General features: G+C 49.6%; 2 protein-coding genes across 3 annotated transcripts; one reads left to right on the forward strand and one right to left on the reverse strand.

The window, feature by feature from the left end:
• Nucleotides 1–25,479: 25,479 nt before the first annotated feature.
• On the forward strand, nt 25,480–54,196 carry chpf2 (chondroitin polymerizing factor 2). Its single transcript, XM_052023121.1, has 4 exons — nt 25,480–27,335; nt 30,773–31,337; nt 46,405–46,587; nt 48,799–54,196. Exons 1-4 carry the CDS (start codon nt 27,058–27,060, stop codon nt 50,056–50,058), a joined length of 2,286 nt encoding a protein of 761 aa, XP_051879081.1. The 5' UTR covers nt 25,480–27,057; the 3' UTR covers nt 50,059–54,196.
• Nucleotides 54,197–69,028: 14,832 nt separating this feature from the next.
• Nucleotides 69,029–121,570, reverse strand: LOC127574514 (SWI/SNF-related matrix-associated actin-dependent regulator of chromatin subfamily D member 3-like). Of its 2 annotated transcripts, none has more exons than XM_052023549.1 (13): nt 121,441–121,570; nt 88,649–88,839; nt 87,249–87,291; nt 86,255–86,377; nt 85,856–85,978; nt 84,493–84,588; nt 82,210–82,311; nt 81,674–81,835; nt 77,065–77,162; nt 74,284–74,419; nt 73,567–73,689; nt 72,502–72,603; nt 69,029–71,019 (listed from the first exon to the last, which is right to left on the reverse strand). In XM_052023549.1, the coding sequence occupies exons 1-13, from the start codon at nt 121,450–121,452 to the stop codon at nt 70,966–70,968; spliced, it is 1,365 nt and encodes a 454-aa protein (XP_051879509.1). In that variant the 5' UTR covers nt 121,453–121,570; the 3' UTR covers nt 69,029–70,965. The 2 variants fall into 2 exon arrangements, with proteins under 2 accessions (XP_051879509.1, XP_051879508.1); XM_052023548.1 differs by lacking the exon at nt 121,441–121,570 and adding an exon at nt 101,704–101,853.
• Between the last annotated feature and the right edge of the window lie 326 nt (nt 121,571–121,896).

Here is a 121,896-nt window from a genome sequence, read left to right on the forward strand (position 1 = left end):
GAAAGAGATGAGATTACTGGAGCCTTGACCAAGATCTTTGTGTCCCCTCTAGCCACAGGCGAAGTCCATAAGGACTGTTGATAGCTAATGTTGTTCCTTTGTTCAAGATGGGAAATAGGAATAATCCTGGAAATTATAGACTGGTGAGTCTCACGTCAGTGGTAGGGAAACTAATGGAGAGGATTCTTAGGGATAGGGTTCATGAGCACTTGGAGAAGCAGGGTCTAATAAGGAACAGTCAGCATGGTTTTGTGCGGGACAGGTCATGTCTGACTAATCTGTGTTTTTCGAGGTGGTGACCAAGGTGATTAATTAAGGTAGAGAAGTGGATGTTGTTTACATGGATTTTAGTAAGGCATTCAACAAGGTCCTGCATGGTAGGCTCATCCAGAAAATTAGGATGCATGGGTTCCACAGTGACTTGGCTGACTAAATCCAAAATTGGCTTGCCCATAGAAGACAAGAGGGTAGTGGTGGATGGGTCTTATTCTGGATGGAGGTCTGTGACTAGGGGGAAACACTATGACGATGGAGGAACTCAGCAGGCCAGGCAGCATCCGTGGAGAAAAGCAGGTGGTCAACGTTTCGGGTCAGGACCCTTCTTCAGGACTGAAAATAGGAAAAGGGGAAGCCCAATATATAGGAGGGAAAAGCAGAGCAGTGATAGGTGGACAAAAGAGGGGAGGTGGGGTGGGCACAAGGTGGTGATAGGTAGATGCAGGTAAGAGATAGTGATAGGCAGGTGTGGGGGAGGAGGGGAGAGCACATCCATGGGGGGGAATGTGCCAAAGGTAAGGAGGAAAAAAGGGGGTAGAAAAAAGAGAAATAGGCTAGGAAAGGGAAGAAGAGAAAAGGCATGGTTGGGGGTGGGTGTGTGGGGGGAGGGGTGTGGGGATTACTTAAAGTGGAAGAATTCAATGTTCATGCCATTAGGCTACAAGGTTCCAAGAAGGAAAATGAGGTCGGGTTCCTCCAGTTTGTGCTTGGACTTCTCCTGGCAGTGAAGGCAGCCAAGGAACTGACATATCAGTGATATTGTGGGAGGGGGAGTTGAAGTGACTGGCAACGGGGAGATGCAGATCACAGTTATGGATGGAGCACAGGTGTTCTGCGAAATGGTCACTTAGTCTGCATTTGGTCTCACCAATGTAGAGGAGGCCACACTTGGAGCACCGAATGCAGTAGATGATGTTAAGGGAGGTGCAGGTGAAATCTGTCTCACCCGAAAGGACTGTTTGGGTCCTTGGATGGAGGTGATGTAGGGACAGGTGTTGCACCTATGGCGGGGGCAGTGGAAAGTTCCCAGGGTGGGAGCGGGATGGGTGGGGTTGGGGGGGAGGTGGGGAGGAAGTGAACTAGGGAGTTGTGGAGAGAGTGGTTCCTGTGAAAGGCAGAAAGGGGTGGGGAGGGGAAGATATGCTTGGTAGTGGGGTCCCATTGCAGATGGCAGAAGTAGCAGAACATAATGTATTGGATAAATAGGCTGGTAGGATGAATGTGAGGACAAGGGGGACCCTATCCCTGTCGGGTCTGGGAGGGGTGGGGGTGGGAGCAGAGGTGCAGGAAATGGCAGAGATGCAGGTGTGAGCTCTCTCAACCACAGTAGGGGGTGAAGCCATGGTCAGTAAAGAAGTTGGACATCTCGGATGTCCTGCAGTGGAAAGCCTCATCATGGGAGCAGATGTGGCGGAGGCGGAGAAATTGAGAAAAGGGGATAGCGTCTTTGCAAGAGACAGGGTGGGAAGAGCTGTAATCGAGGTAACTGTGGGCGTCAGTGGGTTTGTAGAAGATGTCGGTGGATAAGGAATCTCCTGAGATGGAGATGGAAAGATCGAGGTGTCAGAGACAGTCCACGTGAATTGGAGAGCAGGGTGAAAATTTGTGGCAAAATTTATGAAACTAGCAGGTGGTCAACATTTCAGGACTGAAGACGGGAAAAGGGGAAGCCCAAGCCCAAGAATTCCAAGGCAAACTGGAGGAATAGCACCTTATTTTCCATCTTGAAACCTTGTAGCCTAACAGCATGAACACTGAATTCTCCCACTTTGTCATCCCTATACCACCCCCACACCCACCCCCAACCATGCCTCTTCTTTTCTTCCCTTTCCTAGCCTCTCTTTTTACTACCCCCCTTTTTTCCTTACCTTTGACCCATCCCCCAGTGGATCTGCTCTCCCCTCCTCCCCTGCACCTGCCTATCACTGTCTCTTACCTGCATCTACCTATCACCACCTTATGCCCACCCCACCTCCCCTCTTTTGTCCACCTATCACTGCTCTGCTTTTCCCTCCTATATATTGGGCTTCCCCTTTTCCTATTTTCAGTCCTGAAGAAGGATCCTGACCCGAAACATTGACCACCTGCTTTTCTCCACGGATGCTGCCTGGCCTGCTGAGTTCCTCCAGCATCATCGTGTTTTTCATCTAGATTCCAGCTTCTGCAGTTTTCAGTGACTAGTGGTGTTCTGCAGGGATCTGTCCTGGGACCTCTGTTGTTTGTCATTATATACTGTATAAATGATTTCGATGAAAATGTGGTAGGGTGGGTGAGTAAGTTTGCAGATGACACAAAGATTGGTAGCATTGCGGATTGCATAGAAGATTGCCAAAGGATACAGCAGGATGTAGATCAGTTGCAAATATGGACGGGGAAGTGGCATATGGAGCTTAATCCATGCAAGTGTGAGTTGATGCACTTTGGGAGACAGTTAATGGCAGGATCCTTAACAGTGTTGAATCTTGGGGCTGCACAAGTTGATAGGATGATAAAGAAGGCATATGGCATGCTTGCTTTCATTAGTCAACGCATTAAGTTCAAGAGCCAAGAAATTATGTTATAGCTTTATAAAACTCTGGTTAGTCCACTTTTAAAGTACTGTGTTCAGTTCTGGTCACCTCATTATAGGAAGGATGTGGAGGCTTTGGAGAGGTTGCAGAGGTGGTTTACCAAGTTGATACCTGGTTTGGAGGACATGTGCTATGAGAAGAGATTGGACAGGTTGGGGCTATTTTCCCTGGAGCGGCGGAGGCTGAGGGGAGATTTGATCGAAGTTTATAAAACTATGCGAGGCATAGATAGAGTAGTCAGCCAGCATCTTTTTCCCAGGATTGAAGTGTCTAGTACTAGAGGGCATGTATTTAAGGTGAGAGGCGGAAAATACAAAGGAGATGTGTGAGGCACTTTTATACACAGGGAGTGTTGGGGGCCTGGAGTGCACTGCCAGGGCTGGTGGAGACAGATAGCATAGGAGGGTTTAAGAGACTCTTAGATAGGCACATGAATATGCAGAGAAGGGAGGGATATGGTCAATGTGCTGGGAAGAGGGATTAGATTAATTGGGAGTCAATGGTTTAATTAGTTCAGCACAAAAGAGGATGAAATGCGAAAGGATAGGGCCTATCAAGTGCAGCAGTGGGAAAGTGTGTATGGATCCGGAAGAAATAGCGGAGGTACTTAATGAATACTTTACATCAGTATTCACCACGGAAAAAGATCTGGGGGATTATAGTGGGGACTTGCAGTGGCCTGAAAAGCTTGAGCATGTAGATATTAGAGAGGTGGTGCTGAAACCTTTGGAAAGCATCAAGTTAGATAAGTTGCCAGGACCGGATGAGATGTACCCCAGGTTGCTGTGGGAGGCGAGGGAGGAGATTGCGGAACCTCTGACGATGATCTTTGTGTCGTCCATGAAGGCGGGAGATTGGAGGGTTGCGGATGTTGTTCCCTTATTCAAGAAGGGGAGTAGGGATAGCCCAGGACATTATAGACCGGTGAGTCTTACCTCAGTCGTTGGTAAACTGATGGAGAAGATCCTGAGAGGCAGGATTTACGAACATTTAGAGAGGTATAATATGATTAGGAATAGTCAGCATGGCTTTGTTAAGGGCAGGTCCTGCCTTAAGAGCCTGATTGAATTTTTTGAGGATGTAACTAAGCACATCAATGAAGGAAGAGCAGTAGATGTAGTGTATATGGATTTCAGCAAGGCATTTGATAAGGTACCCCATGCGAGGCTTATGGAGAAGGTGAGGAGACATGGGATCCAAGGGGACGTTGCAGTGTGGATCCAGAACTGTCTGGCCCACAGAAGGCAAAGAGTGGTTGTTGAGGGGTCGTATTCTGAGTGGAGGTCGGTGACCAGTGGTGTACCTCAGGGATCTGTAATGGGACCCTTACTATTTGTGATTTTTATAAATGACCTGGATGAGGAAGTGGAGGGGTGGGTTAGTAAGTTTGCAGATGACGCGAAGGTTGGGGGTGTTGTGGATAGTTTGGAGGGCTGTCAGAGGTTACAGAGGGATATAGATAGGATGCAGAGTTGGGCTGAGAAGTGGCAGATGCAGTTCAACCCAGATAAGTGTGAAGTGGTTCATTTTGGTGGGTCAAATATGTTGGTGGAATATAGTCTTAATGGTAGGACTCTTGGCAGTGTGGAGGATCAGAGGGATCTTGGGGTCTGAGTCCATAGGACGCTCAAAGTGGAGGCGCAGGTTGACTCTGTGGTTAAGAAGGTATATGGTGTATTGTCCTTCATCAATCGGGGAGTTGAATTTAGGAGCTGGGAGATATTGTTGCAGCTATATAGGTCCCTGGTCAGACCCCACTTGGAGTACTGTGCTCAGTTCTGGTCACCTCACTACAGGAAAGATGTGGAAGCCATGGAGAGGGTGCAGAGGAGATTTACAAAGATGCTGCCTGGGATGTGGAGCATGCCTTGTGAAAGCAGGTTGAAGGAACTCGGCCTTTTCTCCTTGGAGAGACGGAGGATGAGGGGGGACCTGATAGAGGTGTATAAGATGATGAGAGGTATTGATAGGGTAGATAGTCAGAGGCTTTTCCCCAGGGCTGAATTGGTGGCCACAAGAGGGCATAGGTTTAAGGTGCTGGGGAGTAGATATAGAGGAGATGTCAGGGGTAAGTTTTTTACTCAGAGAGTGGTGAGTGTGTGGAATGGGCTGCCGGAGATGGTGGTGGAGGCTGATACGATAGGGTCTTTCAAGAGACTGTTAGATAGGTATATGGAGCTGAGTAAAATAGAGGGTTATGGGTAAGCCTAGTAATTTCTAGGGTAGGGACATGTTCGGCACAGCTTTGTGGGCCAAAAGGCCTGAATTGTGCTGTAATTGTTCTATGTTCTAACATCACGGGCCAAAGGGCCAGCCCTGTGCTGTATTGTTAAGATATTTAAGATATTTATTTATTAATCATATGTACATCGAAACACACAGCGAAATGCATCTTTTTGCGCTGCTAAGAATGTGCTGGGGGCAGCACGCAAGTGTCGCCACGCTTCCTGCGCCAACATAGCATGCCCACAGCTCCTAACCTGTACATCTTTGGAATGTGGAAGGAAACCGGAGCACCCGGAGGAAACCCACGCAGACACGGGGAGAACGTACAAACTCCTTACAGGCAGCAGCGGGAATTGAACCCAGGTTGCTGGCGCTGTAATAGCATTACGCTAACCGCTATGCTACTGTGCCGCTGTACCGTGTTCTATGTCTATCAAGCTGTAAGTATTGGAGTGCTGCCGAGATTGGTACTGGGGCACGAGCTATTTACAAACTGTTAATGATCTAGAGCAAGGGACTGAATGTGACGGATCCAAGTTTATTAACAGTAAAAGAACAAGTAGAAAGTAACATGTGAGGACAGAAAAAAATTGCACAGGAATATGGACAGGTTAAATGAGTGGGTAAAAAGATAGCTGATGGAGAGTAATGTAGGGAAACATGAGATTATCCACATTGGTAAAAAGAATAGAAAGCAGAGTATTACGTAAATGATTATACTAAACTGGGAGTGCTCATGCAAGAAAAACTGAGAGTTAACATGTAGATACGGTGAGTAATTACAAGGAAAATGCAAGGTTGGCTACATTGAAAGCAGAGAGTCCAAGAATTAGGAAATCTAGTTGCAACAGTATAGTGTTTTTCTGAAAGCATACCCAGAGTAATGCATACAATTTTGCTCTCCTTATTCAAGAATATGCTTGTTTTTGTGCAGTGAATATTCACTAGTTTGATTCCTGGGATACGGGGTTTGTCGTAAGAGGAAAGTATTAACATTCTTCAGAGAAAAGAAAGAAATTATCTCATTTAAATGTGATTCTGACAGGAATTGATAAATATTGTGAGAACAGTGAGGGAATCAAGAGCTAGGGGACATACAGAGGATAAGCCAGTCTCCAACTGTTCAGAAATCCTGATGGTTCACTCATTAATCTGGAGTGTGAGCCAGGGGTCCAGAGTGCAAGTCGGGTGCATGCCAGGGTGTGGCCACAACCTAGTCCAAACTGTGGATTGGAGTCTGGAGTAGGTGTGTGGCCTGAGCTGGGGTTGGGGTTGGCAATACAGAGAATCGGGATTGTGGGTACGTTTGTAGCCAGAGTGCTTGTATGTTTCAGCTTACTTTGATAAGCTAAAACCTGCAAACTGAAATTCAACAAGATGAAATTCACTGAGTTATATTTCCTGTTCTCCTTAAACTCACCAAGTTCACTGAAAAGAATTATTATAATACTGTGTAACATGTAAAAGATAGTGAAATAAATATGCTTTGGTGTTTTACTGGTGAGTAACACCCAATAGTGGGAAAATATGCTAATTTGACACTACCAAAGTCCCTAGAGTGCTGAGAGAACCTTGTAAACCTTTGGAATTCTCTCCACCAGAGAGCTGTGGATGTTGAGTCATTGAGTATATTTATGGATGGGATAGAATTTTGGACCACAGGGGGAATCACAGATTTTGCAGGAAAGTGGAATTGATGCCAAAGATCAGATATTCCATGATCGTACTGATGGGCAGAAGAGGCGAACAACCTCCTGGTTGCCTGAAACCAAAAGTTGTCATAAAGACAAGAGACCCTTAAGGTCCCAGACACTGTTCAGGATGGAGGAACAGTTGTTCCCAATAACAGATCTAGGGAAAATGCCGCGGTTATCCACTATAGATAGAGTATAATAGGCCAAGCATTTTATTTATTTTCATAATGTGGGATTTTGGCAAGGCTGGGATTTATTGCTTATCCCTGATTGCATTTGAGCAGCTGGTGGTTAGCCCCTTCTTCAGCTGCTTTAAATGCCAGTATCATTAGGTAATGAATCCCAAGATTTAGACCCAGCAATGACAAAAGGGATATACTTCCAAGTCAGAATGATGCCTAATTTGAAAGAGAAAGTGTAATAGAAATAGAGAGGGCAAACAACGCAAAGAAATATATAATTATATTTAAAAGGAATACTTGGGTTCCTGGATATGCAGAAGGGAACAGGTAAAAGGGCAGGTGTTTTATTTTCCTGAGCTATAATGGGAAGGTACCGTGGGGAATTAGTACTGCTACAGTTGGACAAGGGAGTCGCAGATTGAATGAACGCTTTGGAATTCTGAAATGGGAGAGGAGGGGAAGCTATGCCCAGTGATGGCATTACATTGAAGATGGCATACACTAAAAATTCCTTGTGAATGTGGAGACTGTTGAGGTGAAAGGTGAGGACAAAGAGACTCTTTCTTCTCTCTGGCTGGGAGGAGAGGGGATGAGCAGAAATGTGGGAAGGGAACAGTTGCAGAGTGAATGAACTCCTGCCCAAGAATCATAGAAATGTACAGTGCAGAAGCAGGCCCTTTCAGCCCACTTATCCATGCCGACCATGAAGCCCATCTACACCAATCCCATTTGCCCACATTATCCCATATCCCTCTACGCCTTTCCTATCCAAATGCTTTTTAAATGTAATTGTATCTGCTACCACCACACCGTCTAGCAGCAACAAACTGGAGCAACTCAGTGGGTTGCGCAGCATCTGTGAGAGGAAAGGAACTGTCAAAATTTTGGATCAAAACCCTGCATCAGGACTGAGAGCGAGGTGAGATGGCCAGTATAAAGAGGGGAAGGGGAGTGGTGAGACAGGAGCCCGAGGTGATTGGTGGACTGAAAATGACAGGCAGGTTGTGCCAGGTAGGGAAGGGGAGCAGGGGTGGAGTTGGGAGACAGTGACAGGTGGATGAGAGATGGAGGCAGACAGAGAAAGAGAGAGAAGATATATACGCAAAGGCAGATGGAGCAAGGTGGGGGAAGGGGAATGTGAAGATTAGAGACAGCTGCTGGAACACTAAGGGCTCCCAGCGCTGGAGTCTGATAAGTAAAGGAGGTGAGAATGGGAACCATTAGGGGAGAGGTGAAAGGCAGATGGATCCAGAACCAAAGTGTGTTTGCCAGGGTGGGGGGGAAGTGGGCGAAAAGTGTGTGTGTGTGTAGTGGGTGGATGGAACAAGGGGGGGAGGGAAACGAAGATGGGTGATGGGGAGCTCGGGGGGTTTGAGGGAAAGGGGACAAAGAAAGGGAGGACGGAAGGAGAATCGGAAAGAGAGAAGGGAGACAAAACAACCCATCAGAGGGGAGGGTTACCTACAATTGGAAAACTCACTGTTCAACCATTGGTCTGTAGACTATCCAGGCAGAATGAGGTGTTGTTGCTCCATTTAGCTTTGGGCCTCCCCCTGGCAGTAGAGGAGGTCAAGGGTGAACAGGTCAGTGTGGAAATGGGAAGGAGAATTAAAATGGCATTCAGCTGGGAGCTCTGGATGGCCACTGCAGATGGAATGTAGGTGCTCTGCAAAACGGGCGCCCAGTCTGTACTTGGTTTCACCAATGTAGAGGAGGCCACATTGGGAGCATTGAATGCAGTAGATGAGGTTGGAGGAGGTGAACATGAATCATTGCTTCACCTGAAAGGGCTGCATGGTGGTGAGGGAGGAGGTGTATGGACAAGCGTTACACCTCCTGCAACTGCAGAGGAAAGTGCCAGGGGGCGGGTCGGGGGGGGGGGGTGGTGGTGGGTGAGGAGAGATGAGCGGACCCTCCACTCTCAGTCCTGATCAGGGTTTCAACCAGAAATGTCGATAATTCCTTTCCTCCTATAGATGCTGCCTGACCTGCTGAGTTTCTCTAGTTTGTTTGTTGCTTCAGATTCTAGCATCTGCAGTTTCTTGTGACCACCCCCGTCACCCCACCCCCCAGCAGCCTGTTCAACCCCTGTGTGAAAACATGCCCCTCAGATCTCCTTTAAACTTCTCCCCTCTCATCATAAACCTGTGCTCAATAGTTCTAGATTTCCCTGATCTGGGAAAAAGATTCTATCTATCCTATCCATGTCCTTATAATTTTGTAATCTCCATTATAACCCTATTTCTTTTACACCTCTCTGTGATTTGCTTACATATCTGTTTGTCTGTCAAGTTGGAGAGCCTTCAAAGTAACTCTGCGGGAAGCTGTTATGTTACTGAGTAGTGATAAGGCAACTCCTGTAGAAATTAGTCCTGGTTCCTCTGCCTCTTTGCTTTGTGAAAGTGCAGTAAATGAACTGCTGCTAATAATTCGGGGTATAGTTCATAGGCACGGTTGAGCCTCAAATGCTATGAAATACCATTTTGGTCCTGAGTTGTTATAAAATTCAGTTCAAAATTATTTTCCATACAAAATCTCGTCTCACACCGCTCAAAAAATTGAAACCTCTTTCTTTTTCTGGTCTATCTCTCCATGCCTATTACAACTTGTGACTTAAAATGTGTTTGTACCTAAAAAGACAAACAACCCAGGAGACAAGCTCTAACCTAAAGTGTGAGAGGAAATTCAAAGAAAGGAAATTTGGGGGAGTAAAGCAATTTATTTGCCTATGAGGCCAACATCATCAGAGTGCTCTCCGACAACAGAACTAGCTGGAATTTGAGCCAAGCTGATTCAGTACAACAGCAATATTGGCATCTTTCCAACAAAATGAAATTTTTGGACATGTCCCGTCCAAAAAAGAAATCCAATCTGACCATGTACCATTACAACATTCCACTCTCAATCATAAGCAATGTGTTGGGAGCCATGTACAGTGGTTTTCGGTGCATAGTCAAAACACATAAATCCATGCACACTTCAGCACGGGTTTCACTGATTGGATGGACTGCCAAACTGGCAGAAGTGCAGTACTGCAGGTAAAGTTTTGGTGAGCGACATTGATAAGGTGAAAAGCCAGCAAATGGTGGGTCAAATGTTCTGCACCAATATAGATGCATTTAAAGGAAAGGCTGGCACATGGAATGGATGTAAATAGGGGTTTTGCCCATATAGTTAAAGCAGGATGATGAAGGAAATTCAAGTGGAGGATATAGGTCCGAAGGGACAGATTTCAATGAGTGTCTGAGCTGTATATTCTAAGAAGGGACTCTGAAAATTTTCAGAGAATGGAGTTATGGTTCTGAGAATAATCATTCATGTTATATAGGGAATAAAGCAGAAAAAAAATGTTTGCCTACACTTTCTGCAGAGGAATGGTGTGAACAGCTATAACGTTTTGCAGAATTTATCAGGCAATTCTAGTGATCTCCCACAAATATTAGAGCAGAAGAGCTCTAATGAAAGAGATCGTCCAAGACCATAAAAATGTGGGGAATAAATAATACAAACTTAAACCAGTTTGATTTCTCAATAAGCTGAAGGGGTTGACACTCCCATCAAATACTGGTGCAATGTGACACACAGAAGCCTGGGAAGACTTCCAGGTCCAAGGTAGATGAAATTACAGGTGAAACAAGGGGCTTTGTTAGTAGAAAAGTAACAAGTAAGGATGATCTCTGGTCCAATCTAATTGTACTGAGTTCACCATCCCTGGAGGTTTATGCTGATATTTGACTGACAGAGTGACTCACTTGATCCTCTTAGAGGTTTTTTTTTGACTGGAATTGTAAACAAATTTTTGACATGGATGATTAATTGCATTCCTTTATGTTTCCTGTAATTAAGGATGAACTAATCTTATGACCTGGCAATTTTGCACTGCAGGTGGTGCACTTTTGTCTGATCTATCATAAGCACCTGCTTAACATCTATGGCGGAATACTCTGCCAAGGCTCAGCCACAATGAATTGTTCCTCGCATGTGATACCAGATCTTGTCATTCTTGTTCTTGTAATTATACGCCAGCAAAGGTCAGCAGGGGACTAAAGCTCCCAAAAAAATCAATATGAGGGATAAAAAAAATCCAAAAACTGCAGATGGTCAAATGTGAAATAAAAACTGAAAATGCTGGAAACATTCACAGGTCAGGCAGCAGCTGTGGAAAGAGAAACAGTTAACATTTCACTTAATTTCTTTTTCCCTCTTTGCCGGTTCTGACAAAAGGTCCTGGACCTGAAACATTAATTGTTTCTCTTTCCACAGATGCTGCTGACTTCCTGGATGTTAGCAGCATTTTCTGTCAATATTAGGGATAGACGTTTTTGGGGCAGGAGGTGTACCAAGTCAAGTCCAGTGAGCTATCATAAAAAACTGTGCTGTTGTGGTATTTGATGAATTGCCTTGGAGTGTAAGGAACGAATTTCCAAATCAGCATTACTAGTAATTGAGAAGGATGTGCATATGATTGTGCTGTCTAATGAATAAGGTTCTGGTGTTACGTGGTGACATCATGGCCAGGTTATATAGATAGTGCTCTTTTGTTATAAAGCAACAGGATCTAGACTGCCATGTCAAGTTTATTGTCACATGCACAAGTACAGCGAGGTACATGTAAAACCTGCTTGCAGCAGAATCACAGGCATGTAGATTCAGACAACAAGGAGAACATAAATTGTACATAAATTATACAAGACAGTGAAGAAAAAGATTGTGCAAAACAAGACACTAGTGCAAAAACATAATTAGAAACAAGTCCATGGTAGTGCAAGAGGTAATCCCTAGTGTTCCATTGCTGAGGTAAGATTAGGGTTCTGCATGTCCTAATGGTTGTAGCAAAGCAGCTGTTCCTGAATCTGGTGGTTGGGACTTCAAGCTTCTGTACCTCCTGTTTGACGGTAGCAGCAAGAAGAGGGCATGGCCTGGATGGAGGGCAGGCACGGTAGTGTAGCGGTTAGCGTAACGCTATTACAGCGCTAGCAACCCGGGTTCAATTCCGGCTGCTGTCTGTAAGGAGTTTGTATGTTCTCCCTGTGTCTACGTGGGTTTCCTCCGGATGCTCCGGTTTCCTCCCACGTTCTAAAGACGTACAGCTTAGGAAGTTGTGGGCATGCTATGTTGGCACCGGAAGTGTGGCGACACTTGCGGGCTGCCCCCAGAACACTCTACGCAAAGATGCATTTCACTGTGTGTTTTGATGTACATGTGACTAATAAAGATATCTTATCTTATCCTTGTTTATAGATGCCACCTTCTTGAGGCAGAGCCTCCTGTAGATTCTGTGAATGGTGGGGAGGGCCACGTCCACAATGGACCAGGCTGTGTCCACTACTCTCTACAGCCTCTTGCGTTCCTGTGCGTTGGAATTGCCGTACCAGGCCATGATACAAATAGTCAAGATACTTTCAACAGTGCATCTATAGAAGTTTGTTAAGAGTTTTTGGTGACATATTGAATCTCCTGAAGGTTCAAAGAAAGTAAAGGCATTGGCGTGCCTTCTTCATGATTATATCTATGTTCTGGGCCCAGGACAGGTCATCTGAGATGTAAATGCCCAAGAATTTAAAACTGCTAACTCTCTCCACCGCCGACCACCAATGAAAACAGGCACGTGGTCTCCCAACTTCCTCTTTCTGAAGTCAACAATTAGTTTCTTGGTTTTGTTAATATTGACTGTAGGGTTGTTGTTGCAACAGCACTAAACCAGGTGTTCTAGCTCACTCCTGTATGCTGACTCATCACCACCTGTGACTTGGTCAATGTGGTAATGTCGGTGAACTTGTAGATGGCATTAAAGCTGTGCTTAGCCACACAGTCATGGGTGTAACAAGAGTAGAGCAGGGGACATAATTGATAATGTTGTCAACAATGGAGGTGAGAGTATACAGGAGATGCAATGAATAAAGGAGCTGATGTAACACCTGTAAGTTAAACAGACAATAGCTAGCAGACTAAACTAATAAAGGGGGAAGCAAAGGTCCAGGTAAAAAGATCAATTTGAAAGGCTGAAGGGAAAGTCTAGTCTATAGAGGAGAGTCAAAAAATTGCATCAGATCAAGCAGATGACATCTGAGGGGACAAAGTATAACAAGCCGTTGAAGATTTGGCCCCAAGGACAGTACTCTGAGGAACTCTATCTGAGATGAATGATCTCTTACAACCTCAACCAGCTTGGTCATTTGTACAACCTGAGCTGGTGAAGAGTTTTCACCCTGATTTCCACTTGAATTTTACTGGCAGTCCTTCATGCCACGACTGGTTGTGGGCTGCATTAATATCAAGAGCAGTGACTCTCCTCTCATCTGATGTTTGAAATTCAGCTCTTTTGTCCAGATCTGGACCAAAGTTGACATAGATTCTGGCGCTAATTGGTCATGGAGATAGCCAAACTGGACATCAGTAGTCAGGTTGTTCCTAAGTAAGTGACACTTAATAGCCCTGTTCATGGCATCTATCACATTACTCATAAGTGATAGTAGAATGTTGTAGTTGGACATGGACAGATTGGTATTGGTATTGGTTTATTATTGTCACTTGTACCAAGGTACAGTGAAAAACTTGTCTTACAAACTGATCTTACAGGTCAATTCATTACACTGTGCAGTTACATTAAGTTAGTACAGAGTGCATTGATGTAGTACAGGTAAAAAAAAACAATAACAGTACAGAGTAAAGTGTCACAGCTACAGAGAAAGTGCAGTGCAATAAGGTGCAAGGTCACAACAAGGTAGATCGTGAGGTCATAGGTCATAGTCCATCTCATTGTATAAGGGAACTGTTCAATAGTCTTATCACTGTGGTGTAGAAGCTGTCCTTAAGTCTGGTGGTACATGCCCTCAGACTCCTGTATCTTCTACCCAATGGAAGAGGAGAGAAGTCCCGGGTGGGTGGGGTCTTTGCTTATGATTGATTGGATTTCATTCTTAGATAGACTCACTGATAGAATATCATGCTGAAATAGCTTGGCTAGAATTCCAGCTAGTTTCGTTGACAGGATGCATAATCAATGCACTTAATGAATTTTTTTATACCAAGGGGAGTGAATTGAATTGGTTGTGAATGGCTGCTGTGATGATAGGAACCCTGTGAGTAGCCCAAGATGGATTATTCGTCTGAAAATTTTGGCTGAACACCAGATGCTTCAGAATTATATTTTGTAATCAAAGTCCTGTCTTCACAATGAAGGTGCTATGATCCTGAATGGCAGACCAGGTATGAGAAGCCAAGTGGCCTACTCCTGCTTCTATTTTTTAATATTCTTATGTTGACGCCGGAAGCGTGGTGACACTTGCGGGCTGCCCCCAGAACATTCTCAGTAATGCAAAAAGATGCATTTCACTGTGTGTTTTGATGTACATGTGACTAATGAATAAATATCTTATCCTGAATGCTCTTCATAAACTCTTCCTACTATTTGCCCATCTGTGTTCGCTAATCCAATCCTTATTGGATGGTTGAAGTCTCCATTATCACTACTCTGTGGCTTTTGCATATGTCTGCAACTTCATTGCAGAGCTATGCAATATCCTTTCCACTAGTTGGAAATCTTAAGCATAAAGAAGAAACACAAGAGACTACAGATACTGGAACCTAGAGCAAAAAAACACAAACTCCTGGAAGAACTCAGTGGCTATGATGCAGTCTCAATCCAAAACACTAACCTCCCTTCACCCCCACATAAGCTGCTTGACCTGATGAGTTTTTCCAGTATCATGGAAGCTTTCTCTCATGCTGCCTGCTCACCCTGCCACCGCAATAGTTGAGGGGCTTCTGATGCACTCTTCTCTAAATTCTGATTTCACTGCAATATTGTACATCGTGAACACCCCAGATTGTATCTGATGTAAAACAATAAGCACAGGGCATACAGAAGAACTGGCATTCAAGGATGGGAGGGGCAGCGTGGGGGGAAGTGGATAACCCTTTCAAAAAAAAAAGCACATTGACCTATTTTTAAAATGTTTTAAATTTTTGGAGTCTGGGTGTTCCAGCAAGAGTGATATTTATTGCCCATCCTTAATTGTCCTTGAGAAGATGATAGTGAGTTGCCTTCTTGAACTGTTGTAGCGTAGGAAGTTCCAGGATTTAGACCTAGCAACTCCCTTCCACCTGTATACTTCTGTACTGGCACCTCAGCTGGGTGTGGGTAGGGCAGGATGCATGCAGGGATATGATGGAGGAGTCTGGCACATTGTCTGTAGGATATGATTCTGTTAGGACAACTATGTTAGTTGACCAATCAGTGGGACAGTTTTTTTTCAATTTAGTCACCAGTTCTAATATAGTTGTGAGGAGAACTTTGGTGTCCAGGTCAATGGCTGTTGTCATTTGCTAGGCCATTTCTGAGGGAACTACTGTAGTCACAAATAGCCAGAGTATGTAAAAATGGCAGATTTTCTCTCCTGAAGGATGTCTGTGAACCAGATGGGTTTATAATGACAAGCTGGTAACTTTGTGGTCATCATTACTAGTTTTTATTTAACTTCTAGATTATTAATCTGAGTTTAAATTTCACAGCCACCATAGTGGGATTTGAACTCAGGTCAGTCCAGAATTATTAGTCCAGTAACTCTAAACACTGTGCCAGCCCCATATAACCTTCTGTGCTTTATGATTCAATCAACCCCTAAAGAATTTACATGCTGAAGTAAGTTTACATTATCCTAAGAGCCACCCGTACTGGAACTGTAACTGGTTGGCTTACCAGAGCAGGTACTCCTGGAATACGGTGAACATAGGATAAGTATTCATGAACTAGCACTCTAAAATAGAACATAGAAGAGTACAGCAAAGAACAGGCCCTTCAGCCCACAATGTTGTTCCGACATAGATATTCCCTCCTACCTACAGGATGCCCATATCCCTCCATTTTCCTCTCATTCATGTGCCCATTCAAGCCCCTCTTAAAAGCCCCCAATGAATTTGCCTCCACCACCCTATCAGGCAACGCATTCCAGGCATCCACCACTCTGAGTAAAAAACTTACTTCTCATGTCTCTTCTGAACCTACCCCCTCTCACCTTAAATGCATGCCCTCTGGTATTGGATCACTCAATAATGGGAAAAGATATTGCTTGCCCACCCTATCTATGCCCCTCATAACCTTATACATTTCCAACAGATCACCCCTCAGCCTCTGCCGCTCCAAAGAAAGGAGCCCAAGCTTGTCCAGCCTCCCCTGATAGCACGTGCCCTCTAATCCAGGCAGCATCCTAGTAAACCTCCTCTGCACCCTTTCTAAAGCCTTGACATCCTTTCTATAGCGAGGTGACCAGAATTTCACGCAATACACTAAATGCATCCTAACCAGAGTTCTATAGAGACGCATAACTTCTTGACTCCTATACTCAATACCTCAATTAATGAAAGCAAGCATTCCATAAGCCTTCTTAACCACCCTGTCTATCTGCGTAGCCACTTTCAATGAAGGAAAAATATCCTTCATTCTTTGATTTGTTAAATGAATTTTGAAAAATACCTAATATTGGCTCAATAGCACCATCTGGTGTAAATAATCTTCCATTGCTTCTTCCTTCAGCATTCTGGATGCATCCCAATTAGGTTGAGTGATGTCAATTTATCTAATACCTTATTTCTATTTTTATCTCATCCAATATCTCTACTCTGTACCCCTCCACTTTAACTAACTTTGTCCTCTATTCTAGGCAAGAAAGATGCAAAGTATACCTGAGTCATGCTCTCTGACTCCAGAACTTCCTCTTCCTTGGACTCTAATCAGCACCTAACCCTTCAGCTCACCCTTTACTACATAAAATATAGGAACAGAATGAATGCACTTTAGTCCCTCAAGGTTGTTCTTGCATTCCATTTTGAAACTCCCAACTAGACAAGTCATCTGATTTCATATTCTCAAATTTAAAAGCAATCCCTTAATACAGTAAATCTCCAATAATATAGTTTCTGACCATTCAGAAATCCTGATGGTTCAGCACCTGACTCACCAGGTAATATTTACCTCCTCCCCTTCCACTCACTGGGGCTCCAGTTCCTGCACTCCCTTTCCTCTCACCTGGGTCCTGGTTCCTGCATTCCCTTGACTCACTAGGGCTCCAGTTAACTGCATTCCTTTCTGACTCACTGGGGCACTGGTTCCTGCGTTCCCTTCCAACTTGCTGGGCCCTGGTTCCTATGCTCCCTTTGCGATTCAGTGGGGCTTCCTTTCCTGCGCTCTCTTTACATTTACCTCGTTCACCGGGAAATTTACTATAATACTGAGTAACATCTAAAAAAAAAGTGAATTAAAAATGTGTTGAGATGTTAATAAAGAATAACGTCTAATAGTTCCCAGCTTGCCAGATTATCAGTTTTACTGTAACAGGCTCCCCAATTACATCTACAACAGGGATCATCCCAAAGTGAATTGTTTAGCTCCTCAGCTGAAATTGTAATATTGGGATATCAGGAAATATTATAATATTGGCAAATTAAAAATCAGGAAATCAAAGGTCTGTGTATTGAAGAAAAACAGCAATCATGGAAGGTTTTATCCTACATATAGTCTAGATGAATCAAATTTGCTGTAATAAGGAGGAATTCATGGAATGTATACGAGATGCTTTTCAATATTTTCAATCGAGAGGTAATGTTGCAGCTCTATAAAACTCTGGTTAGACCACACTTGGAGTATTGTGTTCAGTTCTGGTCACTTCATTATAGGAAGGATGTGGAAGCTTTAGAGAGAGTGCAGAGGAGATTTACAAGGATGCTGCCTGGATTAGAGAACATGTTTTATGAGGAAAGATTCGGCGAGCTAGGGCTTTTCTCTTTGGAGCGACACAGGGTGAGAGGCAACTTGATAGAGGTGTATAAGATTATGAGGGGCAACGATAGAGTGGACATCCAGCACCTTTTCCCCAGGGCAGCAATAGCCAATACCAGAGGACATCCGTTTAAGGTCAGAGGAGGAATGTTCAGGGGAAATGTCAGAGGTAGGTTCTTTACACAGAGAGTGGTTGGTGCCTGGAACGCACTGCCGGAGGTAGTTTAGATCCTGATACAATAGGGACATTTAAAAGGCTCTTAGATAGGCACATGGAAGTAAGAAAAATGGAGGGTTATGGGCTGTGCAGGAGGGAAGGGTTAGATTGATTATGGAGTAGGTGTTCATATAGTTTGGCACAACATTGTGGGCTGTACTGTTCTATGTTCTAATATATTGAGGAACCAATGAGGGAAAAAGCTATGTGATTTTCATTTTGAGGTTGATTGATGAGTTTGCTATTAAAGGGCAACAACAAAACATACGTCAGGCTGCTGTTTATTGATTACAGCTCGGCGTTCAACACCATCATCTCCTCAGTACTAATCACCAAGCTTCTAAACCTGGGCCTCTATACCTCCCTCTGCAACTGGATTCTCGACTTCCTCATCGGGAGACCGCAGTCAGTGCGGATTGGTGATAACATCTCACTGACAACTAACACAGGAACATCTCAAGGATGCGTGCTTAGCCCGCTGCCCTACACTCTGCACTCTCTCTACACTCATGACTGTGGCCAAGCACAGCTCAAACGCCATCTATAAATCTACAGATGACACCACTGTTGTTAGTAAAATATGAGATAGCAACGAGGCGGCATACAGGAGTGATATAGATTGGCTGGTTGAGTGGTGTCACAATAACAACCTTGCACTCAACATCAGCAGGACCGAGGAACTGATTGTGGACTTCAGAAAAGGGAAGTCAGAAGAACGTGCACAGTGCTCATTGAGGGGTCAGTGGTGGAAAGGGTGAGCAGCTCCAAGTTCCTGGGCGTCAACATCTCGGAGGATCTATCCTGGGCCCAACACATTGATGCAATCATGATGAAGGCATGCCAGCAGCTCTACTTCATTAGGAGTTTGAGGAGATTTTGTATGTCACCAAAGACTCCTGCAAATTTCTACAGATGTACGGTGGAGAGCATTCAACTGGTTGCATCACAGCCTGGTATGGAGGCTCCAATGCACAGGATCACAAGAGGTTGCAGAAGTTTGTAGACTCAGCCAGCTCTATCATGGGCACAACCCTCCCCACCATCGAGGACATCTTCAAGAGGTGGCATCCATCACTAAGGACCCTCACCATCAGGGACATGTCCTCTTCTCGTTACCACCATCAGGGAGAAGGTACAGGAGCCTGAAGACCCACACTCAACGATTTAGAAACAGCTTCTTCCCTTCCACCATCAGATTTCTGAATGGTCTATGAACACTACCTTAACCCTAACCCTTTTTTTGCACTATTTATTTTGTAATTTATATTAATTTTATGTCTTTGCACTGTACTGCTGCCGCAAAACAACAAATTTCATGTCATATAAGACAGTGATAAACCTTATTCTGATTCTGATAAAGGGCCTTTGTGGTACATGGACCATAATATGATAGACTTTTACATTGTTTGATTATGATACACAGAAAAACTATGACAATCTAGTGTCCAATTGTTTGGAAATTCAAGTGATTCAACATCTGGCTCAATGGGTTTTTCCCATGATACTATGCTTCCTTTAAACACAGCTGGGCCCTGTTTCCATTTCAGTGGAAAGTTTATGATGCTACTGTGTAGCCTTGAAAAAGGAATCAAGTGTGTTGTGACATTAATACGAGTAATATCCAGTAGTCTAGAAAAGTTGCTTGCCCAGCTCCAAAGTCCGGAGAATACTGGATATCAGTTTTGGTTATTGAGTCATAGAGTAATAAAGCATGGAAACAGGCCCTTCAGCCCAACTCATCCATGATGACCAAGGTGCCCACCTAAGCTAGTCCCATTTGACCGTGTTGGGCCCATATCCTTCTACACCTTTCTTATCCATAGAACCGTAGAACAATACAGCATAATACAGGCCCTTCAGCCCACCATGATGTGCTGCCCTTCAAACCACACCTAAGACTATCTACCCCCTTCCTCCCATATATCCCTCTATCTTAAATTCCTTCATATGCTTATCTAATAATCTCTTGAACTTGACCAAAGTACCTACCTCCACCACCACCCCAGGCAGCACATTCCATGCACCAACCACTCCCTGAGTGAAAAACCTCCTTCTGACATCTCCCTTGAACTCTCCCCCACCCCCCCCCCCCATTACCTTAAAGCCATGCCCTCTTGTATTAAGCATTGGTGCCCTGGGAAAGAGGCGCTGGGTGTCCACTCTATCTATTCCTCTTAATATTTTGAGCACCTCTATCACGTCTCTCCTCATCCTCCTTCTCTCCAGTGAGTAAAGCCCTAGCTCCTTTAGTCTCTCCTCATAATCCATACTCTCTAATCCAGGCAGCATCCTGGTAAATCTCCTCTGCACCCTCTCCAACGCCTCCACATCCTTCCTATAATGAAGCAACCAGAACTGGACACAGTACTCTAAGTGTGGTCTAACCAGAGTTTTGTATCCATGTACTTATCCAAATGTCTTTTAAATGTTGTTATTTAATGCAAAATTAGGATCTTAAATCTAAACTGAGAAATTTATGAAGTTATAAGAGGAAATTTGGCTGTGGTTAGTTGGGAAAACACATTGAAAGATATAGCGGACAGGCAATGGTTAGTATTTACAATAATGATACATAAACTTCAGAAGAAGTCTATTCCTTTAAGGCACAAAAACCCGAAAAGTAAATTGATTGTCATTGATAGCTGACAATTTTAAAGATAGCATTAAATCAAGGAAAACAATATAAAGTTAAAGATAAAGACGACCAAGAAATTGATAAAGAAAGATAAGATCGAATTTACTTAGACAGGCACCAAACATAAAAGCAAACCATAAGAGCTTTAATAGTGTAGTGGTTAGCGTAACACTTTACAGCACCAGCAACCTGGGTTCAATTCCCGTTGCTGTCTGTAAGGAGTCTGTACATTCTCCCTGTGTCTGCGTGGGTTTCCTCCGGGTGCTCCGGTTTCCTCCCACATTCCAAAGACGTACGGGTTAGGAAGTTGTGGGCTTGCTACATTGGCACTGGAAGCATGGCGACACTTGTGGGCTGCCACCAGAACACTCTACGCAAAAGATGCATTTCACTGTGTTTCAATGTACATGTGACTAATAAAGATATCTTATCAGGTACTGTAAGTAAGTAGTAAAACACTGGGGTAAATGTGAGGGCTCTTACAGAATTTATAATGGGAAATAGGAAATGGCTAGGAAATTACATCTGTCTTCATGGAAAAAGGCATGTCTCACCAAGAAAGTAGATGAAGGAAAGGCTGTGGATGTTGTCTACATGGACTTCAGTAAGGCCTTTGACAAGGTCCCACATGGGAGGTTAGTTCAGAAGGTTCAGACACTAGGTATCCATGGAAAGGTTGTAAACTGGCTGTGTGGGAGAAGACAGAGAGTGGTAGTGGATGATTGTTTCTCAGACTGGAGGCCTGTGACTAGTGGTGTGCCTCAGGGATCTGTGCTGGGGCCATTGGTTGTTTGTTGTCTATATCAATGATCTAGATGGTAATGTGGTAAATTGGATCAGCAAGTTTGCTGATGATACTAAGATTGGAGGCATTGTGGACAGCAAGGAAGGCTTTCAAAGCTTGCAGAGGGATCTGAACCAACTGGAAGAATGAGCCAGGAAATGGCAGATGGAATTTAATGCAGACAATTGTGAGGTGTTACATTTTGGAAGGACAAATCAAGGTAGGACATACACAGTAAACGGTCGGGCACTGAGGAGTGCAGAGGAACAAAGGAATCTGGGAGTTCAGATACATAATTCCCTGAAAGTGGCGTCACAGGTAGACAGGGTTGTAAAGAAGGCTTTTGGCATCCTGGCATTCAGTATAGGAGTTGGGATGTTATGGTGAGGTTGTATAAAGCATTGGTGAGGCCAGATTTGGAGTATCGTGTGCAGTTCTGGTCACCTAACTATAGGAAGGATATTTGTAAGATTGAAATGAAAGAGTACAGAGGAGATTTACTAGAATGTTGCCGGGTCTTCAGGATTTGAGTTACAGGGAAAGATTGAACAGGTTAGGACTTTATTCCTTGGAGTGCAGAAGAATGAGGGGAGATTTGATAGAGGTTTATAAAATTATGAGGGGTATAGACAGAGTTAATGCAAGTAGGCTCTTCCCACCTAGATTAGGAGAGAGAAGTATGAGAGGACATGGCTTTAGGGGGAACTTCTTCACAAAGAGTGGTGGGAGTATGAAACGGGCTGCCATCTGATGTAGTAAATGCGGGCTCACTCTTGAGTTTTAAGAATAAATTGGATAGATACAGGGATGGGAGAGGTCTGGAGGGTTACGGACTGGGTTCAGGTAAATGGGACTAGCGGAATAACGTTTCAGCACAGACTAGAAGGGCCAAATGGCCTGTTTTCTGTGCTGTAGTGTTCTATGGTTCTAGTAATCTATTGCCTTTCTTTGTGGATGTGATCAGTAGAATAGATACAGTGTATTTGGATTTTTGGATGGCTTTCAAGAAAGTCCAACACAAAAGTTTGGTCAACAAGGTTAGAACACTTGGAAATCTTGCTTCCCACCCCACCAAACCCCACCCACCCCAACCCCTACCCCTCATCTGGACTGAAAGATAGAGGGGCAGAACAAGAGCTGGCAAGTGATAGATGAAGCCAGGTGAGGAGGGGTGATAGGCAGATTGAGGAGGGGAGAGTGGAAATAGCAACAGAGGCTGGGAGGTGATAGAGGGCTATAGATGATGGAATCTGGTAGGAAAGGCAGGTGAAGCATGAAACCAAATAAGGGAGATGGGGTGGGCAAATGAGAACATTGAGGGGAGTGCGTGGGTGATAGGCAGATGGAGTGGGTGGAGGAGGGAAAAGGAACAGGGTGATGGGGGTGGTGGTGGGTGTAGGAGGAACTGGGTAGATCAAGAGGATACAGAAAAGAGACAGGGGGAGTAGTTTACTTGAAATTGGAGAGTTCAGCGTTCATGCAACCAGGTTTTAGACTACATAACGGTTGGGTGGGACCTGCTGAGAGGGTAGCAAATCCATGTTAATCTTACAGATATGTCCCCAGCAGATGTAAACAGAGAGAGATGAAAACAGAGGAGAAAGAACACAGTGCTGGAACATTGCAGTTGCTGGAAGGGTGAAACAAAAGAGAAGGTTCAGCAAGTCAGGCAGCATATGTGGAAGGAGGAAAACAGTTATCCTTACAGGTTGACAACCTTTCATCGGAACAATTGGAAAGTCGATTTTATTGTCATGTGCACAAGTAAGGTACAGGTACAATGAAACACTTGCTTGCAGCAGCATCACAGGCACGAAAGCATCCTATCTGTTTGCATCACGGCTTGGTACAGCAACTGCTCTGCCCAGGACCACAAGAAAGTGCAGAGAGTTGTGGACACAGCCCAGCGCATCACGGACACCAGCCTCCCCTCCTTGGACTCTTGCCTTTACCTCTCGCTGCCTTGGCGAAGCAGCCAGTATAATCAAAGACCCCACCCACCCGGGACATTCTCTCTTCTCTCCTCTTCCATTGGGTAGAAGATACAAGAGCCTGAGGGCACGTTCCACCAGACTTAAGGACAGCTTCTATCCCACGGTGATAAGACTATTGAACGGTTCCCTTATTCAATGAGATGGACTCTGACCTCATGATCTACCTTGTTGTGACCTTGCACCTTATTGCACTGCACTTTCTCTGTAGCTGTGACTCTGTACTGTTATTGTTTTTACCTGTACTACATCAATGCACTCTGTGCTAACCCAATGTAACTGCTCTGTGTAATGAATCCACCTGTACGATCAGTGTGCAAGACAAGTTTTTCACTGTACCTCAATACAAGTGACAATAATAAGCCAACACCAATACTTAGGTTCAGACAACATCCAGAATGTAAATGATGCAATAAATTATACCAGACATTCAAGAAAAGGCCTGGTTACCTAAGTGGTTGAATTCAGTGTTGAGTCCCGAAAGGTACAATGCGCCTCGTCTGAAGGTGAGGTGCTGCCCCGAGGTACCCGGCCCCTCCTCCCGCCCCGAGGTACCCGGCCCCTCCTCCCCTCTCCTCCCGCCCCGAGGTACCCGGCCCCTCCTCCCGCCCCGAGGTACCCTGCCCCTCCCCCCCTCCCCTCTCCTCCCCCCTCCCCTCTCCTCCCCCCTCCCCTCTCCTCCCCTCTCCCCTCCTCTCCCCATCCCCCCTCCCCCTCTCCTCCCCCCTCCCCTCCCCCCTCCCCTCCCCCCTCCCCCTCTCCTCCCCCCTCCCCCTCTCCCCCTCTCCTCCCCCCTCCCCTCCTCCTCCCCCTCCCCTCCCCCTCTCCTCCCCGCTCCCCCTCCTCCTCCCCCCCCTCCCCTCCCCCCTCCCCCTCTCCTCCCCCTCCCCTCCCCCCTCCCCCTCTCCTCCCCGCTCCCCCCCTCCCCCCTCCATCCCCCTCCCCCCTCCCCCCCCTCTCCCCTCCCCCCCCTCCCCTCCCCCCCTCCCTCCCCGCTCCCCTCCCCCCCCTCCCTCCCCGCTCCCCTCCCCCTCTCCTCCCCTCCCCCTCCCCCCCTCTCCCCCCTCCCCCCCTCCCCTCCCCCCCCCTCCCTCCCCCCCTCTCCCCCTCCCCCCCCTCCCCTCCCCCCCCCTCCCTCCCCCCCTCTCCCCTCCCCCCTCTCCCCTCCCCCTCCCCCCCCCTCCCCTCCCCCTCCCCCTCCCCCTCCCCTCCCCCTCCCCCTCCCTCCCCCCACCCTCCCTCCCCTCCCCCCCTCTCCCTCCCCCCTCCCCCCCCCCTCACCTCCTCCTCCCCCCTCACCCCTCACCCTCCCCCCTCCCCCCTCCCCCCCCCCCTCCCCCCCTCCCCTCCCCCCCCTCCCCCTCCCCCCACTCTTCCTCCCCCCCCTTCCCCCCCCTCCCCCCCCCCTCACCTCCCCCCCCCTCCCCCCCCCTCCCCCTCCACCCCTCGCCCCTCCCCCCTCCCGCCCCCCCTCTCCCCCCCCCTCCCCTCCCCTCCCCCCCCCCACCCCCTCCCCCCCCACTCCCACTCCCCCCCCCCTCCCCCTCCCCCCCTCTCTCCCCCTCACCCCCCCCCTCCCCCCCCCCTCTCTCCTCCCCCCCCCTCTCCTCCCTCCCCCCTCTCACTCCCCCCTCCTCCTCCCCCACCCGCCTCCCCCATCCCTACCCCCCTTCCCATCCCCCCTCTCCTCTCCCCCCTCCCCTCTCCCACTCCTCCCCTCCCTCCCACTCTCATCCCCCTCCTCCTCCTCCTCCCCTCCTCCCCCTCTCCCCTCCCCCTCACCTCCTCTCCCCTCCTCTCCTCTCCCTCCTCCCCCCTCCCCTCCTCTCCCTCCTCCCCCCTCCCCTCCTCTCCCTCCTCCCCCCTCCCCTCCTCTCCCTCCTCCCCTCTCCCTCTCCCTCCTCCTCCTCCTCCTCCTCCTCCCCTCCTCCCCTCCTCCCCTCCTCCCCTCTCCCCTCTCCCCCTCCCCTCTCCTCCCGCCCCGAGGTACCCGGCCCCTCCTCTCCTCCAGCTCGTTGGGCTTTCCCGCGCTTTCCCCGCCCTCCTCTCCGCACGCGCAGGCGCGACGGTTACCCTTCGTGCACGCGCCACACTCCCGCGCGCGTCCACCTGGGGAACGGACGCGCATGCGCGCAGCCGGGGTGAAGGGGGCCGGCTCTGCGTGGATCAACAGTTCCGGGCCCGCCGCCCCGCTCGGGCAATCCGCTCGGCAGCGAGGCATCGTTCGCTCAGCAAGGTCCCAGGGTCCGAAACGCAAGAGGACCAGGCTTAACTCCTGTCCACAGCCCAGGGGACCCGGTTACCGCCGCCCGACAGAGCGGAGGCCAAGCTCTCCTGCGGTTTGACAGCCCGGGCCTGCCCAGGACAGCACCGAAATCTCCCGGGGCTGGTCTGAGAGACCAACGAACAAGAAGAGGTCGCCTAACCTGCTGCAGCCCCCTTCCCTCTCAAACTGCTGTTACGTCTGAGGTGAATCAAACGTTCCAGCCTGATCTGCCGCTTTCATTAGAACCGTGACAACGAGATGGCAGCCACAGAATTTAGCTCGGGTCTTGTAAGCTGGGGACGAACCATGTGAAGTATGCGATCAAATCATGTCCCTCTGTTTGATAAAGTCTCCAAGTCTGGCAGATCTTTTGTCATAAGGTTCCAAATGATGCATCTTAAACTGTGATTCAGACTGTTAATCGGTTTGCGGCCTTGTTATCCTGAAGGTAGTTAGTGTAGACTACCGTACCTGAAAGCAAGAAATTTTTTTGCAACTATTTGACCTAAGAAGGATTTGCCAGCCTGTTTTTATTACATCAGTGAAGCACAAAGAAGGATTGAAAGTGAAAAGAATCCTGCCTGTCAGATTTGCCTGCAGTTTAACAGTTACCTACTGTTCGATATATCCATCGGAGTTGGCATTGGGAACAAGAACCTAAAACTAAAAAGGACTTCTTCAGAAACGTTTTCTCAACAATCCAGCTGCACTTTACTATGTGTTGAAAACACTGTTTAATTTCTGTAGAAATAGGTGCTATCCACACTGTGAATTCCAAGAGCAATGGGGAAGCTTGAAGGGGGCAAATGTTGGCTTCTCTGTGATATCAAAATATGTAGAGAACAAAACAGATAGGGGAAAGTGAGAACAAAATGACAGGTGTAGAATTTTAACTGGGTGCAGAATCATGTTGTTTTTGTTCTGCTGAATCTTATCTTTTGTAGTTATCAGTATTCAATGTTTAGATGGAATTTCCAAGGCTTCCCTTTAGCTGCCAGTAAATTACAAAGTTATTTATTTGATATGCCAGTGGTGTTGGGATCAGTATTAGTAAATATATTGATCTATATCAGATCATGTTTTAAATTTTGACCTGCTATTAATTGTGTTTTCCTTTTGAATTTGAATTTCCTTTTGAACCTGACTTTTCATGTCTGTTTGTTGTTATTTGTGAAGTTAGCTTTGAGCAGAAATTTAAAATTAATATTTAGTTTCTGTTTCTAGTGGGATGGAAATTGTTGAAAGTCAGACCCAGAGTGTTGTAATAGTAGTTTAGGCAAGTCACTGTATGCCAGTTGGTGCTTGTGTCGGTTTTATATGTCTTAGGTAAAACAAATAGATGTTTAATATATAAATAGTAAGGCTGTTGATATCAGATCCTTTCTTCCTGTGCTTCTCTCTCAGTCTGCTTCTGACATATTTCTTGCATTCTCTGTACAATGCGTTTGACATCACTGCTACCCCTCTTCCGGCCTGCTCTTCCACTGATCCTGGGGCTCTCCTTGGGCTGCAGCCTGAGTTTGCTGCGAGTCTCCTGGACGCAGGGAAATGGGGACGAATCATGCATGGATACAGGAGACAGTAGAGGGCTACCCCATAACAATGGACATCCAGGAGCCGGAGCTGAGACAGGGGAGTTTGGTGACAACAAGGAGTATGAGCCAAGGATTGTCCCTTATTACAAGGATCCCAACAAACCGCACAAGAAAGTCCTGAGGTAAGAATGTGATGTGAGGGAAAAAAATGCTTATTGATGTGTATGTTTTGGTGATTTTCCTTTCTCTGCAAAGAGAGAGGTTCCCTTATTTATTTTTCCTCTGACTCTTATTGAGAAATTAGCCCAGGAGTATTGGTTATCTTGTAGGCCCTGGCCCAAATACCCATTTTCCTTGTTCAATAGGGAAAACTATCGATAGTATCTAAGGTGAAACAAGTCAACGTTTTATATATTATCCAAAAATTGTAAAATCATTGGTATTTTATTCTTACTTTCTGTGTTTCTGATGAAGTCTGTTTCTGACATCTTAATGGGGGAGATATCAGAACACTAAACATGTAAATTTGCAACATGTTCATTTTAAGGATTTGGAGAGCTCTTGAAATTCCAGTGTGCCTTCACACTAGAATGATGTACTGGGCTCTTTTTGCGACTACTAAAGTTTAGCTTGGATATTGATATGGTATGATGCACCACTGTTTTAACTCAGTATGAATCTTTGCAACTGTGATAAAGTTGTAAATGTGCAAATAAGCCATGCCAAAAAGCTGATGCCATTGAGAATGCTTACCTTTCACTGCAAAGTAAGGCATAGTCAGCAGCGCAAGAGCCTTTCTGTCAGATAAGTAGGTTTAAGGTGAGGGGGAAAGATTTAATATGAACCCGGGAGATAACTTTTTCACCCAGAGGTTGTTCAGTATGAGCTGCCAGAGGAAGTGATTGAGGAAGGTACCTTAACAACATTTAAAAGGTAATTGGACAGTTGCATAGATAGGAAAGGTTTAAAGGGATATGGGCCAAACACAGGCAACTGGGACTAACTTGGATGGGAATCTTGGTTGGCATGGACCAGTTTGGCCGAAGGGTCTGTTTCTGTGCTGTATGACTCTGATTAGTCTTTCTCTTATTGGCTTGCCCTCTGCATCTCTGCAGGGAGTTCTTTAAAGAACCTTAAAAAGTTAAAAGTAGTGTAGTTGTTATGTTAGTAAACAAGTAATCCAGAGACCATCTGTTGAAATGAGATAAAATCCCACCAGGTTATCTGAGAAATAATTAATAAACCTGGAATAAAAGTCAGTATGCGTAACAGTAACCATGAATCCACTCAAATGTCATTAAAAACTCATCTGATTCACTGATATTCTAAGCTGTTTTGTCCATAAGTGACACCAGACCAATAGCAATATGGTTTATTCACAATTACCTTCTTAAATAGCTACTCTAACTATTCAATTGTACCAAGATTATGTAAGAAACAACAAAATTAAAAATAATTTTACTACATAGCATTGACCTCTGCACCAGATTCAGACAAGACATGTTCTTTCCCATGAGCAGAAGAGGCTACAGTGAACTAGGACTGACCCTGGTAGTCATTAACACTGACTCTGGACCTCATGAAGTCTCAGGGCTTCATGAATGGTTACAGGCTACTGGACTGATCAGATGTGTACCAGCTCTATGTAAGATCAATCCTCTGCTTATCCCACATCACCCTCCCCGAGCTAATGAACCAGTTGCTTCTCTATGTGGAATGCCACTTGGAACAAGCACTGTGACACAGAATGCACTTTGGGTGAGACTTCAACATCCATCACTAAGAGTTGCTCAGTAGAGTCACCATCGTTGGAGTTAGCTGGGTTCTAAAGAACATAACTGTCAGACCATGCTGAGGGAACTCACCCCTAGAGAAACTTTGCATTTTCACCAGTATACTACTGGATCTACCATCCATTAACTATTAGGAAGAATACCATCATGTACTGTAGTCATTGTGCAAATAATGTTCTTGTGAGAGGTTTTCTGTTGTGCTGTGTGGCACTGCAGTCATGCTAAATGGCGTAGATGCTGAAAAGATTTTAGCAGCTCAAAGCTAGGTATCCATCCATGTCCCTCTGTGAGCCATCAGTAGTAGTAGAATTGAATTCTAGCACAATCTGTGGTGCTGAGGCTCAGCAAATCCTTCAACTTTTCTATTACTATTAAGCCACATGGCTAGCCTGGTTCAGTGAGGTGCGCAGAAAAGCGTGCCAGGTGTAGCATCTGTCAGACCCAAAAATGCCAGCCTCCCTCAGAATCTTGTATAGAGTTAGAGTTGTACAGCACAGAAACAGGTCCTTCGGCCTATCAGGTCCTTGCCAACCTTTTTGTCCATCTACACTAATCCCATTTGCCCAATTAGCACCGTGTCCTTCTCTGCCTTGCCTAGTTAAATCTATGTCTAAATCCCTCTGAAATGTAGTGATAGTATCTGTGTCCTAACCAATGTTTTATAAAGTTGTATCTTAATCTCTGTTCTTATAGTCTAAGTCCTAGTTAAAGAAGGCAAGTATTCTGTATGTCTTCTTCACCACCTTAACATGCTGCCACCTTCAGGAATTCTTGGACTTTACATTAAGGTCTCCCTGTCCCTCAAAACTCTTTAGGGTCCTACCATTCATTGTGTATGTCCTACCTTCATTAGTCCTTTCAAAGTGTATTGCCTCATACTTGTGAACATTACATTCCATCTGCCATTGCTCTATCTCGCAAATACACTACATCTACAAGTTCTCTTCGATTTCCCCCGCTTATTACATCTTAATCCCCTGCTCTTTCTCCAGCAATCCATAGATTTTTTGTTACTTTGTTCTCATCCAATTCCATTTTGAAAATTCCTATCGGATCTGCTTCCATTGATTTTTTTTTTGACCATTGTCTCACAAATCACAACCACTCGCTGTAAAAATAAAATTTTCCTCATTACTATCTCTGGTACCTTTCCTCATTACCATAAGTCAGTTTGTAGTTGTTCTTGCTGCTGGAAACAGATTCTTTTTGCACTGTCCACCCCCTTCGTGATTTCTATCAGATTTCTCCTAAGCCTCCTCTGCTCTGTGGAGAACAGTTTCCACTTCTCCAATCTCTCCAAATAACTGAAATCTCACATCCCTGGGATGACTTTTGTGTAAATCTCTGCTGCACCCGCTTACCGTTTTTCCCAAACTTCAGAGCCCAGAACTGAACGTAATATTACAACTGAAGCTTACCCGGTGTTTTATAAAGATACTGAATTTTCACTCTTGTGCTTTTGTTAGTAAAGCCAGGGAAATGCTTTTCTTTTAAACACAACCAAAGTGTTATTAGATTCTTTTTGTATCCATTAAGATACTTCTGAAATGTTGTAATGCAGCCAGTTTGCACAAAGTAAACTCCCACAGATAGCAAATAAATGACCAGATAATCTGTTTACATTGAGGTGTAAATATTGACAAGACCAGCCCACCCTTTAATAATACTCTGGGATCTTTTCCATTCACTTGAGAAAACAAATAAATGTAAGCACCGAGGAGTGTTGTTACTTTCAGAAGAGGAGGAGCAATGTAATTGAGGGGAGGGAAAGCTGGTAGAAACACAACCATTGTGGCCTGAAGTTAACCATATGTTTCTTTTCCTAGAACACGTTACATCCATACAGAGTTGGGAATCCGTGATCGACTGTTTGTTGGTGTACTGACATCCAAAGGTACTCTGAACACATTGGCTGTGTCTGTTAATCGGACGGTAGCCCACCACTTCAACAGGCTGGTTTACTTCACTGGGTTTCGCAATACCAAGGTTCCACACGGAATGCAGATAGTGTCCCACGGAGATGACCGACCTGTATGGCTGATGTACCGGACCATCCAGTACATCTACGAACATTATGGCAACGAGTATGACTGGTTCTACTTGACTCAGGATAACACATACACTGAGGCGGAACGCATCAAGTCTCTCGTTTCTCACCTGAGCATCAACAATGACCTGTATTTGGGACGGACAGAAGAGTTCATTGGTGGCGACCCTGACTCCCGCTACTGCCATGGTGGCTATGGTTACGTGTTGTCACGGAGCGTCCTCATCAAGCTTCAGCAGTACCTGGACAGCTGTCGCAATGATATCCTGAGTGCTCGACCAGATGAGTGGCTTGGTCGCTGCATCATAGACTTCATTGGTATCAGCTGCATTGATAAACATAAGGTCAGTTAAATTGGTTTATTGCTATAACATGTACGGAGGTACAGTGAAAAACTCACATACCGTTCATACAAATCATTTCATTACATCAGTGCATTGAGGTAGTACAAGGGAAAACAATAACAGAATGCAGAATAAAGTGTTACAGTTACAGAGGAAGTGCAGTGCAGGTAGAGAATAAGGTGCAAGGTAGATTGTGAGGTCAAGAGTTCATCTTATCATATTAGGTGACTGTTCAAGAGTCTTATAACAGCAGGATAGAAGCTGTCCTTGAGCCTGGTGATACACACTTTCAGGCTTTTGTATCTTCTGCCCGATGGGAGGGGGGAGAAGAGAGAATGTCCGGGGTGGGTGGGGTCTTTGATTATGTCAGCTGCTTTCCCGAGGCAGCGAGGAGTGTAGTGGGGAGGTTGGTTTCTGTGATGTGCTGAGCTGTGTGGTTCCTCAGTACCATTCATTCCTAAGGTACTGACATGTGGAGAGAAGTGTAGAGAATGTACAGTTTACTATGTTTGATGTGATGTGACAATATGAGCTAAAGAGGAAGAGGTAGCTGGGAAACGCTTCCCATAAAGAGTGATAGAAACCGAGAACTACTAGGTGCTGGGGCTGAGTTAATAATTTTAAATCCTAGATCAAACTATTTTTGTATGTCAACAGTATAAAAGATGTGGAGCCAAGGTGGGTGAGTGGAGTTCTTTTCACTGTCCAAACCCTTCATGATTTCTTTCAAATTTCTCCTAAGCCTTCTCTGCTCTATGTAGAACAGCCCCAGCTTCTTCAGACTCTGCAAGTCTCACATCCCTGGTGCCACTTTTGTGTAAGTCTCCACTGCATCCACTTGCCGTTTTTATCCCCAAAGTTCAGAGGTAAAAACTGAATTAATATTACAACTGAGGCTTAACCAGAGTTTTGTAAAGATTCAGAATTTGTATAACGCATTCAGAATTTGCACAATGGTGGAAAAAGCATGAGAGACCGAAGGATCACTTGTTCTGCTTCTATGGGAATACAATGATGTTGTGATAGAGTGAGATGAAGAAGGTGGATGGAAGCTCACGTGGTTTAGATTGCAGGCCATGTGGCCTGTTTCTATTGCCATAAAATCCAGTAGTTCTGTAACTGGCAATTTTTGGTTCAGTTGGCCATACTGTGTGCACAAACCCACATGTGTGGGTGAACTTTTCAACTGGAGAATAACACAGGCCATCCCAGTGTCTTCCTTGTCCACTATCCACATACTGCATCATAAGTTCAGGAACCATTAGTGATGCTGTCCACTGTCTAGAATCTAGGGAGTTGAGCCAGCTATAAGGAAACACTCACATTCATATAGAGACCTTGGCGATTCTTCCAAGCACTTCACAGCCAATGGAATAATTTTTGAAATGTAGTTAAGGGCAGAATGTAGGAGGCCAGGTTGTGCACAAGAAGACCCCACAGCTATGTGATAGTGACCTAGTAATCTGTTAGTGATGACATCTGAAGGATAAAGACATGAGACACAAGAGATCCTGCAGACGCTGGAATCTGGAGCAACACGTACACAATGCTGGAGGAACTCAGCGGGTCAGGCAGCATCTGTGGAAGGAAATAAACCGTCGACGTTTCAGGTCAAGACCCTTCATCAGGCTGGAAAGGAAGAGGGCAGAAGCCAGAATAAGAAGGTCGGGGGAGGGGGAGGAGGAGGAGCACAGGGTGGGAGATGATGGTTGAGTTCAGGTGGGGGGGGAGTGGGGATGATAGGGAGTGATGTAAGAAGCTGAGGTGATAGGTAGAAGAGGCAAAGGGCTGAAGAAGAAGGAATCTAGTAGGAGAGGACAGTGGACCATGGAAAAAAGGGAAGGAGGTGGGGAATGGATGGGTAGGTCATGAGGGTGGGGGAGGGGAAAGAGAAGGGGTGAGGGGGCTACAGGAATAAGGGAAAACAAAGGGGGGGGGGAGGGGTATCCGGAAGTTAGAGAAATCAATGTTCAGGCTACCAAGGAGGAATATGAGGTGGTGTTCCTCCAACCTGCATTTGCAAGGATCTCCTGGTGGCCACCCACTTCAATTCCACATCCCATTCTCATACTGACATGTCTATCCACAGCCTCCTCTACTGTCACATTGAGGCCAGCCGCAGGTTTTGTCAGAGCCCCGTTGTCAACCAGCCTGCTTCTATGCATTCCAGGCTGCCACTGCTTGCCCAAGGAGAGCCTGGCACAAGAGAGTCACTGTGTCTCTGAAGTCGTAATTCCATTGAGTGCCAGTCCCTCCAGGAAACAGAAACTTGAAAGGAGTAATAAATCTGGGTAAGGAAAAATGTAACCACTGAATGTTGTTTAAGTGGTTTTAGTAGAAGGCACTAATCTGAATATTTCCGTAGTTCCTGTGCTGTGAAGCTAAGTAGTAGCAGATGGTAATTTAAGCACATAAGCAATAGGAGCAGGAGTCGACCATCTGGTCCGTCGAGCCTGCTCCACCATTCAATAAGATCATGGCTGATCTGGCCGTGGACTCACATCCACCTACCTGCCTTTTCCCCATAACTCTTAATTTCCCTACTATTCAAAAATCTATCTAACTGTGTCTTAAATGTATTTAATGAGGTAGCCTCTATTGCTTCCCTGGCAGAAAATTCCACAGATTCACTACTCTCTGGGAGGAGCAGTTTCTCCTCATCTCTGTCCTAAATTTATTTTTAGCAGGGCAGAGCTGAGAATCTTCTATGATTATTTAACATTTATTTATAAAACATGTCAACATGTGTTAGAAATATGAAATTAATTCCAGAAAACTATGAAGCCTCACTAGAAATCCATTATCTGTCTTTTCTCTTTCAAAGTCTGATGGAGCTTCACTTTTTCAGCATGGAACATAAAACAGAACAGCACAGGAACAGACCCTTTGCCCCATGATATCTGTGCTGACCACGGTGACATATCTGTGCTGACCACGGTGACAATTTAAACTGCGCATCTGCCTGCATGTGGTCCATATCCCTCCATTCCCTGCCTGTTCATGTGTCTGTCTAAATGCCTGTTAAACATTGCTATCGTATGTGCTCCCACCACTCCCCCTGGTGGCACGTTCCAGCCTGGGCAAAAGACTGATTATCTACCCTATATATGACTCACAATTTTATAAACTTCTGTTGGGTCACCGCTCAGCCTCCGACGCTCCAGAGAAAACAATCCAAGTTTGTCCAACCTTTCCTTATTGCTAATCCTCTCTAATCCAGGCAATATCTGTGTGAACCTCTTCGGCACCATTTCCAAAGCCTCCACACCCTTTCTGTAATGCAGCAACCAGAACTGTGCACAGTACTCCAAATGGGGCCTAACCAATGATTTGTAAAGCTACCATGTGACTTCCCAACTTTTATACTCAACGCCCCGACTGATGAAGGCAAACCTGCCGTACACCTTTACAATCTTGTCTACTTGTGTTGCCACTTTCAAGGAGCTATGGACTTGGACCCCAAGGTCCCTCTGTATGTTAATAATCGTAAGAGTTCTGCCATTTACTGTATTCTTTCCTCTTATGTTTGACCTCCAAAAGTGCAACACCTCACACTTAGCCAGATTAAATTCCATCTGCCATTTCTCTGCCCACATTTCCAACTGGACTATATTCTGCTGAATCCTTTAACAACCTTCCTCACTGCCCACAACTCCATCAACTTTGTGTCATCTGCAAACTTGCTAATCAGTCCACCTACATTTTTGTCCAAATCATATATAGATATATATCACAAACAACAGAGGTCCCAGCAATGATCCTTGCAAAACAGCACTGGTCACGGACCTCCAGTCAGAATTACACCCCTCCACCACTACCCTCTGTTTTGTATGGTAAAGCCAATTTTGAATCCAATTTACCAAGTATCCATGGATCCCATTTGCCTTGGTCTTCTGGATCAGCCTACCATGAAGGACCTTGTTGAAAGCTTTACTAAAGTCCATGTATACAACATTCACTGCCTTACCCTCATCAACTATCTTTGTCACCTCCTCAAAATAAAAACTCAATCGAGCTTTTCAGACAATTCTCCCCTGCTTCCTTTATATTCCTCAAAGGCCCTGTCTGATTTCAGCTTCCTAAAGCTTACATAATCTTCCAGCACTTTTATGTTTTATCTTGGCCTCTATAAACTCCATGAAGTTGGAACGAAATGACCACATTACTTTCTTTCAGCTCAGCCAGTAAGCAATGTTCCTCACGTGACCAGAATACTAATCCAATGTTCATCTGTGCCCCCTATTGTGTCCTCTATTTTTTGGTTGGCGACTCTTGAATCATGGCTTGGTCCCTCTTTCCTTTCTTAGATGTGGCAATGCATTTCCCAGCTTTGCCATATTACTGTACAGGGAATATCAGAATTTTGACTCGGCAGCCATGAAGAGAGAGGGATGTATTATAAATAAAGTTGGGGGTGATTTGCAAGTGGTGGTGTTCCCTGCTGCCCTTGTCCTTCTTTGCAAAAGAGCGAGTTGAGAATTCAAAACGCTTCTGAGCAGTAGTCACATGAAATAACTTATTTTAACCATGCCCAACTGGGGCTGATATTTTTAGTTACATGTGTACAGACACAAATGACAGGGTTTGTTAATAGCATAGTTTCTTTTCAGCCTTTTCAAATTGAGCAACCCCACCGATGAAACATCATTGCACGACACAGTCTTGGAGAAGGCACAATCGCCTTTGGTTCCTGGCACAAGCTTCATAACCTTGTCATGAATTTCACAGCCTTCTGTGACTGGCATTGTATTCCACTCTAATAGAGCTTCCAGATACTTCCAAACAAAAATTGGGTAACATTTATAAAATAGGAACAGGAATAGGTCTTCAATCCCTTAGGCATATTGTATGCTTAAATAAAACCAATTCATTTGTATCTCAATGCTTTTATTTGTTCATGGGATATGAACTTCACTGGCAATACAATGTTCATGGTCCATCCCTAATTGTCCATGAACTGAGGAAACGTTTGCAACTCAACCACAGTCAGGACAGACTGGGTATGTACAGCAGATTTCCTTCCCTGAAGGACATTATTGAACTAATTGGGTCTTTATGACATTCCAATAACTTCATGATTACTGCTCCTGAGAGAAGCTATTATAACAGAGAGTGAGAAAGATTCAGGGAAGGAATTCCCCAAAACTGGCATTTTGTGTCACCTGCCTGATCTCCCGTATGTATGGAAATTGCCCCTGCCTCCTGCGAACATTTCCAATCCCACTGGATCCTGCTTGTGACAAAATAAATTGTTAACAAAATAGGAGTGATTGCAAGTGGAAGAATAAATTCCATAAAGACTTAAAAAAGTGCTTTATTAAATTCCAATCTAAAAATCTCTTCTGTCAGCACCTTTGTGTGAAGTTCCTGGCTCTGATTATTGATCGGGAATGAGCACGAACTGTAATTTTTACCAAGCTTCCCTTTATACTTAACTACAAAAGAAATGAACATAGGTTTGACCAGAAAACTGAACGAAATGTTGGTCTGGCCTTGTTCACTAACAGTTTCCTTACTCCAGTGGGTAATTCCCCCTCATCTCCTGGCTCTGAGACACACACTCAAACGCTTTGCCTAAGCTCTGAGTAGACTTTGACCTTGGGTCACCCATGTGTTTATCAGCAGCCCCATTCAGAGTATGATTGCAGTGAGTAACTCTCAAGGTCAGCTACTGCTGAAGCAATGTTTTGAATAAAGTCAGCAAGCCAAACAGCAAAATCTTATTGTGCAATGTTTAATTTGGACTGAAGTACAAATTTAATATTTCTGCAGCACCTCAACAACTCTGGAGTATAAATATTAAAATGTGGCCTCCTCTACATTGGTGAGACCAAACACAGACTAGGTGACCGTTTCGCAGAACACCTGTGCTCTGTCGGTAACCGCGATCTGCATCTCCCCGTTGCTGGTCACTTCAACTCCCCCTCCCACACTATCACTGATACGTCAGTCCTCGGCCTCCTCCACTGCCAGGAGAATTCCAAGCACAAACTGGAGGAACAGTGCCTCATTTTCTGTCTTGGAACCTTGCAGCCTGACGGCATGAATATTGAATTCTCCCACTTTAAGTAATCCTCACACCCCTTTTTCCCCGTCCCCAACCATGCCTCTTCTTTCCTTTCCTAGCCTCTCTTTCCACCCCCTTTTTTTTCTTTCTTTACCTTTGACCCATCCCCTGGTAGATCTGCTCTCCCCTCCTCCCCCACACCTGCCCATCACTATCTCTTACCTGCATCTACCTATCACCACCCTGTGCCCACCCCGCCTCCTCTCTTTTGTCCACCTATCACTGCTCTGCTTTTCCCTCCTATATATTGGGCTTCCCCTTTTCCTATCTTCAGTCCTGAAGAAGGGTCCTGACCGGAAACATTGACCACCTGCTTTTCTTCACGGATGCTGCCTGGCCTGCTGATTTCTTCCAGCATCATCATGTTTTTCAACCCTGGAGTATCCCAAGGCCCATCATCTCAGCAGGACACTTTTGAAGTATAGTTAGAGTCATAGAGAGGTACAGCACAGCCCTTCAGCCCACCGAGTCTATACCAAACATCAACCATCCATTTTTAATGGCATTCTCTTATTCTACCATTCACTTACACACCAGGGACAATTTACAACAGCCAATTAACCTACTAACCCACACATCCTTGGGATGTGGGAGGAAACCCGAGCACCTAGAGGAAACCCATGCAGTCATAGAGAACGTGCAAACTTCAGACAGCAGCCGAGGTTAGGGTTGAATCCAGGTCTCTGGCTCTATGAGGCAGCATCTCTACCAGCTGTGCCACTCTGCTACTCCTGTGTTATTTTGTAACATAGAAAAAAAAGCACATAATTGTGCACAGTAAGCTCCCATAACCTTTGACTTTGCATGAATGCCTCGTTCCTCGTTCATGAATCACTGAAAACTTAAAATACAGGTATAGCAAGCATTTAGGAAGGCAAACAGTATTATATCTTTATTGCAAGGAGATTTGAGTATAAAAGTAGCAATGTCTTGCTGTAATTATATAAGGTCCCCATGAGAGATCTGGAATATTGTGTGCAGATCTATTCTGATTAGATAGAAAGTTATGTTGTGATAGAGGGAATACGGGGAGGGTTTAGCAGATTGATTAATTGATTGCCTATTCATGTTACGAAGACAGATTTAAGCAGACTGGGCCTGCATTGACTTAGATTTTGAATAATGAAAGGTTATTTCATTGAAACCTACTAAATTCTAGCAGGGTTTAAGAGAAGATGCAGAGTTGATGTTTCCTTGGCTGGGCTCAAAGTAAATGCAGGGATGAAAGAAAACTTCTTCACCTAAAGAGTACCAAATCTTTGGAATTCTCTCCAAGAGGGCAGTGGTACTCAGTCACTGAGTACACTTAACACTTTTGAGTAAAGATTTAACAAGTTAGGATGGAATATAGAAGAGAGAGGGGGAACTTAATTGAAACTTTAAAAATTCCTAAATGGTCTTGAGAGGATGTTTCCTCTTGTGGAAAAATCTAGAATTGTGGAGGCTGCTTAAAAATAAGGGGTCATCTATTTACGAAGGATGAGGTGCATCTTTTCCCTCCTAGAGCGTTGTGAATCTTTGGAAATCTCTTCCTGAATGGAGATTTTGAATGAATGGAGGCAGATTCTTTGAATCTTTTTAAGGCAGAGATAGATTGATGCTGATAAGCAAGGAGCTAAAAGGTGAAAATACTGGGGCCTGGTGGAGATTTTTGCATCCACACTAGCCACAGATGAGGTACCAGAAGACTGGAAGATAGCTAAGATTGTTTCTTTATATAAGAAGGGCAACAAAAAAAGCCAGGTAACTACAAGCCAGTGAGCCTTACGTCAGTGGTAGGGAAGTTATTGGAGAAATCCTAAGAGAGAGAATTTATGTGCATTTGGAAAGGCAAGGGCTGATTATGGATAGTCAGCATGGCTTTGTGTGAGGGATATCCTATCTCACTTACTTGATTTAGTTTTTTGAGGAGGTAACGAAGGAGGCTGATGAAGGCGGGGTGGTGGATGTTGTTTATGTGGAATTTAATAAGGCCGACAAGGTTCCAGATGGTAGGCTGGTCCAGAATGTTAAGGCAAATGGGATCCAAGGCGAGCTGGCTAATTCATAGGAGGCGATAATTGACTTGGTGATAGGAGGCAGAGGGTAGTGGTGGAAGGATGTTTTCTAATTGGAAGTCTGTGACTAGTGGTGTACCGCAGAGATCAGTGCTGGGACCTTTGCTGTTTGTGATATATATTAATGACTTAGATGTAAATGTAGGAGGTAGGTTTGCAGATGACATGAAAATTGGTGCTGTTGTAGATAACGAGGAAGGTTGTCAAGACAAGTTTTAGTGGAGGAATGACAGATGGAATTTAATCCCAAGAAGTGCAAGGCGATGCATTTTGGGAAGTCAGATAAGGATAGGACATGTGTAGTAAATGGTAGGGCACTAAGGGACGTTGATGAAAGGAGAGACCTGGGATTATGTCCATAGTTTGCCGAAAATGAACACAGATAGATAGGGTGGTGAAGAAGGCATATGGCATGTTTGCCTTCATAGGTTGGAGCACAGTATATAAGAGCTGGGACATTATGTTGCAATTTTAGAAAACGCTGGTTATATCACACATGGAGTATTGTATGCAGTTCTGGTCACCACACTGTAGGAAGGATGTGATTGTGCTGGAGAGAGTACAGAGGAGATTCACCAGGATGTTGCCTGGATTGGAGAACTTCCATTATGGGGAGAGATTGGATAGGCTGGGTTTGTTCACCTGGAGTGAAGGAGGCTGAAGGGTAACCTGATAGAAGTGTATTTTAAGTTAGAAGAGGCCTAGATAGGGGAGATGGTCAGAATGTTTTTCCCATTGTGAGGGTATCAAACATGAGGGCATAGGTTTAAGGTGAGAGGAAGGAGTTTTAAAGGGGAATCTGAGGGCTATGTTTTTCGTACAGGTGGTGGTTGATATCTGTAATGTGCGGCCAGAGGAGGTGGTGGAGACATACACAATTACTTTGTTCAAGAGGCATTAGACAGACATTTAAATTGCAGGTAATGGGATTAGTGAAGATGGCAAAAAGGATGGCAGGGACATGATGGACCAAATGGCCCAGTTCTGTGCTGTACTATTCAGTGACTCTATGACAGTTGTGACTCATTGCTAAAACTGATAATTCACCCCAAAAAAATCAGTCACCTTGGAAATTCAAATCAGAGCTTACCACTGATCCACAAAGCACTCACCTTAGATGTAAGGTGATTACGTAGAGCATTTAACATCTCATGACACTTCACATGAGTGTACCAAGTTGTTGCCTAGCCACCTAAGGAGAAATCCTTTGTCCCTGGTAACCTTCTGTGTCACCTGTGGGGGTTTGATATCCTACTTAAATTGTGGTGCCCGGAACTGAATACCTACTCCATCTTAACTAGTGGTTTGCAAAGATTTAGCATAACTTTTGTTTTTTGTAACCTTTGCTTCCATTAATAAAGCCAAGATACTGGTATGCTTTTTTACAAGCCGCCTTAACTTGTCTGACCTCCTTCAAAGACTATGTTTTGTTCCAGCCCACACCACCATCTCCCATCTCCTCCGTCCTGTAGCCCTCTTTAAAACTTTGTTATTTAGGTTGTATTTGGATTTTATGGTAAAATGTATGTCCCCATGTGTCCAAGTGTTCTAACCATTACCAGATTGGTGTTGCCATCTGAATTGGGATTGGGTCAGACACTGGGCTTGCAAACTGGGCCCAGTGTTTGGTCTCAATCCAGTGCCATGTGTTTCTAAGCCTGCATCAGCAGGCACTGCTTGATTTTTATTGGGAGAGGCTACAAAAGTGCTGATGTGGGAGTGGAGATTGGCCACACTAGTGCAAGAGATCATAGTACTGCTGCTGCAGAGTAGAGCAGTGATCTTCACTACTTTTCAAGTTGGGCCACTTTGGAAGAAAGACTTTCAATGTGAGAACCACATTAGCTGCTAAATTAACACATTGCTGTCTACTGCTTAACATCCCTCCCTCACTTTCTCCACCTCTTTCCCCCCCCCCCCCCCTCCGCCCCCCACTTCCTTTTGTTTTACCTGGTTCAGTGTTGGCTGCCATGGCTAACAAAAGTAAAAGGTAGACTGAAGGGAAACATTGATAACATTGGCAAAAAGTAGCTTACACATTAGGAGGATTTTGGAAATATGCATAAAATGGTCAAGGAATCAATAGATAGAACATAGAGCAGCACAGCACAAGAACAGGCCCTTCAGCCCATAATGTTATGCCAAACTAATTAAGCTAATGATGCCTAATTAAACTAATCCTTTCTGCCTGCATATGATCTATATCTCTATACATGCATGTGCCTATTCTAAGGGCCTCTTAAACACTTCTGTTGTATCTGCTTCCATCACCACCCTGGCAGTGCATTCCAGGCACCTACAACTCTCTGTGTAAAAAAAAATTAATTAAATGAAAAAAAATAAATAGATAAATGGATAAGGATCAAAGCTTGCCCCACATGTCTCCATTAAACTTCCCTCCCCCTCTCACCTTAACGCATGCCTTCTAGTATTAGACATTTCGACCCTGGGAAAAAGTTACTGGCTGTCGATCTATGCCTCTTATAATTTCATAAACTTCTATCAGGTCTCCCCTCAGCCTCTGCCTCTCCAGAGAAAACAACCCTATCTTGTCCAACTTCCCCTTATGGCACAAACCCTCTAATCCGGACTTCTCTGCATCCTCTCTAAAGCCGCCACATCGTTCCTATAATGGGTTGACCAGAATTAAATGCAATACTCCAGGTGTGGCTTAATCACAGTTTTATAAAGCTGCAATATAACTTCCTGACTCTTGAACTCAATGCTTCGATTTAATAAAGGTGAGCATGCCATACGCCTTCTTTGGCACCCTATCAACTTGTGCGCCACTTTCAGGGAACTATGGACTTAGACCCCAAGATCCCTCTATACGACAACACTGTTAAAGGTCCTGCCATTAACTGTGTACTGTCCCTTCACATTTGATCTCCCAAATTACAACACCTCACTCGCCCGGATTAAACTCCATCTGCCATTTCTCCACCTGTATCTGCAACTGATCTATATCTCGCTGTATCCTTTGGCAGTCTTCTACACTATCCACAACGCCACCGATCTTTTTGCCATCTGCAAACTTACTAACCCACCATCCGTGTTTTCATCCAAGTCACTTATATTTATATATCACAAGCAGCAGAGGTCCCAGTATAGATCCCTGCAGAACACCACCAGTCACAGACCTCTGCCAGAATAAGACCCATCAACCACTGGAATCCAAACAGCCAAGTCACCATGGATTCCATGCATCTTGATCTTCTGGATGAGTCTACCGTGAAGGACCTTGTCGAATGCATTACTAAAATCCATATAGACAACGTCCATCACTCTACTTCTATCAGTCACCTTCGTCACCTCCTCAAAAAAAACTCAATCAAGTTAGTAATACATGATGTGCCCCGCACAAAGCCCTGCTGACTGTCCCTAATTAGGTCATGCTTTTCCAAATGCTCATAAATCCTACCCCTAAGAATCACCTCCAATAGCTTCCCTACCACTGATGTGAGACTCACCGATCTTAAATTCCAGGATTATCCACATTTCCCTTCTTGAACAAGGGAACAACATTAGCTACCCGCCAGTCCTCCAGGACCTCGCCTGTGGCTAGAGAGGCACAAAGATCTTGGTCAAGGCCCCACCAATCTCATCACTTGCCTCTCTCAATAACCTGGGGTATATCCCATCAGGCCCTGGGGATGTCCACCTTGACCCAACACCACCTTTTTCTTTATCTCAATATGCCCCAGCATATTAGGATGCTCCACACTGATCTCACTATCCTCCACGTCCTTCCCCTTGGTGAACACCAATGCAAAGTACTCATTTAGGGCCTAGCCCACATCCTCCGCCTCAAAGCATATGTTCCCTCCTACATCCTTGAATAGTCCTACCCTCTCGCTAGTTACCCTTTTGCTCTACTTTCCAAGGACTTTTCCTGGCGCTTCCTGATTCTCCTAATTCCTTTCTTAAATTCTTTTCTGGTTTCTTTATATTCCTCAAAGGCCTTGTTCGAATTTTAGCTTCCTAAGTCAGAAAATATAACATGAGAATAAACCAATAAGAAATGAAAACAGATTTAAAAGCTGCTAGAAGTGTGTATATCTCCTCCTCACTTACAGTCAACACAGGCACACCTCAAGGATGCGTGCTTAGCCCACTGCTCTACTCACTCTGCACTCATGACTGTGTGGCTAGGCACAGCTCAAACACCATCTATAAATTCGCCGATGACACCACTGTTGTTGGCAGAGTCTCAAATAGCGATGAGGAGGCGTACAGGAATGAGATAGATCGGTTAGTTGAGTGGTGTTGCAGCAACGACCTCGCACTCAATGTCAGCAAGACCAAGGAATTGATTGTGGACTTCAGGAAGGCGAAGTCGGGAGAACACACACCAGTCCTCATCGAGGGGTCAGCAGTGGAAAGGGTGAGCAGCTTCAAGTTCCTGGGTGTCAACATCTCAGAGGATCTATCCTGGGCCCAACACATTGATGCAATCACGAAGAAGGCATGCCTGCATCTCTACTTCATTTGGAGTTTGAGGAGGTTTCATATGTCACCAAAGACTCTTGTAAATTTTTATAGATGTGTGATGGAGAGCATTTTGACGGGTTGCATCACCGCCTGGTACGGAGGCTCCAATGTGCAGGATCGAAAGAGGCTGCAGAGGGTTGTAGACTCAGCCAGCTCCATCACCGGCACAACCCTCCCCACCATCGAGGACCTCTTCAAGAGGCAGTGCCTCAAGAAGGTGGCATCCATCATTAAGGACCCTAACCACCAGGACATGCCCTTGTAATGTTACTAGGAGGTACAGGAGCCTGAAGACCCACACTCAACGTTTTAGGAACAGCTTCTTCCCCTCCGCCATCAGATTTCTGAACGATTCATGAACCCATGAGCACTACCTCGTTATTCCTCGCTTGCACTATTTATTTATTTTTGTAACTTATAATAATTTTTATGTCTTGCACTGTACTGCTGCCGCAAAACAACAAATTTCACGACATGTGTAAGTGATAATAAACCTGATTCTGAAATGTGGACATTAGCAACAGTTTGTAGATGACATGGAAATTGATGGTGTTGTTGATAGTGAAGAGAATGGTCTCAGACTGCAGAATGATGTTGATCAGCTGGTAAATTGGGCAGGGCAGTGGTAGTTGGAATATAATCTTGATACATATGAAGTGAAGCATGTTGTGGGGTGGGGGGGGGGGAGGGAAGCTCTAATAATGGTATGACATATGCCATGAATGGTAGGGAACAGAGAGACCTTGGTGTACGTGTCCAAAGATCCCTGAAGGTGACAGCATAGGTAGTTTGGGTGGTAAAGAATCTATACAGGATGCTTGCTTTCATTAGCCAGGTTATAGAGTTTAAGAGCAAGGAGGTCCTGGTAGAACGGTAGCGTAGCGGTTAGCGTAATGCTTTACAGAACCAGCGACCTGGGTTCAATTCTGGCCACTGTCTGTAAGGAGTTTGTACCTTGTCCCCACGTCTGCGTGGGTTTTCAGCGGGTGCTCCGGTTTCCTCCCACATTCCAAAGACGTATGGGTTAGGAAGTTTTGGGCATGCTATGTTGGCGCCGGAAGCATGGCACCACTTGCGGGCTGCCCCCAGAACACTCTACGCAAAGGATGCATTTCACTGTGTGTTTCGATGTACATGTGACTAATAAAGATATCTTAAATATTGGTTAGGCCACAGCTGGAATATTGTGTGCATCTCTGGTCACCACACTATTAGGAAGAAAGCGATTGCACTGGAGAGGGGGTTCACCACGATGTTGCTTGAGATGAAATGTTTAAGTTATGAGGAGAGACTAGATGGGCTGGGTTTGTTTTCCTTAGAGCAGAGGAATCTGAGGATGGGATCTGATAGAAGTATACATAATTATGAGAAGCAGAGATAAATAGTTGATAAGAAAGAGAGAAGGGAATAATAAGAAACTCTTCCCGACGGCAGGGGTGTTTAAGGTGAAGAGTAAGAGGTTTAGAGGGCCTCGAGCAGTAGCAATCTGGAATGGACCTGCCTAAGGAGGGGGTGGTAGAAGCAGATACCCTCACAACATTTAAGTAGCATCTGGACTAGTACTTGAATCACCAAGGCATAGTCGACTGGGGACCAAGTGCTTGTAAATGGGATTAGCATAGATGGTTACTTGAGGTCAGCATAGTCCTGATGGGCCGAAAGGCCTCTTTCTGAGCTGAATGACTCTGACTAAATATGGGATTCTTACTGGCAAAGGCAGGAAAATTATGAGGAAGACCAAAATTAAAGGAAAATATGTGCTTTGTGTCTGTTGTCACAATAGGAGACACAGAAATATTTTGGAAAGACTGATGACCAAGTACGTTCTTGGATTGAGAATCTTTAAGAACTAAGGGTTCATAAAGTAAGACAATAACAAATGGGATTAAAACTTTGTCTACTGGACTTGGCAGCCTATATGCTAAGAATTCAAAGAGCTCTTAAAACAGACAGTGGTTTCATTTTTTAAATAATCTCTTTGGATGGAAGCGTGGTAAATTCATCGCTGTTATTTATGGAGAGAGGAATAGAAAATTGTGCAGTTACCTGGCATCATTGTGAGGGAAAAATGCTGGAAGCTGTTATTATGAATGTGGTACCAGGACACTCGGAAATCAAAATGTGGTTGGGAATAACCAAAGTGGGTTTAAGAAAGGGAAGTTGCATTTGACAAATCTGTTGGAGTATTTGAAGCTGCAATAGGCTTTTAAAATAGATTTTAAAAAAAAAAGGACTAGTGAAAGGAATTTAATCCCCACCACACTCTGATTCTCATGAGCACCACACTTGGGGTTGACACAAGCCATCACTGGCTGGCAGGATTTGCAGTGGAGATTACTGGAATAGAGGATGCCTTACTCTGAGTCAAAGGGCTTGCTGCTGACTCCAGGCTTGAAGTAGACCGTCTGCTGTTCCCATGCATTAATATCTCATAAAGTGCTTGCTGTTTCAGGATGTGCGTTACCGCTCCTTCCAACTGGGCAAGAATACAGACCCTGATAAAGAGGACAGTGCAGAATTCACAAAGGCCTACACTGTTCACCTGGTGCCAGATCCTACGCTGATGTATCGCCTTCATCGCCGATTCAGTGAAATTGAACTGGAAAAAACATACCAGGAAATCGGAGAGCTACAGGTAATGTTGGGCTGGCGTTCACACAGCTCTACGTGAGGGCCATTAGCGTCTATAGTCTATGAATAAACTTAGGAGCTACCTCAATGCACAGGATTCTAGGATTCCTCCTGGTGTTTTAAGGATTTGAATCATTAGAGTTTATACACTTGAACATGAAAATTACAACTATTGTTTACCCACAACAGCAGCAGTTCGTTTTTGTATACAAATAGCATGGCGAAATATCCCAAGGAGCATTAAGAGACACAATTTAACACCTAGACACATAGGAGATGTTAGGGCAGGTGACCAGAGGTTTTTAAGGAGCTTCATAAAGAAAGACGGAAAGTGGAAAGAATGAGGGAAGGATTTCCAAAGCTTCGGCACTCAGCAGATGAAGGCATAGCTGCCTGTGCTGGAGCCATTGAACTTGGGAATACAAAAGCCAGGTATGGAGTAGCGCAGACATTTGGGAAAGTTGTAGGACTGGAGGCCATTGCAGAGATGGGGACCAGTGAGGCATAGTCATATATCATGGAAACAGGCCCTTCGCTCCTCCAAGTCTACACCGACCTCCTTACTCAAAGCCCACTTTTTCTATAGAGTCATGGAGCACTACAGCACAGAAACAGGCCCTTCAGCCCATCTAGTACATGCCGACCTGGTTTTCTGCCTAGTCCCATCTACCTGCACTGGACCATATCCCTCCAAATCCCTCCCATCCATGCACCTATCCAAACTTCTCTTAAATGTTACTGGTGGTGTAGGACTTCTGGCTTCTGTACCTTCATTCCTGTCATCATTCTGCATGTATTTGGATCAATCACAGGATCATTCAGCAGAGCAGAAGGCCTTACACTTCAGTATTCCTGTGCCAGCTGTTTGAAAGAGCTCTCCAATTACTCCCACTTTCCAGCTCTTTCCCTGTAGCCCTGCCAGTATTTTGCCCCTTCTAGGTATTCATTCAATTTTCTTGCAAGTTCCTATTGAGTCTGCTTCCGCCAGCTTGTGGTCAGAACGTTCCTGATCACTGTAGCTTGCACTTTAAAAAGTCATTCCTCATAACTCCTCCCCCTCCCCCCACCCACACACTGCCTAAATTCTTGTTCAATTGCCACTCTCCAAAGCCTGTCCACCATGTCTACAAGGCTCATCAGGAGTGTAATGGATTACTCCCCACTTGCTGAGATTAGTGCAGTTTCAACAATACTCAACAAGCTCAACACCATACAGGACACAGCAGCCGCCTTGATAAGCATCCCATCCACAACCATCCAATGCACAGTAGCAGCAGTTCGTACCATCTACAGGATGCACTGCAGCAACTCACCAACACTCCTGAAATAGCAAACCCACAACCCCTACCAGCTAGAACGACAAGGACAGCAAAAGCATGGGGAACACCAGCACCTGAAAGTTGCCCTCCACACCACACACCGTCCTGACTTAGAAATATATTGCCGTTCCTTCACCGTCGCTGCGTCAAAACCCTGGAACTCCCTTCCTGACAGCATTGTGGGTGTACCCACACCTCAAGGACTGCGGCGGTTCAAGAAGGCAGCTCACCACCACCTTCTCAAGAGTATTTAGGGATGGGCAACTAAGTGCCGGCTCAGCCTGCGAAGTCCCTTGAAGTCATCTTAAATCCAGGGTTAGTCACCTCCTGTCACTGGAGACTTTCTCTTCTTCAGTTCCATGCACAACACCACTGCTGTCTAACAGGAAAGGACAGCACAGTGGCGCAGCTACTAAAGCTGCTGCTTCACAGCTCCGATAATCTGGGTGCAGTCCCGACCTCTCATGCTGTCTGTCTGGAGTTTGCATGTTCTCGCTATGACCACACAGGTTTCCTCTTGGTGCTCTGGTTTCCTCTCGCATCCCAAAGACATGGGTTGTTAGGTAAATTGGCCACTGTAAATTGCCCCTAGTGTGTGTGTGGGTGGTAGAATAGGTTGGAAGGGGAGGGGAAGAGAGAGTTGAAAGAAATGTAGGGAGAATAAAAAGGGTTTAGTATAGGATGTATAAGTGGGTGGTTGATGAACAGCACGGGCTTGGCGAGCCGAAGGGCCTGTTTCCATGATGTAAGACTGATGTTAGGAAGAGGCAACAGACGCAAAATCAACACCCCAAATTGTGCAGCAAACCACCGCTTCCTGAGATTATGGTTCCATCTTTCTGCTTTGTATAATTTTTACATCATTCCTCACGAGCACTCTAACCTTGGTGTTGCAGATGGAAATAAAGAACCTGAGTAAGCTGACACCGGAGGGGGAGATGGGAGCGTCCTGGCCGATTGGCATCAATCCGCCATTCAAACCCAAAACCCGCTTCGAGGTGATAAGCTGGGACTATTTCACAGAAGAGCAGATTTACTCGTGTGTCGAGGGGGCTCCAAAGTGTGAACTCCGCGGCATCAACAAGGCGGACATCAGTGACATCATCGAGACGGCTGTGCAGCAGCTGAACAAGAAGTACCAACCCCTGCTGCACTTCCGCAAGCAGCAGCTGCTCAACGGCTATCGGCGCTTTGACCCGACGCGTGGCATGGAGTACACGCTGGATCTGGTGCTTGAAGCACACACCCAGAAGGGCTACAGCCGGGCCATTGCAAAGCGGGTCAGCCTACTGCGGCCACTCAGCAACGTGGAGATCATCCCCATGCCATATGTGACCGAGGCCACCCGAGTTCAGGTGATCTTGCCCCTGACGGTGCACGAGCAGGACTACGTGGGGAACTTCCTGGAAGCCTACTCCATGAATGCCCTGGATCTGCACGATAACATGCTGCTGACGTTCCTCTTCATCTACGACCCCTTTGACGCGCAGCGTGTGAGCCAGAACGATGTGTTCGCGGGGGTCAAGTCCTCCATAGCCGAGATTGAGAAACGGTACACTGACGTGAAGATCCCATGGATAAGCGTCAAAACAGATGTTCCTTCCCAGGTTAAGATCATGGATATCATCTCCAAAAAGCATCCGGTAGACACCTTGTTCTTTATTGCCAGCGTCTGGACTGAGATCAATGGTGAGTTTCTCAACCGTTGCCGGATGAATACCATAAACAATTGGCAGGTCTTCTTCCCCATCCACTTTCAGGAGTACAACCCTGCCATCATCTACCGGGAGCAGCAGACCCCCTCTTCCGCCGAGTTTGTGAAGGACGGCCACTTTGACCGGCGCGTATTCAGTGAGGCCTGCTTCTTCAACTCTGATTACATGGCGGCCCGCACCAAGATGGCTGCTGACATCCTGGACAACGACGAGATGCTGGAGAGCATGGAGGTGTATGACGTCTTCATCAAGTACTCCAGCCTGCACGTGTTCCGGCCGGTGGAGCCCGCCTTGGTGCAGAAGTACAGCTACCGAACGTGCAACCCGAGGCTCAGTGAAGAGCTCTATCACCGCTGCATGCTTAGCAATCTGGAAGGGCTGGCATCGCGCTCCCAGCTGGCCTTGGCTATGTTCGAACAAGAGCAGGCCAATAGCACTTAGATCTGGCTCTGTGATAAGGACTAACATAAGGCTTAACTGTGCAGTATTTTGTTAGAAAAACCTGTTACACTGGGGACTGTAGTTTGGCTTTTAGCCACTGGGATCTTGGTTCAAATCCTACCTGTTTAGACAAAGGCAGTGTAGGTTTGGAAGCCTGTCCTTCAAAAAGAAGCTGTGGAGACTGGGGTTATTGTAAATCTAATCTAATCCCAGATTGAGAAATTTGAAACAGGCACAATCCATCATGGATCCCTAGTTTCTCAGTTTCCTTTCCCAGTCTATTGATTTGGAAAACACAAACTTAGCATCACCCAGTCATTGATGAATGGATTTCCTCTACTTGTGTCTTTAGCTGGTGACAGGGTGCCCTGGGGCTTTAGCGATAGGATCTCTGCTTGGCAGATGAATGGTGCTGATTTGAGCAGGAAGCAGCCCATTTCCCAGCACGAGCGGCTGTCACGTCAGTGAACTTCAACAAATCTCAGAGATGGCACTGGAGACTAACTTGGCAAGCTTCCACATCTCACTCACATTCTCAGCTTGGAAACAAAAATCTGGGAAACAAAATATCCAGCAAAGATTTTGCAACTAATAAGAACTCTAAGAAAAGTGCCTAATGAGAGAAAGCTTTTGGTTGCATTGAGGCCACTTCTCTCTCAAATCCTGTGCATTCTCCCTATCATCATACTCTTCCCACTCATGTAATCTTTCACAGACCTGAACCCTTCACTCTCTCATCTACTCAACCCATTCATTTAATCCCCTTTCAGGGTGGTTGTCCAGTGGTTAACTTACAAGGCTAGGAACCAGAAGCCTGGTCTAATAATTCAGAGGCTGGCGTTCATATCTCACTTTATGACCTTTGCAATTTAAATTCAGTTGATAATTAAAAACAACAGGTCTTAGCAACGATGACTGAAGAAACTACTGCTTATGAGAAAATCCTATCTAGTTCACTAATGTCCTTTGAGGGAAGAAATGTCCTGTCCTTACCCGTCAGCCATATGTGACGGCAGACCCACACCATGTGGTTGACTCTTAAATACCTTTTGAGATGGTCTAATGAGACCATAAGACAAAGGAGCAGAAGTCGGCCATTCAGCCCATCAAGTCTGCTCTGCCATTCTATAATGAGCTGATCCGTTCTCCCATTTAACCCCACTCACCCACCTTCACACCATAACCTTTGATGCTCTGGCTACTCAGATACCTATCAATCTCTGCCTTAAATACACCCAATGACTTTGCCTCCACAGCTGCCTGTGGCAACAAATTCCACAGATTCACCACTCTCTGGCTAAAGAAATTTCTCCGCATCTCTGTTCTGAATGGGCGCCCTTCAGTCTTGAAGTCATGCCCTCTTGTACTAGACTCCCCTACCATGGGAAACAACTTCACCACATCTACTCTGCCCAGGCCTTTTAACATTCAAAATGTTTCTATGAGGTCCCCTCTAATTCTTCTGAACTCCAAGTATAGCCCAAGAGCCGTCAAAAGTTCCTCATATGTTTAAGGATATATAAGAATGGGGAGTACACCCAGATCCCAAATAATGAATTTAAAAAACCACACCCGACCCTTTTCCCCACCCTCTCAGTCACCTCCTGGAGAAATGTGATTATGGAATATGATATCTTTGGGCAAAGTTCTGTATAAATATTCCCCAATGTTAAAGTGAAGCAAGGCTTTCAGATTTCCAGTCAAGCCCTCGTCTCCTCAGCCCTCACCTGCTGTATTCATCTTCAGTTAAATTCTGAAACAAGTCTGTGGATTTAATCCATAGAGTGACGCTGTGTGTTAATAACTCTCTTGTTTATTTGATCAGAGAGGCACATAACTGAACTACATGGATTAATAGATCATTGGTATACAGAACCCATTTCGGGCAGCTGAGGCAGTTGCTGTAATTGGCCACTGGTCCCTTAGGTGAAGACAAGACAGCTGTAAGTGCTGGAATCCTGATCATACAATGAAATAGTACAGAAAGAGGCTATTCTGCCCACCATGCTTGTGGCAGCTCTTTATTAGAGCTCTCCAGTTAACCCCACTTGTTGCTGCTTCCCCGCTGTTATTTTCCCTTTAAATGTTGATCTAATTCTACTCAGTTGGGCCTAAATATTAATGTAGGAGGTAGTTGACACGAAAGTTGGTGGTGGTGTGGATAGCAAGGAAGGTTATGTAAGGCTACAGCAGAATATAGATCAGTTAGGCGGAGTGTTTGCAGATGGAATTTAATCCTGACAAGTGTGAGGTGATGCATTTTGTGAAGTCAACTAGGAGTAGTACACATACAGGAGATGGTAGGGCAGTAAGGAATGCTGATGAATAGAGGGACCTTGGGATTCGTAATTCCCTGAAAGTGGCCCGTTTCTGTGCTGTAGAATTCTGACATTAAAGAAGTGGAGAGCAACATATTTGTCAAGAGTCAGGCACGTTTAGACTTCACACCTTCACCTCGGAGACGTGGTGCCAGAACCCTCTGGAACAAAGCCATCCCCTAACCTGTTCATGTGACCTCACTGACCACTCTCGCTGTGTTTGTCCACTCTGGTCTGGTCGCAGTTGTGGGCAGGAAGTGGAACGGCTACTCTGGCCTGGTCTGGTTCCAGCTTCCCATGTTGATCAGGAGGTGGACGACATACATCACAGCAATGGGCCAGTGAAGTGAAGCTCCTATGTTGCCCAGTCTCACGTGTCCACCACGCACTCTTGGTTCTCAGATTGGCTTGCGAGATTGAGACTGACCACAAGTATCTGGGCTGGATTTGAACCCAGTTCTCTGGTGTTGAGGGCTGAGATTTGTTTGCTGCACACACCCGACCCTCTTGTATTTGATTAATCAGCCCACTGGTATTAACCCACAGTGACTCTGTTCCAAGTGTGTTTTAACATTTCCGATTTAAGAATGTGACTGAAGTGTACATTTGATGGCTGCCTGATGAATGGTGTCACAGAAATGTCATTCAGCCTGCTGAGCACCTCCTGACTCCTTGGAAGAGAATCCAGCCAGTCACATTCCTGGCCCTCTTTTCCTTTTGGATCATAATCCAGTTCCCTTTTGAACACTACAACTGAATTTCCCTGCACTGTTCCCCTGAACCCTCACCATTTATATTAAGAACAAGTTTTTCTTCATGTCACTTTTTTGGTTCTTTTGTCAACCACCCTCCATTCTATATCCTGTGGTTCTTGACCCTTCCATCACCATGAACCATTTCTGTCGATCTGTTCTGCCTGTAGCCTTCATGAATATTGTTCCTTTATCAGACCCCACCCAATCTCCTCTGTCCCAAGCAAATCAACCCCAACTCCTCCAGTCTATCCATTATAACTCCAGTCCCTCATTCCGATAATAGTTTCCCTACATCCCATCAGTACCTTCTCTAAAGCTTTCACAACTTTCCCAAAGTGTGGAGGCAGAGGGCAGAGAAGTAGTGGGACGATGGAGAGCTGCGGGTGAGGAGACCTCTGCTTCCTGGAGGGCTCTGGGGAACTCAGCAATGTGCTGAATCCCAGCCAACCTCTGTCAGGGTCTCAGCCGAGTCACTACAGTGGCCCTGGCATCACAAGTTAGGTTTGGATGGTCTTTCAGTTCCTGATTGACATCTAGTGGTCCCCTGCAGTGTGTGTGTGTGTGTGTGTGTGTGTGTGTGTGTGTGTGTGTATGTACATGTTCTTCAGATAACATGTCAAACTAAGTCTCACAGCCTCTACTTGCCTCTACTTGTTAAAAGAAAAAAGAACCATTTTTATTCCTTAACCATTTCAGTTTGTTAGTCAATCATCTCAGTGAGTATTGAGGGAGAGTGTGTGTGTGTGTGTGTGTGTGTGTGTGTGTGTGTGTGTGTGTGTGTGTGTGTGTGTGTACATGCTCACAACCTGTCTGCTATGTAGACTCACATCGGTTGCTGCTTTTAGAAGTAATGTACGTCAAATGCTTTGGGAAGCTCTTAGTGCTGTCCGAGTACTTCCTGTAAACAAACAAAAGTATTGCACTTGTGTCGGAACAGCTGGTCTCCTTGAGCAGAGGAAACAGTTTGGGCCGTCTAAAGGCTTTGTCTTAAAAGCTATAATTTTATGTTGTAACGTGTGTACTGAACACTGTGCTGCCAGCTCAAACAATGACATTGCATTATAATCTGTTACTGTCTGATTTCTCAGTGGGATCCAGGGGCAGATATATTTCACAGGGCCTCTTCTGCAAATCAGCTTTTTTATTTTCAAATGCCTCTGAAGAGCTGACTGTGGTTGTCTGAAATTTCTGCCCCATGTTCAGAGCACAAGCAATCTTGAAAGATCTTCCTCTTTGCCTCCTTCATTTTATGCTCAAGAACCAGCCTTGGCCAACTATCTGCACAGCCACTGCAGTCAAAAGTAAAGTATTCACTGTTTTGATGCTCATGGGAACCCGCAAGGAAGTGATGAATTTTGGGATATCCTGCAGACCATTGTGGTCCCTCAGTGGATCTGCCAGATGTGGATTTTGATTTTAATATTTTCATCTGTAGAGGTCTCCCCATGTATTGGTTTATTATTGTCACTTGTACCAAGCTACAGTGGAAAAACTTGCCTTGCATACCGATCATACAGATCAATTCATTACACAGTGCATTGAGGTAGTACAGGGTAAAAACAATAACAGAATTCAGAGTAAAGTGCACAGCTACAGAGGAAGTGCAGTGCAGGTAGACAATAAGGTACAAGGTCAACAAGATAGATTGTGAGGTCAAGAGTCCATCTCATCATATAAGGGAACCATTCAATAGTCTTATCACAGTGGGATAGAAGTTGTCCTTGAGCCTGGTGATACGTGCCCTCAGGCTCCTGTATCTTCTGCCTGATGGGAGAGGGGAGCAGAGAGAATGACCTGGGTGGGTGGGGTCTTTGATTATGCTGGCTGCTACACCAAGGCAGTGAGAGGAATAGACAGAGTCCATGGAGGGGAGGCTGGTTTCCGTGATGTTTGTTCTTCATTTCTAGTTTCCTGCCCCTTCTTCTCCAAACACGTTCACCAGATGCGAGTGTCAACCCACAACCTAAATATTGTCCTCATCAGATGCTTTAGACATGCCTACAGACCCACATCCATGCACAACCACAGGAGTACAGACAAACATGCACCTATACAGAGCTATATATACGTCACACATGTTCACACCCACACAAGCTTACCCATGGACACAAGATCCAAATACACATATGTGAGGGCATTATACACACACACACACACACACACACATTTGTACATACACAGATGTACATCCCTTAATGTCAGCTAATCAAAAGAGCTAGTCATTGACATGCACCTGTCTACATCAATAGTGCTGAGGTTGAGAGGGTTGAGAGCTTCAAGTTCCTAGGAGTGAACATCACCAATAGCCTGTCCTGGTCCTACCACGTGGACGCCATGGCCAGTAAAGCTCACCAGCGCCTCTACTTCCTCAGGAGGCTAAAGGAATTTGGCATGTCGCCTCTGACACTCACCAACTTTTATTGATGCACCATAGAAAGCATCCTATCTGGATGCATCACAGCTTGGTATGGCAACTGCTTTGCCCAGGACCGCAAGAAACTGCAGAGAATTGTGGACACAGCCCAGCGCATCACGGAAACCAGCCTCCCCTCCATGGACTCTGTCTTTACCTCTTGTTGCCTTGGTGAAGCAGCCAAGATAATCAAAGACCCCACCCACCTGGGTCATTATCTCTTCTCTCCCATCAGGCAGAAGATACAAGAGCCTGAGGGCACGTACCACCAGGCTCAAGGACGGCTTCTATCCCACTGTGATAAGACCATTGAACGGTTCCCTTATACTATGAGATGAACTCTTGACCTCACAACCTACCTTGTTGACCTTGTACCTTATTGTCTACCTGCAATGCACTTCCCTGTAGCTGTGACACTTTACTCTGTACTCTGTTATTGTTTTCACCCTGTACTACCTCAATGCACTCTGTACTAACTCAGTGTATCTGCACTGTGTAATGGATTGATCTGTACGAACGGTATACAAGTTAAGTTTTTCACTGTACATCAGTACATGTGACAATAATAAACCAATACCAATACCATTCAGACCTAATCAGGCACTCACACTCCCAAACCTATAACCTGTAGCACCTACAAGGGCAAAGTAACAGGCACTGCAATCTCCACTCTGAGCTACTCACCATCCAGCTTGGGAAACATTGAATCCTTGCAGCACAGAAACAGGCTATTCTGGCAGTTAAAGCATATATTGAAGCCGTATTCCTGTCTCCTGATTACTTACCCACAACTTCACAAAAATGTTTCCTTGAAGTGAGGAATTCTTTCCTGAAAGCTGCTATTGCACCTGCCACCACCCCCCACCCCTCCCCAGCGCTCCTTTTTCTTCATGTCTTCTCTAGTCATTTTGACAATCTCCATCAGTTACGTGACTTCTGGCCATCAGCATATGTACCTTTGGGCCTTTCGTGTACCTTCTTTAGATTTGTACTTTATGTAAGATAAGATTTCTTTATCAGTCACATGTACATCAAAACACACAGTGAAATGCATCTTTTGCGTAGAGTGTTCTGGGGGCAGCCCGCAAGTGTCACCACGCTTCCAGCACCAACACAGCATGCCCACATCTTCCTAACCCGTACGTCTTTGGAATATTTTATTGCCTCTCCTCATTCTATTGTAAAGTACCATTTTACACTTAGCCATCCAACATGGAAACAGGCCCCTCGGCCCATTGATTCTGCACTGACCATCAACCACCCACTTAGACTGACCCCATTTTATTCTCACATTCCTGCCAACTCCCCCATGCGCCCCCCTCCCCCCCCCCGATTCACTATTCAACTACACACTTGGTGCAATTAGTCTACCAACCTGCATACTTTTGGAATGTGGAAGAATCAGAAACACTGGGGAAAACCTCCACCGTTACAGAGAATACAAGCAAACTGCACAGAAATAGTGCTGGAGGATTGAACCGGGCTCACTAGAGCTGTGAGCTCCACCAGCTGCACAACAGTACTGCCCCATTAAATTCAGAATTAATTTCATCTGCCACTATGCACCTGTTCACCACGTACCACTACCAGCCCCGATGTTCACTACACTAGCAACTTAAGTGTCATCTGCAGATTTTGAAGTTACCCTTTGAATACACAAGTCATTACTACGTATCATTGTATCATTCAGAGATTCTCCAGTACCAGCCCTGGAAACACCAGGGTGCTCTTTCCTGTTCCTCAGCCAGTTCTGCATGCAGCTGCCACTGCACCTTTTATTCTGTGGTCATTAATTTTTCTGGCTTCCATTATGTGGCTCTTTGTCAAACATTTTCTGAAAGTCCACATGCACTACTTCAGCCATTGACCTCATCAGCACCCTCTGTTAGCTCGTCAAAAAACTTCAATCATATTAATTAAGCACCATTTGCTTTTAATAAATCTCTGCTGGCTCTGTTTTATTCATCCACACTTGTCCAAGTGACCATTAATTTTGTCCCTGATTATCGTTTATGGCAGATTCCCCACCACTAAAGTTAAACTGGCTTGTCTGCAGTTGCTGGATTTACATTGTCCTTTTGATTAAAGTTATCTCATGTGCAGCTTTCAAAGTTACACCTTTATATCCCCCAGCAACTTAGAAGTCATCTGTTCTGGAACCAGTATCCTCTTGAAGAACTGCATCTCAGTATCTCAGCTGCAACTTTACTGTGATATCAGCTGCATCTTTGTTCTTGGTAGGTACAGGAAGCATTATTTACTTGAACACAGGAGAAGGCCATTCAATCCATTGGGTGCACGCCAGCTCCCAGCAGGGCAATCCCATCAGTCCTGTTCCCTTTTACCCAGTATCTTATTTTCTTTCCCATTGCCGTCAACTCCCTTTTGATTTTTTTTTCCCCCTTTACTTTTTGGAGCAAAGGAGGATGAGAGGTGACTTGACAGAGGTGTACAAGATGATAAGAGGCATAGATCGAGTGGACAGTCAGAGACTTTTTCCCAGGGCGACAATGGCTAACACGAGGGGGCATAATTTTAAGGTGATTGGAGGAAGGTATAAGGGGGATGTCAGGGGTAAGTTTTTTACACAGAGAGTGGTGGGTGTGTGGAACGCACTGCCGGCAGAGGTTGTGGGGGCAGATACATTAGGGACATTTAAGAGACTCTTAGACACATGAATGATAGAGAAATGGAGGGCTATGTGAGAGGGAAGGGTTAGATCTTAGAGCAGGATAAAATGTCAGCACAACATTGTGGGCCGAAGGGCCTGTACTGTGCTGTAGTGTTCTATGTTCTATACACTAAGTGGTAATTTACAGCAGCCAATTAACCCAGCAGCACATTTTTGGGATGTGGGAAGAAACGCACATGGTCACAGGGAGAACGGGCAGACTCTGTACAGACAGTATCCGAGGTCAGGATGGAATCCAGGCTGCTGGAGCAGTGAGGCAGCAGCACTACCTGCTGTGCCACAGAGGCTATAAATGTTATCCCCGCCATTGTCTGCCTCCGTGTGTTGATAGTTTTGCTTCCTAAGTGCCCTCTCCCTGCTTCTTATTACCCCGTTCCTAATTAAATGCTAGTAGAAGAGCTTAAGATTATCATTGTGTCAGCTTTTAGTTACTCCGCCATCGACCTCTCTGCATTCACCCAGGTTCTCATTTCTATTATCAACCTGACAGCCATCAGACACTCTTTGTACATTACATACGTTTTTCATACACCTATAATACTTTTTCATTTTGGCTTTCTTCTTCACTTGTCCTATCATTCCCCTGCCTGAGAAAGTACTTAAACTGCACCTATATTATTGCCCATTTAAAGGCTGCTGCCTTCTGTTCAATCATTATGTTCCATGCAATTTTTGATCTTAGGTTACCCGGGGCAGGGTTGATTTCAATGCACAGAAATGGGTCCCCAGTTGTTCTACTCCTGATTTGGCTTGTCCTTTTCCAACCCTGAACCAAGCCTTACGATGTAATGATCACTGCTCCTTAAAAGTTCCCTTGTTGATGCTGCCCCAACTGTGTATTTATTTGTTCAGGGACTGACAGTGCCTGCATTTTATTATAAATGAAAACACAAAATGGTGGAAGCACCCAGCATGCCCATCAGCATTTGTGAGGAGAGAAATAAAGTAATTGTTTCAGGAGATTCTACTTTTATATCCATCCCTGGTTGCTCTTGAACTGGGAGATGATGAAGAGTTAACTACATTGTTGGGGCTGGAGTTCCAAGCAGGCCAGACTGAACAAGGGTGATGGATTGTCTTCACTGATGAGTCAGCTGAGTTTTTACAACAACCCAGTTGTTTATTGTCACTATTTCTCATGCTATTTTTTTAAATCCTAGATTGATCGAATTAATATAAGCTAAATTCCCCAGCTGCCATATCAAGATTCAATCTCCTTCAGTGGATGAATGGTCCAGAGCTCTGGCTGTTTGTCCGGTAATGTACCACTACCTTCCCTTCCCATCTAACTCCACGCAACCAGAAGCAGCAATGTTAGTGATTGGAAAGTTCCTAACGTACAGATATTCTTCCCCCTTGTCCTTGATGCAGTTTAGTTTATCACTGCTCTAGACTAACTGCATCTCCCTGCAGATTTCTCACTTCTTTTGAACTAGCTGAGGGCCTATGACACATGCAACACTGCCTGTGCCTTGACACTTCCATTGGTTCTTAACTCTAATCATATGGATTCTGACACTATAATATCCTCCGTAACAAGCAGTGCCATCAACCCCTGATTCATTCCTTATCTTTTTCTGAACATCTTGTACCCGGGAACAACGGGTGGTACTTTTCTCAGCTTGATCCCCATTTTCCCAACTGGCCATCTGTGCCCGCAGCTCACTGAAATTATTCTGCACTTCATTTCCCCCACAGCCCTCTCACTCTCAAGCTATTTAAAACCTCACCGTTCTTCTCTTGTACTTCAAGTGCAATTGTGCAAATGTATGTAAGTTCCTTACCCTATTACAATATGACTCTTCCAATCTATTGATGAGCACTACCTTCCTTCCTAATGTCACATGTTGGTATCCAGTTCCCTGACAAGTTGATTTAAAATCTCCCCAAGGCAGAAGATAACCTTCTGCAATGTCTTTGCCCCAGTTCTGTTGAGCCACTTGTACAGGCATGACAGCCTGTTCTAATGCCCTGCTATCATCAACATTTCTTCATCATCATTGGGTTAAGCTCCTGGGATTCTGCGACAGCACCGTGGGACTCCCTTCAGTAGGTATCTTCTCTGAGGCAATAAATGTCAGCCTTGCAAGGAAGCCCATACCCCGTGAATGAGAAGAAGCACACACCTACCTGTTCATGTACATGGACGTGTAGGGTCTAGGAGTCATACTGATTCTCTCTCCCAGGCAGGAGCATTGCAGTCAGTTACACTGCCCCTTTCACTGCCTGCCTGGTTCAAAGTTTACAGACAAGATCATGGGCACAAACTCTCTGGGATGCAGCTCGGTAAGACAACCATCCGAGAATGTACCAATAGGATGCTCACCATAATGAGAACCCATCAGGTGCAGACATGAACAGGATCCACCCATAGTGCCAGGTCTGTATGTGTTAGCTCTCTGATGCCCAGCACACACTCTGGGAGGATGGACACACTTTGGGGCTGGAGGTGGGTGATGCTGAGAGGATGAAGGAGCAAATTAGGCCACAACAAATGTTTGATGAGGCCATAGAATCATACAGCATGGAAACAGGCCCTTCGGCCCAACTGGTCCATGCTGACCAAGATTTCCATCTAAGCCAGTCCCATTTGCCTGTGTTTGGCCCATATCCCTCGAAACCCTTCCAATTCATCTACCTGTCCAACTGTCTTTTATTGTACCTGTCTCAACCACTTCCTCCGGCAGCTCGTTCCACGTAGATACCGCCCTTTGTGTTAGTTGTGTGGCCCTGTCAGCAGCAGACCGCACAGGAGAATCTGTCCTCGGCCTCCTCCACTGCCAGGGTGAGGCAAAACACAAACTAGAGGAACAGCCCCTCACATTCCCCCTGGGCAGTCTACACGCCGACGGCATCTGAATTCTCCAGCTTCTGAGAAAATGCTCCCCCTCCGTCCCCTTTTCTCTCTCCCCCTCTTCTCCCCAGTTCCTCCCACACCCACTCCCACCCCCACCCCCATCCCCTGTTTCCTCCCCCTCTCCCACCCACTCCATCTGTCCATCACCCACACACCCCTCCCACTGGCTCCCCCCCCCCCCCACTGTTCCCACCTGCCCTCCCCACCCCCCTCATCTGGTTCCAGGCTCCACCTTCCTCTCCTATCAGATCCCACCATCTGCAGCCCTCTGTCACCCCCACCTCTCACCTCCCAGCCTCTGTCGCTGCTCCCCCTCCCCCCTCCCCCATCTGCCCATCACCCCTCCCCACCTGGATCCACCCATCACCTGCCAGCTCTTGCCCCTCCCCTCCCCTCCCCTCCACCTCTTTATACTGGCTCTCTCCCCTCCATCTTTCAGTCCAGGTGAAGGGTCTCAACCCGAAATGTCGACTGCCACTTCCCTCCGCACATGCTGCCTGACCCGCTGAGTTCCTCCAGCATCTTGTGTGTTGCTGGAGGAGAATTTAACTGTTGCTTTAAGTCAAAGCTCACCGTGGGAAGGGCAAAGCTGAGTGGACTCAGGGAGCTGCTCAGCATGAAGCAGGAGATCAATCTTTAAGGATAGTTTATTGTAACCATATTTGAGCACAGACGCTCAACCACTTCTGAGGGCATTCATAGCCAAGGATAGATTAGACCGCACTCCCGGATCGGCCAGACCAGATAGTGGCTCCAGGGTCTATTTCTCCAAGGGGAGTGGTGTGCCGCAGGGATCGGCGTTAGGTCCTCTTGTTGTTTGTCATCTACGTCACTGATCTGGATGAGAATCATTGACCTTTAACATAGCCTTGGAGAGGGATAGGAGCAGATGATATGGGAAACTATTCAAAACACGATGATGCTGGAGGAACTCAGCAGGCCAAGCAGCATCTATGGAGAAAAGCAGGTGGCCAACATTTCGGGTCAGGACCCTTCTTCAAGACTGAAGATAGGAAAAGGGGAAGCCCAATATATAGGAGGGAAAAGCAGAGCAGTGATAGGTGGGCAAAAGAGGGGAGGCAGGGTGGGCACAAGGTGGTGATAGGTAGATACAGGTAAGAGATAGTGATGGGCAGGTGTGGGGAAGGAGGGGAGAACAGATCCACTTCAATGGGGTCCACGTCCATAGATCCCTCAAGGTTGCTGCGCAGGTTGATAAGTTTGTTAAGAAGGCATATGGAGTGTTGGCCTTCATTAGTTGGGATATTGAGTTCAAGAGCTGCCAGGTAGTGTTGCAGCTCTATAGAACTCTGGTAAGACCACACTTAGAGTATCGTGTTCAGTTCTGGTTGCCCCATTATAGGAAGGATGTGGAAGCTTTAGAGAGGGTGCAGAGGAGATGTACCAAGATGCTGCCTGGATTGGAGACCATGTCTTATTGAGGATAGGTTGAGTGAGCTGGGGCTTTTCTCTTTGGAGAGAAGGAGGATGAGAGGGGACGATAGAGGTGCACAAGATGATAAGAGGCATAGATCGAGTGGACAGTCAGAGACTTTTTCCCAGGGCGACAATGGCTAACACGAGGGGACATAATTTTAAAGTGATTAGAGGAAGGTATAAGGGGGATGTCAGGGGTAAGTTTTTTTTTACACAGAGAGTGGTGGGTGTGTGGAACGCACTGCCTGCAGAGGTGTTGGAGGCAGATACATTAGGGCCATTTAAGAGACTCTTAGACACATGAATGATAGAGAAATGGAGGGCTATGTGGGAGGGAGGGGTTAGATAGATCTTAGAGCAGGATAAAATGTCGGCACAACATTGTGGGCCGAAGGGCCTGTTCTGTGCTGTAAGGGGCCGGAGTACTTAAAGAGGTAGATACATTTTTGGAAGGTTGAGGAATTGAGGGTGCACTCTGCGGCGGCAAAGTGACAGCACTATGGCAATGCAAGTGAGCAGAAAACCAGCTGATCCACTGGAACTTATACTTGGGAAGATTCAGGATGAGAAAGCAGCAGTGAACAGGGAGAAGTTAGACCTGTTGTCTCACTTTCATTTGTAAATGAATCGTTCCAGAGTTAGCCGTGCACAACTACAAATGGTTGAAAGGTGTCACGTGGTTTGCACAGACTCCAAGCACCGTCAAAGATACTTTAATAAAGTTAGCAGTTTGTTTACAGAACGTGGGTTCCACTGCTAAAGAATCCCCTCTCCCCCACCCACCAACCCCATCCAAAATAAAATACAATGTCCCATCAAGCAACTTCACAGTTACATTTCCGAACATCGTGCACTGCAGATCCTCACGTCAACAGCAGCTCCCTCACAATGCCCCCGGTTAAGGAGCATCACTGGGTTTATACAGTACGCGGCTGGTGTCAACAGCGAGGGCGCCAGCCTCCAGGCCCCGCAGTTTAGCAAGATACTCCTTTGACAGCAACGTCTAAACTGGAGGCTCACGGCGAGAGAACAGAACCAGGGCAGGGTTGGGCTGGGTGAAGTGGCAGGATCCAGGATATCTGTGAGTCTCAGGTGCCTGTCCCCACACAACCTGATCAACAACACATCTCTCCACCCCCATCCGCTCGCAAACACTTCCCACTTAGTCACAAACTCAGACATCAGCCGTCGGGCAGTTTCGCACTCGCTACGTCGGTGGCCGCAGACTGATAGGAAGTCAGCAACTTGGTGCAGAGCCCTGGGGTGGATGTGATGAAACCCAAACCAACGTGTGCAGTAAAGACTGAGAATGCTGCAACTGCTCAGCAGGGCAGGCAGCGTCTGCAGGGAGGAACCGTCAACATTTCAGGTCAATGACACGTCATCAAAAGTGAGAAAAGTTGGGACAGAGTCACGTTTTAAGTTGCAAAAGGGGAGGGTGGACAAAAGGACCAGGAGAGATGGAACAACGCTGGGGGTCGGCTGAAAGGGTGAGGGGGGGGGGGGGTGGAGGAGGGTAGGGGTGAGGGCTTGTTCCTCGGCTGAAATGTGTGGAGGTGGAGGGAGGTAATGGGAACAGAGAGAGGGAAAGAACACTGGAACTGTGAGATAACAGAACAGTTATCGCCGCCACATCAACTTCATGTGTCACAGTCCCCCCCCCCCAACCCAGAACCAACACCCCTCCGTTCTCTGCAATCCTCCCCCCACTCCCCCATCTCTCTCCCCCACCCCTCCCCTCCCCCTCCCCATCTTCCCTCCCTATCTCCCCTCCCCCTCTCCCCTTCCCCTCCCCATCACCCTCACCCCTCCCCACCCCTCCCCATCACCCTCACCCTCTCCCCTCCCCACCCCTCCCCATCACCCTCCCCCTCTCCCCTCCCCATCACCCTCCCCCTCACCCCTCCCCACCCCTCCCCACCCCTCCCCATCACCCTCACCCTCTCCCCTCCCCACCCCTCCCCATCACCCTCCCCCTCTCCCCTCCCCATCACCCTCCCCCTCACCCCTCCCCACCACCCTCACCCTCTCCCCTCCCCACCCCTCCCCATCACCCTCACCCTCTCCCCTCCCCATCACCCTCCCCCTCTCCCCTCCCCACCCCATCACCCTCACCCTCTCCCCTCCCCATCACCCTCCCCCTCTCCCCACCCCATCACCCTCCCCCTCTCCATCACCCTCTCCCCTCCCCATCACCCTCCCCCTCACCCCTCCCCACCCCTCCCCATCACCCTCACCCTCTCCCCTCCCCACCCCTCCCCATCACCCTCCCCCTCTCCCCTCCCCATCACCCTCCCCCTCACCCCTCCCCACCACCCTCACCCTCTCCCCTCCCCATCACCCTCACCCTCTCCCCTCCCCATCACCCTCACCCTCTCCCCTCCCCATCACCCTCCCCCTCTCCCCTCCCCACCCCATCACCCTCACCCTCTCCCCTCCCCATCACCCTCCCCCTCTCCCCACCCCATCACCCTCCCCCTCTCCATCACCCTCTCCCCTCCCCATCACCCTCCCCCCTCCCCTCCCCACCCCATCACCCCTCCCCCTCTCCCCTCCCCACCCCCCATCACCCTCACCCTCTCCCCTCCCCATCACCCTCCCCCTCTCCCCACCCCACCCCCCATCACCCTCCCCCTCTCCATCACCCTCTCCCCTCCCCATCACCCTCCCCCTCCCCTCCCCATCACCCCTCCCCCTCTCCCCTCCCCACCCCCATCACCCTCACCCTCTCCCCTCCCCAACTCCCCTCCCCATCACCCTCCCCCTCCCCTCCCCACCCCTCCCCATCACCCTCCCCCTCCCCTCCCCACCCCTCCCCATCACCCTCACCCTCCTCCGTAACTTCACACCTGACTGGTTTCTACTTTTCCCAGTTCCGACGAAGGTCACTGACCTGAGACGTTGACTCCGTTCCTCTCTCTCCAGACGCTGCCCGACCGTCTCCAGCATTTTTCCGCTTTTATTTCACATTTCCAGCATCAGTGATTTTTGTTTTGCTTTTCAGTTAACTTTATGGAAACCATTCATCCTCCTGCGCTGAGCCGGAGCTCAGCTGCCAGGGGTCCCTGTGCGGACGATGTCAGCTCAAGGGGTGCAGTGGTTCAACTGGAAGGGCATCGGCTGCACCTCAGGGCGAGGTGGCAGCTGGCGGCTCCCTCCTGCACAGCGCACGCTCAAAGTTATTTCTGGGGCAGGAAAGGTGAAGAACAAGGACTGGGGGCGGGGGGAGTCCCGCTGTAACACGGCTGCTGCTGAACCCACCCTCGCCGGTCCCTTGCACTGCATGAACTGGGGTATATTGTGGTTGTCCAGCCTTTCACCAGCAAAGCCGTCCCCACCTCATCACCGAGTGCAGGTCAGCTGGAGCCGACTGGCTGAAGAGAATTTTGTATCTTGAACTTTTGGGAAGTTTTCAGCTGACCCAGGTGACGATGCCTCCCCCAGCTGAATATCCGCCCTAATGTCAGTGCTGGAGCTGTCGTCCTCTGCATTCCTCTATCCTCTTGCCCAGACATCCGTCCTCTCTGACATTGTCATTTCAACGGCAGGTGATTGTGGATCTGAGACTCCAGTGTGGGGCCTCTCACACCAGGGCCAGTGCACTGTCTCCAGTGTGGGGCCTCTCACACCAGGGCCAGTGCATCGTCTCCAGTGTGGGGCCTCTCACACCACTGCAGGGCCAGTGCACTGTCCAGTGTGGGGCCTCTCACACCAGGGCCAGTGCTCTGTCCAGTGTGGGGGCCCCTCACACCAGGGCTAGTGCATCGTCTCCAGTGTGGGGCCTCTCACACCAGGGCCAGTGCACTGTCTCCAGTGTGGGGCCTCTCACACCAGGGCCAGTGCATCGTCTCCAGTGTGGGGCCTCTCACACCACTGCAGGGCCAGTGCACTGTCCAGTGTGGGGCCTCTCACACCAGGGCCAGTGCATCGTCTCCAGTATGGGGCCTCTCACACCAGGGCTAGTGCTCTGTCCAGTGTGGGGACCTCTCACACCACTGCAGGGCCAGTGCACTGTCTCCAGTGTGTGGGGGGGGGGGGGCTCTCACACCACTGCAGGGCCAGTGCATCGTCTCCAGTGTGGGGGCCTCTCATACCGCTGAGCTGCAACGGCTCCTGTGTTCATATCAACGTTTGCATTGACGACAACCAAACATGACTGTGTGTCACATTCACCCTCACGAGTCTACAGAGGTGTGTGCTGAGGCAATGGCTGGGGTTGTAGCCTCCAAAGTGGATGGGAATGCTGTGCAAGAGGCAGCTTAAATAAATAATGAAATGTTTTGAATGTATGCACCTACTTAAAGTATCTGTAGTGTGTGCTGGTGCTTTACCGCAATGTGTAACAGAACAGAGTTGTAACCGTTGTTATACCACATGGCAGAAGGCTGACGAACAAAGACAGAGATCCTGCAGACGCTGGAATCTGGAGCAACACACACACACACAATGCTGGAGGAGCTCAGCAGGTCAGGCCCGATGAAGGGTCTCGATCCGAAACATTGACTGTCTAATTTCCCTCCGTAGATGCCGCCTGACCTGCTGAGTTCCTCCAGCATTTTGTGAAAGGTGATCAGTTAAGTCAAAAGTGATGCCAATTGTAAAGAATGTACTGAAACAGAACTATGTTTAAAACTTCCAGACTGTGAAGGTCAGGGCACTGGTTTAGACGGTGAGATTGCGTTAGAAGCAGGCAGGCAGCCTGGAACAGAACATTACATCTACCAGGAACTTTAAACAAGTTAGTTAGGGCCTGAACACTGATGAAGAAATAAAGGAGAACCTGAAACAGCAAAAAGAAAGGCACCTGATGACATTTGTTATAGAATTCTAGACATTAGTCTAAGTGTCCCGTTCCAGAGCGCAGGAGACTGAGAGAAGATCAAGGGAAAACAACATGTAACGATTCCAAGAAAGAGCAGACCTAGAAGGAAGGGAATCTGCAGGCAGCAGCAGCAAGCGAGAGTGCGTGCAGTCATTTGGAGAGGCGTCTCCGAGAGACGGACCGAGACTGTCCTACTTGCTGAGTATGAATTCTTGGTACTGGAAGTAAATTACTTATAACCGATAAACTGCATCTACAGAGGTTTGTTGCCGTCAGGAGCCAGTGCTTTGAGTTGGATTAAATTAGGAAACTTGGTACCAACAAAGCTACAATTGGCAGTGACAAACCTTCCAGCTGCCTCTGTCCTAGACACAGAGTGGGGAGACAATTACATTTAGACAGGTTGATGGATAGGAAAGGTTTAGCGGGATATGGGCCAAACGCAGGCAAATGGGACTATTTCAGAAAGGGATCTCGGTCAGCAGGGATGAGTTGGACCGAAGGGCCTGTTTCCTATGATTCTATGGGTGGTGGCTCAGCCTGAGACAGGGGCTGACCGTGGCCAGGGTCTTCTGGAGGTGGACCCCCTGGTGTCCTGCCTTTCATTCCCGATGAGCTCCTCCACCCCTACCTTCACCATCTCGGAGAGGGGTCCAGGATCACCCTTCTCCTGCTCGACCTTTGGGACACCATGTTACCCCTTCCACCACCAGGTCTTCATCGAGCTGGCGCAGGGGGAGAGAGGGAGGTCTCAGTGTCCACACCCTGGCTGCCACCCTCCACCTTCAGACCCCGCAGAGGCCCGTACGTGGAGCCTCCTTTCAGTTGGTGTGCGCTGGGGACCTTTTACCTTTGCGAGGGGCACAGCCCTAAAGACGGTGCACCATTGGCAAGTGTTTCTGTGCCTCTCTGTGCATTTTACCAGCTGTGACCCCAGCCCAGCGGGAATTACCGAACCGGGGCTCCAAACCCTTCTCAGGAGCCGGTCCCACACAACCCGAGCCAATGATCAGCGGTGGTCCCCATGTGATTCCACGCTGCACAGAGGGACTTCCACTACAGGCCGTGCACATTGGTGTTCCTTCCTGCACCCGATGGCAACGGGAGTCCAGAGTGAAGGTCTGTCGATGTTGAAGTCCTCCTTCCTTATATTGGATGCAGAACGTGGCACAGAAAAGTCTGTCCAATAGAGTTTTAAAAAGGTCCACGGGCTCCCAGTCCGCCTGTATCATTCCATAACCGGTAAATAAGTGGGACGTGGACGTTGTTTCAACATTTAAAGGGGATATTCCTGCCGGTTCTAGCTTCCCTCCAGCCCCTTACTCCTGAATGTAGGGGCTGCAGTGCATCCTCAATACTGAAAACGAACAAAACCACTGATGCTGGAATCTGAACGAAATGCTGGAGGATCTCAGCCAGTCAGGCAGCATCTGTAGAAAGGGAACCCGGTCAATGTTCCGGGTCAGGGAGATCTGCTGCCTCTATACATTGACTGGTTCCTCTGTCCACAGATGCTGCCTGACGGACTGGCTGAGTTCCTCCCACATTTTAAGTTAATTTCTTGTTGTTACTTTTAATAAAGCTATTTTAGAACAAACAAACACACACACACACACACACAATAATAGTCAATTAGAAAAAGCTATTTAGATAATAAAAAAGTTAGATTCAGTATAAAGCTCCCAAAACACATTTAATACAGTAAAATGGAGACACAGGAGACTGCAGACGCTGGAATCTGGAGGAACTCAGCGGGTCGGGCAGCGTCTGTGGAGGGAGATGGACAGTCGACGTTTCGGGTCGAGACCCTTCATTTGGACTGAGGTCCCCCAGCTTCTCGTTTGTTGCTTGAAATACAATAAAACTCTGATAATCCGGCATCTGATTGTTTGAAATTCCTGACACCTGGCTCACTCATTGGTCCGGAGTGCGAGCCGGTGTCCAGAGTACGGCTGGGGACGGGCTCCGGACTATGGGCTGTGTGTGGGGGCTGGAGTCAGGGTCCAGGACACCAGGCTCAGGAACCGGGTGGGTTTGTGGTTGGATCTGGGGTCCTGAGTGCTGTATATTTCCCACATCATTTAAACTCACCAGGTTCACTGGGAAATGTATTATTCCACTGGGTAACATGTAAAAGAGAAACTTAGAGTGAGTTTGGGTATTTAGTGGAGTAACATCCAACGGTCCGTAAAATATACTGGTCTGGCATGAGGGTGCTGGATTATCAGAGTTTTACTGTACAGAGTAAAACACACTATGATGTCCCATCACACACTCCCAGGTCACAGGTCAGATACAGAGTGAAGCTCCCTCCGCACCGTCCCGTCACACACTCCCAGGGTCAGACACAGAGTGAAGCTCCCTCTACACCGTCCCATCACACAATCCCAGGGTCAGACACAGAGTGAAGCTCCCTCCGCACCGTCCCGTCACACACTCCCAGGGTCAGACACAGAGTGAAGCTCCCTCTACACCGTCCCGTCACACACTCCCAGGGCAGACACAGAGTGAAGCTCCCTCTACACCGTCCCGTCACACACTCCCAGGGCAGAGACAGCACAGTTTTGAATAATTTAGCTCTGAGCACCAACTTCCACCTACCCCCCCTCTGGCCCCCAAACCCCCAACTCTGCAGCATGAGAAACCAACCAAGTAATCCATGAGCTGTCATCGATGGTTCGATACGGGGGACTGCGTCTGATCACCATGATAACGCCAGCCTGTCTACAAGGGACCCAGTCACCAGACAGTGCAGGACAGCAGCACCACACTGACCCTTCCCTCAGTCGCCATGTCCTGCAAGCTCCCCAGAGGCAGGCATTATCCCACCATCACTGGGTGAACCAGACAAACTCAACCCAACTCACACCCCCACCTCCGGCTCAGCTCCGGGAGGGGGACCTCCACCCATGGACCTCCCCAACCATGGACACCGCCTCCCCCACCCCCCCCCCCCCCACCCATGCATCCCCAGCCTCGCAGGGACCGTTGGTGGGAGGTCCTGGTGAGGTTTGGGAAAGAGGGAAAAGGAGCAACAGTCCCGGTGAGTTGGATGAGATGTTGGGTCCATTGGTGGTGCTCTGCAATTGGCTCGTTTGACAGGATACAGTAAACTGATCTCCTCAGCGACAGCCAATAAGCTAAAGGACAGAGGAATGATCACACCAGGCAGTGGACAACCCCCCAGGAAGGTCCAGCTCCTCAGCAGAGGGATCCCAGCGCTGCGGTAATGTCCAGCGTTCTTTCCCTCACCCCCCCGACCCATCACAACACCCCCTCTCCCCACGCCCCATGATTACCTGGTGGGCACTGAGCGACACCATGGACCCAGCCTGCCCACACAGCGACAATCCCTCGGCCAATCCCAGGCCAAGCCGGGCACGAAAGCCCCAGCAGAACTGGACATTCAGCAGTGGGGGAGGGGGGTTCAGCCTGGGCTGACATTGGGTGGGGGCGGGGGCGGGCTGGTGCCACAGAGGCAGGTAGACGATGGGAGAAGGAACAACGACGGGTTCCAGGCCCCCTGAAACAGGGGCTGCTGGATGCTGGGGACAGTCAGAGGGATGGCAGTGTAGTGTGTGTTGCAGTGGTGGTGGTTGTCCGAGGGAAGGATCTAGGTGTTGCGCACACCCATGGCCTGCTCCAGCTCCTGCCTTCGTTGTTGTATCTGAAACAGGAACAAGAAGCTGGTCAGGACGAGGAGGCGGAGACACGCAGGGCTGCAGCAAGTAAACCAACGGTCATGATGCGGGGTCTCGGCGAGTCCTCTCTCCCCACAGATGCTGCTCGGCCCACTGAGTTCCTTCAGCAGATGGTTTGTAGCTGAGGAGGAGGAGGAGGGTCCCTCGGTACGACACAGCTGCTGTGGTGGTTCATGTCCAAATTGTACACAGCAAAATCTTCTCCCCCTCCCATCGGGCAGAAGATACAAAAGCCTGAAAGCACGTACCACCAGGCTCAAGGACAGCTTCTATCCTGCTGCTATAAGACTATTGAACAGTCCCCTAGTACGATAAAATGGACTCTTGACCTCATAATCTACCTCGTTATGACCTTGCACCTTATTGCCTGCCTGCACTGCACTTTCTCTGTGACTGTAGCACTTTATTCTGCATTCTGTTATTGTTTTCCCCTGTACTACCTCGATGCATTGATGTGATGAATTGATCCGTATGAACAGTATGAGAGACAAGTTTTTCACTGGACCTCGGTACGTGACAATAGTAAATTAATTCCAAATTATGAGAGGCATAGACTCCAACTATCTGCTCTGTCAGCTTCCCAGCAGGAAATGTAAAATACGAGAGGGCAGAGGTTTGGGGTGGGAAGGGAAAGTTTAAAGGAGATGTGCGATGCAAGTTTTTTTTACACACAGAGTGATGGGTGCCTGGAACAGGCTGCCAGGACTCAACACCTCCCTCTGTAACTGGATCCTTGACGTTGGGGGGGGGGAGGAACGGGGGATGTGGGGGGGGGGATGGAGACGTGGGGGGAGGGACAGGGGACGTGGGGGGGAGGGACAGGGGATGTGGGGGGGATGGAGAGGATCATGGGGGGTAGGGGGACGTGGGGAGGATCGTGGGGCGTAGGGGATGTGGGGCGGAGGGACGGGGATTGTGGGGGGGGATAGAGATGTTGGGGGGAGGGACAGGGGACATGGGGGGGGAGGGACGGGGATCATGGGGGGAGAGGGATCCTCTGCCCCCCCACATCATTAGGGTCACAAACCACACCCCTCGCCCACCTCCCAGCGTAGCACTGAGGTCAGGGAGCACTGCCGTGTCTGAGGTGCCGTCTCCCAGAGCTGAATTTAACCGGGACACTGCCTCGGCCACCATCTCCCTGCCGCTGTCTGTGGGATCGTGCTGTGCTAGATCTCCCCGAGGACGAGAGGGTGGGGATGAACCAGTCGTGCCTTTACCACCAGACCCACAGAGACCCCACTCTCACTCTCTTCTGACCAAGTTCAAACCCGCTGGGGTGGGGTTCGAACTCTCGACGACCAGCCAGCTCACCACCTTGTGAATGGGCTGGTGTGTCCCACAGGCCCAGTCTGAGGATTGAACACAGGCAGCTGTCACACACACCAGCCTGGCTCCGGGTCCGGTGGGGTGGGGGGGGGGGATCTGGCACCCAGCGCCGTCCTCACCTTGCAGTAGAAGTAGCGGCTGACTGCCTCCTGCGACCAGGGCTGCTGGTAGAAATCAGCACGTCGTTCCTCCTCTGGGTTCCCCACCACATCCGTCATTATCTGCAGAAAGGAGGCACCAGGTTTCACACAGACTGTGGACCAGGTTTGACCCCGCTGTTATCCGACTCCTGAACTGACACCTCGTACAATAAAAGGTGGACCCTTGACCTCACAGTCCACCTCGTCGTGGCCCTTAACACCTTATTGTCCACCTGCGCTGTACGTTCTCTGTAGCTGTAACACTCTGCACTCTGCTTTTCCCTTGTACCACCTCGACGTGCTGATGTAGAGATCGGTATGGATGGCTCGCAGACAAAGGCTTTTCACTGTATCTCAGTACATGTGACAATAATAAACCAGTTACCAATACAGCCCCCACCCACCCAGAGGAACGGGGGGGGGGGGGGGGGAGCGACAGAGACCATCAGCTCCTTCGATTCCACCCCTTGACCAGCCCCGCGGGCTGTGGATTCCAGAGCGGTGGGATTTGCTGCCTCTCCATGCTGCCCTGTGCCGCCAGTGAGCACGGGTTCCGACAGGATGGTTTGATGCGACTGTCAGCAGCTGCATCGATCAGAAACCACGGACCCAGCCATCAGCAAAGGTCCTTCGGCCCACCGAGTCCGTGCCGACCACCGACCACCCACTTACACCGATCCCCCCACATTCCCATTAACTCCCCCCAGATCCTACCCCTCACCCACACACCAGGGGGGCAATTTACAGCGTCTGATTAACTCACCGACCCCGCATGTCATTGGGATGTGGGAGGGAACTGGAGCACCCGGGGGAAACCCACGTGGTCACAGGGGGAATGTGCAAACTCCACACAGACAGCGCTGGAGGTCAGGATTGAACCCGGGTCTCTGGAGCTGTGAGGCAGCGGTTCCACCGGCCACTGGCGTGGGGCAAACCCCACACAATCAGTGTCCACATCCTCAGGAATGCCCCAAGCACTCGTCCTTCCCCCCGGTCTCTGTCCTGGGATCCTGGTCCGATGGAAATGTGTAAAGGGATTCCTACCTTCAGATCCCGGCTCTGGGACCGCAGCCATTCCTGGATGTAGCCCTTTGGGTCCTTGGAAAAGCTCAACATGAAATCCCTCTGAATCTTCAGCTGGTTGATGGATTCGATGGTCTCATGAATCTGTGGGACGGAGAGGATGGTGGGTTTACACAGAGCGGGCAGATCCCCGCTCTGTTCCGTCGTCAACCTGTCCGAGTTCTACAGCTCCAGGACTGCACGATGTTGATCGGATCCGTGCATCGCCGGCAAGGCAGTGTTCATTATACGTCCCTGACTGCCCCTGAGAAGGTGGCGATTAACCGCTGCAGACCTCCTGGTGAAGGTGCTCCCATGGTGCTGGCGGGAGGGAGTCCCAGGGTCCAGACCCAGTGACGGTGAAGGAGTCGGGTTGGTGGAGGGGAACCTGCAGGTGGTGGTGTTGCCCTGCACCTGCTGCCCGTGGTGGGAGATCGGGAGGTGTTGTTGGAGGAGCCTGGCTGTGTAACTGGTGTGTGTCAGACCGCGTGTTCCGTGTGTGTGACAACACAGGTGTGGCTGTGTCCAGGAACAAGACTGGACACACCTGTGACCAGTGGCTCCGCTCCACCCAATGTCGACATTCGAGCAACGACTGAACGGGTCAGGGTGGGGAGCAGTGAGTCAGGGCCTCAGCTAGTGAGTGACAGACACCCCCACCACCCCGTCCACCACCCCATCCGCCACCAACTCCATTACCTTGTTGTCCAGCCCTGCGATCTCCTGCTGATTGGCTGTCGACAGCAGGAAGCTGCTCATCTGACACTTCAGGGGGTCGTCAACCTCGACGTCAATATCATAACAAGCCGTCTTCTTCTGGTCATTGAGGTCCACGCTGGGGGAGAGGCACAACGTGCAACCAGAGAGAGCCACTCAACTCTATCTGCTCCTCTCCATTTCACCCGCTCTCACACCACCTCCACCTGTGTGTGTGCAACTGTGCCTGTGTGCCATAGTGTCTGTGTGCGGCTGTGTCTGTGTGCGGCTGTGTCTGTGTGCGGCTGTGCCTGTGTGCGGCTGTATCCGTGTGCGGCAGTGCCTGTGTGCGGCTGTGTCCGTGTGCGAAAGTGCCTGTGTGCGGCAGTGCCTGTGTGCGGCTGTGTCTGTGTGTGACTGTGTCTGTGCGCGTCTGTGTCTGTGCGCGACAGTGCCCGTGTGTGACAGTGCCATGTGTGGCTGTGCCTGTGTGCGACAGTGTCTGTGTGCGACAGTGCCTGTGTGCGGCTGTGTCCGTGTGCGGCTGTGTCCGTGTGCGGCTGTGTCTGTGTGCATCTGTGTCTGTGTGCGACAGTATCCGTGTGTGGCTGTATCCATGTGCGACAGTGTCCGTGTGTGTCTGTGCCCGTGTGTGCACTTCATTGTGCACTTCCCTGTCTCCCTCACCCGTGTATGCTTTTCTCTTTTTGTGTGTACCTTCTCTCTCCCCTGTGATAACCTCCCTCTCCTCCCCTCTCTCCCCCCCCATCTCTCCACCCCCCACCGACTGACACACACTGCGCTGCCATCCCCTGGGGAAACATGTGGTGGCGCTGGCGAGCTGTCTGACCCTGGATGCTGGTGCGCCCCTGGTGGTGGGCTCTGGGGCTGCAGCAGTTGCTGATTGGCTGAAACTGCCCCCAACCCTGGGCAGAGCACATCTGGATTCAGACAGGGCCACATCTGGGTTTAAGCCAGCTGAGTACGGCGGCCAATCCGCCCACAGGAACATCAACAGGTCAATTAAATATCATGGGATGTTAACATTGAGCCTGATGTTCCTGCTGGTGGATCTCAGGAGCTGGGGTCCCGTCAGCTGCAGGGAGGTGAGGACAGTGTGTCTGCAGGACTGAGTGGGGACACGACCAGATCTCTCTGCCTTCACAAGGGAGCCACCTGCTTCTAGAGCAACAACCTGCGGGAGGAACTCAGCGGGTCGGGCAGTGTCTGTGAGGGGAGAGAAGTTGTCGACACTCCCCCCCCCCCCCCCCCCCACCAGATGCTGCTCGACCCGCTGAGTCCCTCCAGCAGATTGTTTGTTGCTCCAGATTCCAGCGTCTGCAGTCTCCGGTGTCTCCAGCCACCCGATTCTGGACTGGGTCAGAACCACGTCCCACCAGACCACTTGTTCATGACCCAGGGTGAACCGTCCCAACAGTCTACACAAGCTTTCACTGACAACCCTCGACAGGCATCCGTTAGCCTGAAGTCCCACACCACCGGGTTCAGCAACAGCTACTTTCCTACAACCATCAGGTTCTTGAACCGACCTGCACACCCTAACCCTCCCTCAGCAAAGGAACACTATGGCCCACCTCTTGCACCACCATGGACTTGTCTCCGATTGTGTTTACTTTGCACTAAGGTCTTGTTTTGTACAGTTTTTTTCTTCACTGTCTGGTATAATTTACATTCTGAGTGTTGTCTGTACCTCCATTGCCAGTGATGTTGCTGCAAGTTTTCCACTGCACCTGTCCCTCCCCGTACGGCAATAAACTCAACCTGGTGAAAAGCTGTGAGGATGTGAAACAGGCTCCAGTCCTCAGTCCCTCCCCCCTGCTCCCATGAAGGTTTCACCAGTACCCAGGGTGGTGATGTGTTGGTGGGTACCCGGGTGGGGAAGTGCGTGCAGGGGGGGTATGGTGTAGCAGGGGACGGGGGTGTGTGCAGGGGTAGGGGGGGTACAGGGTAGCAGCGGATGGGGGTGTGTGCAGGGGGGGTACGGGGTAGCAGGGGATGGGTGTGTGTGCAGGGGGGTACAGGGTAGCAGGGGACGGGGTGTGTGCAGGGGGACGGGGTAGCAGGGGACGGGGTGTGTGCAGGGGGACGGGGTAGCAGGGGACGGGGTGTGTGTGCAGGGGGGTACAGGGTAGCAGGGGACGGGGTGTGTGCAGGGGGACGGGGTGTGTGTGCAGGGGGGTACAGGGTAGCAGGGGACGGGGTGTGTGCAGGGGACGGGGTAGCAGGGGACGGGGTGTGTGTGCAGGGGGGTACAGGGTAGCAGGGGACGGGGTGTGTGCAGGGGGACGGGGTAGCAGGGGACGGGGTGTGTGTGCAGGGGGGTACAGGGTAGCAGGGGACGGGGTGTGTGCAGGGGACGGGGTAGCAGGGGACGGGGTGTGTGTGCAGGGGGGTACAGGGTAGCAGGGGACGGGGTGCGTGCAGGGGGGGTATGGGGTAGCAGGGAACGGGGGTGTGTGTGCAGGGGGTACAAGTGCTGACGGTTCAGGGTCTCGGGGTGGAACTGATGGCCAGTCCCTGGAGTCCGTGACCCGGTCGGGGTAACGCTGCTGACCCCAGGAGCCTGAGGTCACACACACGTGGGCACAGAGGTGGGGGTGGTCAGTGGGGGAGGGGAGATATTTCCGTGGGTGAGGGGAGGGGGTATGTTTTTTGGGGGGGGGAGGGGAGATGTATCCATGGACAGAGGGGGTGAGATGTTTCTGTGGATGAGGGGGGTTGGTCGGGGGAGGGAAGTGACCCCCAGTGGCGGAGATCTCCTACCTGATGAGGTGGTTGATGATGATGGGGTCTGGCGGCAGCAGCAGGTTGGTCAGTCGCTGGGGAATCTCGGAGAACTTTAGCCTCGGGCAGTCGAATATCTGCGGGAAGGATGGAGAAACAAATCACAGCCCAGGGGACGGCGCAGGGAACTACAAAGAGGACGGGTTACAGGATGGCACGGATCCACGCCAGAGAATATTCTAGAAAGGCTGGGGCTCTTTCCCAAAGGCAGGCTGAGGGATGACCCGTCGGCTTTGTGCTGAGGTCGGCGAGGGAGCGGTGAGAGTCAGCGAGTTGTACGGCACAGAGACAGGCCCTTCGGCCCATTGTGTCTCTGCCCGCCATCATGCCTATCCACTCTCCTGCATTAATTCCATATCCCTCAGGTACCCGTCCAGCTGCCTCTAGAACGTTGTTCCTGTTCCTGCCTCCACCTCCTCCTCTGGCAGCTCGTTCCAGATAACAACCACAGTGAAAAATTTACCCCTCAGATCCCCTTCAAACCTCCTCCCTCTCACCTTAAACCTCTGACCCCTTGTTTTAGGCACCCCTACCAGAGTCATAAAGCTGTACAGCATGGAAAGAGGCCCTTCGACCCAACTGATCCATGCCAACCATGGTGCACGCCAAGCTAGTTCCATTTTCCCGTGTTGGGCCTCAAAGCCCCTCTGAGCCAAATGTATTTTGAACGTTGTTGTTGTACCTGCTTCAGCCACGGGAAACAGACTCCGACCATCCACCTTATCAATGCCCCTCATACTTTTACAAACCTCCATAGGGTCACCCCTCAGCCTCCTTCGCTCCAGGGAAAACAGTCCTGGCCCGTCCAGTCTCTCCTGATAACTCAGAATCAGAATCAGGTTTATTATCACTGACACGTCATGAAATGTGTTGTTTTGCGGCAGCAGTACAGTGCAAGACATAAAAATTACTACAAGTTACAAAAATAAATAAATAGTGCAAGAGAGGAATAACGAGGTAGTGTTCATGGGTTCATGGACCGTTCAGAAATCTGATGGCGGAGGAGAAGAAGCTGTTCCTGAATCGTTGAGTGTGGGTCTTCAGGCTCCTGTACCTCCTCCCTGATGGTAGTAACGAGAAGAGGGCATGTCCTGGGTGGTGAGGGTCCTCAGTGATGGATGCCACCTTCTTGAGGCACCACCTCTTGAAGATGTCCTCAGTGGTGGGGAGGGTTGTGCCCATGATGGAGCTGGCTGAGTCTACAACCCTCTGCAGCCTCTTGTGATCCTGTGCATTGGAGCCTCCATACCAGGCGGTGATGCAACCAGTCAGAATGCTCTCCACCGTACATCTGTGACACCAAACTCCCAATGAAGTAGAGCCACTGGCGTGCCTTCTTCATGATTGCATCAATGTGTTGGGCCCAGGGTAGATCCTCTGAGATGTTGATGCCCAGAAACTTGAAGCTGCTCAACCCTTTCCACCGCTGACCCCTCAATGAGGACTGGTGTGTGTTCTCCTGACTTCCCCTTCCTGAAGTCCACAATCAATTCCTTGGTCTTGCTGACATTGGGTGCGAGGTTGGTGTTGTGACACCACTCAACCAGCTGATCTATCTCACTTCTGTATGCCGCCTCGTCGCCATCTGAGATTTTACCAACAACAGTGGTGTCATCAGTGAATTCATAGATGGCGTTTAAGCTGTGCCTAGCCACACAGTCATGAGTGTAGAGAGAGTAGAGCAGTGGGTTAAGCACACATCCTTGAGGTGCGCCTGTGTTGATTGTCAGCGAGGAGGAGATGTTACTACCGATCCACACTGACTGGTCTCTCGATAAGGAAGTCGAGGATCCAGTTGCAGAGGGAGGTGCAGAGGCCCAGGTTCAGAAGTTTGGTGATTAGTACTGAGGGGATGATGGTGTTGAACACTGAGCTGTAATTGACAAACAGCAGCCTGACGTATGTTTTGCTGTTGTCTAGGTGCTCCAAAGCCAAGTGCAGAGCCAGTGAGACTGCATCTGCTGTAGACCTGTTGTGGCTGTTTGCAAATTGCAGTGACCAATCTCTCAAAGCACTTCATCACAGTAGATGTGAGTGCTACTGGGCGATAGTCATTGAGGCAGCTCACCCTGCTCTTCTTGGGCACCGGTATGATTGATGCCCTTTTGAAGCAGGTGGGAACCTCTGACTGTAGCAGTGAGAGGTTGAAGATATCCTTGAACACCAGCCAGTTGGTTGGCACAGGTTTTCAGTACCCTGCCAGGTACACCGTCGGGGCCTGATGCCTTGCGAGGGTTCACCCTCCTGAAGGATGTTCTGACTTCAGCCTCTGAGACAGAGATCACAGGGTCGCCAGACGTTGTGGGGATTTGCACAGGTGTAGTGTTATTCTCCCTTTCAAAGAGTGCATATAGGCTTTGGATCCTGGCAACATCCTGGTGAATCTTCTCTTACCCTCTCTAACTTCATCTGGTTGGCGATCCAGAAGCCCAATCCACAGATGTGTCCCAATCCCACCACATGGAGAAGTCAAATGTAGATATTAGAATAATTTTTTTCAGAGATAATGGAAGCAGCTTCATGGTGGCTTGGACCCCAGTAGGTTCTACAAGAATCTCTGCCTGTCCTTCAGGAAGGAAAGCCCCTGCCCCTCTCCCAGCACGGACTATGCCTGACTCCAGATTCACAAAGGTCCAGTTCACACCCAACTGCCCCCTGAAATGCCATCACCAACTTTTATTGATGCACCATAGAAAGCATCCTATCCAGATACATCACGGCTTGGTACAGCAACTGCTCTGCCCAGGACCGCAAGAAACTGCAGAAATTTGTGGACACAGCCCAGCGCATCACGGAAACCAGCCTCCCCTCCACGGACTCTGTCTACACTTCTCGCTGCCTCAGTATAATCAAAGACCCCACCCACCCAGGACATTCTCTCTTCTCTCCCTCCCATTGGGCAGAAGATACAAAAGCCTGAAAGCACGTACCACCAGGCTCAAGGTCAGCTTCTATCCCACTGTTATAAGACTATTGAACGGTTCCCTGGTACGATAAGATGGACTCTTGACCTCACAATCTACCTCGTTATGATCTTGCACCTTATTGTCTGCCTGCACTGCACTTTCTCTGTAACTGTAACACTTTATTCTGCATTCTGTTATTGTTTTCCCTTGTACTATCTCAATGCACTGATGTGATGAAATGATCTGTATGGATGGCATGCAAAACAAAGTTTTTCACTGTACTCGGTACATGTGACAATAATAAACCAATTCCAATTTCAGTCAGTCAGGCTTCAGGAAGGAGAAATCATATCCGACAGATTTACAAGAGTTGTTTGAAGAAGTCTCCATCTGATTGGAGAAAGGAACCAGCAGATGTTTGGTATTTGGACTTCCAGAAAGTGTCCAACAAAAGGCTAAGTGAAGAGCTCATGGTGTTGGATGATATTAATATGAAGAGTGGATTGGTAACAGGCAGGGAGCTGTGAGAAAGGATAATTCAGAGAGTTCTACATCCAACAAGTGGGAGTCATTTAACAGCAAAATAGAGAGAGTTCAGGGACAACATGTTCTTGTGAGGGTGAAAGGTATGGACAGCAAGTCCAAGGAACCCTGGACGTCAAGGGAAGATAAACAAAAGAAAGGAAGCAATGAAACGGGACAGAAAGCGTAGGGATACTTCAGAAAGAAATTAGGAAGGCAAAGAGCGGCACAAAATATCACTGGCAGACAAGTTTAATGGAAACCCCAAAACATTTTACAATGATATTAAGGGCAAGAGGATAACCAGGGGAAGTGTGGGGCCAATCAGGGACCACAGGGGCAATGTGTGTGTGTGGAGCCAGAGGGGCAATGCGCATGCGTGCGCGCGTGTGCGTGCGTGCGTGTGTGTGTGTGTGTGGAGCCACAGAACGTGGGTGTGGTCTTAAATGAATTCTTCTCATCTCTGTTCCCTCAGGAGGACTTTCACGTGGAGAATTCAGGGAGGGAGCAGTGAAATTCCAGAACAAGTTACCATCGAGAAGGAGGAGCATTGAAGAGGATGTTGCTGGGATTGGAGGGCTTGAGTTATCAGGAGAGACTGGACAGGCCGGGACTGTTTCCCCCTGAGCGAAGGAAGCTGAGGGGTGACCTGATAGAGGTTTATAAAATCATGAGGGACACAGATAAGTTGGAGGGTCACAGTCTTTTCCCCAGGGTTGGGGAGTCAAAAACCAGAGGGCAGAGGTTTAAGGTGAGAGGGGAAAGATTTACTGGGGACCTGAGGGGCAACGTTTCCCCAGAGGGTGGTGGGGATATGGAACAAGCTGTCAGAGGAAGTTCAGTCCCCTGACACTGGGCTACAACTTCATGGGAAGGTGTAGGAGAGGCTTTTAACCCTGATCTGCGAGAATGTGAAGGGGCAGCAGAGACTGATAAAGTCAGGGGGTCACACAGAACAGAAACAGGCCCTTTGGCCCACCAGGTCTGTGCCAGCCATCACCTATCCATATTAATCTCATTTTCCAGCTCTTGGTCCAGAGCTTCCTGTCCCAAATCATTTCCCTGAGCCTCAGGGTCACCGCCCCCCTCTCCCCCACGGACCCGGGGCTGGGGTTACCTGTCCGCCCCCCTCTCCCCCACGGACCCGGGGCTGGGGGTACCTGCTGGAAGTACTTGTCGCAGCTGATGTACTCCTTGTCGTGGGAGTCCTGCAGCTTGTTGGTTTTGATGTACTGCCAGAGTGCCTGTACGATGGCCGATCGGGTCTGGGTGTGAATCCCCAGGAGGCGGGCCAGGCGCGGGTCCAACTTAAACTGGGTGGGCTGCAACAGAGCAAGGTGTTAGTGAGCTGTGTCAGCCCACCCCAGCACACCCCCCCCCGTCAGCCCACCCCCCCATCACACACACCCCAGAGCCCCCGTCACACACACCCCCCCGTCACACACCCACCCTCCATCACCCAAACCTGACACCCGACCCTGGCACCCATGAACACTGTCACCCATCACCCAACACCCACCCCCGTCACACACAAATCTGTCACCATCATTCCATTGGTATTTCCTGATTGGACTGTGGTGCCCCTCCCACTCTCATTTCCCTCAGGCCCCACCCCTTCCCCACAGGCCCCTCCCCACAGGCCCCACCCCCTCCCCACAGGCCCCACCCCTCCCCACAGGCCCCGCCCCTTCACCACCTGGTAATCCAGCATGAGCAGCAGGGTGCAGCGGACACTGACGTCCCCCGGCCTCTTCACCTGGAAGCCGTCCGTCTCCTGGGTGCTGGGCGTCCGGTGCCACTTCACAGAGAGGACGACAGAATGAGCCAACCCCCCCATCAACCAACACCCCCCCCCACCAAAAACCCCCACCCACACCCGACAGCTTGGGTCCAGGCCGCAGGGCACCAGTGTCAGGAGGAGGAGACATTCAACAACAGGGGGCTTCACACCGCACCCTGAACCCCCTACTCCGCCGGGGGGGGGGGGGGGGTGGCTTCTACCGGATGCTGACTGGTCCCGTTGACCCCATTGTGCACAGTTCTGGTCACCCTGTTGCAGGAAGGGTGTGGGGGCTCTGGAGAGGGTGAAGGAGAGGTTCACCAGGATGCTGCCTGGATCAGAGGGTGTGAGCTACAAGGGGAGGTTGGACAAACTTGGGTTGTTTTCTCTGGAGCGGTGGAGGCTGAGGGATGGTTATAAAATTATAAGAAGCAGAGATAGGGTAGATAGAATCTTTTTCCCAGGGTGGAAATGTCCAATACCAGAGGGCAGAGGTTTGAGGTGAGAGGGGGAAAGTTTAAAGGAGATGTGTGGGGCAAGTTTTTTTACACAGAGAGTGGTGGGTGCCTGGAACAGGCTGCCAGGGGTGGTGGTGGAGGCAGATACAACAGTGGGGTTTAAGAGGCTGTTAGACAGACACATGAATGTGCAGGGAGTGGAGGGATGTGGATCACGTGCAGACAGAAGGGATTTAGTTTAATTTTGCATCGTGTTCAGCACAGACATTGTGGGCCGAAGGGCCTGTTCCTGTGCTGTACTGGTCTATGTTGTATGTTCCATGTTGTATGTTCCATGTACTGTTCTGTACTATATGTAGTATTGTGTACTACTGTTGTGTCCTGTTGTTCTATGTACTGTACCATGTACTGCTGTACTGTTCTGTGTTCTATGTTGTATGTTCTGTGTTCTATGTTCCATCTCCATCCCGGGACAGTCACAACTGACAGGGACCAGTGAGGGAGCCGGCACTGGGGTTACACCCGGCAGGGATGGAGGCTCTGGACACCCCACCTCACCCCAACGTCCAGCAACTCCCTGCCCCGGGAACCTACCTTCAGACATCAGACACACCACAATATTTGTATTGCACCAGGAACAATGCCAGACGTTCTAGGAGCTTCCCAGAGGAGCTGACCCTGAGGCAGTGGGGAGAAAGGGGGCGGCGGGGGCAGCTCTCGGTGAGCCTGGGCGCTGAGGGAGGTCACTAGAGCAGAGTGGAGAAGAGGCAGGTGGGGAGGGATTACTGAGCTCTGGATGAACGATGCCAGCAATCGAGGCTGAGGGTGGAGGTCAGGGATTGGAACAGGAGGGGGTTACAGAGACGGGGAGGGTGTGGGGGCGGGAGGGGGTTACGGAGACGGGGAGGGTGTGGGGGCGGGAGGGGGTTACGGAGACGGGGAGGGTGTGGGGGCGGGAGGGGGTTACAGAGACGGGGTGTGGGGGCGAGAGGGGTTACGGAGACGGGGAGGGTGTGGGGGCCGGAGGGGTTACGGAGAGGGGGAGGGTGTGGGGGCGGGAGGGGGTTACGGAGACGGGGTGTGGGGGCAGCAGGGGTTACGGAGAGGGGGAGGGTGTGGGGGCGGGAGGGGGTTACGGAGACGGGGAGGGTGTGGGGGCGGGAGGGGTTACAGAGACGGGGAGGGTGTGGGGGCCGGATGGGTTACGGAGACGGGGAGGGTGTGGGGGCGGGAGGGGGTTACAGAGACGGGGTGTGGGGGCAGCAGGGGTTACGGAGACGGGGAGGGTGTGGGGGCCAGAGGGGGTTACGGAGACAGGGAGGGTGTAGGGGCGGGAGGGGTCACGGAGATGGGGAGGGTGTGGGGGGCGGGAGGGGTCACGGAGACGGGGAGGGTGTGGGGGCGGGAGGGGTCACGGAGACGGGGAGGGTGTGGGGGCGGGAGGGGTCACGGAGACGGGGAGGGTGTGGGGGCCGGAGGGGTTACAGAGACGGGGAGGGTGTGGGGGCCAGAGGGGGTTACGGAGACGGGGAGGGTGTGGGGGCCGGAGGGGTTACGGAGACGGGGAGGGTGTGGGGGCCGGAGGGGGTTACGGAGACGGGGAGGGTGTGGGGGCGGGAGGGGGTTACGGAGACGGGGAGGGTGTGGGGGCCGGAGGGGGTTACAGAGACGGGGAGGATGTGGGGGCCGGAGGGGGTTACGGAGACAGGACGGGAAGGGGTGAGGAAGGAGCGATCGTCACCTCTACCAGATGATTGTCAGGCCCGTACAGCTCCTTGTCCAGCTCGATCACCAGGCTCTTAAAGAACGACGAGAATTTTCTCTTCTGCTTCCCAGTCTGCAACACAGAACAAACCCAGCGTTACCCACAGGAAGGGGGTCTGTCAGTGAGCAGACACAGCCGTTCAGTCAGAGGGTCAGACACATGTTCCAAAGAGCGAAGGAATCTCAGTGTCACACTGTGGGAGGGGCGGTACTGAGGAAATTTCTTTGAATATAAATCTGGAAAATTCCTCCACAAAACCATAAAGTTGAGGGAATTTCAAAAGCAGCTTTGTAAATTCTGGGTTTTATAAATAGAGACTTGGAGAAGAATTTCTGGGAGAAACTGGACAGTTTTGAGATTGGGAAACGTTGATGTTCAAAGAAACCATAAGACATAGGAGCATAATCAGGCCATTCGGCCCATCGAGTCTGCTCCGCCATTCGATCATGGCTGATTTTCTTCTCCCCCACCCCATTCTCCTGCCTTCTCCCCGTAACCCTTAACCCCCTTACCAATCAAGAACCTATCAATATCTTCCCTAAAGTACACCCAGTGACTTGGCCTCCACAGCCCTCTGTGGCAACGAATTCCACAGATTCACCACCCTCTGGCTGAAGAAATTCCTCCTCATCTCCGTTCTGAAGGGACGTCCCTTTATTCTGAGGCTGTGCCCTCGGATCCTGGACTCTCCCACTGGTGTCCTTGTACACAGGTCACTGAAAGGCAACACGCAGGTGCAGAAAGCAACGGAAAGGTGAATGGTATGTTGGCCCTTATTACGAGAGGTTTGAACTCAGGAGTAAAATGCCCCACAGGGATTATGCAGTGCCTTGGTAAGACCACACCTTGTGTGCAGTTGTGTCTTTCTTATCCAAGGAAGGGAACACTTAGGGTGGAGAGACTGCAGTGAAGACTCGCGGGACAGGTTTCGGGGATGGTTGGTTTCCTGGACGGGGTGTGATCGAACCTGTACTCTACAGAGTTTAGAACATGAGGAGATCTCACTGAAACTTACAAAATCCTTGCAGGGCTCGACAGGGAGGGGGATTCCCCGGCTGAGGGGTCTCGGACCAGGGTCACGTCTCAGGGTAAGGGGCAGGGCATCGAGGACAGGGATGGGGAGAAATTCCTTTGCACGGAGGGTGGTGGATCTTTGGAATTCTCTGCCCAGAGGGCAGTGGGGGCTCTGTCGTTGCGATTATTCAACAATAGATTTCTGGGCATTAATAGGAATACTGCAGGAAGGTGGGGCTGAGGTAGAAGATCAGCCATGAGCTTGATGAATGGTGGGACAGTCTGGAGGGGCAGAGTGGCCTCCTCTCACTCCTTCGACACTCACATCCTCCAGCAGCTTCCCCTCCACCCGGAGCTCCCAGGAGGCGATGCAGCCGTCAGAATCCTCGGCATCGGAACGTGCGGGGTTAAAGGTGTTCGAGATGTACAGCCGGAGCTTCCGCTTTTGCTGCAGGTCACAGGTCAGAGGTCAACACAAACACAGGTCAGAGGTCAATGCCTGGACCCCCAGAGCCGCCCACCAGCACCCACCCTCCAACCCACCCTCATCCCAAGTCCCCTCCCCCGGGACCCCCTGAGCACCCATCCCCCACAGACCCCTCTCCCCACCCTGACTTCCATTGGTGCCAACCTACGCCACAATCTCTTCCCCACCCCTGGACATCCCACCCACCCACCTCCTCCCTACCCCTGGACGTCCCATCTCCCCTCCCCCATGTCTTACCTTCATCGGCCTCTTCAGAGCCTCCTGAATGTCCACTCTCTTCCTCATGATGGTCTGGTCCAACTTCCTCTCGAAGGCCAGCAGGTCCATGTATGCCTGGGATTCAGGGACCAGCTCCCGGATCTGATGAACAAGGAGAATGTTCCGGAACACACTCGCTGCCCCCACCCCTCCCTCCCCGGGCAGTGATGCTGGGCCGGCCTGCCCCTCACCTCTCCGGTGGACGGGTGCTTGCACGTGGCGTGGGGATCAGATGGGACCCACCAGCCCTGTTCCCACTGGAGATAGGACAAGCTCAATGAGCCAAATGTCCTCCTCCTGCTTCTCGCCCCTGGAGCAAACCCAAATGTTGGCCGAGAGGCCTCAGGTCCTGCTCCCCTGTCCCACCTTGGACCCTGCACCCTTCACCACCCCCCAAGGACATCACCCCAACTCAGGTCAGGTCACCTGATGGCAGGTCACCCCCACCCTCTCCCTTCTTACCCAGGGGCTGGGTCACCTCTCCCACACCCGCCCCCAGAGTGAGTGAGGAGAGTGTCAGGTGGTAAGGGATAGGCTGCAGTGGGAGGGACAGGGACGAGGAAACACCCTGAGCCATTGCTGGTAAACATTGACGCCTGGGCTGTGAGTGACCTCCAGCACAGGACAGGTTCACTCTGGGAGTGCGGAGCAGGCTCGGTGTGTTCATCCTTGTCCCGAGAAGGTCGCCAGTTAACATCAGGCGTCCCTTGAAGAAGAACCCACAGTGTCCTCTGGCACCTTGGAGGTGTCCTGGGACTGTTGGGGACACCGGGGATTGAATACGTCCAAGATCAGGAAGGGAATATTGTAATCTGAAGTTTTGGCTGTTGGATGATTAAGAAATTCCTTATGTGTAAAAAAGTAACATCAGGCGCAGATTTCCACCAATCATCACGTGCCGTTCCTGTGCTGGATCCCTGGGGCCATCCCACCCCTTACACCAAACAGCCCCACCCCACCCACCCCCACTCACCCTCTGGGGCAGGATCTTGTCCACCATCCTCCGCCGCTTGGTACTGTGGATAGTTAACAGAAAAGTATCACCGTGGCAACAGTAAAACTGTCACACTCACTCACACCCGCTCACACCTGGACATAGAACCAACCCAGGTCAAAGTCAGGCTGCTGGACGAGAGGGGAGGGGGGGGGAGGGAGAGCGGGAAGGGGAAGAGGGGGAGGGGGGAGAGGGGAGGGGAGAGGGAGAGAGGGGAGCGGGAGGGGGCTGTGAAGACACTGGTGATGGGAGTCCGTGGGTACCGCAGGGATCAGTGCTGGGACCACAACTGTTCCCTGGTGACATGTGATGGGACAGAGGGAACTGCGGACGGAGCCCTGCAGAGGAACGTGGCAGGTGGAGTATAACACGGGGAAGTGTGAGGTCATCCACTCCGGAAGGAAGTGACAAGACAAATTATTTAAGTGGAGTGAGGCTACCAAGTGTTGCGGTAACAGGGAACGGGGGCTTCCAGAGCATGGAACAAGAGGACGGCGTGAGTGAATAAATAGGGAAGGTTAATGGAACGTTGGAAGGGAGAACAAATGGAGGGAAGTTTTGATACGACTTCACCAGGCGTTGGTGAGACGGCCCCTGGGGTTCCGTGGACTGTGATATTCTCCGTGTCTATGGGTAGTACAGGAGGCCGTGCAGGGAAGGGCCCCGGTTCATCCCCAGGGTGAAGGGTCACTGGGTCCATCCCTGGGGTGGAGGGTCACTGGGTCCATCCCCGAGGTGAAGGGTCACTGGGTCCATCCATGGGGTGAAGGGTCGGTGGATGACGAGAGGTTGGGCCAATACTCAGTGGAGTTGGGAAGAACGAGGGGGGTTGACAGGGTGGGAGGGTGCTCCCCCCACTGGGGGTATCTAGAGCGGGGGCGGGGGGAGGTTCAGGAGGCGGCGAGGAGGAGTTCCCTCTGTCTGAGGTGGTGACACTCCCAGAGCGCGGTGCAGCCGGGCTCACTGAGGATGTCCACTTGGTGACGGACAGATGTCTGAACTGGAAGCAACTCCTGGGTTGGGGGGGGGGCAAGAGGGGGGGCCGTACTGAGGCCAAGACTGAGTCAGATGTGATCTGACTGAACAGGGTGGGGGGGTGGCAGGCTTGAGGGGCCGAGTGGCCACCTCCTTGTGTTGGGAGGGTGTCAGTAGGTCAGCTGGTGTTGTGGGGGGGGGGGTGTGATTAGATCCTAACGTTCCTCCTCTGGCCCACCACTGCCCCCACTCCCCAGGAACACCTCCCTCATCCCTCTCCCTCCCCATGGCCCTCCCGACCCCCCACTCCTGCCCCCCCCCACCAGGAACACCAACCTCCCTCATCCCTCTCCCCTCTCCCTCCCTCCACCACCTCCCCCGGCCCCCCCCACAGCACCTCCTACCTGCGGGCACGGCTCTGCACAGCTGCCTGCTGCTGCTGTACCTGCTGCGGGGCTGCACGTTTGCGGGACTGCTCCAGGACAGGCTGCGGGATGCCGGGCCGGACGGTGGGACTGGCCCCGTATGGGGCTCCCGGGGGGCCCATCGCAGACCCCTGGGGAGCCATCCGGGCAGCCGAGGGCATCCCAGGGCGCTGGGAGAGAAAGAGAGGACATTGGTTGGTCAGTGAACCATTCAGCAGGCAACAGCTGGAGCCCCGCTCCCGGGAATCCCCCACCGTTCCCAGAGCACCGGACTTTCCGAACAGCAGCACACTACAGATCCCACAACCAGCCAATCAGATCAAAGCTCCCCAGTCCTGGTCCAACTACTCCTGAGTGGTGGTGGACTTCAGGAAGTGGAGCGGAGCGGAGCACACATCCCGTCTGTATCAACAGTGCTGAGGTCGAGAGGGTTGAGAGCTTCAAGTTCCTAGATGTAAATATCGCTAACAGCCTGTTCTGGTCAAATCACGTAGATGCCACGAACAAGAAAGCTCACCAGTGCCTCTACTTCCTCAGAAGGCTAAGGAAATTCAGCATGTTCCCGTCGACCCTCACCAATTTTTATCGATGCGCCATAGAAAGGATACATCACGGCTTGGTATGGCAACTGCTCTGCCCGAGACTACAAGAAACTACAGAGAGCTGTGGACACAGCCCAGAAAATCACAGAAACCAGCCTCCCCTCCGTGGACTCTGTCTACACTTCTCGCTGCCTTGGTAAAGCAGCCAGCATAATCAAAGACCCCACCCACCCTGGACATTCTCTCTTCTCCTGCTTCTATTTGGCAGAAGATATAAAAGCCTGAGAACACATATCACCAGGCTCAAGGACAGCTTCTATCCCACTGTTATCAGACTCTTGAACGGACCTCTCATATGCTAAAGACAAAATATTTATTTCGTGTACATCGAAACACACAGTGAAATGCATCTTTTTGTGTAGAGTGTTCTGGGGGCAGCCCGCAAGTGTTGCCACGCTTCCGGTGCCAACATAGCACGCCCACAACTTCCTAACCCGTACGCCTTTGGAATGTGGGAGGAAACCAGAGCACCCGGGGTCAGACTTCAGCTAATTCTTCACTTGACTCAATAGGTTCCCAGAACATAGGACCAATCTAATCTGGTGAATTACTGCCCCATTAATCCACTCTCAGTCATTAGCACATCGTGATATCAAGAACCCTACAAGAAGTTCAGATATGACCTATGGAAGGCCATCGTGAGAGCAAAAAGGCAATTCCGTGTGAAGTTAGAGACACAATCGGATGCATGACAGTTGTGGCAGGGTCTGCATGCCATGACTTCCTACAAGGCAAAACCTAACAGCATAAATGGTAGTGATGCTTCACTCTCCGATGAGCTCAACGCCTTTTATGCACAGTTTGAGATGGAGAATAACACTACACCTGTGTGAATCCCCACAGCATCTGGCGACCCTGTGATCTCTGTCTCAGAGGCCGACGTCAGAACATCCTTCAAGAGGGTGAACCCTCGCAAGGCATCAGGCCCCGACGGTGTACCTGGCCAGATACTGAAAATATGTGCTGACCAACTGGCTGGAGTGTTCAAGGACATCTTCAACCTCTCACTGCTGCAGTCGGAGGTTCCCACCTGCTTCAAAATGGCATCAATCATACCGGTGCCCAAGAAGAGCAGGGTGAGCTGCCTCAATGACTATCGCCCGATAGCACTCACATCTACTGTGATGACGTCCATTGTGAGGAAATTAACTCCTGCCTGAGCAAGGACCTAGACCTGCTACAATTTGCCTACTGCCACAACAGGTCTACAGCAGATGCAATCTCACTGGCTCTCCACTCGGCTTTGGAGCACCTAGACAAAAGCAAAGAATACATCAGGCTGCTGTTTATCGACTACATCTTGGAACCTCACTCCCAGCGCGCACTGCACCCGGAAGGACTGCGCTGGGGCCAAGACGGTCACCCACCTCTTTGCGGGCTGTGGGTTTGTGAGGAGGGTGTGGCAAAAGATGCAGGGATCCTTGTCACGGTTCATCCCCAGCAGCGGCATAACAGAGGATTCTCTGATCTATGGGCTGTTCCCAGAGACACTACAGAGACAGACATCAACTGCTGCTGGAAGGTCATCAACTCGGTGAAAGACGCCCTTTGGTCTGCCCGAAACTTGTTGGTCTCCCAGCACTGTGAGATGTCCGTAGGGGAATGCTGCCGGCTGGCACATTCCAGGCTGCAGGAGTACGTGCTGAGGGACGCACTGAAGCTAGGTGCAGCCAACGGAAGGGCTCGGTGGGGAAGGACTACAGTTTAGGGTTCTTCTGCCACTGGAGTGGGAGGGGCGGGGTCAGGTGAGACAGCCCATTAAATATTGTAAATATGGGACTGGGTAGCCCCCAGGGAGCCACACGTGTGGCATCGGTGCTGTGTTTTTTATATAAAAAGGTAACACTAATGAATGATCTGTACAAGAATGTAAAGCCTTGCAGTGTTTTATAATTGCATATAGTTTGTCTTTTATTATGAATAAAGTTTATTTTGGAATAATAAAGATTACAGCTCGGTGTTCAACACCATCATCCCCTCAGTACTAAACACCAAACTTCTAAACCTGGGCCTCTGCACCTCCCTCTGCAACTGGATTCTCGACTTCCTTATGGAGAGACCAGTCAGTGTGGATCAGTAGTAACATCTCCTCCTCTCTGAGGATCAACACAGGCACACCTCAAGGATGTGTGCTTAGCCCACTGCTCTACTCTCTCTACACTCATGACTGTGTGGCTAAGCACAGCTCAAACACCATCTATAAATTAGCCGATGACACCACTGTTGTCGGCAGAATCTCAGAGGAGGTGTACAGGAGTGAGATAGATCGGCTGGTTGAGTGGTGTCGCAACAACAACCTCGCACTCAACGTCAGCAAGACCAAGGAATTGATTGTGGACTTCAGGAAGGGGAAGTTGGTGGAACACACACCAGTCCTCATTGAGGGGTCAGCGGTGAAAGGGTTGAGCAGCTTCAAGTTCCTGGGCGTCAACATCTCAGCGGATCTATCCTGCGCCCAACACACTGATGCAATCATGAAGAAGGCACACCAGTGGCTCTACTTCGTTAGGAGTTTGAGGAGATTCGGTATGTCACCAAAGACCCTTGCAAATTTCTACAGATGTACGGTGGAGAGCATTCTGACTGGTTGCATCACCGCCTGGTATGGAGGCTCCAATGCACAGGATCACAAGAGGCTGCAGAGGGTTGTAGACTCAGCCAGCTCCATCACGGGCATAAACCTCCCCACCATCAAGGACATCTTCAAGAGGTGGTGGCTCAAGAAGGCGACATCCATCACTAAGGACCCTCACCTCTTCTCGTTACTACCATCGGGGAGGAGGTACAGGAGCCTGAAACCATGAACACTACCTCATTATTCCTCTTTTGCACTATTTATTTTTAGTAATTTTATGTCTTGCACTGTACTGCTGCCGCAAAACAGCAAATTTCACCTGATGTAAGACAGTGATAATAAACCTGATTCTGACTCAAGAGGCACCGACTGACCAATAACCTGCTCTCCAATGCCCAGTTTGGGTTTCAACAGGACCACTGAGCTCCAGACCCCACCACAGCCTGGGTCCAATGTGGACCAGGGAGCTGAACTCCAGAGGTGAGGTGAGAGTGACTGCCCTCGACATCAGGGCAGTGTTTGACCGAGGGTGACATCAAGGAGCCCTGGTAAAAGTGAAGTCCATGGGCACCGAGGGGAAACACCCCCGAGTTAGAGTCAGACTTCACACACAGGAAGATGCAGGTGGGTGTTGGAGGTCAATCACCCAGTCCCAGGTCATCAGTGCAGGAGTTTCTCAGGGAGTGTCCTGGGCCCAACTGCCTTCAGCTGCTTCATCAATGGGCTGCTTCAATATGGGCAGGTACGGTAGTGTAGCGGTTAGTGTAACGCTGTTACAGTGCCAGCACCCGGGTTCAATTCCCGCCACTGTCTGTAAGGAGTTTGTACATTCTCCCGTGTCTGCGTGGGTTTCCTCCCACATTCCAAAGACGTACGGGTTAGGAAGTTGTGGGCATGCTATGTTGGCGCCGGAAGCGTGGCGACACTTGCGGGCTGCCCCCAGAACACCCTACGCAAAAGATGCATTTCACTGTGTGTTTCGATGTACGTGTGACTGATAAAGACATCACTGACCTTCCTTCATATGGTTAGAAGTGGGGCTGTTGAAGTAGGATTAGTGATGAGGCACAGCAGTGATAACTACCCACATACAGGATGGCATAGTGACAGGGAGAGGAATTTCCGAACTGTGTTTCCGGCCTAACAAGGAAGGTGACATTGATGGATTTGGTCCTGGAAAATGAGTCAGGTCAGCGGAACATGCATCGGTGGGGAGCATTTAGGAAATAGCAATCAAATCATAAGGTTTAGAATAACCATGGAAAAGGGCCTAGATCACCCAAGGCAAAGATAGTCAATTGCAAAGGCCAATCTAAATGGAATGAGAACAGGTTCCTACAATCCAACTGCTGGATTAATGTGGATGGGTGCGCACTGGTCAGCATGGACGGGATGGGCCTAATGGCCTGTTTCTGTGCTGCATGACTCTATGACCCCATGAGGTCTGGCTGAGGTTAAGGGGAACCAAAGCTTGGCAGGCAGGACTGTATGGAACAGTGGAAGGCCTTTCAAGCGGAGATGTTTCAGCTGCAGTCCCTGTACAGCCACGTGAGGGAGTAGGGTAGGGACATAAAGCTGGACAACCAAAAGATGGACGGTTGAACAGAGCAGAAGGAAAGAGAATCTGGCAGATGGCCGACACCAGCTCCAAGGGTTTGATTGTGACCTCGGGCACGGTTTGTGTGGAGTTTGCATGTTCTCCCTGTGACCCCATGGGTTTTCCCCGGGTGCTCCGGTTTCCTCCTGGGTTGCTCAATTGGCTGCTGTAAATTGGTCCTCGTTAGGTTAATGACAGAAAACTTAAAAGGGGAGTTATGGGCATGTGTGATTGAGGATAAGTTGTTGGGGTTCAGGGAAATAAGGAGGGGGGTGGGATTGTTCCCTGGGACCTGGGGGGACCTGAAGGGATGAATGGGAAGGCAGATGAACTTAGAGCCTAGATTAATACATGGAACGTGATGTTGTGGCCATTACAGAAACTTGATTGAGAGAGAGACAAGACTGGCTGCTCAAAGTTCCAGGGTTTACATGTTTCAGATGTCATAGAGAGGGATGTAAAAGAGGAGAGGGAGTTGCACTACTGATCAGGGAGAAGGTCACAGTGGCACTTAGAGAGGACATCCTGGAGGGCTCATCCTGCGAGGTCATATGGGTAGAACTCAGGAATAAGAAAGGTGCCATCATTATAATGTGTTATACTATAAGCCTTCCAACAGCCAGCAGGAGATAGGCGAACAAATATGCAGGCAGATCATGGAAAGATGCAAGGACAAGAGGGTTGTAGTGGGAGATTTTAACTTCCCCAATATTGACTGGGACTCCCTTAGTGCGAACGGTTTAGATGGGGTGGAATTTGTTAGGTGCATCCAGGAAGGATCCCTCCAACCCCAGACATTCTCTCTTCTCCCCCCTCCCATCGGGTAGAAGATACAAAAGCCTGAAAGCACGTACCACCAGGCTCAAGGACAGCTTCTATCCCGCTGCTACAAGACTCTTGAACGGTCGGTCCCCTGGTACGATAAGGTGGACTCTTAACCTCACAACCTACCTCGTTATGGCCTTGCACCTTATTGTCTGCCTGCACTGCACTTTCTCTGTAACTGTAACACTTTATTCTGTATTCTGTGTTGTCTTCCCTTGTACTACCTCAATGCACTGTGTAATGAAATGATTTGTATGGATGGCATGCAAAACAAAGTTTTTCACTGTACCTCGGTACATGTGACAATAATAAACCAATTTAGATTGTCCAACTAGGGATGGGGCCATACTAGACTTTATACTGGGGAATGAGCCTGACCGGGTGATCCAAGTTTCAGTGGGAGAACATTTCGGGAACAGTGGTCATAATTCCGCATGTCATGGATAAGACTGGTCATTGGGTGAAAGGGCTAAATTGGGGGAGGGTTAATTACAACAAGACTAGGTGGGAACTGGGGAGAATAGACTGGGAGCAGCTGTTTGAGAGTAAATCCATGTCGCATATGTGGGAGTCTTTTAAAGGCCAGTTAATTAGAGATCAGGACCAGCATGTTTCTGTGAGAATGAAAGATAAGGGTTGGGAACCTTGGATGACAAGAGATATTGTAAGTTTAGTCAAAAAGAGAAAGAAAACATATGTAAGGTTTGGGAAGCTGAAATCAGGCAATGCCCTTGAGGAATGTAAGGGAAGCAGGAAAGAACAGGGAATCTGGAGAGCTATAAAGGGACCATGAAGTGTTCTTGGCGAGAAGGATGAAGGAGGATTGCGAGGCATTTTATATGTATGTTAGGAGCAAGAGGATAGATAGGGAAAGGGTAGGTTCAGCCAAGGACAATGGAGGGAAGTTATACCTGGAGCCAGAGGAAGTGGGTGAGGTACTAAATGAGTACTTTGTGTCGGTATTCACCAAGCAGGAGGACATGGATGATGGTGAGATCAGGGCGGACTGTGTTAATATTCTAGGGCACTTGGAAAAGCATGGACTAATCAGGAAATGTCAGTATGGCTTTGTGCAGGGCAGGTCCCGTCTCACAAATTTGACTGAGATTTTGAGGAAGTGATAAAGATGCCTGATGAGGGTAGGGCAGTGATGTTGTCTACATGTACGGCATTTGACAAGGTCCCTCATGGTAGGCTCGTCCAGAAGATGCAGTTACTTGGGATCCACATTGAGTTGGTAGATTAGATACAAATATGGCTTGGTCATAGAAAGCAGAGGGTAGTGGTAGAGGGATGTTATTCTGACTGGAGGTTTGTGACCAGTGGTGTTCCACAGGGATCAGTGCCGGGACCTCTGTTGTTTCTGATGTATATCAATGATCTGGATTGTTTGAGATATGTAGAGATGAAAATGTAGGTGGTCTGATTAATATGTTTGCAGACAACACAAAACTTGGTGGAGTTGTGGATAATGGGAAGATGATCAAAGGATACAGCAGGGTATAGATCAGGTGGAAATTTGAGCGGAGAAATGGCAGATGGAGTTTAGGTGTCGTACAAGACATTGGTGAGGTCACATTTGGAAATCTGTGTTTGGTTTTCGTCGCCCTACAATAGGAAAGATGCCATTAAGCTGGAAAGAGTGCAGAGGAGATTTACAAGGATGTTGCTGGGACTTAAGGGACTGAGTTATGGAGAGAGGTTAAGCAGGCTGGGACTTTATTCAATGGAGCATAGGAGACTAAGGGGTGATATATGAGAGGTGTATGAAACCATGAGGGCCATAGATAGGGTGAATGCGCACAGTGTTTTTCCCAGGGTTGGGGAATCAAGAACAAGGGAACATGGGTTCAGGGAGAGAGGGAAACCTGAGGGACAATTTTTTCACCCTGAGGTTAGTAAGTACATGGAATGAGCTGCCAGAGGTAGTAGTTGAGGCAGGTACATTAACAACCTTTAAAAGGAACTTGAACAGGTACATGGATAGGAAAGGTTTAGAGGGATATGGGCCAAACGTGGGCAAATCAGGCTAGCTTAGATGAAAATTTTGGTCAGCATGGACTAGTTGGCCAAAGGGCCTGTTTCCATGCCGTATGACTCTATGAGACTGTGTGAGGTATTGCACATTGGGAGGTCAAATGCAAGAGGTAAGTATGCAGTAAATATTAGGACCCTTGGGATCATTGAGGGATCTTTGGGTCCAAGTCCATTGCTCCCTGAAGGCACAAGTGGATAGGGTGGTGAAGAAGGTGTACAGCGTGCTTGCTTTCATCAGTTGGGCACCAAGTACGAAAGTCAGGAAGTCATGTTGCAGCTGTATAAAACTTTGGTTAGGCCACATTAAGAGTACTGTGTGCAGTTCTGGTCACCCCACTATAGGAAGGATGTGGAGGCTTTGGAGAGGGTGCAGAAGAGGTTCACCAGGATGCTGCCTGGATTGGAGAGTATTAGCCACAAGGAGAGGTTGGACAAACTTGGGTTGTTTTCTCTGGAGCGGCAGAGGCTGAGGGGAGACCTGACAGAAGTTTATAAAATTATGAGGGGCACCGATAGAGAAGATGGTCAACATCTTTTTCCCAGGGTAGAAATGTCAAATTAAAGGCATAGCTTTAAGGTGAGAGGGGAAAGTTTAGAGGTGTACAAGGCAAGTTTTTGTTTACACACAGAGAATGGTGGGTGCCTGGAACATGCTGCCAGGGGAGATGGTGGAACCAGATACAATAGCAATGGTTAAGAGGCATTTAGACAGACACATGAACAGGCAGGGAATGGAGGGATACGGACCATGTGCAGGCAGAAGGAATTAGTTTGGATTGGCATCATGGTCAGCACAGATATGGTGGGCTGAAGGGCCTGTTCCTGGGCTGAACTGTTCTATCTGTGTAAGATATTTCAGAGAGGAAGTTAAAGAAAAAAATAAGAGAGGTAAAGAAAGATCGTAAAGAAAACTGGTAGAGACGTGAAGGGTTGTTCACAGACATCATACGGGAATGAGACCAGGGAATACACTGTAGGAGGAGAGCACAGGCAGGAATCTGCTCAGGGAGACAGTGGGCACGGCTGAGGAATTCAATGTGTTCTTTACATCAGTCTTCACCTGCAGGAGGATGCTGCTGGAGGCTCAGAAAGGGAAGGTGTAATGAAGTGGAAATTCCTGATCTGGATGGGAAACATCCTCGGTTGCTGAGGGAATTAAGGAAGGAAATTGCAGAGGGTCTGTTATAATCTGGTTACAACCAAAGACTTTTACAAATTTCTACAGGTGTACGGTGGAGAGCATTCTGACTGGTTGCATCACCACCTGGTATGGAGGCTCCAATGCACAGGATCGCAAGAGGCTGCAGAGGGTTGTAGACTCAGCCAGCTCCATCACAGGCACAACCCTCCCCACCATTGAGGACATCTTCAAGAGGCGGTGCCTCAAGAAGGCGGCATCCATCACTGAGGACCCTCACCACCCGGGACATGCCCTCTTCTCATTACAACCAACGGGGGAGGAGGTACAGGAGCCTGAAGACCCAAATTCAACAATTCAGGAGCAGCTTCTGCCCCTCCGCCATCAGATTTCTGAATGGACCATGAACCCACTACCTCGTTATTCCTTTTTTTTTCACTATTTATTTATATTTGTAATTTATTGACTTTAACACCTTTGCACTGTACTGCTGCCGCAAAACAACACATTTCACACCCTATCTTCAACCTCTCACTGCTGTGGTCAGAGGTTCCCACCTGCTTCAAAAGGGCAGCAATCATATTGGTGCCCAAGTAGAGCAGGGTGAGCTGCCTCAATGACTATCACCTGGTAGCACTCACATCTATGGTGATGAAGTGTTTTGTGAGGATGGTTACAGCTAGAATTAACTCCTGCCTGGGCAAGGACCTGGACCCGCTGCAATTTGCCCACCACCACAACAGGTCTACAGCGGACGCAATCTCACTGGCTCTCCACTCAGCTTTGGAGCACCTATGCAACAGCAGAATGTACATCAGGCTGCTGTTTATCGATTACAACTCGGCATTCAACACCACCATCCCCTCAGTACTAATCACCAAGCTTCAAAACCTGGGCCTCTGTACCTCCCTCTGCAACTGGAACCTTGACTTCCTTATCGGGAGACCACAGTCAGCGTGGATTGTAGAAACATCTCTTCCTCGTTGACAGTCAACACAGGCAAGGATGTGTGCTTAGCCCACTGCTCTACTCTCATGATTGCGTGGCCAAGCACATCTCAAACACCATCTATAAATTCGCCGATGACACCACTGTTGTTGGCAGAATCTCAGATGGCAACAAGGAGACGTACAGGAATGAGATAGATCAGCTGGTTGAGTGGTGTCGCAACAACAACCTCACAATGTCAGCAAGACCAAGGAATTGATTGTGGATATCAGGAAGGGGAAGTCAGGAGAACACACGCCAGCCCTCATTGAGGGGTCAGCGGTGCAAAGGGTGAGCAGCTTCAAGTTCCTGGGTGTCAACATCTCAGAGCATCTACCCTGAGCCCAACACATTGATGCAATTGCAAAGGAGGCACGCCAGTAGCTCTATTTTGTTAGGAGTTTGAGGAGATTGGTATGTCACCAAAGACTCCTGCAAATTTCTACAGACGTACAGTGGAGAGCATTCTGACTGGTTGCATCACCTCCTGGTATGGAGGCTCCAATGCACAGGATCACAAGAGGCTGCAGAGGGTTGTAGACTTAGCCAGCTCCATCACGGGCACAACCCTCTCCATCATCGAGGCAGTGCCTCAAGAAGGTGGCATCCATCACTGAGGACCCTCACCACCTGGGACATGCCCTCTTCTTGTTACTACCATCAGGGAGGAGGTGCAGGAGCCTGAAGATCCACACTCAACAATTCAGGAACAGCTCCTTCCCCTCCGCCATCAGATTTCTGAACGGTCCATGAACCCATGAACACCACCTCGTTATTCCTTTTTTTGTACTATTTATCTATTTTGTAATTTGTAGTAATTTTATGTCTTGCACTGTACTGCTGCTGCAAAACAACACATTTCACGACATTCATCAGTGATAATAAACCTGATTCCGATTCTAACTTTCCAAACGTTTGTAGATTCACAGCGCAGCACAGGAACAGGCCCTTCGGCCCACCATGTCTGTGCCGACCATGATGCCAATTTAACCTAAATTCCATCTGCCTGAACGTGGTCCATATCCCTCCACTCCCTGCACAATCAGGTGTCTGTCTAAATGCCTCTTAAACATTGCTATCGTATATCTGCTTCCACCACCACCCCTGGCAGCACGTTCCAGAACCTCTTCTGCAGCCTCTCCAAAACCTCCACATCCTTCCTGTAATGGGGCGACCAGAACCACACACAGTGCTCCAAGTGCAGCCTGACCAAAGTTTTACATGGCTGCAACGTGATTTCCTGACTCTTATACTCAATGCCCTGACTGATGAAGGCAGCGTGCCATACGCCTTCTTTACCACCCTACCTACTTGTGTTGTCACTTTCAGGGAGCTATGGACTTGGACCCACAGATCCCTTTGTACATCAGTGCTCCCAAGGGTCCTGCCATTTACTGCATACTTGACCTGCCAAAGTACAACACTTGCCCAATTAAACTCCATCTACCCACTCTCTCTCTCTCTCCCTCTCCTCTGCCACACTCTCTCTCTCTCTCCCCCTCTCCTCTGCCACACTCTCTCTCCCTCTCCTCTGCCACACTCTCTCTCTCCCTCTCCTCTGCCACACTCTCTCTCTCCCTCCCTCTCCTCTGCCACACTCTCTCTCCCTCCCTCTCCTCTGCCACACTCTCTCTCTCTCCCTCTCCTCTGCCACACTCTCTCTCTCTCCCTCTCCTCTGCCACACTCTCTCTCTCTCCCTCTCCTCTGCCACACTCTCTCTCTCTCTCCTCTGCCACACTCTCTCTCTCCCTCCCCTGCCCACACACTCTCTCTCTTCCCTTCCACATTCTCTCTCTCCCCTTAGCAGTGTGGAGGAACAGAGGGATCTTGAGGTCCACGTCCATAGATCCCTCAAGGTTACCACGCAGGTCAATAGGGTTGTTAAGAAGGCGGATGGTGTGTTGGCCTTCATTAGTCAGGGTATTGAGTTCAAGAGCCGCGAGGTGATGTTGCAGCTCTGTAAAACTCTGGTCAGACCACACTTGGAGCATTGTGTTCAGTTCTGGTCGCCTCATTACAGGAAGGATGTGGAAACTTTAGAGAGGGTGCAGAGGAGATTTACCAGGATGCTGCCTGGATTGGAGAGCATGTCTTATGAGGATAGGTTGAGCGAGCTAGGGCTTTTCTCTTCGGAGAGGAGGATGAGAGGTGACTTGATAGAGGTGTACAAGACGATGAGGCATAGATAGAGTGGACAGTCAGAGACTTTTTCCCAGGGTGACAATGGCTAACACAAGGGGACATAATTTTAAGGTGATTGGAGGAAGGTATAAGGGGGATGTCAGGGGTAAGTTTTTTTTTTACACAGAGAGTGGTGGGTGTGTGGAACGTACTGCCGGCAGAGGTTGTGGGGGCAGATACATTAGGGACATTTAAGAGACTCTTAGACACATGAATGATAGAGAAATGGGGGGCTATGTGGGAGGGAAGGGTTAGATAGATCTCAGAGCAGGATAAAATGTCAGCACAGCATTGTGGGCTGAAGGGCCTGTACTGTGCTGTAACATTCTACGTGCTGTTCTAAGTTCTATTCTCTCCCTCCCCTGCCACATTCTCTCTCTCTCCCCTGCCACATTCTCTCTCTCTCTCTCCTCTGCCACATTCTCTCTCTCTCTCTCCTCTGCCACATTCTCTCTCTCTCTCTCCCCTGCCACATTCTCTCTCTCTCTCTCCCCTGCCACATTCTCTCTCTCTCTCCCCTGCCACATTCTCTCTCTCTCTCCCCTGCCACATTCTCTCTCTCTCTCCCCTGCCACATTCTCTCTCTCTCTCCCCTGCCACATTCTCTCTCTCTCCCTCTCCCCTGCCACATTCTCTCTCTCCCCTGCCACATTCTCTCTCTCTCCCCTGCCACATTCTCTCTCTCTCCCTCTCCCCTGCCACATTCTCTCTCTCTCCCTCTCCCCTGCCACATTCTCTCTCTCTCCCCTGCCACATTCTCTCTCTCTCTCCCCTGCCACATTCTCTCTCTCTCCCCTGCCACATTCTCTCTCTCTCTCTCCCCTGCCACATTCTCTCTCTCCCTCTCCCCTGCCACATTCTCTCTCTCCCTCTCCCCTGCCACATTCTCTCTCTCTCTCTCCCCTGCCACATTCTCTCTCTCTCCCTCTCCCCTGCCACATTCTCTCTCTCCCTCTCCCCTGCCACATTCTCTCTCTCTCTCCCCGCCACATCCCCCTCCTCTCCCACACACACAGTGTGTTGAACTCCCGCCCGGGACTCCGTTGTTCCCGCTGGGATGAGGTCCCGGGACGGTTCACCGCCCGACTCACCACCCCGTGGACCAGGAACTCAAATAGTTTGCTCTTGGTGGCTCTCCGAGCGCCGCCGCTCGGCTCGTCCGCCGACATTTCCTCCGCTCTCTGCCGACTCCTGCGCTCCCTCCTCCCCACTCACACTTTAATAGTGCTCCCTTTCAATGCGGAGCGGGCGGGGGGGGGGGGGGGGCGGGGGGTGGGGGGGGGTGACTGGGGGACGAGGGGGGTTCCTGACGGCCAACGCGGGCAATGAGGCAGCTGTCAGATCCCGTCAGCGGCGCAGTGACGGAGCGCACCGTCCGGGACCGGGGGGAATGTGATCCATCCCTCAGAGAGGGAGGGGAAGAAGAGGGGAGGGGGAGAGGGAGGGAGAGGGGAGGGGAGGGAGAGGGGAGGGGAAGGAGAGGGGAGGGGAAGGAGAGGGGAGGGGGAGAGGGAGGGAGAGGGGAGGGGGAGAGGGAGGGAGAGGGGAGGGGAAGGAGAGGGGAGGGGGAGAGGGGAGGGGAAGGAGATGGGGGGAGAGGGGAGGGAGAGGGGAGGGAGAGGGGAGGGAGAGGGGAGGGAGAGAGGGAGGGGGAGGGGAGAGGGAGAGGGGAGGGAGAGGGGAGGGGAGGGGGAGGGAGGGGGAGGGGGGAGAGGGGAGGGGGAGGGAGGGGAGGGGGAGGGAGGGGGAGAGGGGAGGGGGAGGGAGGGGGAGAGAGGGGAGGGAGGGAGGGGTTGATGTGGGTGAGGCGAGGGGTGAGGGGAGGATTGGGGAGGGCGAAGTGAACGCCTCTGGTGGGAAAACGAGCCCCCGCACCGGCAGACGGTGAACGGTGTCCCCTCCAGGGCCTCACTCCCCCCTCCCCTCTCCCGGGGCAGGTGCCCGGAGCCGCTGCGCCCTCGCTCCCCCCTCAGGGCGCCGCTCCCGCTGCCCAGACCGCGGGGTCCGGAGAGTCCCAGTGGCCGGAGCATGCGTGGTGTCCGCTCGGTGTGAAGGTCAACGGCGGAACGGACGGACAGAGGGAGGGAGGGGGGGGGGGAGAGCGGGGGAGAGGGGGGGGGAGGAGAGAATGTAGAGGGGGTTGTGGGGGGAATATGTAGAGAGGGGGAAGAGAGAGAAGGCGAGAGAAAAAAAGAGGACAGGTCAGAGGGAGGGGGAGGGGTGGGGAGGGAGAGGGTGGGGTGGGGAGGGAGAGGGTGGGGAGGGAGGGGTGGGGTGGGGAGGGAGAGAGGGGTGGGGTGGGGAGGGAGAGGGTGGGGAGGGAGGGGTGGGGTGGGGAGGGAGAGAGGGGTGGGGTGGGGAGGGAGGGTGCGGAGGGAGAGGGTGGGGAGGGAGGGGTTGGGTGGGGAGGGAGAGAGGGTGGGAGTGGGGAGGGAGGGGTGGGGTGGGGAGGGAGAGAGGGGTGGGGTGGGGAGGGAGGGTGCGGAGGGAGAGGGTGGGGAGGGAGGGGTTGGGTGGGGAGGGAGAGAGGGTGGGAGTGGGGAGGGAGGGGTGGGGAGGGAGAGAGGGTGGGAGTGGGGAGGGAGGGGTGGGGTGGGGAGGGAGAGAGGGTGGGAGTGGGGAGGGAGGGGTGGGGGGGAGAGAGGGTGGGGAGGGAGGGGTGGGGGGGAAGAGCAGAAAGGAGGAACATTGATGGAGAATGAGGGAGTGGGAAGGACGGTGAGGGGGGGGCCGGGGGTTCGGGTCACACCTGGTTGTGAGCAGCCCCCTCCCCATGAGAAATTGCTGGCTCCCCTCCCCCACCCTCCTTCAGCTGATGAACCCGACCTGAACCCCCTGTGTCCAACGTCACAACAGGTTCCCCCCCAGACAGAGCTGGACAGCTGCTTGTACAGGTGAAGGGACAATTCCTGTGCACAAAACTGTTCCCTGTTCTCACCGTCAGGCAGATCATCACAAAGGTCACACCAGATGGATACCAGTGTGGAAAGAGGCAAAGAGACAGGTTGGCATCAAGATGGCATTTACATGTTTTCCATCTGAAAGCAAACCTCAGAGTGAGGAGACACTAGGGGACTGTATCCTACATCTCAGGAAACCACTGCAGCAATTTATATTAATCTGCCGAGACAGAAAGTGCAGATGTATCTATCCTGGGCCCAACACATTGATGCAATCATGAAGAAGGCTTGCCAGCGGCTCTACTTTGTTAGGAGTTTGAGGAGATTCGGTATGTCACCAAAGACTCTTGAAAATTTCTACAGGTGTACGGTGGAGAGCATTCTGACTGGTTGCATCACCGCCTGGTATGGAGGCTCCAATGCACAGGATCGCAAGAGGCTGCAGAGGGTTGTAGACTCAGCCAGCTCCATCACGGGCACAACCCTCCCCGCCATCGAGGACATCTTCAAGAGGCGGTGCCTCAAGAAGGCGGCATCCATCACTGAGGACCCTCACCACCCGGGACATGCCCTCTTCTCATTACTACCATCTGGGAGGAGGTACAGGAGCCTGAAGACCCACACTCAATGATTCAGGAACAGCTTCTTCCGCTCCGCCATCAGATTTCTGAACGGTCCATGAACCCATGAACACTGCCTCATTATACCTTTTTTTTCCACTATTTATTTAATTTTGTAATCTATAGTAATTTTCTGTCTTTGCTCTGTACTGCTGCCGCAAAACATCACATTTCACGTCATATAAGTCGGTGATAATAAACCTGATCCTGATTACTCTGCATTTGCTCCACGCTGTTGAGAATTAAATTAATGAGCATGAAAGGCCAACAAGTAATTAAAGATAACGTCAGGTGAGAAAACGAGAGTGAATGCTGGTTAGGATATAAATTAAAGCCAGGAATTAAAGAAAAAAGAATTAATCTATTTTTTTTACATAAACTGTTAATACCCTGTGAAGTTGATCAGTTCCCACTGACAACATTAGAAACTGTCCTCATTGTGCCACCTACTGACCAGAGCTTCCAATTACAACATGACTGATTACATAGTAAAACCCTATAGGGGAAGCTGACATTACAATCCATGGGCACCGAGAACAAGGAATGAGTTTTGTGCACAGGACATGTAGAACCACCTGTAAACTACAAAAGTATATCTGCAAATCTGCTATGATACAGAAAACAAAAGCAAGAGTAGGCCACTCGGCCCTTTAACCCTGTTCCCACCATTCAGTGAGATCATTGTTGATCCAATCCTGGCTTTAGTATCTCTCTGTCTCTGTCTCTCTCTCTCACCTCACACCCCTCAACTCCCTGTATCTATTCAATGACTCACCTCCACAGCTCTCTGGGGGAGAATATTCCAAAGATCCATGACTCTTTGAAAGAAGAATTTCCTTCTCATCCCTGTCTAAAACAGGTGACCCTGACTTTGAAGCTAGGTACCACTGTTCAGTGGGGGTGAGACTAGAATAGGTCAGGGGAATCAGTGAATCTGGTGGATTGGATTTCCTGAAGGCTGTTCACAAGGTCCCACACAGGTTGGCCAACAAGGTTCGAGCACACTGAGATGGGGGGTAATACAGTGAGATGCTTTCTTAGGAGGTTAAGGAGGTTCAGTATGTCACTGAACACTCTAACAAACTTCTACAGATGTGCTGTTGAAAGTATCCTGACTGCTTGCATCATGGTCTGGTGCGGCAATTCGAATGCACAGGAACGTAAGAAGCCACAGAAAGTAGTGCACTCTGCCCAATACATAACGGGCACATCCCTCCCCACCATCAGGAGTATCTACAGGAGGCGCTGCCTCAAGAAGGCAACATCCATCATCAAAGATCCCCACCATCCGGGCCGTGCCATCTTCTCGCAGCTCCCATCGGGCAGGAGGTACAGAAGCCTGAAGTCCCCACACCACCAGGTTCAGGAACAGCTACTTCCCTTCAACCATTTGGGTCTTGAACCAACCTCCACGACCCCAACCACCACCTCAGTATAGCAGGTATGATGAGGTAGATTGAGAGATCAAGAGTTCATTTTTTAGCATATGAGAGGTTCATTCGTCTTATAACAGTGGGATAGAAGCTGTCCTTGAGCCTGGTGGTACGTGCTTTCAGGCTTTTGTGTCAGGCAAGTATTTAAGGTGAGAGGGGGAAAGTTTAAAGGAGATGTGTGGGGCAATTTTTTTTTATTGCACAGAGGGTGGTGGGTGCCTGGAACGGGCTGCAGGGGTGGGGGTGGAGGCAGGTACGATAGTGGTGTTTGAGAGGCTGTTAGACAGACACATGAGGATGCAGGGAGTGGGGGGATGTGGATCAGGTGCAGACAGGTGGGATTAGTTCCATTCGGTATCATGGTCGGCACAGACATTGTGGGCCGAAGGGCCTGTTCCTGTGCTGTACTGTTTGATGTTCTTGCCCACTACTAATCTTCACAACACTGGATGCCTTTCCTTTCAGTTCACAAGTTCCTTGGTTAGATATGACAGGGTGCATCATCTCACAGGACCTTTCCTTCCCACTGGAGTAAACCTACACTGCCCAGCGGGGAGCAATGGGAACATCAGAAATAGGGGCAGGAGGAGGTCACTTGCCCCTCCGGCCCTCTCCACCATTCATTGGCTGAAGGTCAGTTCACACACAGGACACAGAGAGTGGAATGATTGGGACTTTCTCAGGGTGGGGACTGACTAGTGAGGTGCCTTAGGGATTAGTACTTGGTCCCAGCTAGTCACAATATAGTTCAATGAGAAAATCATATGTAATATCAGTTTGCCAGTGACAAAAATTGAATTGTGAGGAGGATGCAAAAAGGAGATTTAGACAAGTTGAGTGGGTGGTAAAAATACATGGCAGCTAGAGTGTATCATAGATAAATGTGAGCTTATTCACCAGTAGGGAAAATAGAAAGACAGAGTACTATTTAATTGGTGACATTCTGGGTAATGTTGATGTACAAAGGGACCAAGGTGTGCTTGTACACCGCTCACTGAAAGCAAGCAGCAGGTGGTTTCGAGGAAAGAGTTATGTTGGTTATTACACAGGGATCTGTATGCAGCAGCAAGGATGTCAGGCTGCCATTGTACAGGGCCCTGGTGAGGCCACACAGGGAGGATTGTGTGCAGTTCCCTGGGATTGTACGAGGTGAGATTGGGTCAACTAGCTTTGTAGAACACAGAACACAGAACAGTACAGGAACAGGCCCTTCGGCCCACAATATTCTGCAGAACTAATTAAACTACTAATTAAACACCTAACAGATCTACTCATTACCCTTACTATGATCATTCCTGTGTAATGAATTGACCTGTACGATCGGTGTACAAGACAAGATTTTCCACTGTACCTCGGTACAAGTGACGATACCAATAACTAAACTAATCCCTTCTGCCCACACAGTGTCCACATCCCTCCATTCTCAGCACATCCATGTGCCTATCTAAGAGCCTCTTAAATGCCTCTATCGTATCTGCCTCCACCACCGCCCCTGGCAGCACATTCCAGGCACCCACCACTCTCTGTGTAAAAAAACTTGCCCCGCACATCTCCTTTGAACGTCCCCCCCCCTCACCTTAAATGCATGCCTTCTGGTATTAGACATTTTGACCCTGGGAAAAAGATACCAGCTGTCTACTCTGTCTATGCCCCTCATAATTTTATAAACTTCTATCAGATCTCCCCTCAGCCTCCACTGCTCCAGAGAAAACAACCTAAATTGGTCCAACCTCTCCTTATAGAACATGCCCTCTAATCCAGGCAACATCCTGGTGAACCTCTTCTGCACCCTCTCCAAAGCCTCCACGTCCTTGCTATAACGGGGCAACCAGAATCTAATGCAATACTTCGATTCACTTGAATTTTGATGAGAGGGGATCTCATCCTGACAGGCTGAAATAGACTGGATGTGGGGAAGATGTTTTTCCTGGCTGTGGGATCCAGAACCAGGTGTTCCCATCTCAGTATGTGGGGTAAGGCATTTAGGTCAGAGCTGAGGAGAGATGTCTTGAAGTCATAGAGTTATAATGCACGGAACCAGGCCCTTTGGCCCAAGTCATCCACGCTGACCAAGATGCGCATCTGCGCTAGTCCCATTTGCCAGCTTTTGGCCCGTATCCCTCTAAACTCTTCCTATCCATGGACCTGTCCAGATGTCTTTTAAACGTTGTAATTGTACCCGCCTCTGCCACTTCCTCTGGCAGCTTGTTTCACATAACCGCCACCTTCTGAGTGAAAAAGTTTCCCTTCACATCCCCTTTAAATCCTTCCCTTTTCACCTTAAACTTCTGCCCTCTAGTTTCAGACTCCCCCACCCTAGGCAAAGGACTGACCATCCACACCATCTCTACCCTTCATGATTCTATAAACCTCCGTAAGTTCACCCCTCAGCCTCCTTCGCTCCAGGGAAAACAGCCCCAACCTACCCAGCCTCTCCTTATACCTCAAGCCCTCCAGTCTCGGTCGATTTCCTTGTGAATCTTTCCTGCACCCTTTCCAGCTTAATGACGTCCTTCCTGTAGCTGGGCGACCAGAACTGCGCACAATACTCCGTGTGATCTCACTAACGTCTTGTACAGTTGCAATTCACCCAGAGGGTGATGAACCTATGAAATTTCCAGCACAGAGGTTGTGGAGGCAGAGTAGTTGAATATATATAGGAGGCAGATAGATTACTGACACAGTAGGCATCACGGGGTACGGGACAGGACAGTGATATGTGACTGAGATAGAGGACCAGCTGTGACTAGACGGAACAGAGGAGGCACTCGAAGGAACGAATGGCCTGGCACCGCCCCTATTTCCCTCACTGCGATCCTCTACCGCAAACACCATTTCCCTGCTCTGTCTCTCGATTCCTCTCGAGACACCCCACATTATGACAAGGAGGAGGGAGCTCTCCCCTGTGTTGTTAACCCACACAACTTCACTGAAAAGGGACTAACATGAGGCTGTTTGTGGAATCTTGCTGTGCAATTCCTACAGTACTCCAGTGACTATCCTGAGGAAATATTTAATTGTCCATGAAAAGCTCTGGAACATACTGAGTTGGGGGCAACTTTTGGCAAAATACACTCCTCCAGAGAAACCCCCCACTCCCCTGCACTCCTCCCTCACCTCCCCCTGCCCACCAAACCTTTCAGCCCTTGAAATTAATCTGTAATTCTGGGGCAGGGGCCCAGGCCAGTCTTGGGTGGGGAGGGTTGCTGATAGCCACAGGACACAGCCATGGGTGGGGGGGGGGGCTCGATGAGAGCCACAGGCTCCCTGGGTGCCCCCCAACCCTCTCAAGACATCTAACTACACAGGTTGATCAACCGTCTGTTTATTGGGAGGCCGAGGATGGGGATTCCCAAGTTCCTGTGTTCCTGCTTCCGGTCTCCGATAGGAAAAGGAGACAATTCGGCCCCTGAAGCTGTTCCGTGATCTGATCCAATCCTGATCCAATCCGATCTTTGCTCCGTTTGACTCTGCTCACACCTGACCTCCTGCAACCTCACTATGGAATTTTCCAAATTGTTTGGAATTTTTGCCCTGACCCTGTGGCTTTCTGGGAGATCAGGCTTCATATTCCGGCTGTACGGAAGGCTGCCCAAGATGCCCTGAAATGAACAGGCTCTGATCTTACAGCAGAGAAGCAGGCCCTTCAGCCCATCATGTCCATGCCGACCATCTCCTGCCGCCCTACACCAATCCCACTTGGTCTGCAGCCTTTGATACCTTGGCGATTCACTGTGAGAGTCTCTGCCTCCAGCACCCCCTCAGCTAAGGCGTTCCAGATTCCCTGGGGGCAAAGTTCTTCCTCAGATCCCCTCTCAACCTGTCACCCTGAACCTACACCCTCTGGTTAAAGACTCCTGCCATGGGTAAACATTTACCACTAACTATCCTATCGATGTCCCTCATCACTTTGGACACCTCCATCAGCTCCCCCCTCAGCCTCCTCTGCTCCAGGGAAACAAACCCAGCCTGTCCCATCTCCCCTCATAACTCCATCCCCAGTGAATCTCCCCCCCACCCTCACTAGTGCCTTCTGCCTACAGCACGGCGACCAGTTGTTGATGCACAGGAGAGGGCAGCTGCTGGAATCTGGAGCAACACACAAGGCACTGGAGGAACTCAGCGCGTCAGGCAGCATCTGTGGAGGAAACGGACGGTTGGTGTTTTGAGTCGAGACCCTTCACCTGGACTCAACTTTCAGTCCAGATGAAAGGTCTTGACCCAAAATGCCAACCGTCCGTTCCCCTCCACAGAGCACGGAAACAGGCCCTTCAGCCCAACTTAGATTCCCATCTAAGCCAGTTCCACTTGTCTGCATATCCCTCTAAACCTTTCCTATCCATGTACCTGTCCAAGTACCTTTTAAATGTTGTTACTGTACCTGCCTCATCTGCTCTCTCTGGCAGCTGTTCCATACAGATGCTGCCTGACTCACTGAGATCCTCCAGTGTTCTGTGCATTACTGTACAAAATGTCTATTTGTGGGAGCAGTGTGGGTGGAATTTGTCCCCCATGGTGCAGGAAGTTAGCGAACAGCCCCTTCAGGGTCCCCTGTTTGCAAGGAGTCAGGCTCCCAGCTCCCTGAGCCCAGCCACAGTGGAACAGCTGCTGAAGTATTCCTCAACTCTGCCAACTGGCGTGGCCTCTGCACATTCCAAACTCACTGAAGGCCAACGAAGCAGCAAGTGTCCTTCACTGCCCGAGAACGCACTGTACCAGCACTGGCACTGATAACCGGGCAAGCTGTGGGAGGGGCAGGGGGAGGAGTCCTCTCCCCGGCTACACAGAGGCAGGCTGTCGACACAGCAGTGAACAGGCGGACGGGTGCAGGAGGTCTGCCTGGTACACTCCGGCAGGTGGACTATACACTGCCTCTGAGGGGGTAAAGGAGCCATGTTACAGGAGCAGTGGTCGCCCAGCTATGGGAAGGACGTCACAAAAGTGGAGGGCTGGAGTTATAAGGAGAGACTGGATAGGCCGGGACTGTTTTGCCTGGAGCGTTGGAGTCTCAGGGGTGACCTGATAGCAGTTCATAAAATCACAAGGAGCATAGATAAGGTGAATTGTCTCCAGGGCAGGGGAGTCTATAACTAGAGGGCATAGATTTAAAGTGAGAGGGGATATATTTAAGAAAGACCTGAGGGGCAAGATTTTCACTCAGAGGGTGATCCGTGTGTGGAACAAGCCGCCAGAGGAAGTGTAGAGGCAGGTACGTTAACATTTAAAAGACATTTGGACAGGTACATGGATAGGAAAGGTTTAGAAGGATATGGGCCAAACATCGTCAAATGGGACTTGCTCAGGTAAGCAATTGGTCAGCATGGACCAGTTGGGCCGAAAGGCCTGTTTCTGTGCTGTACACCTCAATGAGGTGCAGAGGGACTGGGGGAGGGAAATTCACAGGTCCCAGTGCAGACAACACAGTGAAAGGGCCTTGGAAGGGGGGGATGAATGAGCGACCAGGGCAGGAAGACAAGGAGGAACCCTGGAGGCTCAGGGAGCTGGAAGGGGTCCAGATATGGACGGACAAGGCCACAGAGGGACGTGGAAAAAGGAGCAGATTTGAGCTGCCCCACGTAGAACCTGAACAGGTGATGGGACAATGGGCAGAAGAGTGATGTCTGGCAGCAGACCACCGAACACAGGGGCAGTGGGTGAGGAGGCAGTTGGGGGGTTCAGAGCAGGAAGTATTGTCCCAGCAGGGGATAGGGCAGGGGATCTGCCCAGCGACAGGGCCAGTGGGCAGGAGAGGATGTTTGGGATATCCGGTCAGAAAAGGAGCAGAAGTTGGAGAAACAGGGAGAGGAGAGTCAGATCCAACATCGAGGCAGAGCTGCTGAGTTGTGGGAGGCAAGGTGACAGAGTGGCAGACACTGCGGAGTAAAAGGAATGAGTACTAGGGACGGATCTATTGCTGCATAACAGGGTACGGGACCGGTGGGGACGGGTCTGTCGCTGTATAACACCGGGGTACGGGACCGGTGGGGACGGGTCTGTCGCTGTATAACACCGGGGTACGGGACCGGTGGGGACGGGTCTGTCGCTGTATAACACCGGGGTACGGGACCGGTGGGGACGGGTCTGTCACTGCATAACACCGGGGTACGGGACCGGTGGGGACAGGTCTGTCACTGTATAACGGGGTACGGGACCGGTGGGGACAGGTCTGTCGGTGTATAACACCAGGGTACAGTACCGGTGGGGACAGGTCTGTCACTGTATAACGCTGGGGTACAGTACCGGTGGGGACGGGTCTGTCACTGTATAACACCGGGGTACAATACCGGTTGGGACAGGTCTGTCGCTGTATAACACCGGGGTACGGTACCGGTGGGGACAGGTCGGTCGCTGTATAACACCGGGGTATGGTACCGGTGGGGACGGGTCTGTCCCTGTATAACACTGGGGTACGGTACCGGTGGGGACGGGTCTGTCGCTGTATAACACCGGGGTACGGTACCAGTGGGGACAGGTCTGTCACTGTATAACACCGGGGTACGGTACCGGTGGGGACAGGTCTGTCACTGTATAACAATGAGCTATGGTACCCATGGGTAAAGATCTGTCACTGTATAACGGGGTACAGTACCCATGGGGATGGGTCTGTCGCTGTATAACACTGGGGTACGGGACTGGTGGGGGCAGGTCTGTCGCTGTATAACACTGGGGTACGGGACCGGTGGGGACGTGTCTGTCACTGTTTAACAATGGGGTACAGTACCAGTGGGGACAGGTCTGTCACTGTATAACACTGGGGTACGGGACCGGTGGGGACAGGTCTGTCACTGCATAACACTGGGGTACGGTACCCATGGGGACGGGTCTGTCGGTGTACAACATTGGGGTACAGTACCGATGGGGACAGGTCTGTCACTGCATAACACCGGGGTACGGGACCAGTGGGGTTGGGTCTGTTGCTGTATAACACTGGGGTACTACCTGTGGGGACAGGTCTGTCGCTGTATAACACCGGGGTACGGGACCGGTGGGGACGTGTCTGTCACTGTATAACAATGGGGTAAAGTACTGGTGGGGATGGGTCTGTCACTGTATAACACCGGGGTACGGTACCGGTGGGGACGGGTCTGTCACTGTATAACACCGGGGTACGGTAATAGTGGGGATGGGCCTGTCACTGTATAACACTGGGGTACAGCAGTGGTCTGGACGGCAGGTCTGTTGCTGTATAACACCAGGGGACAGTACAAGTGAGGATATGTCTGTCACTGTATAACTCTGGGCTACGCTACCCATGGGGATGGGTCTGTCACTGTATAACACCAGGGTAGAGTACCGGTGGGGACAGGTCTGTCACTGTATAACACCGGGGTACGGTACCGGTTGGAACGGGTCTGTCGCTGTATAACACCGGGGTACGGTACCGGTGGGGACGGGTCTGTCTCTGTATAACACCGGGGTACGGTACCGGTGGGGACGGGTCTGTCACTGTATAACAGCGGGGTACGGTACCGATGGGGATGGGTCTGTCACTGTATAACACCGGGGTACAGTACCGGTGGGGATGGGTCTGTCACTGTATAACAGCGGGGTACAGTACCGGTGGGGACGGGTCTGTCACTGTATAACACCGGGGTACGGTACCGGTGGGGACGGGTCTGTCGCTGTATAACACCGGGGTACAGTACCGGTGGGGACGGGTCTGTCACTGTATAACACCGGGGTACGGTACCGGTGGGGACGGGTCTGTCACTGTATAACAGCGGGGTACAGTACCGGTGGGGATGGGTCTGTCACTGTATAACACCGGGGTACAGTACCGGTGGGGATGGGTCTGTCACTGTATAACACCGGGGTACGGTACCGGTGGGGACGGGTCTGTCACTGTATAACAGCGGGGTACAGTACCGGTGGGGATGGGTCTGTCACTGTATAACACCGGGGTACAGTACCGGTGGGGATGGGTCTGTCACTGTATAACACTGGGGTACAGTACCGGTGGGGTCTGGTCGTGAGGAGAATTGGAACTGGGAGTTGGGCATTCAGCCGTTGATGTGTGCTTTCCCATCCCTTGGGACTTTGGCTGATCCCTTCACTCAGAACCAATTTCCTGCCCTGATCTGCACCTCTCTTGATTTTCTTCATGTCCAGAAGTCTATGGATCTCTGTTTGGAATGAGCTCAGTGACCGAGACTCCACAGCCCCTCTGGGGTATGGATGTCCAAACATTCCCCAGCCTCTGAGTGAAGAAACACAATGATGCTGGAGGAACTCAGCAGGCCAGGCAGCATCCGTGGAGAAAAGCAGGTGGTCAATGTTTCGGGTCAGGACCCTTCTTCAGGACTGAAGATAGGAAAAGGGGAAGCCCAAACTGGAGGAACAGCGGGGCAGTGATAGGTGGACAAAAGAGGGGAGGTGGGTGGTGATAGGTAGATGCAGGTAAGAGACAGTGATGGGCAGGTGCGAGGGAGGAGGGGAGAGCAGATCCACCGGGGGATGGGTCACAGGTGTTTGACGTAAGGAGTATTGTGAACAAGGCGGATGAGCTTAGAGCTTGGATCAATACTTGGAGCTATGATGTGGTGGCCATGACAGAGACTTGGATGGCTCAGGGACTGGTTCAAGTGCTGGGTTTTAGATGTTTCGGTAAGGACAAGGAGGGAGGCAAAAGAGGTGGGGGAGTGGCACTGTTGATCAGAGATAGTGTCACGGCTGCGGAAAAGGTGGACGTCGTGGAGGGACTGTCTACGGAGTCTCTGTGGGTGGAGGTTAGGAACAGGAAGGGGTCAATAACTTTAGTGGGTGTTTTTTATAGGCCGCCCGATTGTAACAGGGATATTGAGGAGCAGATAGGGAAGCAGATCCTAGAAAGGTGTGAGAATAACAGAGTTGTTGTGATGGGGGATTTTAATTTCCCAAACATCGATTGGCATCTCCATACAGCGAGGGGTTTAGATGGGGTGGAGTTTGTTAAGTGTGTTCAGGAAGGATTCTTGACACAATATGTAGATAAGCCTACAAGAGGAGAGGCTGTGCTTGATTTGGTATTGGGAAATGAACCTTGTCAGGTGTCAGATCTCTTAGTAGGAGAACATTTTGGAGATAGTGATCATAATTCTATCTCCTTCACAATAGCATTGGAGAGAGATAGGAACAGACAGACTAAAAAGGCGTTTACTTGGAGTAAAGGGAATTATGAGGCTCTCAGGCAGGAAATTGGAAGCTTAAATTGGGAGCAAATATTCTCAGGGAAAAGTACAGAAGAAATGTGGCAAATATTCAGGGGATATTTGTGTGGAGTTCTGCATAGGCATGTTCCAATGACACAGGGGAGTCACGAGAGGATACAGGAACTGTGGTGTACAAAGGCTATAATAAATCTAGTCAAAAGGAAAAGAAAAGCTTACAAAAGGTACAGAGAGCTAGGTAATGTTAGAGATCTGGAAGAGTATAAGGCTAACAGGAAGGAGCTTAAGAAGGAAATTAGGAGAGCCAGAAGGGGACATGAGGCGGGCAGGATTAAGGAAAACCCCAAAGCATTCTACAGGTATGTGAAGAGCAAGAGGATAAGATGTGAAAGAATAGGGCCTATCAAGTGCAGCAGTGGGAAAGTGTGTATGGATCCGGAAGAAATAGCAGAGGTACTTAATGAATACTTTACATCAGTATTCACTATGGAAAAAGATCTGGGGGATTGTAGTGGGGACTTGCAGCAGGCTGAAAAGCTTGAGCATGTAGATATTGGGAAAGAGGTGGTGCTGAAACTTCTGGAAAGCATCAAGTTGGTAAGTCGCCGGAACCAGATGAGATGTACCCCAGGCTGCTGTGGGAGGTGAGGGAGGAGATTGCGGAGCCTCTGACAATGATCTTTGCATCATCAATGGAGACGGGAGAGGTTCCGGAAGATTGGAGGGTTGCGGATGTTGTTCCCTTATTCAAGAAGGGGAGTAGGGATAGCCCAGGTCATTATAGACCGGTGAGTCTTACCTCAGTGGTTGGTAAGCTGATGGAGAAGATCCTGAGAAGCAGGATTTATGAACATTTGGAGAGGTATAATATGATTAGGAATAGTCAGCATGGCTTTGTCAAGGGCAGGTCCTGCCTTACGAGCCTGATTGAATTTTTTGAGGATGTGACTAAACACATCAATGAAGGGAGAGCGGTGGATGTAGTGTATATGGATTTCAGCAAAGCCTTTGATAAGGTACCCCATGCAAGGCTTATTTGAGAAAGTAAGGAGGCATGGGATCCAAGGGGACATTGCAGTGTGGTTCCAGAAGGGTGGTTGTTGAAGGGTCGTATTCTGAGTGGAGGTCGGTGACCAGTGGTGTACCTCAGGGATCTGTTCTGGGACCCTTACTCTTTGTGATTTTATAAATGACCTGGATGAGGAAGTGGAGGGGTGGGTTAGTTAGTTTGGGGATGACACAAATGTTGGATGTGTTGTGGATAGTGTGGAGGGCTGTCAGAGGTTACAGAGGGACATAGGATGCAAAGTTGCCCTGGCCGAGTTCTGCGCTCGGTGGGCCCCTCAGGGGATCGCGTGTGTCGTGGACGAGACGGATGTGATTTTGGTATGAAGTATTGTGCGTTGCGGTTGCGGGCGTAGTGTTGCGTGGGTATTGGTTTTGGCCGGGTTGTTTCTTTCTGTCCTAGGTGTAGCGTGTTTGCTGTTGGTCGTTTTTTGTAGTGTTTTTAACAAATAAACGTTTTGTACAAAAAAAAGGATGCAAAGTTGGGCTGAGAAGTGGCAGATGCAGTTCAACCCAGATAAGTGTGAAGTGATTCATTTTTGGTAGGTCAAATATGATGGCAGAATATAGTATTAATGGTAGGACTCTTGGCAGTGTGGAGGATCAGAGGGATCTTGGGGTCCGAGTCCATAGGACGCTCAAAGCGGCTGCGCAGGTTGACTCTGTGGTTGAGAAGGCATATGGTGTATTGTCCTTCATCAATCAGGGAATTGAATTTGGGAGCCGTGAGGTATTGTTGCAGCTATATAGGTCCCTGGTCAGACCCCACTTGGAGTAGTGTGCTCAGTTCTGGTCACCTCGCTACAGGAAGGATGTGGAAGCCATAGAGAGGGTGCAGAGGAGATTTACAAGGATGCTGCCTGGGATGCGGAGCATGCCTTATGAAAGCAGGTTGAGGGAACTCGGCCTTTTCTCCTTGGAGCGACGGAGGATGAGGGGGGACCTGACAGAGGTGTATAAGACGATGAGAGGCATTGATCGTGTGGGTAGTCAGAGGCTTTTCCCCAGGGCTGAAATGGTGGTCACAAGAGGACATAGGTTTAAGGTGCTGGGGAGTAGGTACAGAGGAGATGTCGGGGGTAAGTTTTTCACTCAGGGAGTGGTGAGTGTGTGGAATGGGCTGCCGGCAACGGTGGTGGAGGCGGATATGATAGGGTCTTTCAAGAGACTGTTGGACAGGTACATGGAGCTGAGTAAAATAGAGGGCTATGGGTAATTTCTAAGGTAGGGACATGTTTGGCACAGCTTTGTGGGCCGAAGGTCCTGAATTGTGCTGTAGGTTTTCTATGTTTTTCTAAAGGTCAGGAGGGAAAAAGGGGGTAGAAAAAAGAGAGAGGCTGGGAAAGGGAAAGAGGCATAGCTGGGGAGGGGGGGATACCTACAGTGGGGGGATTCAATGTTCGTGCCGTCAGGCTGCAAGGTTCCAAGACGGAAAATGAGCTGCTGTTCCTCCAGTCTGCGCTTGGAATTCTCCCGGCAGTGGAGGCGGCCAAGGACTGACGTATCAGTGACAGTGTGGGAGGGGGAGATGAAGTGACCGGCAACAAGTGACAGGTGCAACACCTGCCCCTACACCACCCCCATCACCTCCATCCAGGGACCCAGACAGTCCTTTCAGGTGAGGCAGAGAGTCACCTGCACCTCCCTTAACATCATCCACTGCATTCGATGCTCCGAGTGTGGCCTCCTCTACATCGGTGAGACCAAACGCAGACTAGGCGACCGTTTCACAGAACCCCTGCACTCCGTCCGTAACCGCGACCTGCATCTCCCCGTCGCCGGTCACTTCACCTCCCCCTCCCACACTGTCACTGATACGTCAGTCCTCGGCCTCCTCCACTGCCGGGAGAATTCCAAGCACAAACAGCACCTCATTTTCCATCTTGGAACCTTGCAGCCTAACAGCATGAACATTGAATTCTCCCACTTTAAGCGATCCCCCCCCCCACCCACACCCCCCCCCCCAAACGTGCCTCTTCTTTTCTTCCCTTTCCCAGCCTCCCTCTTTTTTCTACCCCCCTTTTTTCCTCCCCACCTGTGACCCGTCCCCCGGTGGATTTGCTCTCCCCTCCTCCCCCACACCTGCCCATCACTATCTCTTACCTGCATCTACCTATCACCACCCTGTGCCCGCCTCACCTCCCCTCTTTTGTCCCCTATCACTGCTCTGCTTTTCCCTCCTATATATCGGGCTTCCCCTTTTCCTATCTTCAGTCCTGAGAAGGGTCCTGACCCCAAACGTTGACCGCCTGCTTTTCTCCACGGATGCTGCCTGGCCTGCTGAGTTCCTCCAGCATCATTGTGTTTTTCATCTAGATTCCAGCATCTGCAGTCCTTTGTTTCTCTGAGTGAAGAAATCTCTCTTCATTCCCATCCTGGTTGACCTCCCCCTTACTTTGAGTGTGACGCTAGTTCTAGACTGCTCAGTCCGGGCGAACATCCTCTCTGCATCCAGCCTGTCGAGCCCTTTACGCACTTTGTAAGTTTCAGTGAGGTTGTGCTGGAGAATGGATGCGCCATCTACTTAACATCCCCACTTACTGCGGACCCTGGACCCTGGGGTGAACCTGGGCTACCCCCTCAAGGGTAACTACACCCCTTCTTTGGTCAGGAGACCAAACGATGCACAAGTCCCCAGGATCAGTCCCACCACAATTGCAGTGGGACAGGTTTTTCCTTCCTAATCAAATGTTGTTTAACACATCTGTCACTGAGTAACATTGAGGAACAATCACAGGTCACTGGCTTCTGGGTAGAATGGAAACTAATTGTGGACCATTGCAAACAGAGGCAAGTTAAAGTATTTTTCTCTCTGACTAATACTGCCTCCTGTTCCTGTAACCCCTCAACTTTTTACCACAGTTGAGTTCATACAACATAGAACACTACAGCACAGTACAGGCCCTTTGGACCACGACGTTGTGCCGACACTTTATCTTGCTCTAAAATCCATCTAACCATTCCCTCCCACATAGCCGTCCATTTCTCTATCTTCCATGTGCCTACCGAAGAGTCTCTTAAATGTCCCTAATGTATCTGCCCCCACAACCTCTGCCGGCAGTGTGTTCCACACACCCACCACTCTCTGTGTAAAAAACTTACCCCTGACATCCCCCTTATACCTTCCTCCAATCACCTTAAAATTATGCCCCCTCATGTTAGCCATTTTCACCCTGGGAAAAAGTCTCTGACTGTCCACTCGATCTATGCCTCTTGTCATCTTGTACACCTTTATCAAGTCACCTCTCACCCTTCTTCTCTCCAAAGAGAAGAGCCCTAGCTCGCTCAACCTATCCTCATAAGACATGCTCTCCATCCAGGCAACATCCTGGTAAATCTCCTCTGCACCCTGTCGAAAGCTTCCACATCCTTCCTATAATGAGGCAACCAGAACTGAACAGAAGTGTGGTCTAACCAGATTTCTATACAGCTGCAACATTACTTTGTGGCTCTTGAACTCAATACCCCGACTAATGAAGGCCAACACACCATACGCCTTCTTAACAACCCTATCGACCTGCGCAGCAACCTGGAGGGATCTATCACAGAGTTCATCACAGAAAGTTGTGGACACAGCTCAGCACATCATAGAAACCAGCGTGGACTCTGTCTTCACTTCTCACTGCCTCGGTAAAGCAGCCAACATAATCAAAGACCCCACCCACATTCACTCTCTCTCCCTCCCGTCAGGCGGAAGATACAAAAGCCTGAAAGCATGTACCACCAGGCTCAAGGACAGCTTCTATCCCACTGTTATACTGAACAGTCCCCTAGTACGATAAGACGGACTCTTGACCTCACAATCTACCTCATTATGACCTCGCACCTTATTGTCTGCCTGCACTGCACTTTCTCTGTAACTGTAACACTTTATTCTACATTCTGTGTTGTTTTCCCTTGTACTACCTCAATGCACCGTGTAATGAATTGAACTGTACCGATATGCAGGACAAGTTTTTCACTGGACCTCGGTACATGTGACAATAATAAACCAATTTACATCTCCTTTCTTTCAGGTATCTCTGGGGTCTTCCCGGTTATCTGGTCACTCGTCACGTTTCTGAACGTGGGATCTTGCTGTTTCACCATGGACATCTTCTGCTACAACAATGCCTGCAGCTCAAAGCACATCAGGCAGTGTGAACCGCCGAACTCACCATTACCAAATTCCACATGTCAACTTTCGTTCCTGAGGAACTTCAGCCTGGGAGTCTGACTGCCGCTGTCACTGCCAGAGTTAATCACAGCTCGACTGCAGCGGCACTCGGTCAGAAACATTAACAGGTTATTCGGCCACACTTGGAAGACCTGACCAGGGGCTGTGGATCATCGGTCACCTCTTGTCACTCCAGCAGGAGCACCGCATCAGGGGCAAGAGGGTTGGGCTTTCCCTCGACTACCTGGCCCCTCGACAGTGTTGCCCACCTTTACCCCTGCCCCTCCCCCGCTGGGGATGACCCCCACCCACCAGAACCTGGGGAGGACCCTGATCGCTCCTCACCCCCTTCCCCCAGACTGCGGGGAGAGCTCCGAGCCCTGCGGAGAGATTCTGCTCCGGTCCCTGGGGCGGGGACTGGGCTCCAGTTGCCGGGGCTGAGCTTGACAAAGATGGAACCCTCCTGCTCCCTCCCTGCGCTCATCGAGAGCTTGGGAGCCTGAACAAAAGCAGCGGCAACACTGCCGACACATCACAGCCCTGCGCCTCGCAGCCGGAGCCCGGCAGGCAGAGGACTGTTCACGCCAGCAGCCTCCCGGATCCCCGAGGATGGGAGAGAAAATTCACCCTGAGAACAAAATACACACACACACTCACACACATACACTCACACACAGACACACACACACACTCACACAGACAGACACACTCACACAGACACAGACAAACACACACACACACTCACACAGACACACACACACACTCACACACACACACACTCACACAGACACACACACACATAGACACACACAGACACACTCACACACACACTCACAGACACACTCACACAGACACACACACACACACACTCACACAGACACACACAGACACTCACACAGACACACTCACAGACACACTCACACAGACACACACACACACACAGACACACTCACAGACACACACACACACACACACACACACACACACACACACACACACACACACAGTCAGAGCGACGAGCAGCTCCCCTGCGCTGGCCTCTCCAGTAATACCGAGGGGCAGAGGGATGGAGGAGGAGGGGGAAGGGAAGGATGGAGAAGGGGAGAGGGAGGGAGGGAGAGAGAGGGACGGATAGAGGGGGAGAGGATGGAGGGGGAGGGGGAAGGAATAGGAGAGAGATGGAGGGGGAGGGGGATGGAGAGAGGGAGGGGGAGAGGGATGGAGGGGAGAGAGGGAGGGGGATGGAGGGGAGAGGGAGGGGATGGAGAGGAGAGGGAAGGGGGATGGAGGGAGGGGGAGAGGGATGGAGGGGGAGGGGGATGGAGAGGGAGGGGGAGGGGATGGAGGGGGAGGGGGAGGGAGGGGGGACGGGGCTCTGCAGAAACGGAGCCAGTGCACTGGACCTGCTGCCCAGCTGGAGATGCGCTCCTGCCGTGTGTGTGCGGGGTGGGGGGGGGGGTGTAGGGGGGATTGTGGTGGGGGGCTGTAGCAGCTGGGGTCTGCCTTACCTTCCTCTCCATTGTGCCTCTGTCTGTGCTGCTGCGGGTGGACAGGCAGTTTAAAGGGAGGGGGTTGGCTCTCGGTGAGGGAGAGGGGGCTGCAGCCCCTAAACCCACTGCGCAGGTGCAGGAGGGAGCGGGGGGAGAGGTGTGTGGTGGTGGGGGGGGGGGGGGGAATGGTCCAATCGCCCAGGGAACCGTCGCTCAAGCCAGAAAACGCAGAATCCCAGGGCTCCAGGGAAGGGCGTTTGCGCATTGCGGCAAAGGGTCCGTCTTCAAATCACAGCCTCCCCGCCAAGCGCAGAATCACCCGGGCCGTCCAGTGAATCATCGGTCGGTCGCTGGAACGTAAGGGGGCGTCTGCAAAATCAGGTCCTGCACCAAGCGAAGAACACACAGCTGCTGCATAAAGGGGGCCGTCTGCTAATCACAAGCTGCATTAAAAAAGGAGAATAGGCTCCGCAA

The sequence above is a fragment of the Pristis pectinata genome, chromosome 9 (assembly GCF_009764475.1).
Source record: "Pristis pectinata isolate sPriPec2 chromosome 9, sPriPec2.1.pri, whole genome shotgun sequence".
Taxonomy (NCBI): domain Eukaryota; kingdom Metazoa; phylum Chordata; class Chondrichthyes; order Rhinopristiformes; family Pristidae; genus Pristis; species Pristis pectinata.

Excerpts from the sequence above, each read along its gene's own strand:
- chpf2 (XM_052023121.1), top strand. The coding sequence starts at position 27,058 with ATGCGTTTGACATCACTGCTACCCCTCTTCCGGCCTGCTCTTCCACTG. Across the intron at positions 27,336-30,772 it reads CCGCACAAGAAAGTCCTGAG|AACACGTTACATCCATACAG; the intron begins GTAAGAATGTGA and ends TTCTTTTCCTAG. Across the intron at positions 46,588-48,798 it reads AGGAAATCGGAGAGCTACAG|ATGGAAATAAAGAACCTGAG; the intron begins GTAATGTTGGGC and ends TTGGTGTTGCAG.
- LOC127574514 (XM_052023548.1), bottom strand. The coding sequence starts at position 101,781 with ATGTCGGCGGACGAGCCGAGCGGCGGCGCTCGGAGAGCCACCAAGAGC. Across the intron at positions 87,292-88,648 it reads GTGCAGAGCCGTGCCCGCAG|TACCAAGCGGCGGAGGATGG; the intron begins GTAGGAGGTGCT and ends AACTATCCACAG. Across the intron at positions 81,836-82,209 it reads TGCTCATGCTGGATTACCAG|CCCACCCAGTTTAAGTTGGA; the intron begins GTGGTGAAGGGG and ends GCTCTGTTGCAG.